The 144,179-nt window shown below is 37.1% G+C and overlaps 1 protein-coding gene across 4 annotated transcripts; it reads left to right on the forward strand.

Moving 5' to 3' along the window:
- The first annotated feature begins 8,342 nt into the window (after positions 1-8,342).
- Positions 8,343-95,210, forward strand: LOC127494528 (gamma-aminobutyric acid receptor subunit alpha-2). Of its 4 annotated transcripts, none has more exons than XM_051860487.1 (10): positions 8,343-8,408; positions 13,243-13,319; positions 17,546-17,661; positions 33,234-33,301; positions 48,668-48,888; positions 54,089-54,171; positions 54,297-54,440; positions 67,306-67,458; positions 77,608-77,810; positions 94,226-95,208. In XM_051860487.1, the coding sequence occupies exons 2-10, from the start codon at positions 13,258-13,260 to the stop codon at positions 94,529-94,531; spliced, it is 1,356 nt and encodes a 451-aa protein (XP_051716447.1). In that variant the 5' UTR covers positions 8,343-8,408; positions 13,243-13,257; the 3' UTR covers positions 94,532-95,208. The 4 variants fall into 4 exon arrangements, with proteins under 4 accessions (XP_051716447.1, XP_051716445.1, XP_051716446.1 ...); XM_051860485.1 differs by lacking the exon at positions 8,343-8,408 and adding an exon at positions 12,539-12,861; XM_051860486.1 differs by lacking the exon at positions 8,343-8,408 and adding an exon at positions 12,939-13,024.
- Positions 95,211-144,179: the final 48,969 nt, after the last annotated feature.

A 144,179-nucleotide genomic window follows, 5' to 3' on the forward strand; every position in this document is an offset into this window, starting at 1 on the left:
TCACCATGTTTGATCTAAAACGCAACTGCCGTCATGTTTTGCCGCAGGACAGCAATTGCGAGTAAATTTTCTCTCATCTTTGCAGGACTGTGATATGAAGAGTGTACAGAGTAACATATCTTTAGCAAGATATTTTCAATAGAGTCTCAGTCGAGCAGCTGCGCACAGAAGACAAACGGCCAAGGCCAGGATTTTCGTTAAATAATACATTAAATTTCGGTTTGTTTTTCACCAAACCCTGTTGTATAACCCCAGAACACTTGTGATACATGGCATGTGTCACATGGGATCATTCTTTGATAATTTTGCATCTTTTTTAAAAAGCTCGATGCTGTTCGCTATTCACTGCCATTATATAGATGAGTGGGACATTTTTTAAAAATTCTCCTTTTGTGGTCCATAAAAGAAAGAAGGGCATACGGCATTAGAACAACACCAGGGTAAGTAAATGATGACTTAATTTTCATTTTAGGGTGAACTATCTCTTTAAGGTAGAAATCGACAAATCAATCAAGATCCATCGGATGAAAATCATAAATCATAAGCTCATGTCTATGATCATTAACTAAAACTAATATATATATGTATATATATATATATATATATATATAGAAATGAACCTGAAATAAAATAAAACATGTCAGAAAACTTAAAAAACTTAAATGAAAATTAGAAATGTTGCTTTAGCAACTAACTGAAAATACACTTAATTTGAAGTACTAAAATTACAAAAAAAAAAATAATAATAATAATAATACAAATTACAAAAGCACATAACAAAATGACTAAAATTAAACTAAAATATAAAAATAAAAGCTAGTACAAAATATTAATAAGTACTACAAAATAAATACTATATTTAGTTTAATTCACATTTATTTGTATAGCACATTTCACAATACATATTATTTCAAAGCAGCTTTACATAAAATGCATGTCAAGATTACAATTTAGAGTAATCTGTTATCAGAGGTGACTGTGACCAAATTATGTAATTTCAGAAATGTGTTAGCTAACAATGTATTAATTAATAAAGCTAAATATAACACTGTGTGCTTAAGTTTAATACCTATAATTTAATGGTTTGTTTGAGTCTTTAACCTTTAACATGAGCAATAGCCATGTGATACTAGTAAATTGTTAGTGTTAGGGTTAGTTTTCCATTTCAGTCGAACTTTTCTTTTAACCTCTAAAATTAACTCACCCGCCTACATGCATATGAGCTCCACATCAACATGGCGACAACACAAAGAACCCGTTAGCCTGTGTTTGCATATGACTTTACAGAGGAAAATCTTATTTCTTATATCTTATCAGTCCAAAACTTGAAAATTTGTGATTTCAAACCATTATATGAGACAGAAACCAATAAAAGATTTCTTATATTAGTCTTCAGATTTTCCTGATAAGAGGTATTGCTTAGGAAGAGATGGGGAAAAATCAGAAAACACAATTAGAGAGAGATCAAAATTGCAGCTGAGCTTGAGGAAAGGAAAACCTTATTTATTAGCCCCAGGAAATGATGTTTGGACGCCCACGTTCCTCGCAGGAACCAAGGAGCATGTGTGTTACCGTACTACAGAGGCACGACAAGACATATGTTCACATCGAGTCGCACAGAAAAACACCTCCTGTGGGATTTTAGCTGAAATATAGAAGCCTGAATCAGATGAAGACATACACCAAACACACTCTCAGTTGGGTTTCAGTAAATCATCTCAAACAAATCTTATGAGGGCTGTTAAAAGCTGAACAAATGTGTCCATATGGTCATAAAGGAATATCAGATTCAAAAACTGACGTATGTACTTAGTATTGTTAAGATAGCATGAAAGATTCCTCTGAGGTTCCACTGGTTTATGATGGCATGTCTCCTGAGTTACTCAGAGAGAAAAGTGAGTTTAAATATCACTACTCTTTCCAGCAGAAAGGTGTATATGATGTGCAATGCTTAGAGTTAATGCGTTTTAAACATATGACAAGATATAATCAGATATTGTTCACCTACATGGAATGTGCATTTTCAGCTAGTGTCTGTCATTTCCGATGTATTTATGGATGATACCCTATTGTTCAAATATTTGGGGTCGGTAAGATTTTTAAAAATGTTTTAAAAGTCTTTTATGCTGATCAAGGCTGCATTTATTTGATCAAAAATACAGTAAAAACAGGAATATTATGAAATATTATCACAAGTGAAATGTCTTCTATTTTAACATCTTTTACAATGTAATTTATTCCTGTGATGAAAAGCTGAATTTTCAGCATCATTACTCCAGTCTTCAGTGTCACATGATCCTTCAGAAATAATTCTAATATACTGATTTGCTGCTCAAGAAATATTTCTTATTATCAATGATGAAAACAGTTAATATTTTTGTGGAAACCTTGATACATTTTCAGCATTCTTTGATGAATAGAAAGTTCAAGAGAACAGCATTTATTTGAAATATAATTGTTTAAAAACAAAAAATTGAAGTGACTTCATGACTTTACTGTCACTTTTGATCAATTTAATGCATTTTGGCTGGATAAAAGCATTGATTTCTAAAACAAAAAAAATAAAAAAATAAATAAAAGATTGGTAGTGTATCTTTGCACAAAATTCTAATGCTACTTCACCCAAATTATGCTCATGCTCATGCCATTCCAAAATTGTATTACTTTTAAAAGGAGATTTCAAAGAATGTTCTTGCAGTTCTTTCCCATACAATGAAGGCGTATAATGACAAGGAGCAATCAGTAAAAAGCACCACAGAAACTTGTGAACATAGACACATGTAGCAGTATTCTTGTTGTAGCTCTCATAACTCATTCTCATACTCAAACTTTGCATGGCAAGACTCAAGATTTGTTGTTGAGTGTCGCCACATATACAAGCCATTAATTCTTGCATCTTGTAACTGAACACAACATATCAGGTTTGACCAATCAGAATATATGAATGAGATTTGAGAAGGAAACATATTGATCAAACAAAACTATTGTATGGCTTTAGAAGATCTTAGAATACAGTGCACGAATCATGTGGATCTTTTTTTTTTTTTTTTTTGAATACTTTTAATCACCTTTTTATCTAATTTGTAGCTTGACAGCATGTGGTCAATTTACAATTTGGAGAGAATAATAATATTCTGCAAAACTTTGTTTACCACAGAAGAAAAAAAAAAAAAAAAAAAAAATTCAACCCCCGGCAATTATTGGGTTTCAAGCGCTTTAATGTCTTTAAACACACATGCATAAATAGGTATTATGTTTTATTTAGCAAGCTTGTAACCACTGAGCTCATAGATGGAAAAGACCATTTACAGCCAAAACATGCAATTTAATAAGGGAATATATGTGTGTTTAAGGATTAGTTCACTTTGAAATGAAAATTAGCCCTCAAGCCTTCCTAGGTGTATATCACTTTCTTGTTTCTGACAAAGACAATCGGAGAGATATTACTAAATAGAAATAAGGCGGTCTGGCGGAAGCTCGATATGCGACTTCATAACTTGTTTAAATATGGATATTTATTTTACACAAATGCATCGTTTCGCTTCAGAAGGTCTTTATTAACCCTCTGGAGCCGCATGGAGCACATGTTTATGATGGATGGATGTGGATGGAAGCACTATCTTCAGCTCATACTCATTGAACTTTATCACTGCCATTATAAAGCTCGGATGCGTCAGGATATTTATTAATATTTGTCTTTGTCAGAAACAAGAAAGTCATATACACCTAGGATGGCTTGAGGGTGGGTGAAGTTTGGGCTAATTTTCATTTCAAAGTGAACTAATCCTTTAAAGTTTTTCATTTTTTTTTTTCATTTTATAGCGCCACCAAGTGGTCAGTCGCCACATCTTTTTTCATGTGACCACAGACCAAGGTTGTACATGGGTGTACCGAGTTTGGTGAAATTATCTCATTCTGTTCAAGAGGGATAGACGTTTTAATAAAAGTGGCCACGGCCACTTCGAACGTTTTGGCATCCCGTCAAGGATGCGAATCAAAATTGAGTTTTTTTTTTGTTTTGTTTTTTTTTTGATAATTATTGACTATCAAACTCCAGAGAATCTTTGTGCACTGGTTTGGTTTCCGAACCTAGGACTAGTTCGCAAAAGTAGGTTTTTCGAAAAATCCAAAATACCCGAAAATTTATCCAGTGTGACGATCTGAATCTTGAGCCAAGGATTTCACTGAAATAAGACACTTGAGCCTGCAACGAATGGTTTAGGGATTATGAGCCATTATGTACTTTTGACCACTGTAGCGCCACCATCTGGCCGATTGGGGAGAGCCTTGGTGACTAAAGTTTCAAGTCTCTACAACTTACGGGTTGGTTACTTTTGGTCTGCCCGATCGCTTTTACGGGAGAATGCTGTTCCTTGGAAATTCTAACAAGTACAATAGGGTTTCAGCGCTACACGCTTTGAACCCCTAAAAATCATTTTGAGTTTCGAACAACATGAGGCAGATTAAATAATTATGATTTTTATTTTTTAATTGAGCTGTTCCTTTAAGGCGAAGTTTAAATACATGGATCTCAGACTGGTTGTTAGGCTACTAACTGTGACTCATGGCACTTTTTATATAATATGTCTCTGTGTGTGCTAAAACAAAACACCTCCTACCAACCTCAGTCGTGTTGCAAAGGTAAGGATCCAAATAAAGCATGTTATTAAGCAGCAGTGTACCTGACTGTAGTCCCACACAACCTCATAAATTCAAATTAAACTGTTCTGTTGTGTTCCAGACACCTATATCTCATCGGAAATGTCTGGAAGAGTGTGGCCCGTGACATTTTGGTGGTCAGTGAGTGGCTCTGCTGGAGTCAGTCTGACTCTGCGTGTCGGCCACTCAGTGCCAATGATGACATGTGCATAACCGTGTGAAACTGAACACCTGAGCGCTCGTGCCAGACCTGATGGGACGCGCGCTCACAGAAGAGGCAGATTGCATATATTTTCACAAGTGAAGAGCAGTGTGTTCGGTGTCCAGATGACTGTATCCATCTTATTTTGCAACGCGGAAGTAAGCTATTTTCTGTGAATGTGCAAGACTTTCAGTTCATTAGCCGCTATTGGGAAATAACTAGAAGAATAACAAAGTGAAGTAAATGGTAAAACTATTTGCACTACAAATGCATTTCTGATAATAAATTAAAATATATCTGCAAGCAGCAATTATCGGGGCTCAAGCGCTTTAAGGCCTTTAAGCAAATGCGTAAAAAGGTATTATGTTTTAATTAGCAAGCCTGTAACCATCTTGATCATAGATGGAAAAGACCACTTACAACCAATACAGGCAATTTACTATAGGAAATACATGGTTTTTAAAGCTTTTTAACAGTTATCGAGGTTGAGCCAAAAACCGAGGACTAGTTCGGCAAAGTTAGTTTTTGAAATAATCTCCAATATTTAACGAACAATTTGATTGACAGCGGCGATCCTAGAGGCAAAGTTGCTCAGAATGAGGAGTTCTACCATGTGGTACGAATGTCGTGGGCGTGTGCGAAAAATTGCACAATACACAATTCTTTACGCACTTGAAAAATGCAAAGGCGCCCCCCGGTGTCCGATTTCTTTTGAATTTCTCACAGGCCATGAGTCAAACAGGCCCAGCGAGTTTTGTTCCGATCGGCCTCCATTAACCTTGTCTGATAGCTGCTCAAAATTCATTGGCCGATGGCAGAGATGTTATTTGAGATATGTCAATGTCCTCATAGACAATCATGGCACCTTGGATAAAGACACTGCATACCGATTTTCAAGTCAATTGGACTAATGGTTGGGTAAATATAGCCATTTTCATGTTTTTTTTTTCCTGTTATAACGCCAACAATTGGCCATTCGCTGCGTCCTTTTTCACACAGCCACAGAATGAGCTCTTACATATGTGTGCCGAGTTTGGTGAAAATATTTAATTCCATTCATGAGTTAGCCATTTTAGTAAAACTGGCCCTTAAACCAAGTCGACGATCGGCCGTCAGGCAGTTTTTGTTCGTGGGCCGACTAAGTTTTCTCAGTGTGTTCCGCACCGTCGGCTGAAGTTGGTCCTCGTCTGCTTTTTTCGGCCGATTCCACATGTTGAATCGGTGTCGGAGCTCGTCGTCAGTTGAGCCATCTGATCATTCTGATTGGCTGTTCAGCTACTGCCACCTGCTGGTACAGAAAGGCATTTCTTCTTATACAGGCGCTGAACAGACATGCTACTTGGCCATCGGGTGTCGAGCGTTGGTTTGGTGTGTCAGGGCAACTTTGGACCCAGACGCTGCCGACGTGAGCCAACCCCGCAGTCTGCTTTCGTCGCCACTAGTTCGTCGCCTTCAGCTTGGTGTGTTCCAGGCTTTAGGATTTTTTATAATTGTTGACAACCAGACTCTAGAGAATCTTGCTGCACTGGTTTGGTTCTGATCAGGCCAACAAACTAGGACTAGTTCGCAAAAGTAGGTTTTTCAAAAAATCCAAAATACCTGAAAGGGTATTTTCATTTTTGGGTGAACTATCCTTTTAACATTAGCCTACTAGAAGAAAGTTTGAGCAAACAACTTTCAACAAACCTTGCCAGAACGTTAGCCAAAGATTTGAGAACATTTCCGATGAAGTTACAAAATGGCTGCATTCACTCATGTTACAAAATAAGGTCGATAATCATTTTGACTTGCTGCACCAAAAGAGAGCATTTGACCACCACTTTATCTAAGGAAGAGTGAATGTTGCAAATACAAGGCTGTTTTCGTTTCAGAAGATCACACTTTTGAATTACTTCCACTAAGGCAGTGAAGCACAAACTAGCTCACTCCAGCATCTCCTCTAATCGAATATACTCAAAACGCAGCCTGTTTTGCTCTGCAAAACCAAACACTAGTGTTCAGCCAGGAGGGCATCGCGAAGAAAAGGTCATCGCAGGTCATGCTTTATGTACAGTTGGTGCTCAGGCATTTTCCAGGTTAATCACTCACAGCCAAGCAAATTTCACCCCACTATAACTGCTTCAGTTAGATGCCATCATCACCCATGCACCTTATGGGATGCTTGATGACTCGAATGGAGACGGTGTGCTTCATAACACAATAGCGAAGTGATTATGAGAGCTGAATGGGAGACAAAACTGAGAGGAAAGATGCTAATGACGGCATAGTGGTAGTCATTACATTTAAGTGCACTGTTTTCTCAATGTTCTGGTTGACGAGATAAAAGTTGATTGTTGTCATTTGGCTTTTTTTGCACAGTGAGATGTGAAAACACTCTTGTTGAGATACATTTGGGCCATTTTATATTATCTATAATAATTTTTTACTAATCATTTCAATGACTAAAAACCTTCATGAAGAAACTGCTTATAATATAAAATGCAAACACTGCTTTGGATGCAATACTTGCTTAGAGCTTGCTACATAGCCTATTATATGCTGTTCAGAGCTGCACGATCTGAATAAATTGAGAATCACAATTCTTTTGTTTAAAATAGAGATCATGATTCTGAATAGACAACTAAACAAAATAACATATAATTTACTAGAGGTAAATTATAATATATATATTAAATGATTAATTTAATATATATAAATGATTTATTTAATATATATTAAATGATTATTATGGTCACTTGTCGCCACCTACTGGTATAACTGATTTAATCTTTTTTTGAAGCATCAAGTTACTTTTAAAAGGTGATTTACTCTATTTTACTCACTACCGTAGACATCAGTGTTTATATCCGAAATATAAACTTTTCTACCAGTGGTTCTTTGATAATTTCAATGATTGTAACACAGAAATAATGATAATGATACTTATTTAGGAATAAGATCGCATGGGTGTTTGAATCAAGCTCGCGATCTTTTAATGATTGATCGAGTGCTCTGTACAGTAGGCCCACACTTAACTCTTTCCCTGCCAGTGTTTTTTTTTTTTTTTTTTTTTTTTAAAGCTGCCAGCTACCACCAAAATCTTTAATAATTTTCACAAAAATTTAATGGCCCCCATGATATTTTGTTTGAATATCTGAACATTCAATATATCAGAAGAAAGAACAGGGCATCTGCATATATAAATAAACAAAATCCATATTATTCTAGCTTCATGCATTCTTTTTTATTTATTTTTTTATTTTTATTTATATAACACTTGAAAAAAGTGTTTCATAAAAAAAAAAAGGCAACATTTTGAACAAAATGCTGAGAAAATACTGTTTTTATTTTATTATTATTTATTTATTTTTGTATGTGCATAACCATAAGCAATGCCTTTATCACTTGTTTCTGCTCCTTTTTTGCCTGTTTTAGATCCGGAGATTCTGTACTCTTTCTGAAGTTGCATAATAGCGCCCCTACCATATAACATTGAAAACACAGAAAGCCGAAAAATTCCAGCAATAGTGGGGAAGCATTGGCTGTGTCCAAAATCACATACTCTCGAGTAAGTACCTATCGAGTAAGTACCGCTTAAAAAGTATGTTCTATATACACTAAAAAAATGCTGGGTTTAAAACAACCCAAGTTGGATTGAAAATGGACAAATGGAAGATTTACCCATCGTGCTAGGCAGTTTTATTTAACCCAACTATTGTTTAAAAATTACTATATAGCTGGCTTAAAATGTACCCAAAATAGGTTGGAAATTAAAAATCAGACACATAATTACTATAGGCAACAATAATAATCAAAAGGTGAACATTTATTAATAAGCTATTTAATAAATGTTTATTGTTTATTTATTACTCATTAAACTTATTAATAAATGTTAATTTCCAGCATACTTTGGGTTAATTTTAAGCAAGCAATATAGTAATTTTTAAACAATAATTGAGTTAAATAAAACTGCCCAGCACATTGGGCAAACATTTAACCCAACCGCTGGGTTAAAACAACACAATTGCTGGGTTTGTCCATTTTCAACCCAACTACTTTTGTCACATAGTGTTTTTTTTGCCTACTATATAATAGGGAAGTATGCAACTTCGGATGCACCCATTGTCTCTAAATGACGGAAAATTCCGTCAATGGTGGGGAAAGAGTTAATATGCAAAAACAGTTTGCAACATGCAATGATGAATATTTGCATGCTACATTGTGGACACATGCATGTTTAATTTATTATCTCCACTAAAAAAAAAAAAGATGTTTATCCTTTCTGATCCAATTTCATGTGAAAATGTCTTTAACACTCAACAGCCTGGTTGAAAAAATTAGTCAAGATGATATTACAAATTTTGAGCTGAAACAAAAATTTGACAAAGCATCAGTGCTTAGAAACACCGTTTTTCACAGCAACACAATGTTGCATCAAATGCTACCCTCTTATCCTACTGCAGAATGTGTATTTGCATTGGCAATTGCATTGGCATTTAGCTTTATACTCATCTGTCTTCTTGGGGCCGCAGGCCAACACGGCTGCCTTTTTGCTTTAAATATTTATGCAGTATCTGGAGGGGACAAGGGGGCAATTACAAATACATCATCTGGACCTGATCAATAGCTAATACAGGTTACTAAATAAAATGCTTTTAAGAGAAGTTACATATTTGCCCGTTTAGAGTCAGCAGACAGACACAATTAGTACAGAATACAGCCATTTGCAATTAAATTACTGAATATTTGGACTGGCATAATAGTGAGATTTGTTGAGTTTCAAGATGCTATAGACGTCTAGAAGATTCTGGGAAAAGTTATTGGCTGTCTCCTATTTTCATATTAGCATCGCAGGATCTCATTGTGTCTGTTGGATTATTTATGAATGCGACCCCAGTATAAGTAAATATTACGAGGCAGATAGGGTCGTAAAATATTATTGAACGGCATGATGTTTATTGCAGATTTGCTAGATTAAGATAAAGTTTGCGCGTCTGGTTATGTGATTCAGCATGCGCCGACACACATACATTTTTACTGCGATACCCCCTGCTATTGATATCACAGGGGGACATCAAATATTCCTAGGAGAGAGAGAGAGAGCTTGGATAAAGGACATGTTTCATGTGGAAATCATTTTATTCAGCATTAATAATAAATAACTGAAAGACCTGATCTTAGACCTCTGTTTAACAGACAGATGGACAGCGACTTAACATTTTTAGAATCCAACCACATCCTGCAGTGCTGATGAATTTAAAATTATAATCTAGATTTTTTTTTTCTTTTTGGAAAATAATCGCTCAATATGTGCTTTTCGTGCCATTTTTGGGGGTCATGTTTAACCCTGCTTAACATAATTCTGGGTTATCTTGTTCCACACTCTTTGGTTTTGTTTATATATATATATATATATATATATATATATCTTTAGAGACATTTCTCCTTATATAGAATATTTTTGGCATAAAGTGTTTTTTAAAATTTAATCAAGAACCTTGGAGTTCTATAGACTATAGATTTAAACCATTGATTGGGCAAGCACAGTAAACAACCATTTTTAATAACCGCTTTCCATCTGGGAAGATGTTTATCATTCCATTTAATGCTTCTTTCAGGTGCTGAAACTAAACACATTGCATTAAGTTTCTGCAACTATGCAAAATGCATTAATATTTATGAGGCAAACATTGTTTATGTTTGGGATTGGTCCAACACAACGGTGGGTATTTTGTTTGTTTAAATAAATCAATGATATTGCAAATTAACTTGACAGCCAGTAATCACCATGCATTTTTGTTGTATGTAAAAGGAAGCTTTGTCATTTTAATTATAACTCTATTTGTGTTCCATATGAGAACAATCTGTGGAAGGTGTGACTTGCATGTGTGATTTCTGCCACAGTGCTTAAGAATTGCTACAATGTGTTTTACAAAATGTTTTTTTTATTTATTTTTTTTATATCTATAATCATGCGATTTAATGGAAAACAATGTGTAAATATTCTTTAAAGTCCCCCTGTGGTGAAAATCAAGTTTTTAATGTTGTTTCTTTAAGACAAACCATTTGCAAATTCATAAGTCAACACCATTATTGAGTATTTTTTCTTTGAAACAGCAGTGATCTAAAGACAGTCTCAAAAACACGGTTTAAATCGATCGTGTTTCTGACGTCACAAACTATCTTGTAATCAATCATGTCAACGTGCGGGCAGACATATCAGGGTTAGTTCACTAAAAAATGAAATTTCTGTCATTAATTACTCACCCTCATGTCGTTCCACACCCGTAAGACCTTCATTCATCTTCAGAACACAAATTAAGATATTTTTGATCAAATCTGATGGCTCAGTGAGGCCTGCATTGACAGCAAGTTAATTTACACTTTCAAATGCCCATAAAGGTAGTAAAGAAATATTTAAAACAGTTCATGTGACTACAGTGGTTCAACCTTAATGTTACGAAGTGACGAGAATACTTTTTGTGCGCCAAAAAACAAAATAACTACTTTATTCAACAATATCTAGTGAAGGGCGATTTCAAAACATTGCTTCATGAAGCTTCAAAGCTTTACGAATCTTTTGTTTCGAATCAGTGGTGAAACATTTTGCAACATCTGTCTTCTTCCATTCTTCAAGAATGACCTCTTTTAGAGATTGGATGCTGGATGGAGAGTGATGCTCAAATTGTCTCTTCAGAATTCCCCATAGGTGTTCGATTCTTTGTATTCCTCACCTTTGCGACGCCATACAGTTTTGAAGCCATCAGTTCCAAAAACATTTATCTTGGTCTCATCACTCCAGAGTATAGAGTCCCAGTAGTCTTCATCTTTGTCAGCATGGGCCCTGGCAAACTATTGTGTCACGGGAAATAGTCACCCCAGTTTGGCTTTCTACTTCTTTAGATAACTGCAGTGAACTTGCATGTCGATTTTCTTCAACCCTTCCCATCAGAAGATGCTCCTGTCGAGGTGTTAACTTCCGTGGATGACCTGGACGTCTCTGTGAGATGGTTGCAGTTCCATCTTTTTTAAAATTTTGTACCACTTTTGCTACAGTATTCTGACTGATAAGTAAAGCTTTGCTGATCTTCTTGTAGCCTTCACCTTTCTGGTGTAAAGAAATTATTTTCTTTCTCAGGTCTTGTGACATTTCTCTTCCATGTGGTGCCATTGCTGACAGCATGAAATGGGAAGGGGTTTTAACACCCTTTTATAGTCAACTGTCTGCTGGACACCTGTGTAATGAATAATTAGACTGACCTGTGGTTGAATTCTTGTTAAATTAGACATTTGTAGTCTAAAATTTAGCTTTGCTCCAGAGACTTTCACTGGGGTGTACTCATTTTTGCATCACCCTAATTTGAGTAAAACTGAAAATGTTGTACTCTAAGTTATATTATTAACCTTACTTTCATGTTATAAGTTAAACAGATGTTATATTAAACTTAGTCTTGTCAACATTTTGGAAAGTCTTTTGTGTTCATTGAGATATTGTTTAAAATGTTACTTTTCAAAGGGGGTGTACTCATTTACGCTGAGCACTGTATACTACAAATAAAAATACACCATCACAAAACATGTCGTATTTGTGCTTCGTGATGTGAATGTGTACAAGAGCGTGCGCGAGCAATCAGCACCCTAATATAACTGTCTTTAGGACCCAGTTCTCTGTCTGTCCCTTTCTTTGTAGTTATCCCCCTTTTCTTTCTTTCAAGAGAAAAAAATAAATAGTGAGCAGTATGAGATTCAGTAAAGAAGATCTGAGATCACGGGGCGTCAATGCGCGTCGGTGCGTTAGTTAAAGAGAGAGAGGCGCGGTGGAGGATCAGAGACCCTCATTCTTCGCGTCTGATATTATAGTGAATTATTATGGGAATTCATTAAGGCTCGTTCCCGATCCACGTGCGCGCTTTTAAACAACACTCGTGATCCTGTTTCATCGGCTGGCAATAAACTTTCACTTCCCGGTTTTAATTATCAGCCTTTATTCATAAGAACAGAGCGGATCTGGTGGATCACAGGTGGGTGTCCGTTCCATAGAGTACAGCACGGTTCTGGATTTTGTGTTTCTGGCCATGTGTGGAAATGATCAGCCATATGTTGCCATTTACATGGAGGTCATCATCACAGCGCGAGTCGCGGACACTTGGTCATGTTTTTCTCATCTTATGAATTGAAATGTTTGTAAGAGATATTGATATTCATATCATGAATTGTTCCACGCTGTAAATATTAATGAAATGTGTGGGATCCATCATCAGGTGGATCGTATAGACCCGTGTGCGCTGATGGACCAACTTAACATCGTCATTGTAGTCTGTGTGATCGGCAGTATTTTACTGAAACAAACCTCAGTTTCTTCACTTATTTATAGATTTGGTCTTTTGTCTTCTTAAACACAGGTTTGAGTGGCAGAAATGAGGGAGAGGTTCGCGCTTCATCTTCTCATCTTCGTGTTGACGCTGTTTTGGCACACCAGGTAGGACTGACAGTCTTGGTTTCGCTCTTTAAATGGGCTTGGTGATGTTTTGCATTATAATACACAAAAATAACACACATACATATCCATTGTTTTATCACGTTTCTGGAATGTGGGATTGACACCAAGCCTCTTGTGTCCGTGCGTAACTGGAGACTTTTACGCGGCGCACGACTCCGGTGGTCACCAAAAGAAATAGCTCCTCTCACAAAGATTGACAAAGACATGTTTATTTGATGAGACATTAATTAATGCAAGTTTAATTCATGCAATTATGTTTGGTTGTTGGAGAGGCTTCGCGAAATCATCGAATTTTGTACATGATCGTGGGTGAATCCTCTAGGTGGTGCAGAACAGCGTTTATGGAACCGCGAGGAGCGCTTTCCCATTCTGGGGAAGTACTACAGGTGCATAGGCTGATTTATTTTTCTTTCTTTCTTTCTTTCTTTCTTTCTTTCTTTCTTTCTTTCTTTCTTTCTTTTTTTTTTAATTAACATTAAAAGCTAAAGGAATGTAGTCAAGCGTTTACATTCTGGTTATGCATAATCATATTCATATTAAACATCTTAAACATACATCATACAGGAAATGTCACTTGTTTTTGTAATCGTGATCCCAGCGGTTGGTAATTGCCTTATCCACTTGTCAAAAGGTTGTTTATTTAACAAAATATTTTATATAAAAAAAAAAAAAATAATACATTCATATACTTACAAGTGTATATGAACATGTTTTTGTCTTAAATTAGGTACAATGGCAAAGGAAAAATAATATTTTGTAATAAAAAGTAATTTCCAAATATTGAATAATAATACATTTTGTTTGTGAATGACACTTAATAGACTAATCATGAATTTCTGGCCTTTTCATAATAATGGAAAATGTCAAACCTGCAATTTTATAAATTAGGGGTCTCTAACATGAATTATATGCTTAATATGTGAGCAAGAAAATTGCCTTTTCTGATGCCAGTGTGACATAAATCATTGGAAATATTATACATTGTCTGATTTTCTAGATGTTTTGGAAAGTTTGGGATAGTTGCAAAATATTGTGGAAAGTCGAAAATGTAAAATCCAACCAGAATTACACCTGTAGTATCTCCCTTTGAGTGTATAACAGCAGCACGTGTGTGTTTTGGAGTAGCCAGTGAGTGTGTTTGGCCTACATTTTGTTTGTTTTGATCCTAGTGATCAAATATTAAAATTAAATATTACAATTAAAAGGGTTAGCCTTGATTTTGTTGCAAACCCATGATTAAATAGTGACCACATGGATTATAATTACTCTGATGCTTACATTCAGCACAGGTTCATGCCAATTTAATTTGAACTTATTGTAATGGCCTGTTTTCTTTTTATTCATATTAAATCATTGACTTAGACCCCTCTCCTGGGACTGAACATGGTCACATCATGCCATACCAATCAATAAACCAATATCATATAAATCTAGATAATGTATGTAATAAGCAACCCCATCCTCCTGCTTGTGTCATAAAGTCAATTCATGAAATATGCTTTACTGGTTTCCACGAGAATTGAATTCACTCTGAATAACTGTGGAATCGGGACGGGATCAGATAAACCTCCCCCTAATCTGGGTCATGCATGGTGCGCCCTGAGAAAGGAGCATGAGGGGGAGGTTTGTCCTCCAACCGAAGAGGAACCGGAAGAACAGTGCTTTCTATAGCTCTAAATGGGTTGATATTATAAAAAAAAAATAAATAAATAAAAAATCTCTTCAGGTTTCTTATGCTTTACCCTCACCCAGATGCTAACATTATGACTGGCTTCAAAGCCATGTAATTAGCTCATATTAAATACTCTTGATGTATGTCAGGCCTATATAGGAATTAGGTACAAATTTGCCCTATAATGAGGTATCACCCCGTGGCAGAGCGCAGATTTATACATATGGTGATTTGCCAGTTGAACTACTTTGGTGCGTTTTGGATGGAAATCACATTTAGAGCAACTTGCACAGTCATGTCCATTTACAGTCTATGGCTCTGTTCCAAAACCTAGTGAGCTTCCTTGCTGCTGCCTATAGACAGCTTCCTTGCACTGCAGCATCCTAACTAGGGAACAGCTTAATTAGCTCAACAGCTCATGGTTGATTCCAGTTGAGTTTTACGTTAGCATGTTTTTAAGAAGATTTACTAAGAGTTACTATAAAAAGCATAAAATACATAGCATACACAAATATTGGATTAAATAGTCTATTGTAATGGGATTTTATTGATACTTTTTTAGTATTAATATATTTAAAGTGTATTAAAGGTGCATTTATGCCATGTCGTAATTACTGTAATTACAAGATTTCAACTTGTAAAAAGCATTCCTCGTAGAGCTCGTAATTACTACTTGTAAGCTGGGAATTTTTGGAGATCGAGCTTTAGTTGGCATCTGCAGATGGCACGGCGGATTGTGTTTACAGACAGTGGTTTCTGGAAGTATTCCTGGGCCCATTTAGTACTGTCATTGACACAATCATGCCGATACCTTATGCAGTGTCGTCTGAGGGCCTTGTCCCTTACTCACAGAGATTTCTCCAGTTCCTCTGAACCTTTTGATGATTATGCACTGTAGATGATGAGATTTGAAAAGCATTTGCAATTTGACATTGAGGAACATTGTTTTTAAAGTATTCCACATCACAGCTCTGCCCATCTTTACTTCTGAGAGACTCTGCCTCTCTAAGACATCCCTTTTATAGCTAATCATGTTACAGACCTGATATCAATTAACTTAATTAGTTGTTAGATGTTCTCCCAGGTAAATCTTTTAAAAAATTCTTGCTTTTTCAGCCATTTGTTGCCCCCGTGCCAACTTTTTTGAGACCTGTAGCAGGTATCAAATTTGAAATGAGCTCATTTTGTGCATAAAATTGTAAAGATTTCTCTGTTTAAACATTTTTTATGTTATCTATGTTCTATTGTGAATAAAATATTGGCTCATGTGACTAAAGTCTTTTAGTTTTCATTTTATTCAAATTTAAAAAACGTCCCCACTTTTCCGGAATTCGGGTTGTAAAATTTGGCCAAGTGTCTCAAAATGCTGACTATGTAGGTAGCTCACTAGGCTTTGGAACAAGGAGAGTGTGTTCTTACATTTAAAGGGTTTAACAGTCAGCTAGCAAACAGATCAAGTTGACACTCATAATGCATGCATGATTGCTTATGCTAATTAAGCCAATTATGCTTAAGTATGTTAATTATATTCCTGAGCAGTGTTTCACATAAACTTTCCTGTAAGTAGAACATGTGGAACAGAGTGAAAGATCTTATAGCGGTATTGGGGAGTTACTGTAGCAGCTTTTGCAGAAAAGAGGTAACTTTTTTCAGAAAGTAGCAATGTAGTCTGACAAAACACTTGCTTTTTTTTTATGTTTTATTGTATTGTGCATAAGCAAACTAAGGCAGTAATCAAAGCAATCTCCTAGAATAGTTCTCTCTCTGTCAAGTCCTATTCATTTCAGCAAAACTATTTTAGTCTTTTCAGTTCAGTGAAGTATAAGAATATTGTCATCACATACAAAATCGCCTGCCTGTCATTTAATGTATGTATGTATGTGTGTACAGATGATGTCTGGAGGGAATATTTGTTTTTAACGACCCTACAAGTTCGATTAAACATCAAAATATGAGGAAAATATGTTTTTTTAAATATTTTAAATATGAGGAAGAACAAAACACTAAACTTAATTAAGGTATTTATCTGAGAAAATTATTTGGCCAAAAAAAAAAAAAAAAAATCACACTAGTGTAAATACATTATATGTGGCTGGCATATTGATATCCTTACACTTTTTGTATCAGAAAAATAAATAACTTAACTTTAAATAACTTCATTGTAGTTAGCTATTTTGTTTTACTAGCTTGTACTGCAGCTTACTACTTTTTAAAGCCTAGCTTGACCATAATGTTGTCTTCAAAGTAGCTTCCCCAAGTCTGCAATTATGATTTAAAATTGAATTTGAATCCAGTACAATGATTCTCAGAACATCTTAGATGAGAGCTGTAACTTGCAGTTTATGAAACTAGAATAATTAAAGTCATAAAAGACATCAAGAGCATTTTGAAGATCAGGTATTTCCTCATTTCAGCCAGTCTGTAGATTCACCGCTTTAATTTTTTTCATTATCTTTGAAGTCTTTCCCACCCTGTTCATGATGACACTGTTAAGTTCACACATACTCTTGACGTTTGCGCCTTTGTTGTGTAGGTCAGTGTCTGCAGATGCCACAACAGATGCCTTCAAAAACAACATCACACTCTTCACACGCATCCTGGACCGCCTGCTGGACGGATATGACAACCGGCTGAGACCCGGACTTGGAGGTGAGTTATAGTAGTGTGTGAATTAAATGGCTTGCTTTTGATATCCAGTTAAAGATGAAAGATGCCATGAGGACCAGATATGAAGGCTGAAATTATCCTTGCTCTTCTCCAGAGTCGAGTTTATCTTTCCTCAAGCATCACTCTGTCTGTAGCGCAATGGATTTGAACAAAGCTTGGCACTAACTCTAAGAATTAACCTTCAGTGCATTTGGATCTAGCATATCTCTAGCAGTTTTATCAGTGTAGTTTGTGTCTGATGTTATGACGATGAAGCCAGGAGCACATTATGGTGCTTATGGTGACAACAGAAGTACATTAGCCCAGATTAGAGAGATACCGAGCACCTGTTTTTATTGATTTGTGTGGTCATGTACACAGTGCTATTATGAAGCAGCTCTTTATTGGCTGACATAAAAGAAAGCATTTTTCAAATGTTTTGTCACTTCTTAAGTGTCACTGACATTTTTCCATTAGAAGATTAGTTTAGCTAACAAAGGCTGTAATGGCATGCAGGATTTCACTGAACCTTATGGATCTGTCTGCCGCTGTAGTCATCCATCCTTTAATAGGCGTAGAAGGACTGTGAGCTCACAGCATTGTCTAGGGTTGGGTATTGTTTGAATTTTAATGATTCTGCTTATCGATTCTGATTATTATCAATTCCTAATTTTGATTCCAGTAAGGTAAAATTAAGTAGTAAGGTTTAGTAAGGTTTATTCTTACTGGAAAACATTTCATTGTAGCTGAATACCATGAAGAAAAATCAACAGGCTAAAGAACACTTAGACAAGGAAATTTTGCATATGGTTTAAAAATACCATAGCAAAAACAACTAGCCTGACTAATATACATTTAAAGCATTATTAAAGACAAGTAAACATTTAGTAATTAAAAAAGAACAAATAAATTACACACAAAGGGCTGTATTTTAACGATCTAAGTGCATGGTCTGAAGCACATGGCGCAGGTGCATTTAGGGCGTGTCCGAATCCTCTTGCTAGTTTACCAACAGAAAAAAATGGTCAGCGTGCCAAGCGCATGGTCCAAAAGGGTTGTACCTCATCTCTTAACGAGTCATGGGTGTGTTTTGGGCATAACGTGCAATAAACCAATTAGAGTCTTATCTCCCATTCCCCTTAAATGTCAGATCTACGTGGCGGAATTTGCAAGCGGAAAGCTTAAACGCTTCGCCCAAGAGGAATCCTTTTATTTTTAATATTTAAAAATAGTTGTGTGCTGCTGCACGTTCCTGTGTGTGTGTAACAAGCAGAGTGTACATGCTTTGTGCACTCGCATATAGGCGCATATTAATAACACGCCCTTTAAATTAAAAAACAAAAACCTGCACTATTGACTTTAGACCAGGTTTTTGTTGGTCAATGGCACAGTCGTTTTCAGTTGCCTCAAAATAGCAATATGCCAACAATGCACCTGAACATACTTCGTTTTCAGACCAGCACGCCCATGGGCGAACAGATGGGCAAGAGTGCATTTGCTATTTAAACAACGTTGCGCTGGACGTGAAAATGACAACTGCGTCAAGCTGAAACTAGCAAAATACACTTGTGTCGTGCCTGCCGTTGCATTGCGCCGGGTGTATGATAGGGCCCAAATAGCCTAAATACAACTGAACAAAGATATGATTGAAATAAACAGTGTTTTAAGACTTTCAGGTATTCAGTACAGAAATTGTAATCAAATGTAAAATAACACTGCACTTTGTAAGAAAAAATATACATTACAAATATAGTTACAAAAGTTTTTCGGTCAAGAACAGCAAGTGAATTTTCTCATTGTCTTTTATTGTTTGATTAACGTTATTATAGAGACGGCAGCAGGAATTAGACTTTAAGAGCTGCACGGATCCAATATACTGTTACACATGCGGTTTCTTTGTCAAATGTTTACGTTGTTACAAACCCTGGCTCACAGAGAAGCAACAAAAAGGAACACACACAACCATAGCTGAGCTCAAAAGAAAAAACAAAACAAAAAAACAACAACTTTATTAATCAAAAATTAATTCCAAAAACAAGAGAATAATAAAATGAAAACAGTGTTTCTGTTAGCATCAGTTTCTTCAGTGTGTAAGGCAAGGTGTCTGAATGAATCTGTAATGTGCTGTTGCAGTGTTGAAAAATGTAAAAGCGAAACCCAAAACAAAAACAAAATGGGAAATCAAAACAAAACCAAAGACAAACCAAAAACAGACCAAAAGCCTCAGCAAAGCAAAACAAAACAAACCAAACCAAAAACAAAGGAGAACTCAAACAAAACCTCAAACCCAAGTTCCCAAACTAACACATCTAACAATCTCTTTTAAAATGAGCGCCCCAGCCACAGCAGCAGGTGCAGCCAATGAACCGCCAGTCAAGTTAAGTCATAGGCGGGGCAACCAATCACGCTCCCAAAAAGAAAGTGCCAGGATCGTCACAACGTTAACCTGTGTTTATGAGGATATTTTGACATATTTTTGTGTGTATTTTTCTGTTCAAGTGCAAAATGATCCGGAAGAGAACTCGGTTCATTTTCGTCCACTATACAGTATGAGAGGCGGCTTTCTGTGCGCAAGTTTTGGATGAAAACAATACTTTTGCAGAAAACAGTGCGCGAGTCTTCTTGTGCTTGAATGGTTTAAAATCACATTTAAATCACTCTTTCTGTGCGCAAGCTTTGGATGTGTGTGCAGCGCAGAACACAGCAGGTGGGTCTACTTGCTCTTGAATGGTTTATAGTCATATTAAAATGCACACAAAGAAATCGATAAGAGAAATTAAAATTTTTATTTTATAACAAGTATCTGTTTGCTGACCTTAAGTATCCAATTCTCAGAAAATCAGGAAATCTTTAGTATCTCAGTAGTTTCTCCATGACATTAATGAAATGAAATCAATACTTTTGCAGTTTTTTTTTTTTTTTTCACCTCAGTAATCTCACCTTTAGATTTTTAGAACAGATTTTAGCAATGTCTCAAACTGCGCTGAGATGTTTCCAAAGTCTACTGTCAAAAGTCAGAAGGTCTCAATATGAACTCAAACATTTCTCATCAAATTCTTTCAAGTCTAAATGATCTGAGCTACTATCCACCTTCTTGAACAGATACATTTACTAGTGGTAGGGATTCTGATTCATCCCTGTAGCTTGTTAATTTGAATAATTTCATTTATTTGAATCATTTGATTCATTTGAATCACTAGACTCATTCAAGATGAGCAAAATCGGTTCAAAACCAATTCTGCTGATCACCAAAATATGCATTTCGGTTAGAAATGTGTTCAAGTGTGGCCCAACTTGCTCTGATGTCATACTGACGTATATCAAAAAAAATGTGCCAGATGGCACAGTCAGGCACAGATGCTTTCCCCCAACTGCGCTGAAAAAAGGCATGATGGGAAGCGACTTGCTGACGACATAGTGTAGTGCTCATCGGTTTAATCAACTCTGATGTTTTATTCTCTTCTAAAATGTTTGATTTAAACACTGACAGTGTGATCTCTGTATGGGACAGATGATTGCTGACATTTAAATAACTGGTACTTTGGGTGTCTTGTTCATCATATTTATTTTCATATAAAAACAACAGAATGTAAATTATATTCAGTGTATCACAACAAAGCACTGTCCATCTTGACTGCATTTACTGTATTTCACTCCTCAGTGAAATACAGACTGAAGGTGCCTATACTCTTGTCTACTTTTTTACATCTCAAATGAGCCTACTTTATTAAAGAGAATGCCATTAACCCTTAAACACATACCTCGGGTCTTTAGTGACCGTGACATCATTCCCTCCTCCTCATTCATTTTTTAAAGTTAGACCTTCTTAGTATTCATCAACCAATTCATTATAAACAATATAAAAAAATAAAAATAAAAAAAAAGATAAAAGAATGCCTGTTTTCCAATTAATTTTTTGTAAAAATTGTATAGGGTCGCTATCGACCCGAGGTGTGTAACAGTGTAAATATTTTTTCTGCACAACAATAATTGAATCTTTGATGACTAAATAAGTTCAATTCACCCACTCAATTTATTCCACAAGGTGGCAATGTCTGATACACAACGATGATGTGACGTTTCACTCATAGTTATCGCAGGCAGAAAACAAAAGAATAGGAAGAATCATCAGCAAAACTTGAAATGGCTCAGCGATTTACTGCAGAGCAAGTACTGTACGCAATCAAATCAGCAATCAAAAAAAATAATTTTGAAGATGTTGAAAATTACACTTTTGAGAATATATTTGAGATTGCAAATATGAGCCAGATGCTGAATGTACTGGGAAATGAGCTCTGATGAGGACAGTGATGATGGTATAAAACATCTGCTCAAACTGACCCTTCCAAGCTCAAAAAGGTAACAAAATATGCTTTATTTTATTCTTATGTAGTTGTTACTCTAATATCAGCAGAGGTAGAGATCCATCTGTGTTAGATATAAATCGGGGTCGATAAAGACCCGAATATGTAATAATGATTGGTGAAACATTCACGCATTTAAGGGTTAAATCTCATAGGAAAGAGCAATAAAGCAATAAAGCATTCTTCTAGGCAGGTACGGTCTTCACGGTTTTGTGTTTAAAGGAAGTTCACGCTGGTCTTAGCATATTAAAGATCCAGCTGGTATAAAACGTACCTACCGTTGACACTTTAGTGATGATACGAGAGCTTGAAAAGACAAAGCAGAATGAATAAGTAATAATATTCCAGCCGTTCAAAGACAAGGAGCATATTTTCAGGAGAGAGGAGGGCTGAATCTTTTCATCTCTTCACATCCTTTGAACCGTTTTTAACGGCACAGCTGAATGAGCTGTTTATACTCGACACGTGTTGAATCTCAATTCTCTCTCAGCTCTGCTCTCTCTGCTCAGTTTTAATTTGAACTTTGACCCCAGGTCCAGCCAGACCGGCTCATTAATCCTGGGATCAAGTGCTGGGTCTGGCTTGTTTGTTTATGTGAACCGAGTGAACCGTCTTGCGTCATTAGTGAGATGATGCTCAATGCTAGAGGTCATTGTTTCACGGTCAAAGATCCGTTTGTATGTTTCCACCAGCATCCTGTCAACATTTCATCAAAAAATCAATAATCGAATCAATGACTTGCAGTAATTACTGTAGCTAGTCACATGTTTTGCAAACCTTAGGGTTTCTCAGGAAATTTTGATAGCATCTCTCCTCTGTAGTGCTCTTGGAGTAACTGTCAGGTTATAGTGCACTGTAAAAAGAAAATCCCCCTAATTTAACTTAAATACTTAAAGGGTTAGTTCATCCAAAAATGAAAATTATCCCATGATTTACTTTTCCTCAAGTCATCCTTGGTGTATATGACTATCTTCTTTCAGACAAACACAATTGGAGTTATATTAAAAAATATCCTCGCTTTTCCATTCTTTATAATGGGAGTGAATGGAGCTCCTGATTGTGAAGTCCAAAAAAGTGCATATTTTGTGAGTTCATAACATGCAATTGTGAGTTTATGACTTGCAATTCCGACTTTATTTCTCGCAATTGTGAGTTTATATCTTGTGAGTTTAAAAAAAGCCAGAATTGTGAGATAAAAAGTCGCAATTACCTTTTATTTTTTACTTAGTGGCAGAAACAAGCTTACATAGTCATCTTTTAAATCACCTGATTTCTGTTCTATTCTATATTCTATATTCTATATATATATATATATATATATATATATATATTATATATATATGAAGAGTTTGGTTCCAAAACGCTAAAACTCCATTTTGATTAATTTGAGTAAAAGTAGAAGTACAATGAAAGTATTTAAAGTAATTTCAGGATGTTTCCTATCATTTTAAATTATTAGAATACATCTATGACAAAGGGTTCAAAAAATATGGCTTCTTAAAAAAAAGTGTTCCTCTGGCTCAATTTACCCCAGGTTAGGGGTGAGTTGATCCGAGTCAGTAGGTGGGTGTAAACTGACCATCTAACTGAATCTGAATCAAACCCATGTGAAATTTTAAAGATAACGTACCTATTTTAAAAACTAATTTAATAATCAAATTTCCTTTTACAAATATTCTTTCTAAAAATATTTTACAAATATTTCTTTTTTTTTAAGCTAAATTAAACAACATAAAACCAACCAAATGAAATTGAAATTTCAGTATCTTTAATTGTTTGCATTTCTGAAACAATATGTTGAACACCAAAGATGTAACCTTCCCATAAACAGACTAAACAGAGTGTTTGTTGAGTAAAATTAAATAAAAACTAAATAAGAATGAATAAATGTCACTGAAACTAATAAACATTTTAGTCAAAAGGTTCTTGACATGGTAGTTGTTCTGCAATGTCGACCATGTTAGGCCATTAGAGACTACAGATGGAAAGATGATTAAACATCCTCTGATTCGTATCAGAGAAGAATTTCTTGTACACTGTTCCTATCAAAAAAAACCTCGAAAATAAAGATAAACTAAACCAGTTGCGTAATAATATTAAATTGAAATGACACCAGTTTATACTTCAGAGTTAACTTAAATTCAGTGCCTTATGGTGGGGTAAGTTAAAACGCTGGCTCAACTTACCCCACAGCATTTGGCTCACTTTGCCCCATAGCTGCCATTTTAGGAAAAGCTAGCTAGCTTACCAGTTCAGAATAATATTTAGCTAAATGACTTGCGTGGTTTTATACATTGCTAAATCACCAATATGCATCATAAATAGTTTTAGACCTGGACAAATTTGCTTTGATGAAACAGCCATTACATCTGTTATGTTAAAATTTTACTTTGACAAGCCAAAAACAGTTTTTCCACTCCTCCCATGTGCTTCTCCTTTTCACAGTCCGGCAGAAATGATGGGTGGTTCTAAAATATATGGTCACATGACAATAAAATGGTATGGTTGCCAAGATACAGGGGCTGGGTCAACTTACCCACTGGCTCATCTTACCCCACTCTCCACCAAATCCATCAATATAAAAGTTATTTTTCATATTGAAAATAGTAAGTAAGTTGATTCACATATATGACAGCCTCTGTACTTTGCCAATACTAATCTTATATACAGGCATTTTACTAAAAATACATTCAGCCGTTGCTCCCAAAATGAGTCATCTTGTTAATGTTATAAATGAATTATGTCTCTATTTGTCATTACCGAGTATCTGGCGCCACTGCATGGTTAAAATAAACACATTTACAGAGTACATTGTTATTAAAAACGGCTTTTAAAAACTGTCCATTATTCAATTTTTGGGACCGTGACAGAAGTTTGATGCTGTCGTGGAACAAGAAACAGCCGGCATTTTTCCTCCTCCCGACTCGAGTGCCTCATCTTCTTAATCTCCTCACGTAAATGATTACATTTCGATGACTTGCGTTTCTTCCCCACCGCAAAAACCACCACAGGTTCATTAATGCTGTCAAAATTATTCATTTTTCTGTTTTTGTTGATCACAAAGTACAAAGCAGATAAGGAAAACTAGGATACCGGGTGTATTCAGAGCGCCGCCATTACTGTTTACAGTGTGTGGAATGGTGCGCTGTGATTGGTTGAGCGGATATATCGCATTCTGCAGAGAAAGGAGACTGGCATTTGTCACGTTTTGGAAAGAAAGGGAGAAAACATCACAGAATAACACGACAGATATCGCATTTTGCGCAAAATTAATTAATGACTTTTCAATACCGACCAGATACAATACTGATTTTGGCAGAAACTCAATTTTTTTGAAAATGCTGTTTATCGTGTTTTGGAGCCAAACTCTTCATATATATGTATATATATTGGTGTGTACTATGGTTAATCCAATGAATCATGGGTTTGTTTATGTAAATATATATACGCCCATCCATTCACAGCACCAAGACTCAGGGGAAAACAGTCAGAGCGGTCGATGTAGGCTACTCATCATTCCTCAGGCCAAGCTCCCACAAACCCCCTGTTCCTCCATCCAATACATCAGCTAGTCAATCTCAGGTTGGTTGAACGTGTCAGTAAATCTGAATGTGTTGTTATCCCATTCATGTTTATGGCTGATTAACTTTTGTGAGCGAATCAAAGAGCATCTCTTTCGGTGTGTAGAGGAGTTTACCTCTGCTGGAATGAGGATATAATGACCTAATAAATGGAACATTAAGAAGAAGCATAAACCAGACTCGGATAATCATTTTGCCCTCAAGAGGCTATTGATTTAGTTCAAGGTGAATTCATGGTGTTGTTATTGCCATTGCGAGTGTTTTCACACATGTTGTTAGAGTGTTTGCCATTTCTGATTCTAGGTTTATAAAGATTGAAAAGCAGCTGGTAGTCTTTTTTGCTTTTCTGCTGCAAAACAAATACAGAGAGCATCACAAAATGAATCAGACTGAATCATTCATCGTGATCTGTTCGGTAAACAAAAGAAATTTAAGCTCTGTGCTAAAACCTAGTGAGCTGCCTGACTAGGCAGGATTTAAAGTCATCATAGAAGCACTGTTCATAATTATGCTGCCTTGTAAGATGGTGGTTTTACTTCAGTAACAAGATTTTATATGATTACCCAATGCAGTACAAAAAAATGTTCATCATAAAAAAGTAAAACAGTGAAATCTAAAATGAAATATTCAGGGATGTGGTGTAATCTAGCGGCTGTGTGCAGGACATCTTAGCCATCTTAGCCAGGTCCAAAATTATCACTCACCAAGTGTATGAAATGGTGATGCTCGCTAGATGACCTTTAACGAGTGAAGCGCTGCACTGTGTTCATTTACATGCAAGCATCAACCACCTTCCCAAATTTGTAATGAGAATCTGTTATAAGTCTGTTGTCAACAAAAGAAAAGCTTCAAGGTCTCTGCGGTTTTGCGGCAAAATAAAAGCTCCATGGTCTAATATTTTGAAAGAAAGAAAAAATAAGGACAGCATGCATATTAGTATTGTAATTTTACTATTGTTTTGTAAAATTATTATTATTAAATACTTATTTTTTATTTTACAATAGTATTACAGTTTTTCTCAGTCGATTTGATACATTTCTCCAAATGAATGTCGGTACTCTCTAAACAATTAACACAGCAAACTAAACACACTCTTATGTTGGCAAAACAGTTTAGTATTCACTACATAATGAAGCACTGCAGTTTATTCAAGTAATGCATTTATTAAGAATAGATACTAACATCAAAACTACAAGCATGTTATTTGTTGATTTGATAGCAAATTCAGCTGTAGATACACAAATACATGAATGGAAAATACATGTTCTTTAATTGTGTTTTTTAAAGTTCTTTAATGACAAGTTGGTAACACTTTAAAATAAGGTTCATTAGTTAAAAAGATAATTCACCCCAAAATAAAAATTCTGTCATTTATTACTCACCCTCATTTCGTTCCACACCTTTAAGACCTTTGTTCATCTTCGGAACACAAATTAAGATATTTTTGATAAAATCCGATGGCTCAGTAAGGCCTGCATTGACAGCAAGTTAATTTACACTTTCAAACGCCCAGAAAGGTAGTAAAGACATATTTAAAACAGTTCATGTGACTACAGTGGTTCAACCTTAATGTTACGAAGCGCCGAGAATACTTTTTGTCCGGCAAAAAAACAAAATAACGACTTTATTCAACAATATCTAGTGATGGACGATTTCAAAACACTGCTTCATGAAGCTTTGAAGCTTTACGAATCTTTTGTTTCAAATCAGTGGTTCGGAGCGCATATCAAACTGTCAAAGTCACGTGAACTATTGAAATTTCGAAAAGTTTATGATGTAACGAAGCCTCGTTTACTGAAATCACGTGACTTTGGCAGTTGATACACGCTCTGAACCATGGATTAATGACAGAAATTTCATTTTTGGGTGAACCAACCCATTTAACATTAGTTAACTACATTAGTTATCATGAACTAATAATGAACTGCACTTATACAGCATTTATTAATCTTTGTTAATGTTAATTTCAACATTTACTAATACATTATTAAAATCTTGTTAACATTGTTCATGTTAGTTCACAGTGCATTAACTAAACAATGAACAACTGTATTTTCATTAACTAACGTTAACGAAGATTAGTAAATACAGTAACAATATTGCTCATGGCTAGTTCATTTTAGTTAATACATTAACTAATGTTTAACTAATGAACCTTATTGTAAAGTGTTACTGACAAGTTTAGTTGTATAAACCCCCCAAAATAAAATAAGTAAATACATAAATAAATGTACTACAATCATGGAATCAATGAACTTTATAGATCTTTCCTCTCATTTACATCTGGCCAAAGATTTTCATCAGCATCACAGCATATATTTTCACGAGTCATGGGGAAAAAAAGCTGTGAATGCTGGATCGATTCTTGTGCCTTAACTTCTCCAGGCCTCTTCCATCACTTGGAGAAGACTTATTGGTTGTAAGGGTTGTGGTCATATACTTTCCATCTAATATGCTGGAAGGCACACCATCCTGAATTGTGGGTGATGCTTAAACCACTCTTGCACCAGTGCTGAATGGTGAAAGTGGACATTGTTCCACACAACTACACAATTTTGCTCAATTGACCCTTCGCCAGGAGTTTGATTGACAAGCCATCTAACCAATCATAACGCCAAATCCGCCATTTTGTCTGACAAAGCAGTCAGGAGTTAGAAGATTAACCTTGGTGGACTTGAACTTGAAAAATGGTGTGTATTTACGTATTTCCGCGTTTTAAACAACATTCCTTCTCATGTTCATTCATGTTTATTTGATGCTATAATTTAACTAGTAGGAAGAGATGATCGGTTCACGAGCCGCTTGAGCTGAGGCACTACAGCTATCTGTCACGACACATTAAAGAGCCACAAAACGTTTTTTATTGTTCGAATTTCTTAAAAAAAAAATACACAATTTGAAAGCTGGGACTTTGTTTAATATCATAAGTAACCTGCTCTGTCTTGTCTGTCGACGTGTTGTCAGTGTCCTCTTTGCTCCGCGATGTATTTTACACTGCGTGTGGCATGACAGCGCCATGGCTTGTCGGACAAAGCGACAGTAACTAAGGGGGGCAGGCCTTTGTGAAGGGTCAATTTGCTCCTGATCACCCTGCGGAAAGTGGATTTCATTGAGGGAGTTTAAAAAATTTAGCAGCCTTTCTGTGTTGTGCGGCCACAAGACAGCGTTGTGTGCCACACTACCAGCACTTGTTTTCCAGGGACATTGACTGTGGCATGTTGCATGTCTTCTTATATTTTCTTCTTTTGCTCTTTTCACTAATACAATTGCCTTCCACTCTGCCCATCTCGTCTCACTCTACTCCTCACTCTTCTCCTCGTCCTACAGTACATCCTCAGCTCCTCTTGCTTCTCCTACATCCTCAACTCTTCTTGCTCCATCTCCTGTACCTAAACCATCTATTCCTTTCCCCTCATATCTTTCTACCTCTCCCTCTCAACATTACCCTTCCTCTATCCTCTCCAAAACCTCTCACTCTTACACCTATTGAGAAAAACTGTATTGCGATAGTAATATATTTCTTTATTAATTTAAGTTTAAAAAAATTAATAATAATAATGACACACAAGAATTAACCTTATTGGTTATGCAGCACGTTTGAGCTTCCGGAAGAGGTTTGTTCTTGCACATGTAGCAGGTTTGGTTGAGCTTCTGCTTATGTCCGCTGATCAATGTTTACATGTGAGTAAAAGCCTAAATTAAATCTGTTCGTCATAACAAGCAATCGATTCTCTTCAGAAAATTTGGACTAAACCGCTCGATTCATATGGACTCGTTTTCCGATCTCTTTATGGAGTTTTTGAAACGTCAAAGTGGTAGTTACAAAGGCAGTCAATGGAAGGAAATCTGACAGCATTCAAAAAGATCTTCATTTATGTCCAGAAGATGAATGAAAGTCTTACGGGTGAGTAATTAATGACAGAATTTTCATTTTGGGGTGAACTAACCCTTTAAAAATATAGAATAAGGTCATGGAGAATATGTGCTTACGTACTAATAAACAGCCAATATTCTAGTAATATGCATGCTAATAAGCAACTAGTTAAAAGATCCTAAAATAAAGTGTTACCAATGTCTATCAAATTGTAATGGTTTCTAGCATCACATAAATCTTTGCAGAGAATGCAATCTCAGAATGCACTCCATTCATTCATCATATATCTAATTTCTTATAGTATCACATTGTTAGCTTAGCAACATGCTAACAGCAAACTGAGTCGAGTTTCCAGTGCACTTCATATTTGACGTGTGGAGGTGCCACCTATGTAGAGCGTTCCAAATCATTCCGATAGGTTCCCTTTCAGTTAGAATGTATCCTTAAAAGGCAGCTGCCTATGTAGGCCTAGAGAGTAAACACCAAGGCAGTTCACTAGGTTTTGGTCTCACAGGATGAATGAAAAGCTTAAGGAAGGAGAGAGAGAGGTGAAGTCAAACAAAGAGGGCATACCCTCAAACGTTGCCCGCGTTACGGATCGCTCTGCTGCATATGTGAATAATCTCATGTATATAAGAGCACTTCTTTATAAACCTCCCCCAGTCTCATTTCAGACGGACTCTCAACCCTTCCCCCGTCCCTCTGAGACCCGGCTGAGCCACTTTACATTCACTCAGACACACAGACCGCTAACAACACAACCGTCTAACCTCACAGAATAATGGCACCTGATAGCCACGCGCAATAGAAGCTGCGGTTTATAAAAGCTTTTTGTATGCCTTCCCAGCAGTCTTTCAACTCAGAGATTTCTCTATTTTTTTCCCTTTTTATCCTTGTTGGGAAGGCGCCAAGGATGTGTGGCATTGAGTAATTAGGGCAATTTTAGAGAGCGAGACAAACATTGTTTTAAAGATAGTCTTAATTGTTAGTGGTGTTTCTGGACTATATTATTACTATTTCTTATAGTTGTATTATATTAAAACTGCTTATTTAGTTTTCTAAAAAAAAAAAAAAAAAAAAAAGAAAAAAAAAAGACTTACAATTTTCACCTAGTGAATGAATGAAGAAAATCTCATAGACTTATACACTGAAGGAGGGACTAAGACTAGAATATCATAAGGATTTGAGGGTGAACGCTTTTGACTTGAGTCAGTACGCAAAATTTTGTTATAATTACTTATTTAATAATAATAATAATAATAATAACATATTAAAATACAAAATATTACTGTTGTAATAATACTGTTTCAACACAGTTTGTGTTTTACCGTTTCAAACAATCATGATAAATTATAATATCAAAGGCCCACTTAAATGCCTTGAAACGTGCAGCGTTATTCAATGTGTTGACGTAATTTTAACTGAAACAGGAAGACAGGGCGAGACATAACGAACAGCTCCGCCCCTTTTTTATACCACAGCTCGGCCAGAGCCGTTAAACTTGGTAAAACCTCAGTTTCCTTCTAATTTCTAACTGTTTCTCATCCTAATCTCCTCTATATCTCTTTAAAATACAGCATTCTGTGCAGAATTCAAATGGGTCTGAGACTTTTTGTGGTCTAAGCTGATTCGCGGTCCGCGGATATGATCCTCTCTGTGCTCTTGTGTCTCTGGACCAGAGCAGACTGTGCTCGCGCTGTGGCGGTTCACGTGACACTGACACGAAAACGGACTTCATTCGCGTCAATGGAAAGCATATTTACACTGTCTGAATAGTTCCCTATCCCCTATATAGTGCACTATGTGCCATTCACTATGTAGAGACTAGTAAATGTGTGAACAAATTACAGATTTCAGCTGCAGTTTCAGCGTCTGTTTATAGTGTAGGAGGGGGCGGGACTTCAGATTCTAGAGAGCATTTGATTGGACAGAAGATTTGATGAGAAGCTCGTTCGCGGTGATGTCATGAAAATCCGTAATCCATTTTAGTGGAAGTGTCTCACTTTAAGTTTTGAATGCTTATATCTCCTAAATGTGAATTTTGTCATTGTTTTGGAACACACCAGCTTATTAATAACCTTAAGGCTAACATATTCATACTGAAGGCTAAAAAACTTAAATTTTGATTTCGGGGGGACTTTAATATTTATTTCTTAAATTTTTCATGTTCAAACTTTAAACCATCAAGCTTTTATTTTGGCGGCGAAGCGCAGCGAGCCCTTTTAAGTTTATAAACACTTATTACAAATATGGTGAAAAGGTGAATGGTGAAACACTGAAAACACTGGATTGTGAGCTGCTTGCATGTAAATGAACACAATTTTGCACTTCACTCTGAAACAGGCAGCGCATTTATTTAATGAAATCGCAGCCTTTGTGGTTTGATATTCTCAATGGCTAAACCATAATGCGTTCCAATATTATTTTGATTACTCTGCATAGCAGCGCACTAAAAAAACACTCCCGACACCTTAGCAACTGCATAGCAACACTGTAGCATTGTGATGGACAAGTTTTATACATGCAAACACAACTCAGAAAACTTAGTTTTGCATAAAAATTCAATGTTTTTCTATGTCTTTTCATACTTTCTCAGCAGTCTATCGATTCTGTGCAAAAACGGCATGCAAAATCTAGTCAGAGATGAATATCAATGCATTTTTTTCCCTTTTTTTTTATCCTCGTTGGGATGGTGCCCAGACGAGCATGCAACATTGTATAATTAGGGCAAATTTAGAGACGTGAGAGAGACAGACAGAGAGAGAGTGACATTGTTTTTAAGATGAGCAGTAATTTCTGCTTGTTTGTTTGATTGCTGTTGTCGTCGGGTGATTAGTCTGCAATTTTTTTAGCTTGTATTGTATTTGTGAAACAGGAGAGTGAACAAAAAACCATAGAAAAAGTCTCCGAGCATCTCTCCTCCAGCTCAGAGCTGAATAAACCACCCCTACATTAGACAGCTATATATACAACACATCTCGAAGCCCAGAACACTCGCCACTTTTAAGCACTAAAGAACCGCCGAAGAACCCTGGGCTCTCGCTTTGATCTCATGAGCTCATTTATGAGAATCTGCAATATATCATTCATTCTGATATTTATCTACATATAGGACAAAGTGCTGTTCTGCATTTGTTTGCCTTCGAAACCTTTTTTTTTGTAGATCAAAGCAAAATTTGTATCTCTGTATCATTATTTGTATTTCAAAATCAATTTTTGGGGCTCTGCTAAGTAAAACAACAGTTATTTGAGTCAGTGAAAAAATGCAAGGTTATGTGTGCATTCATGTATTTCTAAGGCTGTGTTATGTTTTTAATAGTCTGTGTTGTAGTTCTGTGTATAATACTTCACTCTCTGACTGAATGCACTTACTGTGTCCCTGTGTTGTTTAGTGCAGCGAGCAGAGGAAATATCACTAGCTCTTTTGAATGAAAAGAAAAGAAAAAAGAAGGCTCAGATAAAGGAGGACAACATATGAATATATTGAAGCAGGAACAGAAAGATTTGATTACTAGCCAACCTAACACTGGGCCAAATAAATGCAAGCACATTTACCCCCTGCCTAATGGACACTTTCATCTCAAAAGGGCTAGAGAGAGAAAGATGCTCTTTCTGCAGTGAAACTGTAAAGAAAATGTGAGATTCACAATCCATTTCTGAGGTTTTGTAAAGATGCCCCTTACAAGGTAGATGAGACAGGGCTGTCGCCGTTGCACTCTGGGAAAATAACACTGGTCATTTTTGATGTTTCCCCAGATCGAGTTACCACAGTGAAGACCGACATCTATGTCACCAGTTTTGGCCCCGTTTCAGACACCGATATGGTGAGTGGAATTCATTTTTTGCATATTATTTGTCACAGGTGGATGATAGCATCACTGTCAGCCTCTTGGACCAGCACTTCGCACGATTTTCAAGCCAAGAACCACCTACCTAGGCAGTCTGGCCATCCACAGATTGTTTACCTGTATAGGGGCTTGTGAATCTGAAATCATTTACAGTACAATAAAAAATTGGAGTGCAACTACTCTGCTGTTCAAAAGTTTAAGGTCCAAAAGATTTTTTTTTTTTTTTTTTTAATGCATTTGACTAAGTCTTAAGTCTCTTCTGCTCACCTAAGCTGCATTTATTTAATAAAAAATGTAGTAAAAAAGTAATATTATTACAAATATCTGTTTTCAATTTGAATATATTTTAAAATGCAACTTATTCCTATGATGCAAAGCTGAATTTTCAGCTTCATTACTCAAGTCTTCATTGTCACGTGATATGCACCTAACATGCTGATTTGCTGCTCAAGAAACATTTCTGGTTATTATCAATGTTGAAAACAGTTGTGCGGCCTTATATTTATGTCAGGATTCTTTGATGAATAGAAAGTTCAAAAGAACAGCATTTATTTGAAATACAAATCTTTTGTAACATTATAAATTTCTTTACAGTCACTTCTGAGCAATTTAATGCATCCTTGCAGAATAAAAGTAATATTTAATATACACTCTATTGCCAAAAGTATTGGGACTCCCCTCCAAATCATTGAATTCAGGTGTTCCAATCACTTCCATGGCCACAGGTGTATAAAATCAAGCACCTAGGCATGCAGCCTGCTTCTACAAACATTTGTGAAAGAATGGGTCACTCTCAGGAGCTCAGTGAATTCAAGCGTGGTACCGTGATAGGTTGCCACCTGTGCAATAATATTCATGAAATTTCCTCACTACTAAATATTCCACGGTCAACTGTTAGTGGTATCATAACAAAGTGGAAGCAGTTGGGAACAACAGCAACTCAGCCACAAAGTGGTAGGCCACGTAAAATCACAGAGCGGGGTCAGCGCATGCTGAGGCGCACAATGCGCAGAAGTCGCCAACTTTCTACAGAATCAATAGCTACAGACCTCCAAACTTTGTGTGGCCTTCAGATTAGCTCAAGAACAGTGTGTAAAAAGCTTCATAGAATGAGTTTCCATGACCGAGCAGCTGCATCCAAGCCTTACATCACCAAGTGCAATGCAAAGCGTCGGATGCAGTGGTGTAAAGCACGCCGCCACTGGACTCTAGAGCAGTGGAGACGTGTTCTCTGGAGTGACGAATCACGCTTCTCTGTCTGGCAATCCGATGGACGAGTCTGGGTTTGGTGGTTGCCAGGAGAACGGTACTTGTCTGACTGCTTTGTACCAAGTGTAAAGTTTGGTGGAGGGGGGATTATGGTGTGGGGTTGTTTTTCAGGGGTTGGGCTTGGCCAGTGAAAGGAACTCTTAATGCTTCAGCATACCAAGACATTTTGGACAATTTCATGCTCCCAAATTTGTGGGAACAGTTTGGGGATGGCCCCTTCCTGTTCCAACATGACTGTGCACCAGTGCACAAAGCAAGGTCCATAAAGACATGGATGAGCGAGTTTGGTGTGGAGGAACTTGACTGGCCTGCACAGAGTCCTGACTTCAACCCGATAGAACACCTTTGGGATGAATTAGAGTGGAGACTGCGAGCCAGGCCTTCTCATCAACATCACTGCCTGACCTCACAAATGCGCTTCTAGAAGAATGGTCAAAAATTCCCATTAAACACACTCCTAAACCTTGTGGAAAGCCTTCCCAGAAGAGTTGAAGCTGTTATAGCTGCAGAGGTTTGGCCAACTCCTTATTAAACCCTACAGATTAAGAATAGGATGTCATTAAAGTTCATATGCACGTAAAGGCAGGTGTTCCAAAACTTTTGGCAATATAGTGTATTTAAAAAAAAAGAAGAAAAAAAAAAGTAGTGTATCTCAATCACCTGTGTAAATGGTTAAAATGAGTGAACGTTGTGGTCCAAATTTCCATTTAGACAAAAGTGAAAAGAAAGAACTTTAAACTAGCTCTGCTATGTAGTAAATTCTTTTGTATGGTTGGGACAGCATGCAATGGTAACACTAAATAAATATTAGTTTATAGTGAATTAATAGTTTATAAACTGTAGTTAATACATTAATAGACTATATACAAATAGTGAGTTCTTCATTCATTGCCATTGTAATTTACAAAGTGTAAACTTAAGCTGTTAAAACTTCAAACTTTCTGGTTTAGCTTTCTCAAGCCAACTTCAAAGTTTGTTTACAAACTTTACTCGTCTAGTTATAAAGTGTTAACCATGCGATTAAATTTAGCCATTCAATTTAATAACAACAACAACAACAACAATAATAACAATAAATTAATAAAATGAATAGAAGCCAGCCACTGAGATTTTAGCTATTTTTGTATGCATCAGATGATTTGTATGCATAGCCATGCCATCTGAGACTTTATGTCTAGTGATGGCATGTAGCTCAAACAGTAGAGCATGGCCAGGTCATGGGTTTGAATTCCAGAGAATGCGCCTTGAATGCAATATAAGTCTCTTTGCATGAAAGCATCTGCCAAATGCATAAATGTGAATAACACAACAGCTGATCAGTCTTTTATCTAACTACTGCCTACAGAGGGGCGCCATCTGTACAGGTGTCATTTTTCGAACAGCGCCACTGCTAATGCATTTATGTCCACACATATCAAGCTGTGACAACGAGCTCTGTTTGGATCCGTGTGGGAAAGCGGTCAGTGCTAAATAACCAGTGGTCCATGGTGACCCGGATGAGCTTCATATCCGACGGAACCGAGGCAGGAAATGAAAGGCTTTGCCACCTGACTGCATCCGTGACACTCTGAATTGGTGCCTGTGACTCATGCCGTCACTCTGACACTTCTCAATGGATTCAGAGCTTCCTAATGGAGTTTTTGTTCTGAGGAGATAAAATATGACTCGTGTAAGTTGCTTTGAATATGAAGCACGTTAGCTGTGTGCTAACAATGGGGTCTGATTGTTCTCGCACATGATGTACGTTACACGCATTCTTAACAGCCCACCCTGGAGCTTCAAATGAACTTTAATCGAAAGCCATTAAATTAAATGAAACTTTGATTCAGCTGCAAACAAACTAACAAAGCAAATTAACAATCAACTCATGCAGCTGCACTAGTCTGGCTTGGCTTTTGTGTATTAGCTTGCTCATGCTTTTCATTACAGAAATGTATCTGCAAAATATCACAGTAGTGTTTAGATCAATATATTAAAAATGCAGTGTTTAAAGATAATGGCATTAATGAATCAGTTATCAGTTTTAAAATGAAAATGAAAATGCAATTTATGTTTTTTTCTCTTTTTTTGTGGCATTTAGTGAAAAATAATTTATATGATGTAACTGTTTAGAGGTTGCAAATTTTTTTTCTTATTTCCGTAAATATGTATGAAAAACAGTGAAACAGTTTTGTTTTAAAAAATTAATAATGTAATTCATTCATTTATATTAATATTGATATTAATTTCTTTTTATGTATAATAATATTTGAAAACATTGTCAGCAAAATAAAAGTCAGTGATATATGCAGGAAGCCATTTTGTTGTCATGTGACAAAAAAGGCTTAAAACAGGAAATGACATCACAGAGAGAACCCCTGAAGACCAGCATGACAATGGGTGTGTCTCAATCAGTTCCCTAGCTCCCAAGCTCGTGAATCAGTATATCGTGTACATGAATTTGGGCACTAGTAAGGACATTAAAGGACACTAGTTCACTACACATTAGGACACTGATGACTCCGGCGACATGACAACGCCCTCATTGTACTGGTGTTTATGAACAACAGCAGAGCTGATATCTTTCTGACATTACTTGTAATGTTATTTAAAGTACATTATGATAAATACTTTGCTTGTTACATATACGTGCAACATTTCAGCCCGTAAATAAATTGTAAATGTTAGCTAGATTGCATTCAAATTACCTGTCTTATGATGTATGTTTATGCTGAAATATAATAAAATAATGGTTTCTGTTTTAAAAACAGATATTGCGTGTCGTTATCAGTCGTTATGTGTAGTGAGTTGGCTCACGTGATTTAAGTTTCACGCTTCAGAACTTCCATTAAGGGAACATAGTGATCATCGATGCACCCTGGGTTTTGCGGTGCATTGTGGGGTTTTTTTTAGGGAGCTAATGATCCAGTGCACTGGAAGGATTCTGTGATTGAGACAGCCCTTAAAATGGCTGACTCCCTGATCAGTGACGTGACTGAACTAGGGAGCTGATTGAGACGCAACCAATGGCTGCATCCGAAATCCCATACTTCCCTACTATATAGTAGGCGAAAAAAGTATTTGACAAGAGTATTATGTCCAATTTCACAGTACTCATAAAAGAGTTGGCATAAAGTCCCCTGATGAACTACTGCTTCCAACAAGATTCTGAAGTGTGCATACGATGGACACTTTACTATCCCATGAGGCCACAGGAGAGGATTTGTAAATGGAAGTGAAGCAACGTAACTGACGCTGGTAGGTCACATGATAATGACAACATGGCAAAAATGTCCGGATTACATTCATACTACACACATTCGTAATTTTGTACTATATATCTACTTTTTTAGCTCTCACAAAGTAATTACTTACTAAAATAAGCACTTACTTATGAGAGTATGCGATTTCGGATGCAGCCTCAGTGATGTATGCAGGGAGCCATTTTGTTTTCAAGGCATAAAACAGGAAATGACATCACACTGTAGACCAACATGACTTTAAAATACCAGATATGTTGACCTTTTTATGACATGGCAAGGTTAGTTCAATGTAATTATGAAAATTGTTATATATATATAATATATATTTCTTGAGTTCTGAATGAATACAAATACACATTTCTCAGGAATTTAGGACTTGGGATCTCTGTCAAACAGTGTAAGTTGCTTGCTATCTCTAATTCTGTTGAATTTCTTGTCTTCAGGATGGCAGTAACTGTGATATTTTGTTGGAAACTATGGATACCATGGTACATTTGTGTGTGTGTGTGTGTGCTGTGCGTCCATGTGTCCACTCACCAGTGTCTCAGTGTGAGCGTCTCAACCCTCATCTCCTGTGTCTTTGAGATTAGACCCAGATGCTACACCTTCTGTTTCTCAGACCCAAGAAAGCATACCGCTGTTCCTCTTTCCATCCCGCTATCTCTCACTTTCTGTCTGCTTCTTCTTCTGCTATCTACTCTTCCTTCTTTTCCCTCACCCTCCGCATTTGAGTCAGTGAATGTTCTACTAGCTGTTCTTCTGCATTGAAACATACAATGCATGGCATTATCCATTGTATAGCGACGTCTTTGCTCTGCCTTCACACGTTAGCATGCTGACCCTGTCTCGCAGGAGGGAGAGCACATCTAAGTCTTTGATATATTTTTTTCATTTTCAAAGACAAATTGTTCCATTTCTTTGCCTCTCCACATTTCCCCGGAGCTTATCATCCTCCTCTGCCACACCATCCTTCTCGCTTTTTTCTTTTCAAGTGCTCTGACAGTTGACGGCCATTTTTTTCTCTCCTCTCCTTTTGAAATAGATTCCCTCTCAATGTACTTGCAGATAGTCCTTCCTCATTCTGCACACAAATCTTTGCTCTATCAATTATTTAAAAGAACTCATTCTGCCTCACTGAATCATAGCTATTCTCCGTATTACACTTTCATTATGAATTCAACATGCAAATACACATATCAGCATCAATGTCAGCTCTGCTCTGAAACCTAGTGACCTGCCTACCTAGACAGCATTTTAATTCCAGAAAAGGTAATTCCAAAATTCACTGCAACAAGTTGAGTTCATTCAAGTCCATCCAAATTCATCCAAGATGGCAATCAGGAGAAATGTTATATATAAGAGTGTTACAAAAGATTTGGATTTCTAATAAATGCTGTTATTTTGAACTTTCTAATTATCAAAGGATCCTGAAAAAATGTGTCAGTTTCCACAAAAATATTAAGCAGCGCAACTGTTTTCAACATTTCAAATTGATATGAGAGCTACAACAAAACAAGAATGCTTATAATGACTTCATAAGACAGAATTTACTGCATGTGTTGCTTGGTTTCTCATTGCCATTATACACCTTCATTGTTCATGCAATTCTCTCCCATAAATTCTTTAAAATCTCATTTTAAAATTAATACAATTTTGGAATGACATGAGCAAATTTGGGAACCATTCCTAAAGCATCAGAATTTTTGTGCCGAGATACACTACCATTCATTTTTTAAAGAAATTATTTAGCCAGAATGCATTAAATTGATTAAAAGTGACAGTAAATACATTGTATATTGTTTCAAAAAATTATATTTCAAATAAATGCTGTTCTCTTGAAATTCACTATTCATTAGAGAATAGTGAATTTCAATTAAAAAAAAAAAAAGTGTAATGGTTTCCACAAAAATCTTCAAGACTGATAATAATCAGAAATGTTTCTTGAGAAGGAAATTAGCATATTAGGATGATTTCTGAAGGATCATGTGACACTAAAGACTGGAGTAATGATGAAAATTCAGCTTTGATCACAGGAATAAATTACATTTATTCAAACACTGACTTTAAATTATAATAATATTTCATATTTCACAATATGAATATTTATAATAATATTTTTACTGTATTTTTGATCAAATAAATGTAGCCTTGTTGAGCAGAAGAGACTTCTTTCGAAAAAAATTTGTAAAAAAAAAAATTTAAACAATGTATATTTCATTCATTGCCAAAATGTATTGATAAAATACATTGATCGTTGCATTGTATTTTAATTATAATTTTAGTTTTAATTATAACTTGTTATTTTTAATTAAATAAATTAGAGTATTGGGGTGTTTTTTGTGCTTCATGTGAATAATGCTTTTTTCATCATGCTGTTTGATTGTTGATTTGCTGTTGATTTGTTTGAATAAAATTAAAAACACAGACAGAAGCAGGAATATTAGTCTGCTGTCACTTTAAGAGCTAATGCACTGATCCAATATACTGATACACATGCGTTTTCTTTCTCAGCTCTTTACGTTCACTTAAGGCATAACAGATTATGTTTATGAGGATACTTACCAAGACAGGCATTTTGACATCATTTAGTTTGAATATGTCTGTTCAAGCGCAAAAAGACGTGAAAGAGAACTCAATTCAGTATTCATGCGCTGTCTGAGATGTGGATTTCTGGGCACGCTTTGGATGTGTGCGTAAGAAACGGATTGATTTCCCTTACGGTCGACAAGCCACTGGCCCGTCATCTGTCCCGAGCATCGTTCATGTTTGTTCACGTTAATGTTCTCACAACATTGCATTGTTTGAATTCATAATAATGTTACTGCCGATTGACTCCGTTTCATATACTCGTCATCTCCATTATTTACTCTCATTTGGCTCTTGGCGAGTGTTATTTTAAGGCCCTGGTTTTTGCCTATGTAGAAAGGTATGTGTTTCCATTTCAAGAGCTATTGTATACTCACCTCAAGAAAAGCCATTTATGATTCCTTTACAGTCGTCTGTAATGAATAATTCATGTCAATAATTCATTGAAATGGCTACAGCGAGTGCAGCGTACTCTAAAACATGTAAAAGTTTGATTCTTTAGTTTGTAAATAGCTGGTAAACAAGTGACAATGTCGTTGACTTGTTGTTTTGCGATTTCGCTTCAAGTCAGAGGTCACATTGTTATCGTCAAGAGCTTTGGGCTGTTTAGAAAAGCCTGTGGATTTAGTTTTCTGCACTGTGGGTTTGCAATGAAGGCCTGTCTCTCTTTCTCTGTCTCAATGCCCTGTGGCCATGCTAACCCTCATCATTAGAGCTGACCCTGTTGGTAACCGTGTGACACTCAGGTAAACAGCTGAGTGAAGAGACTCGTGGGTAATGAGCTGAAGAGGTCGGGTAGGTGTGGCTGCTGAGCGTTAGCATGTTTGCAGTCAGGTTGACATCGGTTAGAGGGGGTTTATTAGAATATGTGAAAAAGTACCAGGGTGATTGTGTTTAAATTGTAGGTGACATGAATAGCTTTGACAGAAGGATTCAGCAGAGTCAACTGCACAGCACTGTTTTCCAGGTGGCATCAGAAAACCAACTATTCCCTGAGGAAAACTGAAATGTTTAAAGGTTTCTTTTGGAGACTTAATTGATTTTAAGATTGATTTTTCTTTCAACTATCAACATTGTCTGAGATGCTTTTCCAACACGTACTTCTGAGAAACATAAATAGACAGACATGATACAACATAAAAGTATAGAAAGTATAGAACTATAAAATTGATGTGGACAGAGTAGCTCAGATCATTTGGTCTTGGCAGTGTTATTTAAGTATCACTGGGATACTATTATAGTTTATTGTATTATTATTTTGAATTATAGTATTGTTTTTATTTTAGTATGTTCTGTTTACATTTTCATTTTAGTTAAAGTTTTAGTAGTTCTGTTGTGTTTTTATTAGTTTATTTTTATTTCAGTTTTAGTGTTTTAGTAGATCAAGTTATACTAAATGAAAAAGTTTTTTTGTATTTTGTTTTATTTCTGTTAGCATTTATTTAATTAACATATTTTTTTTATGGATTTAGTTTTTGTTTTAGTTAACTAAAATAATCCTGTGTGTTGGAAGAATTTGATGTGCAATGTTTGAGCTCATCCCAAAGCGAAATCATCAATTTCATTACTATCTCAATTGTTTCTCCTAGAGAGCATTGTGATTGAAATGGATATCAAATGAAGACATTGCTGAAGTCTCCTGCTCTTTATATGTTTTTCCTGAGGAAAAGACCTCAAACTGTACTCAGATATGTCAGGATACCAAAGTCTGCCATTGAAATTCAAAGTTTGCATATATCTTTTTTTGCTGGGTGTCATATTTGATACATCAGGCTTTTATGGCTCATATAATATGATATAAAGTAGACTATGGAGCTCATACTCGAGGTGGAAAAAACACCTGTTTTATTCAGCAAAAATATGCAATTTGGTGCTGTTGCTGATATTTATATGGCCCAAACATAAGTTGAAACAATGTAAATGAATGAGATCTTTCTAATAGTATAGCAGGCTTCTTGCTTAAAATGCATATAAATATCAGTTATCTGCCAATAATATCTTTGTAAGATGATATTTAAAATTTATGCTTAGTTTTATGATCAATACCCTAGTTTTTATTGTGGGGGACAATAATGCAATGCAATACAATGATGACTGAGAGATGTATACATTCTGCAAAAACCTGATGTGTCATATTTAATATATACATTTTAAAGGGATAGTTCACCCAAAAATGAAAATTATCCCATAATTTACTCACCCTCAAGCCATCCTAGGTGTATATGACTATATTCTTTTAGACAAACACAATCAGAGATATATTTAAAAATATCCTTAGTCCTTTTGACCTGACGCACAACATAATGATGAACGTGGAGGTGCAGAGGATAAAGCAAAACAAATCACCGGTCACAGATTATTAGTCTAAAACAATAATTTTTAAAGAGAAATGTCAGAGGATTTCGCTATATGAGAAGAGGAGCTTAAATTTGTTGCACAGTCCTATTTGTTTGAACCGCGAGAGGCGTCTAAACTTACGATACTCCTACATCCTGCATCATACATCGCGTCAGAGGATTACTCATTTGCTGCAAGTCGACTTGCGCATTCTGCACACGGTCATCTGCCGGAAGCTAGTTTTAAATATGGATATTTTTCTAACAAAAACACATCGCTTCACTTCAGAAGGCCTTCATTAACTCCCTGGAGTCAAATGGATTTTTTTTTTTTTAAGGATGGATACATTATTTTTGGCTTCAAAAAGCGACCCCCCCATTCACAACCATTATAAACCTTGGAGGACTAAGGATATTTTTAAATATATCTCAGATTGTGTTCGTCTGAAAGAAGATAGTCATATACACCTAGGATGTCTTGAGGGTGAGTAAATCATGGGAAAATTTTCATTTTTGGGTGAACTATGCCTTTAACGTGATTTTTCTAAAAAAAAAAAAAAAAAAAAAAAAAAAAACGATGTATGAATAATCAAGTAAACCTCAAAATCAAGTAAAGTTGAAAACCTTTTTTTTTAAAAAAATCTAATTTTGAAATATTACTAACAATATGAAAGTTATTCTTGTGTTTACTTGATAAACATCAGTAAAAAATTTCACAGCAAAAAGACATGTGGACCATGACCTGAAGGGGGATGCTTATAGAATTAGACTAAAAGGACTTTTAATTGCTAAAAAAGTATAAACTATCAATCAGACAACAGAAGTCATGTAGTAGATTGTGTACAACAGGTTTTTTAAGCAAAGTTTTAATGCATGTTGATCATTTAGAGGCCTTAGAAATTTGAGTATCATTTATGATACTGTAGGCTTTATAGGGTTAAGAGATTTCATTTATGATTTCTCTTTCTTAAGGGATCCATGATATCTCTTTTTCTATCATGCCTCCTCCTCTTTATAATCATTAGTTTCTGTCAGCAGGTGCAGTGACAGATATGACTTGTGGGTAGCACCAAGAATCTTAAACCAACAGCATCCTCATGCAGGATGTCCGGCCGTGATGGATGAGAGTGAACCCGGGTGGTTCTGTATCCTGATAAACCTGCTCTGCACTGAGCCTCCGGTGCTGCTTTATCTGGCCTAAACAAAGCCAAGATGCACACACACCAGTGCAGAAGGTCATCATGTCTATTAATGCTGTGTGCCTCTGAGCCATGGAGCAGACGGTATGGAATAGGAGGCGAGTGAGATGGACGGACAACAAGGAAAGTGGAGAGAGAGGTTAGAGATGGAGTAGTATTTGTTTGGCCCCTGTGCTGCCCTACGGCCCCAGGAGCCTCTGTATACTGCTGGGGTGAGATGAGGACAGCTGAGATTCAGCCTAACTGATATCTGCTACCAAGCTGCACTTACAAACGCACCCACATTTATGGTTAGGAATCCATTTAAAAAAAAAAAAACATGGCGTTAAAGACTTTTCAACTTTTCATTTTCATTAATACTTTTTGAGAATCACTTACTCTCACTTTGAAAAAAAAACGAACTATATTTAAATCTCTTAACAGAATGAAACCAACCTACATTAAATCTCTCAATAGAATGAAACCATTCAACATTTTAATCTCTTAGAAGAATGAAACTGACCAACATTTAAATCTCTTAATAGAACAAAACTGACCAATATTTAAATCTCTTAATAGAATGAAACCGTTCAACATTTAAATCTCTTAATAGAACAAAACTGACCAATATTTAAATCTCTTAATAGGACAAAAGCAACAAACATTTAAACCTCTTAATAAAATAGAAATATAAATCTCTGCAAACATATTGGTGGTATTTTGTGGTATTTTTATGCTTTAGTAAAATGACATACAGCACCTTTAAAGTAACTCCATCTGCATTTTTCCACCGATGCAGATAGAAGACAGTACAGACATACTCAGTAGTAGATTCAGTAACACCACAGTAAAGTAAGTAATGTTTTACATGAGCTGTGAGTTTGGAGTCTTAATTGTATGGGTTTAGAGAAGAGTGTGCACTGCTAAATAATACAAAGCAATATGTAGACAACACATCTTTAATGAATCGGGCTACGGTCACTGCAGTGTTCTGATGGTGTCTGAGCAGTCATAAAACAGGCTTGTGTTGCAGTGCTTTTGTCTGTAACCTGGAACTGCTTTTGAGCAAGAACTCTTAGTCCAGAACACAAGCACTGCCTTTTTTAAAATCTGGAATGGTTTCTATTGATGCTGCTTTAATTCTTAAAATGCTATTTTTCAGTTGAGAAGTGATTTTTATTAGGCCTGCTTTCAGTCTACAAGTGTTGTGAGTTTAAAACTCCACCTGTTATTCTTAAACTGCTGTGTGGAACTGGTTTCAGTCTGCAATTGTACTTTTATCATGTACAAGCTGCTGTTTTGTGCACTTAAGACTAGTGAGACGAGGATTAGCTCATTGTTTTCTCAGCCTTGTGTCGTTCCAACCCTTTGTGACTCGTGATTTTTTTGAGGAATATCTTGGTTTTGATGTAATAAATTGTTTTTGTGTGTGATTTTATTTTGTGTTTAGACAGTGAGGACTGGTAGCTTTCTTAAAAGCACTAAAATTATCATTGATGCAATCACTACAATTCAAGAACCAGAATTGTTACATTTCTTACTATTTCAATCCTTATATTACCGTTCAAAAGTTTGAGGTCAGTAAGGTTTTTTTTTTTTTTTTTTTTTTATAAAAGAAATGTGTACCTTTATTCAGCAAGGATGCATTAAATAGATCAAAAATAAGAGTAAAGACAGTTATAATGTTACAAAATATTTCAATTTCAAGTAAATGCTGTTTTTAGAAATTTCTATTCATCAAAGAATCCTGAAAATGTAAAAATGTATCACGGTTACCACAAAAGCATCAAAGGGATAGTTCACCTAAAAATGAAAATTTGCTGTTAATTTACTCACACTCAGGCCATCCGAGATGTAATTTTTTCTTCAGTAGAACAGTAAAGAAGATTTTGTAATATTAACTACCGTTAACATTATTTTGAGAGTAAAAAAAAAACATATACAAGCAAAACAAAATACCCGTGGCTCCTGACGATATATTGAGATCTTATGAAGTGAAATGATCGGTCTATGCAAGAAACTGAACATTATTTACAACATTTTTACCTCTAATCCACAGCCTGGGCAAACGGTCCTGAGCTTGTCCACGACAGTCTGAAGCACAAGTTTCCTTTCGCAGTACAACGTACGCGCAGGAGATCGCGCAAGCGAATGTAATCTTAATTTTTTTTTTATATAGGTTGCAGCATCCAGGATAAGCACAAGTAAGTACCACTTTGATGAGCAATACAACATAGGAGTCCTCCCTCTCTGTTGTAAACAAACATAGTGTCTGTCAGCTCACATGAGTTTCTCTCGCGCATACGTCATTATGCGACAGGAAGCTCGCCCTCCAGACTGCCATGAACGCATTTTGCCCAGGCTGTGGATTGCAGTTAATAATCTTGTGAATAATATTCAGTTTCTTGCACAGACCGTTCGTTTTGCTTCATAATACTGTACCTCAATGTATCGTCAGGAGCCATGGGAATTAATTTTGTTTTGCCTGTATATGTTTTTTTTTGTTTGTTTGTTTTGTCTCTCAAAGTGACGGTAGCCATTAACATGCATTATTTGAATCGCCAAGGAAAAATCTTCTTTACTGTTCTACTGAAGAAAAAATTACACCTATTGTACATCTTGGATAGCCTGAGGGTGAGTAAATTAACAGTATTTTTTGGGTGAACTATGCCTTTAAGTAGCACAACTGTTTTCAACATTGATTATAGTAAGAAATGTTTCTTGAGCAGCAAATCAGCATATTAGAATAATTTCTGAAGGATCATGTGACACTGAAGACTGGAGTAATGATGCTGAAAATTCAGCTTTTGAAAATATATTAAAATACAAATCATCTATTTTAAATTATAATAATATTTCACAATACAACTGTTTTTACTGTATTTTTGATCAAATAAATGCAGCCTGGGTGAGCATTAGAGACTTCTTTCAAAAACACTAGAAGATCTTACCACCCCCAAACTTATGAACAGTAGTGTACACACACACACACACACACACACATAAATGATGTGTCTATGAATAATCTAATGTAAATGCATACTCAGCACCTGTGAGGCAATCTCATAAACACTCATTCCTGACCTCACCACCTACTTATTTTTATTTCCCTTACTCTGTGATATGTGTGTGTGCGCATGTGTAATAATGTGAGTGTAGCGTTCGCGTGGTGGTGGGGTTTAATGGTTCATCTCTTGTTAATGGATGTTCATATAAACCCTCCTCAGTCGGGACAATACAAGCCCCTTGACTGAAATTAGACCGTCATAACCCTCTCAGAGTGCTGACTGGACGGAATGTCCAGATCTCAGAGATGTGCCAGAGAATGAGCTGTACATCCATCAAAAACAGCACCTGCAGCTGCGGGAGGAATCGGGCTACAGGCACTGCAGTGTTCTGACACTGTCTGAGCAGTAATAAAACTTCTGTCGCAGTGCTTCTGTCTAACTGCTTGCAGTGTGGCACTTCAGTCTGGAACTGTTTTAAACGAGAACTCTTAGTCTGGAAGTTTCAATGAAGAAATGATTTAATTTAGTCTAGCACTGCTTTTAAATCAGTACAAAGAATCAGGAACATGCAACAAAGGGGGCGAGGCCATGTTGGGCTGCTTTAGAGAAGAGGAGGAGTTGATATAGTAGAGTGTTATTACCATAAGGTCATTTTACGCCGGACTGCTTCACAAGAAGGGTCAATTCAATGCTGGATTTGCACAAAAGATTAAGAGGATGGCAAATGCTAGTCGATGAGTTGAATCAACTCCACAGCAACTACATAATTTTATCCACTAACCATTCAGAAACGCCCAGTTGCATTCTAAAAGTTGTAACTTCCTGACACACAAAAATGGCATGTTTTACACCCAAATAGGGGCAAATTTGATAAGCTATAATAAATGATCTGTGGGTTATTTTGAGCTGAAACTTCACAGACACATTCTGGGGACACCAGAGACTCATATTACGTCTTGTGAAAAGGGACATAAAAGGGCATAATTTTTATTCAAGTTAATGTTTATTTAATTTCAAGTAACAAAAATGTGTTTTTATGGTTTTAGTTCACTATAATACAATTTTACCTGTTAGATCAGCTTATAGTATTGAATTGTTTTGTCACAGCATGTTCACTGTGGCCAAACTGCTTATCTGCTTGGTTGTTAGTTAGAACAACTTCACCTTTTCCCCTTTTCAAAACTGACTCCTAATCTTTCTTTAAAGTACTTTAAATGTTTTCCCTGCTCTACCATCCGTGATGATCTTGTAATGATATCTCTGGGTAGCACAAGTCTCTCTCTTGGAGCCGAGAGTGGGATCTGATCACCCTCAGCACTAGTTAAAGGTTTGAGCAATTGACTCTCCTCTGCAGGGTTTGAGTCTCAAATGCATTAAACTCCATTTGCAAATCATTTGGCAAACTGTGTTTACCCACCACAGCAACAATAAGTGGATAAAGAAAATGTTACACTACAGACACTGGGTCTTTTGTGGGCAAGAAAATGCTTGAATTGAATTGCGTGCAGTGCAAGAGGAACAAAAACCCTGATGCAGCTCATCCAATTGATTGGATTGTTACAATTGTGAATACAACAGCAAATTCACTGCCAGTCAATCAGTGTAAGAGGGTATTGTGCGCCCAATTATCACAAACAAAACACCATCCGAGCCCTTAGCGACAGAAAACATCCAGCAGAACCTTGTAAATCCTAAAATGTGCTGTGATTTCATCTTTTGGCAGGAGTACACCATCGACGTATTCTTCAGGCAGAGCTGGAAGGATGAACGACTGAAGTTCGAGGGACCAATGAACATTCTGCGTTTGAACAACCTGATGGCCAGTAAGATCTGGACTCCAGACACATTCTTTCACAACGGGAAGAAATCTGTCGCACACAACATGACCATGCCCAACAAACTGCTGCGTATCCAAGATGACGGCACCCTGCTGTACACCATGAGGTAAGCAAGGTTCTATTTGTACTAATGTAATGGTGATGGGAAAAAAAATATGAGATGGGAAGAAAAATTATATGGCAGTGATTTTGCGTTCTCTCGCAAATGTTTTATGTTCCCCCGAGAAACTTTGTGTTCGCTCACAAAACTTTTGAGTTTTGTGGGGAATGCAAATGTTTTGCGAGTCAATGGAAAAGTTTTGAAATATATTTTTTCCTTCCATCTCATATTGTTTCAGCTACCATGTCCCTTTAAGGGCTCTGTACTAATGTACTAATTTGCTAATTTACTAATTTTAGATGTAGTGAATTTAAAGACAGCACTCTACACTCTTTTAGATGGTGTGTTAAATGAACTTACTTGTAGATCAGCTTATAGTGTTGAAGTGTTTTGTAGTTCCGCCCACTGTTAAACCTTATTGGTGCAAAATTCCAACTATGCCAATCAACTCTGTTCTGATTGGCTGCGAGTGTGTCACGTCACAGCAGTTTCATGTTCACTGTGGTCAAACTGCTTGTAACTGGAAACTTGTTGGTTGTTAGTTAAGGTCCTTGCACACTGAGTCCGAAGTTTTTTATATGCGTTTTTTCGTATTCGTCACCCTAAAAATTCGTCAAACACAGAAACCTTGCACACTGAGTCTGATGTGTATTAATTAATACGTTGTGAAAAAATTCGCAAAACAATTCAAAATGGAGTCTTCAAGCAGTGAGGATGATTCTGTTGTCCTCTCTCTTCTTAATAAGACAAAAAGAAAGAGGAAATATTGGGTCCATCCAATCCTGAGATTGTGTAGAGAGGAAGGAGAGTTCCACCTCCTTATCAAAGAGCTGGGGGATTATCCCGAGCGATTCAAAGTTTACTTCAGGATGTCAGCTGCTCGGTTTGATGTTTAGCTAACTTGAGCACAATACTGTACACTCTTTGTTTTGAAATCAGTACCTACCATCCTGTTTTCCAAGCTGTTCCACAATCATCTGCCACAATCTGTCTCTATATTCTGTCTTTTTGTATTCCGCACTTTGTTTGTCATACAGTGATTTGTGCTGCGAGACGAAGTGGATCAACTTATCAGACGCCATTCTGGATTTTGGCGTTTGCTTTAACGTGCAAAAATTTCAGACAAGAATTTCGGACTCAGTGTGCGAGGACCTTTAGAACTCCTAAGTAATGTACTAATTTGCTAATTTATTAATTTTTCTGAAAAAAGGCTTTTTTTGTGTTATTTATTGAATCAAAAATAGATGTAGTGAATTTAAAGACAGCGCTCCACACAAACGTTGTGTAAAATGATTTAAATTAATAATAAAGAAAGGTCTGCACACAAAAATAATGCTTTAAAATGTTTAATGCTCTAGAATGGATTGTGATCAAATTTGCAGCAGTATTTTTGTGTGAAACCCTTTATTTACCCTCTAAATAGGTTTACTTAAAGTAAACTTAAAGCTTTTAACTTTTTAAAATTTGTTTTTGATTTAATAAAACTTACTCAGACAGATTCATGATGTGAACAGAACATATGACTGTCAGTTTCACAGACGAGGCTTAAGCCTAATCCCAGACTAAAATGCATGTTTGAGCTGTTTTAACTGAAAGCAACTTGCACTGACATATCTTAAAATACACTATATTGCCAAAAGTTTTGGGACGCCTGCCTTTACGTGCACATGAACTTTAATGACATCCCATTCTTAATCCGTAGGGTTTAATATGGAGTTGGCCCACCCTTTGCAGCTATAACAGCTTCAACTCTTCTGGGAAGGCTTTCCACAAGGTTTAGGAGTGTGTTTATGGGAATTTTTGACCATTCTTCTAGAAGCGCATTTGTGAGATCAGGCAGTGATGTCGGCGAGAAGGCCTGGCTCACAGTCTCCGCTCTAATTCATCCCAAAGGTGTTCTATCGGGTTGAGGTCAGGACTCTGTGCAGGCCAGTCAAGTTCCTCCACACCAAACTTGCTGTTGGAACAGGAAGGGGCCATCCTCAAACTGTTCCCACAAAGTTGGGAGCATGAAATTGTCCAAAATGTCTTGGTATGCTGAAACATTAAGAGTTCCTTTCACTGGAACTAAGGCGCCAAGCCCAACCCCTGAAAAACAACCCCACACCATAATCCCCCCTCCACCAAACTTTACACTTGGCACAATGCAGTCAGGCAAGCACCATTCTCCTGGCAACCGCCAAACCCAGACTCGTCCATCGGTTTGCCAGACAGAGAAGCGTGATTAGTCACTCCAGAGAACATGTCTCCACTGCTCTAGAGTCCAGTGGCGGCGTGCTTTACACCACTGCATCCGACGCTTTGCATTGCACTTGGTGATGTAAGGCTTGGATGCAGCTGCTTGGCCATGGAAACCCTTTCCATGAAGCTCTCTACGCACTGTTCTTGGGCTAATCTGAAGGCCACATGAAGTTTGGAGGTCTGTAGAAAGTTGGCGACTTCTGGGCACTGTGCGCCTCAGCATGCGCTGACCCCCGCTCTGTGATTTTACGTGGCCTACCACTTCGTGGCTGAGTTGCTGTTGTTCCCAATTGCTTCCACTTTGTTATGATAACACTAACAGTTGACCGTGGAATATTTAGTAGTGAGGAAATTTCACGAATGGACTTATTGCACAGGTGGCAACCTATCACGTTACCACACTTGAATTCACTGAGCTCCTGAAAGCGACCCATTCTCACAAATGTTTGTAGAAGTAGTCTGCATGCCTACGTGCTTGATTTTATACACCTGTGGCCATGGAAGTGATTGGAACACCTGCATTTAATGATTTGGAGGGGTGTCCCAATACTTTTGGCAATATAAGTGTATGTTACTGTAATTTTTTTCTCTCACAATGCACACCAATATTTTTTTGTTTTTCTAGGGCATGTTTATAGAAGCTACTTGAATGTCCTAATTAATTTAAGGCCTAATCCTGGCTTAATCTAAGACCTGTCTGTGAAATTGGGCTTGAGTCTAGCCTAAAGTTTTAAGTCTGACAATCAGATTGAATTAAAAAATATGAGATTTTTGGTCATATTGTCTGTTCACACTGTCAAAAAACAGATCTGGCCTATCAAGATGTGATCTTTTGAGCTATAATCCAAGTTTTCTGAAGTCAAACGATCGTTTTCTGTAAGAAACACACCCCAATTGAATAAATTTTGCCCTCCAGTGAATTTTCCAGTGAATAATGTCTTTAATTTGATCTGATTCTCACATAATGTTATCAGAATTTATATTTTTGGTAAGCGATCCATTTAGCTCATATTGTGGGTGGCTAATGGAGTCATTCTTCATGTAAATCCCTGAATCACCTTGTATTCCCGAGAATTAGGATAATTCATCCCTCACTGACTCCCACAATATAACAGTCCTCATGCAGGCGGCTGTATCGATTTAGCCACTAATTAAGATGTTTCATCTCTTTTCAGAAATGTGACACTCACTTTTTGTAAGAGCCGATTTTGTTATAACCAGTGACGACTTCTTAGTAAAGTACAGTTCTCATTATAATCGACATATTCAAGAGTCTCCAAACACGATCATCAATCTCCCTAATTACCTGCAGACGAAACAGGAAGAGCAGAAGCCGTGATATATTGTCGTGTGTCATGTACACAAACCCCAAACAACACGGCCTTTCATAATGACTCTCGCCTCTGTTCATCCTGATACCGCTGCCAAACACTCTCCAACATGTACCCTCTCAATTTTCTCTTGCTTTTTTCTCTCGCTCTCTCGCTCCCAGCCCTTCCTGTGAGCACAAATGCTCCTCTCCGCTGCCAAATCAATGAGAGCCTGACTCAGCCGTGAAGCGCAGGAAGAAAAAAGGAGACAACTGAGAGAGACTGAGAAAGAGAAGGAAGCAGTGAAAGAGGAGAAATTTATGTGAAAATGGATATCCAGAACTTACATGTATAGGACTACCAGTAATTAGGATGGTCGATATATTGAATAATCACAATAATATTGAGAATATACAATTAAGCAGCATTTTGAATATCACAGTGATTTTAATGCTCTTTTTATTTGGCCATTAAATTTGCTAAAGAGCGTGTCATTACACTAGTTTCACAAGTATGAGAGCGATAAGCATATAGGCATAATTTGCGGGTAGGACAGGTTGGAAATGTCCCCACCAATTTTTGCCTGGGCCAATATAGTCCCCTCCACTTTTTAAAACATCTCGTGGCATGGATGTATTTAATAAAGCAAGCATCTCTAGTTGACTAGCAGAGTATTCATTTTGTTCATTTGTGTTAAAGGGATAGTTCACCCAAAAATGAAAATTTTGTCATCATTTACTCACCCTCAAGTTGTTCCAAACTAGTAAGAGTTTCTTTCTTCTGTTGAACACAAAAGAAGATATTTGAGGAATGTTGGTAATCAAACAGTTGATGGTAGCCATTGTCTTCCATAGTATTTTTTTCCTACTATGGAAGTCAATGGCTATCATCAACTGTTTGATTACCAACATTCAAAATATCTTCTTTTGTGTTCAACAGAAGAAAGAAACATACAGGTTTACAACAACTTGAGGGTGAGTAAATAATGACAACATGTTTATTTTTGGGTGAACTATCCCTTTAAATAAGGCTATCTGGCTCTGGAATGTGTTGTTTTTGAATCATGCTGAGTGTTTGTTGCCACTGTTATCAGTGGCGGAAGGTAACACCGTTCTCTGGGGGCTCGTACACACACTTCACAGTCTTCACACAGACGAATGCTCCAATCTATGGCTTTAAGGCTGTTCTAGACACTCTATTCGTTCTGGTGAAATCGCAAAACAAAATTCGAAGAAACAAGTCCCCGCTCTTGATATACAATCAGTGATTACTATCTTATATATACAGGGGCAGATTAGAACCCCGAACCTCTGGCATGCTTAGCAAAAATTCTCCCATCAGACCATTAGGACAGACAAACACTGAAGGAAGATCGACATATTTATTCACTGACGTAAAAATCTAAAGAAACTATCTTATAAAACACATTAAAAGTTCTACTTCAATAAATTTGTGGAAACCGTAATAAATTTTTTTTCAGCATTCTTAGATGAATAGAAAGTTCAAAAGTGTTTATTTGAAATAGAAATCTTTTATAACATTCTAAATGTCTTTACTGTCACTTTTAATCCATCAATTTGTCCTTGCCATATATATAGTAATGATGATGGCATAAAATGTCTCTTTTTTGTTGTGTTTGTGCATGTAAATCACAGGTTGACAGTGCATGCTGAGTGTCCGATGCATCTTGAAGATTTCCCCATGGACTTCCACTCCTGTCCGCTTAAATTTGGCAGCTGTGAGTAACAGCTGGTTTTGTTCACCAAAGCATCATGAAGTGACTTTCTTGTACTGATTGGTTTAAAATTTCAAACAGTCATCTGCAAAGTTTTAATTGTGGCCCCACTGAAATCATCCCTACAGATGCTTACACAACGACAGAAGTGACGTACACCTGGACGAAGAACGCATCCAACTCTGTGGTGGTAGAAGAAGAGAGCTCTAGACTGAACCAGTATGACCTACTGGGACAGACTGTGGGAAATGAAACCATCAGATCCAGCACTGGTGAGTTTGAAACTTAGAGACTGAGATTCACTAGTCAAAATAGGGTTTCATTATATGGAAAAAAAAGCAGAGATTCTTCAAGAAGTTCAAGTTCATCTTCTGACAGTGGTTAGGTAATCACAGCAATATCTTTCAAGGGTGGGTTCTCCATCTATGTCCATTAAACAAAATGATAGCGTCAGCTGGCTCGCTGACATACATGAAGATTTTGGAATAAATTACTTAACTCTTTCCCCGCCAGCACTTTTTTAAAAAAGTTGCCAGCCACTGCCAGCATTTTTGATAATTTTCTCAAAATTGTCATGGCCCCCAGAATATTTTGCTGTATGAATATCTGAACACGCAATATATCAAAAGAAAGAACAAAGCCTCTGCTTTTCAAGTGCCCCTATTAGGCTATATCAGAGGTTCTTAATTTTGTTCTGGAGGTCTCCTACAACAGGTTTACATGCTTCAAAGGTCAAAAAACACTTTCATTTTCTCATAATATACATTGCACATCACCTCATTTCTCAAAGACTCTACAATGACTCGTCCAAAGCGGTCCAAAGATTCAGTCTCTTTAAATCCCTCCTTTACGCGAACCTGCTCTGTTCTGATTAGTAAAATGGCCCAGTCTGTTGTGATTGGTCTAACAGCGCGTGTCGGAGACGAAACGCCAAATACCATAACTGAACTTCAGCTCTGGAGGCTTCCTAAAGCTCAGCGATTGTACACACTGCAAAGACAGTAACGATGGCGTCGTTTTTACCATATCAATCCGAGCACAAATAATGTGATATAATATAATAACGTGATAAAATAATAATGTGATATAATAATAATGTAAGTTAGCCAGTTAGCCGGAGACCTACGCAATATGAAACACAAAACTACTAATTTTGAACAGCTGGTAGAAAATATATGCATCAATAATTAATCGTACTTACAGGTTGTGATTCAGAGAAGCATGGTGGTCCAAATAAAGTGGGTTCTGACCCATCTCTAGTGGATAAGCATTTTGAAAATCCCACGTTGACCTCGCGGAGATTTGAGAAACAATCGTCAAAAGGTTATACAGCTGTTGTATCGCTGTGGTAATTTTAAACACTGACTCTTCACATCCTCATCCTTTGGAAGTGTTTACAAAGAGAATTTGCTTTTGCAGAGCAGAAAACAGCGTCTTCTCGACATGTATACAACACGAACCAGCTACAGTGTTTGAGGGTGGGTCAAAGTAGATGTTGTTCTTGGGGCAGCCAATGAAGACCATAGGTGGGGCATTATGTAAATTTGTTTTATTGTTACGTATGAATGTTACGGAAGCAAGACTGGAATTACTGATGACTCATTTCGGCAGTTCAGAATTGATTCTTTCTTTTGGGAGACAATGACTTTATTTATCGTGCAGTTTGATCTTTAAAACTTTGCAGTCTTTTTACATTCACAAACAGCTATATAACACACTACATGAAAGGTAATGTTTGAAAAAGCATAATAGGGGCTGTTTAAAAAAATTATTCTAGCTTCATGCATTCTTTTTTATCAACACTTGAATGTGGGTAAGTTTTTGAATTTTGAATAAAAATCTGAGAAAAGCACGCTTATTTCAAAGAATACAACATGCATATGCAATGCTTTTATCGCTTGTTTCTGCTTCTTTTTTTCCTGTGTTTTAATCCGGAGATTCTATACTCTTTCAGAAGAGAGATAATAGCGCCCCCTACTGTATAACAGTGAAAACACGGGAAGCCAGAAAATGGCTGGAAAGAGTTAAAATGCAGTTCATCATCACATAAAAATCTGAAAGCACAAGCTTTTGTTGTCAGGTTGTTATGTTGAAACTAAATATAACGGTAGAAGATAAGAAAACAGTGAAATACAAGAGGAAATCTACCCAAGTGTTAAGAAGTCAGACAGTTCACATGTTATAACATTGACATTAACACAGAACAAATGTGTAACTTTGCAGATGCAAATGGGTAAATAATGTTTTTTTGTGTGTTTTTCTTAAAATACTAGTTAAATGTGGCATATGATATTACATATCAGAGCTATTAAAGCCGGAGATTCACACCAGAGTCCATTCAGCATGCTTCCGTTTAAAATAAAACAAATAATTCACACATAAGATGAAATCAACAGAAGCACAAGTATCTTGAATGAAAGCTGTGTGCATTCAGTATACAGATGTTCACTCTAACAGTAGATAGAAATTTATGGAGGAAATAGACCAAATATCATGCTCAATTTTTCTGATGAATTTTTCACTGTCATATAAGACTCGCATGTAATCGCCAAAATTGGATCTTGTTAATGAAAACTGTCCAAACATACAAGTTTCATTTGTATAGTCTTTTTATTTAATGGGGAAAACATCACAGAACCACGGAAGTGTAAAATTAACAAAGGTCAGTGTCATAAAGAATGACAAGTCCAATCCAAGGCTTGCATTTTTTAAGATTACTGGCTGATTTCAGGACCAGAACAAATTAAACTCCACTAAATAGCCACTCTACCTAGTATTGGATTTACAAGTGCCATAACAGCACCTTTTTGCCATAGTCAAAGCAATTTGCTTGAGCTTGACAGACTTCAAAACTTGACTGACAAAATGGCGGATGGCAATAAGGCTTCCCAGCCTGTCAATCATTTATCTGTCAGAAGGTTAATTCTTCCAAAGTCATTCAAATGGAACATCATGACAGTGAGTAAATGATGACAAAAGTTACATTTTTGGTTAAGTTTGTCCTGAAAAGAAAGCCGTAGACACTGAACAGACATATTGGATTTATGAGGATGATTTTTAAGGATTGTCTGATGTCACAGCAGATTTGTCCTTCATTCTATCATAGTTTATCAAGCGCACATTTGTTCTGTCCAGCTACATCTGCTATATGTGCTTTAACACGTTCATTGGGCAAGACTCAACAAACCTTGTCTGTCACTTCCTCTGGTTCACTCTCACTGTCTTTCTCTCTCTCTCTCATGCACATCTTTGGGTTGCTGTGACATTTCTTGCGTGTTGGCATTTGGTAGCTCAGTAAAGCGAATACATCTTCGATGTGGGGTGAGACCGAGGCCAGAGCACGTACAAGATATTCCACTTCTGTTGAACACAGAGAAACCAGAGGGACTGTACAACAACAACAACAACACTCAAAAGACACTTTGTCATATTTACGACACAAGCGTACCATACCAAGTGCTTTATAAATAAACGTGACGTGACTTTGCTGTAGTGGTGAATTGCAGGGCTGGGGCAAATATATCGCTATGATCATATTCTTTCTTAAAGGGTTAGTTCACCCAAAAAAGAAAATTCTGTCATTTATTACTCACCCTCATGCCGTTCCACACCCATAAGACCTTCGTTAATTTTTGGAACACAAATTAAGATATTTTTGTTGAAATCCGATGGCTCAGTGAGGCCTCCATAGTCAGCAATGACATTTCCTCTCTCAAGATCCATAAAGGTACTAAAAACATATTTAAATCAGTTCATGTGAGTACAGTGGTTCAATATTAATATTATAAAGTGACGAGAATATTTTTGGTGCGCCAAAAAAACCAAAATAACGAATTATTTAGTGATGGCCGATTTCAAAACACTGCTTCAGGAAGCTTCGGAGCATTATGAATCAGCGTGTCGAATCAGAGGTTCGGAGCGCCAAAGTCACGTGATTTCAGCAGTTTGGCGGTTTGACACGTGATCCGAATCATGATTCGATACGCTGATTCATAATGCTCCGAAGCTTCCTGACACAGTGTTTTGATATCGGCCATCACTATCTAAGTCGTTATTTTGTTTTTTTGGCGCACCAAAAATATTCTCATCGCTTTATAATATTAATATTGAACCACTGTACTCACATGAACTGATTTAAATATGTTTTTAGTACATTAATGGATCTTGAGAGAGGAAATGTCATTGCTGGCTATGGAGGCCTCACTGAGCCATCGGATTTAAACAAAAATATCTTAATTTGTGTTCGGAAGATTAACGAAGGTCTTACAGGTGTGGAACGGCATGATGGTGAGTAATAAATGACAGAATTTTCATTTTTGGGTGAACTAACCCTTTAACTGCTGTTTTCTCACCACTGTCATCTAAACACAGCTCTGAACAATCAGGATGTTCGCTAACAGTATTTGCTGCAAAGCTATTTCGAATATCGTTTTGCCCCTGAGTGAAGAACAGAAAAGAACTTTCCTGTAAGTATATCAGAACCTTCTATGTAAGGCTGCTCGGGAATGAATTGTAAACTTAATTGAATCATCAACCTTTCTGAAGCTGAAATACACTTGTTAATTGTTTCCATTTAATTTTCTAAGACAGAATACCCAAGTCTGAACAATGGCTTTGCTGTGCTATGTCCTGTTGGATTGGTGTCTTCTGTTCAGACCCATTTGTTAAGTGCTGTTTACATCACCCATAGTAAGTGGATGTACTCAAACCGGTACCGGCGGCATGCTCACACAAACACACACGTGTGCATTAAAACACACATTCATGAGCCTTTGGTCCTTTTCTCCTGGGGCTCTTGTAAGTCTCCATCATGTGACGTGATATTAATCATTCATTACAACAGCGTGAACATGCCATCTGAGGGAAATTGGGTCATCTGCCACACTTGAGTGTGCACTACATTTTGCACACTTGAGTGTCCGCAATATCTGAAGGATTTTTTAATACCTTTCTTCCTTGAGGCCACAGGCTCGGAAACCACTTAGAGTAAAGCCACTTCAGGTTTGTGTATCTGTGTGTGTGTGTGTTTTCGCATTGATTGATGATGCAATGAAGGGGTGTGTTTACAAAAAACAAGTGTAGTTGAGATGCGCAGTGTCAGGTGAGCAATTAAACACAATGTCGGGGTGCGTGACGCCCATGTGTTATTCTGGCTTATCTGTGTTGTGATAATGGCTTTAAGATAACAGTGGATACACACTCAGAGTCAGTACAACATTGAGTGAATCTTGTTTCCTGGTCATATTTCACCCAAAAAAATCACAAGAAAGAAAAATTTGAAACAATAGTTTGCTTAAAGAACATGAACCCTATTTTTAGGACCATTAAGATTTTGTGTATTACATTAATGAGAATCTAATGAGAAGCACCATTGAGAATAATGAGAATTACACACATAAAAAAAAAAAAAAAAACATTGTGCGGACACATTACAGCAATGAGAATAATGAGGGGGAAATGTGCTTAATTATCGTGAAAATAATGTCACAATGCAGCACATCCTTAAATGAAAATGGTCATTCCAAAACTGTGTCTTTAGTTTTTCTGTGAAACACAAGCACACACAAAAAAGATATTTAAAAAGTCAGTAGGGTTAACATTTTTGGACCCCATTGACTTCATTATATGCACACACACACACACACACACACACACACACACACACAAAAAACTTCCTAATAACATGCTAATTTGTTACCAATGAGATAAAATGTCATAAAACATGACCTTTCATCAGATTCCCCCATTCACAGCAATTGTTAAAGGTCTAGTTCACCCAATAACGATAATTCAGTTATTATTTTATTCACCCTAATGTACTTTTAAATCTTTATGTAGACAAATGTACAAAATGACACAAAAACACCACAGAACCTGGTATGGGGTTAGAACAACATGGGAGTGAGTAAATGTCAGATTTCTCTTGTTTATTTTTGGGTGAACTATTGCTTTAATCACAAAATTACCGCTCTCTCAATTCTGTTCACCCCTTTTCTGTCCGTCTTGATGTTTTTGAGATCGTTACTGGCGAATATGCCTGATGACGATAGCTTCATCAAAGAGGCCGGGTTTCCCCTGCGAAAAGATGGAAAATGAGAGACGTATAGAGAGAGAACAGGAAAGATCAAATGATGTTGGCACACGGTCACTGACATCGTGCTTAGAAGTTGAGACATCTGGATCCCAGGCAGCCATCACCATGGCGATCAGCATCACGGTTATGGTGGGAGAGGGCGATAATTAGTGGTGCGGATCTGTCATCATTTGCAGTGTGTGTATGTGTACGTAGGTCGACGTAACCAGACATTTGATTCTAGTCCTCATTGCAGCTTATTCTGGCCAAAAAGCACCCATGAAGAGATTGTTTGATAAACAACCATGTAAAAGTGACCAACCACAATTCATTTTGTTTTAAGTGGAGTCCACACTCTTAGAAGAAGAGGTTCTATATAGAACCTTAAAGAGTTCTGTCAGCTAAACAAGGTAAACATACTTTATCACTAGAAAACATTTTAAATAACCTGTTAAACATGAAAGTATTATGCAATCATTTAAGACATTTCTCCTTATTATAGAACCTTTTTCACCCCATTGGACCTTTTTTCTAAAAGTATAAGGTGTTATTGTGGCACTGGAGTTGTTTTGGCACCCTTACACTTGTGCTTATTTCATTACTTATAACGTTTTAATGGCTAATGATCTACTATTTAAGCTTATTCTTCTTCTGAGACTAAATTTTAAACAGTATCTCAGGGCTTTCAAGCTACAACCACCAAACTTGTCTCAGACTGTTCTGACTTGTAGTACTATATCTTTTCTAACTGATCCGACTTCCGATTTTCATTAAACGGATGATCAAAATTACAAAGGGTGTCAAGGGAGTAGTTAAGCTGTCTATCACTAGCAAAGCTTAATGACTATCCAAGGACAGCATGCTAAAACATGCTAGCAACATGTTAATTCATGCTACCAATGTTGTAAAACATGCTAGCAACGCCGCTGATAATTAATCTTATCAGCATGTTGAAATATGCTAGTAATGCCCTTAAAAGCATGTTAGCAAAACATGCTAATCCATGTTATCATGATAATTCATGCTACCAGTGTTAAATCATGCTAGCAATATGCTAAAACATGCTAACAACATGTTAATTTGTTAGCAATGTGATAAAACATGCTAGAAACATGCTAGAAATGTGCTAAAAAAATGCTAGCAACGTGCTAAAACATTCTAGCCGCTTGACAATTAATGCTATCAACATGTTAAAACATGCTACCAACATGCAAATTCATGTTAGCAATGTGCTAAATTATGTTAATTCAAGCTAGCAATGTGTTAAAACATGTTAATTCATGCTAGCAATGTCTTTCTCTTTCCACTTTACTAAATTTAAAGCTTATAAAACTTTCAAACTTTATGCATCAACGTTTGTTACAAACTTTTCAGTCTAGTTACACTGTATTCAGCACAAACTGTGCTACAATAATATGTGAGCAGCATGTACAAGTTTGTGTTTTTGAAAAAAATCAAGTTTGTGGTCTGCCGACTCCAGAGGGTTAATGTGACGTTTAATGGTAATAGAATCTGAAATAGTTGATACCACAATCATTTGCCTTTTTCACACTCAGTATTTTTGTCTTGTTTTCCAGTGCGAATATCTAAATATTCTAAAAATCAAGATGAATTTACTTGAGAAACACAATGACCTTTTGAAAAATAAAAATATCTAAATTAAGTGAGTTTATGCTTAAAACAAGAAAATATATTTCAGTGAAGTAATAAAACAAATATTATTGGATTATTTTTCTAACCCCACTGTCATTTTGCAGTCGTGTCTAATTCATTAAATGCAGTTTGTGTATATTTGTGTAAGAGGCTTTTCAAAAGATTACATTGTGCTAGGCTGAAGGCCGTTTGTGTGTTAAAATGAAGTTTTATTGCTGTGTCACGCCTCTTTCAGAAGACCCGAAATATAGTTGTGTCTCAGAGGGCTATTTCTTTGTCTTCATTAAATGATGTGTGAAAAAACGATAGTCTTTCTCTTGTTATTACCTGCATCGGTCTCCAGGTCAGGGTGAGGTCAGGCTCCTTAATGAGAATCTTTGTGTCAAGTGTAGTGTTGCTGTAATATATAAGCTCCGTTCTAAACCCCAGGGAGCAGTCTATCTAGACAACATTAGACATCATGCACACTCCCTATTCTATCTATTCTATTCTATTCTATTCTATTCATCTTCACTCTATTTGTGTGGCATGCCTGGGTGAGCATTAATGGACTTGCTGTATTTGTAGAGCAGTTTAGTTCAGCCACTCTTGGGGTTTGATTTCGATTATGATGCTGTTTTATAAGGCCGCTGCTTGTGTAGATAGTAGACAGCACAGCAGTTCACTGTAGGGTTTGGAACCGAGCCAGTGTGTGTTCTGGAATCTCTGCTTTCCAGAGAGAATCACGGCATCTCCTGTGACCTCCTGTGACCGATCATCATCTTCACGCTTTAATTAACATCTTCACGGTGCACAGACAGCGGCAGAGTGCCCACTGACAAACGCACACACAAACACACACACACACACACACACACACACACACACACACACACACACACACACGTTAGCTCTGTTCCAAAACTTAGTGTGAGCTGTCTTGCTGTCCACTATTTTAGCTAGGCTGCATTTGGAACTCTACACAGGCTAACCAAAATTGTGCTACTTATCTGAATTCACAATTGGTTCCAATAGATATTGACATTAGCATGTTGCTAAGCTAACAACACACATTAATATACATAATGCATATACACTGTAAAAAAAAAAAAAAAAATAATAATAATAATAAATAAAAATAAAATAAAGTTGAGAAAACTTAAGTTTAAGGCAACCAGCTGGAGGAGATTTTTGAGTTTTCTCAACTTGTTGTTGTATAACAAGTTCAATTCACTATTCAACTGTACTATTTGTACTACACTGTAAAAAATCAAAAATTGAGAAATCTCTAAAATCTCCTACAGGTGGTTGCCATAAACTTTTAAGTTTTCTCAACTTTTGATTTTTTACAGTGTAGTACAAATAGTGCAGTTTCAATCAGACTGACATATTTTATCATTTTTTTTTATCATATTTACACATATTTTTACTGAATGAAACATATTTAACATTTCTCTCAACCCATTCACTATCTCAGAAAAAAACAGTGGGTTTGTTGCAGTGCATTCTGGGATTGTCATCTCCTTGCCAGAATGTTATTTTAGTATTATTTATATATTATTATATTTTTTATTAATACTTTGAATTTGCTTTTATTTTTATATTTTCAGTTTTTAATTTAATTTTAGTGTAATTTTGTTTAAATGTATTTATATATATATATATATATATATATATATATATATATATATTACTATATAGGTTTCATTTATTTTTATGTAGATTTTAGTTTTAGTTTTCAATTTATTTCAGTTAGTAGCCAAGACAACATTTCTAATTTTCATTTAAAGTTTTCTAATATTTTTATATATTTTTATCATTTTATCATTTTAGCTTTTGTCATTTTTTTTTTATTAATTAATATATATATATATATATATATATATATATATATATATATATATATATATATATATATATATAATGTTTAGTTTTTGGTTTAATTTATTTTTATTTAAGTTTTAGTTTTTATTTCCAGTTAATTTTAGTACTTCAACTTAAACTCATTTTTTTTTTAATCTAATATTTATATTTTATTTAATTTCATCTTTATTTCAGTTAACAAACATTATGATGCTTTAAAATCCTGAAAGAGATCTGTTGTCTTTCTCCACAGTAAAGACAGTCTTATTTCTCTTTTTATTCAGTAGAGACACATTCTCTCTTACACACACATGCGTGCCTGAACTCTCATTCTATGCACATTTACATTTCATCATGCTGTTTTTCTAGTGGACTGCTGTTAATTAAATTAAAGCAGACGTTGCTCATCCTCATCTGTGCTGAGCTAACCGGTGCTCGTGAAAGGAGGAAACGTCCCTGACAGGGTGCCGTGTGCACTTGAACAGGGGAAGGAAAGAGTGGGATTTACAGGATTAGACCTGGCTAAAATCCGTCAGTGCTTCCTCTGCTAAAAGGATGAGGAGATCCCCCCCTCTGCCAAATGGCACCAGCACGGCATCCTCCACCAACATCCAAAGGCACCAGATAGATTTCTCTCTTCTGTTGCCATGGGCAACCAATGTCTTCCTCCATCCTTCGATTATGCCGTCCCTATCTTTCTCTGTCGCGTGGGCCTTTTGCCGGCAGGGATTCTCAATTTCTGTGTCTCTGTGAGCGGTTGGAATAATGCTCTGTGATAATGAGGTTAAAAACCTCATGATGATGTCGAGGAGATTTTCTGTCTTTGTCATTTTGATTGGTAACAAACTGTTACAAGTCGGTTCAGACTGACCTGATCTTTTCATCCGGGTCTTCATGAGATGAGGTGTAATTGTGGCTTCCCTCAAAGAGCTTCCGGCTTATAATTACATTCATCTTTCCCTCTCCTGCTTTGTGACATCAGTGCTTTCAGAATATTCTCAGTCGTAATATGTGTTTCATAATTTGTTCTTTGATGTTCTATTTACAGAGTGCCGCTTCTTCACCTGGCCCCATTTTACGTATGATTTCCCATCAGGATCCAAAATTAGAATTGGTAACACTTTATGTTGATAGTCCACTTTAGACCTTCTACTAATTATACAAACCCGATTCCAAAAAAGTTGGGACACTGTACAAATTGTGAATAAAAAAGGAATGCAATGATGTGGAAGTTTCAATTTCAATATTTTATTCAGAATACAACATAGATGACATATCAAATGTTTAAACTGAGAAAATGTATCATTTTAAGGGAAAAATAAGTTGATTTTAAATTTCATGGCATCAACACATCTCAAAAAAGTTGGGACAAGGCCATGTTTACCACTGTGTGGCATCCCCTCTTCTTTTTATAACAGTCTGCAAACATCTGGGGACTGAGGAGACAAGTTGCTCAAGTTTAGGAATAGGAATGTTGTCCCATTCTTGTCTAATACAGGCTTCTAGTTGCTCAACTGTCTTAGGTCTTCTTTGTCACATCTTCCTCTTTATGATGCGCCAAATGTTTTCTATGGGGGAAAGATCTGGACTGCAGGCTGGCCATTTCAGTACCCGGATCCTTCTTCTACGCAGCCATGATGTTGTAATTGATGCAGTATGTGGTCTGGCATTGTCATGTTGGAAAATGCAAGGTCTTCCCTGAAAGAGACGACGTCTGGATGGGAGCATATGTTGTTCTAGAACTTGGATATACCTTTCAGCATTGATGGTGCCTTTCCAGATGTGTAAGCTGCCCATGCCACACGCACTCATGCAACCCCATACCATCAGAGATGCAGGCTTCTGAACTGAGCGCTGATAACAACTTGGGTTGTCTTTGTCCTCTTTAGTCCGGATGACATGGCGTCCCAGTTTTCCAAAAAGAACTTCAAATTTTGATTCGTCTGACCACAGAACAGTTTTCCACTTTGCCACAGTCCATTTTGAATGAGCCTTGGCCCAGAGAAAATGCCTGCACTTCTGGATCATGTTTAGACATGGCTTCTTTTTTATAAATAGAGGAGATTTTTAGCTATAGAGTTTTAGCCGGCAACGGCGAATGGCACGGTGGATTATGTTCACCGACAATGTTTTCTGGAAGTATTCCTGAGCCCATGTTGTGATTTCCATTACAGTAGCATCCCTGTATGTGATGCAGTGCTGTCTAAGGGCCCGAAGATCACGGGCATCCAGTATGATTTTCTGGCCTTGACCCTTATGCACAGAGATTGTTCCAGATTCTCTGAATCTTTGGATGATATTATGCACTGTAGATGATGATAACTTCAAACTCTTTGCAATTTTTCTCTGAGAAACTCCTTTCTGATATTACTCCACTATTTTTTGCCGCAGCATTGGGGGAATTGGTGATCCTCTGCCCATCTTGACTTCTGAGAGACACTGCCACTCTGAAAGGCTCTTTTTATACCCAATCATGTTGCCAATTGACCTAATAAGTTGCAAACTGGTCCTCCAGCTGTTCCTTATATGTACATTTAACTTTTCTGGCCTCTTATTTCTACCTGTCCCAACTTTTTTGGAATGTTTAGCTCTCATGAAATCCAAAATGAGCCAATATTTGGCATGACATTTCAAAATGTCTCACTTTCAACATTTGATATGTTATCTATATTCTATTGTGAATAAAATATAAGTTTATGAGATTTGTAAATTATTGCATTCCTTTTTTATTCACAATTTGTACAGTGTCCCAACTTTTTTGGAATCGGGTTTATAAATAACTTTGCAACTACATGTCAACTAGCAGTCATTAGAGTATTAGTAGACCATCTGCTTAATATCTGCTAACATCACTAATACTCTAATGAGAGTTGGTTAACATGTAGTTGCAGAGTTACACATAGTTAATAGAATATCTATCGAAAGTGTAACCTTAGATTTTTTTAACCCTTGCTGAGAGTCAGACTGGTAACCTGAAGGTTGTGGGTTCGATTCTTAATACCAGCAGGAAACGACTGAGGTGCCCTTGAGCAAGGCACCTAACCCCCAATCACTCCCAGGGTGCCACAGCAAAAATGTCTGCCCACTGCTCCGGGGGTGTGTGTGTGTTCACTACTCACTACTCATAATGAGTATGCACTAGCTTGGATGGGTCAAATGCAGAGGACAAATTCCGAGTATGGGGTACCATACTTGACCTTCACGTCACTTTCACTTTCACTTTCCAAACCACAATTTAAAGTAAAAAAAAAAAAGTTAAACAATAGTCAATCCTTTTGCAAAAGTAGTTAACTATGTCAAAGCTATTTAGGAGGACGATAACTTTTTAAACTTAATTGCATGTAAATTATATTTATAGAAAAACTTCTTGTTTCCCAGATAAACAGTCAATGGATGAATTTTCCACTGAAATAAAAGTCATGTGTCAGTAACTGAGATTTTTCAAGTAACCACTTGTATGTCTGATTTGAATCGCTCACATCTATATTATGTTGAGAATCTGGTAGATACTCTTGTTTTTTATTTACTCAACAAAGCCAATTTTTATCTTATTTTGGACTTTCCCACAGGTGAGTACACTGTGATGACAGCCCACTTCCATCTGAAGAGGAAGATCGGTTATTTTGTGATTCAGACGTACTTGCCGTGCATCATGACCGTCATCCTCTCCCAAGTGTCCTTCTGGCTGAACCGAGAGTCTGTTCCAGCCCGAACTGTATTTGGTGAGTTTAATCTCTGAGTGAATCTCAAACTTATTTACAAACTTCAGATTGATCTGGGCTTTTGGAATATTTCAAACTTTGGACGCTACTACATATGACACTATAATAGAATTTTATAGCTACAGTTAGTTTTACTTTTAGTATCATAAATGGAATGTAATGATTGGAGACCATCATTTTGAGTGTGTTTATCATGTAATATATTGAGGTTTAAATAAAATGCTTGATTACAGCAGTTAAAAACTTTCCACACAGTCGCTGTTGCCAAACTGACATTCTGACTTCTGCAGGATTTTATGACGTACTGTTGGCCTCCAACCAAACTGATGCAGAAAATATGCATAAATTAATTTACTGTGACAGATTAATGGAGGACTAAGGTCACACTGACCTGAATGAAGGTTTGATTTTAGATTAAAATCAGCATGGCGGAGGTTGAATCTAGATTTTCAGTTCTAGCGATAGATGTACTGTATGTATATATTGAAAAATCCCATTTGGCATAGTTACCCATTCAGGGGAAAATTGAAGTGAAGTTTTAACTATCTTTAGAAAGTGTATAAAAAATCATTTTACTTTTCTAGAATAAAATAAAAAAAAAATCAACAAATGTTTCTGTGAATCCCACACTTTGAATCCCAGTCCCTGTTTACACCTTATATTAAGATGTGCTTTGGTCGATCAGATCACAAGTGGACGATGCTAAATACAGGTATCTACTTTCGACACTTCCAGAGGTAGTTGAAAATGCGTTCGACCGGATTGCTTTCATAGTGCAAACGCTCATGTGGTCAAATGCATTCGAACAGCCACAGAAGACCGCCTACTCTCCGCCTACTGACCTAATGCGTAAGAATTATGGGAAGCGCGCTAGCCAGACAGAATTTAAACTGTGTCGCCTGAAGACCCAGACCCAGATCAAGCACAATGTTCTCTCACCTTTCCTGATTTCTAACACGTACTCACAGCATTGGGCGTGGTCTTGCGGCTATCAGAGCAGAAACTAAAGCTGCTTTCCATTTGTTTTTCCATCGTCTCTGGGAGCGTTCATATGTAAATTGGGTGCATTAGATTGAAAGATCCTTGAAGAAATCAGGTTGAAAGTGGGCAAAAGAGATGGATTAAAACATTAGGTGTAAACGGGAATGTGTCTGCCGCATCTACTTGTGATCGACCAAAACGCATCTTAATACCAGCTGTAAACATGGCCCCAGACTTTCATGCACGGTGCCAAAATTTTTTCTCTAGCGGTGCTAAAGGGGGGCTAGACCAATATGTGGAGGTGCTAAGAAAATAATCGATGTTCATGTCGTTTTTTTTTTTTTTTTTTTTTTAATAAAAGCTATGGTACACACCACATTCAACAGAAGTGTGGCTTTAAATTATATTAACAACACAATACATATGTATGCATAATCAGACTTTACACTTAAATTAAACATTAAATGAACACCACATCACAATCTTAGGCCGTGTGTCCACCAAAGCATTTTTAGCCAGCTGAATGCGTTTTTGCTTTGAAAAGCAAATATGGGTAAGCGGCCAGTGGAATATGGGTAAAAAATGCGTTTTTTAAAAGTTGAACTGATTTTAATTTGAGCGGCGCGTTTTTAGAACGACATGTCATGCGCGAGACGCTGCAAAAGACGCAAGACGCGAGCGCAGCGGTTTTGCACGTCCATCTAGCACGTTTACATAGAAAAGTAGCGCATTGGAATGGAAAATCGCGTTCTGTGTGAACAGGCCCCTTAGGAAACTACGCTCACATGACGCGGAGGTTACTGGCGTCGAAGAGGGCATCTTGGTTCTTCTACTGGTGACTGGCTCAATCAGTTGGCGCGATAGCTATGCTAGTGCTGGCTGTGGCTGCGCCTGTGGAGCAGCTAACAGCAACAACAAACTACTCCTGCTCTCCCTTATGTCTTGGCTCTTTCTTTTCTCCGTCTTTGGCCCCCTCAGAGACAGGGTTTCCTACCTGCACTCATGTCTTCTATATCAAAAAACGGTCCATCTCAACTGCTTGGAGGAGCTAAACAGGGGCTATTCAAATTTCTGACGGGGCTATAGCCCCCCCTAGCCCCGGTGTAGCGCCGTCACTGCAGACTTTATATATGATCAGCTCAGATGAGAAAGTCAGTTATCTTGGCATTGTCTGATATCTTTGCAGCACCAATGTACAGTTTTTATTAGCCAATTATTTCTGACTTTCTTTATACACCAATGGAAAAATACTAATGGTGGGTACAGGCCATGGTCATGAAATACGAAAGTGTGACTTTTTGGTGCTAGAAACTGGAGCATGTTTTCCAATAAACCAGTACACCTGATTGTAGTTCATTAGTAGAGTCTCTATGACCTAAATTGGTTATTTTAAAGGGTTAGTTCACCCAAAAATGAAAATTCTGTCATTAATTACTCACCCTCGTGCCGTTTTACACCCGTAAGACCTTCGTTGATCTTCAGAACACAAATTAAGACATTTTTGTTTAAATCCGATGGCTCCGTGAGGCCTACATAGGGAGCAATGACATTTCCTCTCTCAAGATCCATAAAGGTACTAAAAACATATTTAAATCAGTTCATGTGAGTACAGTGGTTCAATATTAATATTATAAAGCGATGAGAATATTTTTGGTGTGCCAAAAAAAAACAAAATAACGACTTATTTAGTGATGGCCGATTTCAAAACACTGCTTCACGAAGATTCGGAGCGTTATGAATCAGCGTATCGAATCATGATTCGGATCGCGTGTCAAACCGCTAAACTGCTGAAATCACGTGACTTTGGCGCTCCGAACTGCGGATTCGACACGCTGATTCATTATGCTCCGAATCTTCCTGAAGCAGTGTTTTGAAATCGGCCATCACTATATAAGTCATTATTTTGTTTTTTTGGTGTACCAAAAATATTCTCGTCGCTTTATAATATTAATATTGAACCACTGTACTCACATGAACTGATTTATATATGTTTTTAGTACCTTTATGGATCTTGAGAGAGGAAATGTCATTGCTCCCTATGTAGGCCTCACGGAGCCATCGGATTTAAACAAAAATATCTCAATTTGCGTTCCGAAGATTAACTAAGGTCTTACGGGTGTGGAACGGCATGAGGGTGAGTAATAAATGAAAATTAATTTTAAATGAAAACATTTTCATTTTTGGGTGAACTAACCCTTTAAGTATTGAAAACATTGCAACAAAATGTGCATTGTCGGTGTACTATAGGATCAGGGCTGAGAAACACTACTATAGCTGAAGAAGTTGGATTGACCTTCAAGCCATAAAATTCACAAGGAGCCCTGGGAGCCCCTGGCTCCAGAGTCCTCTGCCCCAGATTAGAGACGCGAAAGCCGAGTAAATCGTTTCTGTGAGGATTTATGGAGCTCAGGTACGGAACAATTTGGTTACTGTGGAGATTCCCTGAGCTCTGTGTTGCTAAGCAGGTAACGTTGAGGAGATGAGCCCTCCTGGCATAGGTTCAGATGTCTTTCTGCTCCTACCGTCTGTCTCTCGTTTTGTCTTTGTCTTTATTCTGCCGTCGGTGTCTCTCTCTCTCCTTGGAGTCTTTCTGGCAGTTCTTCAGCTGTCCCGGCCTCTCTTTCTGTCTCTTATCTTTCTCGCTGTATCCGTCTATTATACGAGCCTTTTAAACAACCCGCCATAAGGCAAATTTTCAGAGCTAGCGTTCCCAAAAGAGGTCTTGTATTCCCAAATAATAACCCTAAGAAAGTCAGTATATTAATGCCACTCGTTAATTGTAGAACATCACATGATTTTTTACCATGTCGTGGATAGCTGATTAGAGTTTTATTATGTGTTGAGATATTAAAGTTGAAATAGAGAGAATGGCATTAAAATGGAGCTCAGATGTGCGTGAAGGCGGCTCGAGAGCTGCATAATTGAAAACTTGCTCCAGGCTAAATAGCTCCGGAGTGTTATCTAATGTATACTTTATTATGATGCTTGTATGTACACTGCGCGGTCATGTGTTTTTCAGTTGTTGCATTACTAAAGTATTAAAGGATTAGTCCAACCGAAAATGAAAATGCTATCATTTGCTCACCCTCATGTTGTTGCAAACCCAGAAGAGTTTCTTTCTTCCATGGAACACAAAGGCAGTTACATTGCTGAATGCCCAAAGTGCTTTTCATAATGGGGACTGGGGCTTTCGAGCTCCAAAAACAACAAAAAAAGCCCCATAAAAGTAGTCCGTATGACTCACGCGTTATATTCTCTAGTCTTCTGATGTGATGCAATAGCTTTGTGTGAGGAACACGCCAAAATTGCATTGTTTGTGGGAAATCTTGCCATCGGCGACAACTCTCGAATCTTCAAACACGTTCAGCTCAAATATGGTGTGCTGAAAATGCATTGCGCCAGGTTTGATGACAGTGGTGCCAGATGCCTTGGGTTTTCACATATTGTGAATGATTGCAATGTGGCAAGTTTGAATAAACGGATGTGAAAATGATGGAAGACAAGATTTTTTGTTGAATAAATTACTTAAATTTCAGTCCGTTCCTCACACACAGCTATCATATGACTTCAGAAGACTAGGAATATAGTGCATGAGTCAGTGGACTAATTCAGTGGTAATTTGTTCTTTTTTGGAGATTGAAAGCACATCCATACACATTCACTTTTGTTGAATGGAAATATACAGCCGTTCTGCCAAACATCTACTTTTGTGCTCCGCAAAAGAAAAAAGTCAAACGGTTTGGAGCGACATGTGTGAGTAAATTTAATAGAATGTTCATTTTATTGCTTGATAATTCCTTTAAATAAGAAAACTGTTCATTTAAATAAGGAAATGAAAGCATCTTAACTTTACTGCGGAGTAGAACGTGACTGGTCTGTGTATGATGCCTCTGAATGGTATCAGCTGGGTTTATTTGCAGCTCAGTCGATAATGATACTTGATGGAAACTGAAAAATAATTACACAGAATTCAGCCATTCTGCTGGTCACCATGCCATTTTATAACAAAAATTTAGGATGATGGTTTTTCAGATGGTGCTTTGCTTTTTTAAAAGTGACAACAGAAGCATTTGAAGTCATTGCAGGCATGATGGAGTTCCCTTCATCTCCTTGAAGTGCTGAAAGTTTGTTCGATTACATTTCTCTCCATGCCATAACTGATACTTTTCCATCCTGCAGTCTAGTGTCTGACAGCGTCTCTACGAATGACATGATTAAACATTTGAACACTTCAGCAAGCAAATCACCTGCTACCCAGGCAATCAAGGTCTCTGCGCTTCTCTACTGCTCCCTATACACCTGCATAATATACTCAGTATTAAATAAATTATAATCTAACATACTTCCATATATATTCCACTTTAAATGAGTACACATTTATTTATGTAGTTAAATATTTATTTATTTATTCTCCTACATTTAGTGATTAATGGTTTTTTGCGATAGTAGATACAAAAATTGGTTAATTTACAGCATGTCTTTTTATTTATTAAAATTATAATCACATAACTGTTGCACTTTAAACTAGTACACTTGCCTAGTAACTATTTATTTATTTACTTAAACCCTACATTAAGTGACTGTTGTGATGTTTTATATAAACAAATGACAAAAATGTCAAATTTTATTATATAAATATTATTTTATTATTTATGAAATTATAATCACATAACTGGGACAGTTTAAACTAGTACACTTATATAGTAACCATTTATTCTAGCCATACTTTGAGTAGAAGGACAAATGAGATGGTACACAATGACTAATGGGTAAATATCTCTCCACTTCCTGTGTAAACCTGTTCCATATGCTGTTTGCATATTGAGCAAATACACTTCCTATGATTTGGGATATCATTTAAAGGGTTAGTTCACCCAAAAATGTAATTTCTGTCATTAATTACTCACCCTCATGTCGTTCAAGACCTTTGTTCATCTTTGGAACACAAATTAAGATATTTTTGATGAAATCCGAGAGGTTTTTGATCTCCCTATACACAGCAATGTCATAACAAATTTCAAGGCCCAGAAAGGTAGTAAAGACTTCGTTAAATTAGTCCACGTGACTACAGTGGTTCAAATGTAATGTTATGAAGCAACGAGAATATTTTTGTGTGCAAAAACAAAACAAAAATAACGACTTTATTGAACAATTTCTTCTCTTTGCTGTGTTTAATACATGAACAGCATAGGAGACTGACAGGGAAGGGAAGAAATCGTCGCTTCATAACTTTGAGGTTGAACCACTGTAGTCACATGGAGTATTTTAAAGGGGACCTATTATGCCCCTTTTTAAGAGATGTAAAATAAGTCTCTGATTTCCCCATAGTGTGTATGTGAAGTTTTAGCTCAAAATACCCCACAGATAATTTTTTATAACGTGTTAAAATTGCCACTTTTGGAGTTGAGCAAAAACACACCGTTTTAGTGTGTGTCCCTTTAAATGCAAATGAGCTGCTGCTCCCGGCCTAAGAGGGCGGATCTTTTCTGAGCTCCGGTGACAGAACAATCTCACGCACTAATAATGTCAGAAACTCTCCTAAGCGGTGTTCAGTTCAAACCAGAGTCTAAAAAATTATGCCTACAGAGCCAGAGAATATATAACGTTGCATGGAGATAGAACAGAAGTGCACATTAAAGTCTTTTATCTATAAACTCTCTCTCTCCCTTGCATTATCATCAACATACACAAAAAACACTCGTTAACAGTAAACAAATATATACAGTCTTTTCGGGGGTGCTTAATAAGGAGAGGATCACGAACAGTTTGTGCTGATCCATCCTTGAGTAATAACTTCAACCACGGTGTCCTCAGTGACTCAGATGGCGGTAGTCTATGGAGCCTCATATGTTCGTTGGTACATCCAACAACAGAACCTTTGTAATGTTTTTCTGGCACAGACATTGTATATCTCTAGCTGATACAGCGAGTAAACAGAAATGGCGGACTCTGTACTTCTCACTCAGTGCGGTATCTATGCTAACAGGGCAGATCGTCACCAGTCATGGGCGGGGTTTCCCTACTCTTACGTAGGAGTAGGGGGAAATATCAAACAGCGTGTTCTGAGAGATTGAAAATGATAAAAGGGGGTTATAAAAAAAGTATTGGGTGGATTTTTACCATTATAGGCTGGTTGTTTACACACACTGTGGACACACATCTGTGTTCAAACACCTTATAAAAGTGAATTTTGCATAATAGGTCCCCTTTAACAATGTATTTACCACCTTTCTGGGCCTTGAAATTTGTTATGACATTGCTGTGTATAGGGAGATCAGAAACCTCTCAGATTTCATCAGAAATATCTTAATTTGTGTTCCGAAGATGAACAAAGGTCTTACAGGTTTGTAATGACATGAGGGTGAGTAATTAATGACAGAATTTTCATTTTTGGGTGAACTAACCCTTTAAGATGGCCATTTAAAAAAGCATCCATTGTGTGCGGTTACTGACCTCTTTCACTCATCACTTTCAGTGTGGTGTCTTTTTTAGGTTATGACTGATGCATTGTCACTGCTTTGTCAGTGGATGGATATCTGCGTTTTTGCCTCAAGATTTCTGATAGTCAGGGGAAAGGTGATCCATCCAAAACTCCTCGTCTACAGTTCTCTGTTTGTCAAACCATTTCAAACCAACATCCGTTCACTGCTGTCATGCTCGTCCCACCCGGAATTGAATACTGAAGAGTTTGATGGCGATGGAAATTAATTGGAGGCATTTGTTTATGTGCATGGTCGCAAAAGGAGTCCCCAAGCTTGCCGTATGTCAGGCTGATCTGTCATTGCAGACGTGAATCAGGCAGGAGTCAGGAACAGGTTCCTCTCCAGGTTCCTCTCCAGAATCCCTTCAGCAAGTCTCAGCTGAGTGCGTTCAGAGCATCACACGCTGAAAGTCGTGAAAGTGCCGAAGGATTCTCATTAAGGTTATTGTCTCTCCGGTCCCCGACCAAAGAAGGCTGTCATATTGTTGTATTATTCCCTCAAAACAAAATTATTCAAGGCCTTTTTCTTGTAACTCACAAGGCGCTTTCTAAAAATTCTCAGAAAGGCACAGAAATGCGAAAGAATGAGAGCGATTCAGGCGTTTAGAGGCCAAAGGGTTGTCATGTTTTTGGTTGATTAGAAGCCCGAAGACTGGAAAGAATGTGACGCACCAAAGATATAATGGCAGGGACATCCCTACAGACTGAAGCTTTAGAGACGTTTAGTATTTCAACGTCATTGACGTTGAAGTATGTCATTTTTGTGATGTTAAAATACTTTCTCCTGTGACCTTTCTCCAGTTGGTGTGTTGCTTCGCATGTATAAAGATCTGTTGTGCTCATGTAGACCTTGGTTCAAGTCAAATCTATCCATCCATCCATTTTCTGTATTGTCAAAACAATGTTTTATGTAACAATTTTTACCAGTTTGACCAGTTTTTATTCATTGTTTTATATTTATTTGTTTATTTATGTATAATTTTATTTATTTATCAGTATTGTCCAACCAATGGAAGATGTTTTTGTGAACAATTTTGACCAGTTTGTTTAAAAATATTTATTTATTTAGTTTTTTTTGTATTTATTTAGTTTTTTACAATTGCTAACAAGTGTTTACCAATACTTAAAGTACTTTTTCTAAACTCTTAAAGGGTTAGTTCACCCAAAAATGAAAATAATGTCATTAATTACTCACCCTCATGTCGTTCCACACCTGTAAGGCCTTCATTCATCTTCGGAACACAAATTAAGATATTTTTGATTAAATCCGATGGCTCAGTGAGGCCTGCATTCAGCAATGACATTTCCTCTCTCAAGATCCATAAAGGTACTAATAACATATTTAAAACAGTTCATGTGTGTTCAGTAGTTCTGCCTTAATATTATAAAGCGACGAGAATATTTTTGTGTGCCAAAAAAACAAAATAACGACTTTTCAACAATATAGTGATGGGCCAATTTCAAAACACTGCTTCGGAGCTTTGCGAATCGAGAGGAAATGTCATTGCTTTGAATGCAGGCCTCACTGAGCCGTCAGATTTAATCAAAAATATCTTAATTTGTGTTCCAAAGATGAATGAAGGCCTTACGGGTGTAGAACGACAAGAGGGTGAGTAATAAATGACATTATTTTCATTACTGGGTGAACTAACCCTTTAACACAGCAACACACCCCTCATCACACAATTAGCCAAATAGTTCATTTTCAGCCCAAAACCATATTTTGTTAAATAAATACACACTCTACATTTCAAAATGATAAAAACCTTTTTTCTACATATACTGATTCTATCAAAACGCAGCAAACCTGATTCAAAATTGGGTCATTCTGTCAAAACACTAGCACTAGTTTTCTATGCAACATGAACATATAGTCAATCACAGAACAATGACTATCAAAATTCTAACAATTGATTGCATTACGAAAACTGCATTACTTGTCATGTTTCAGTTCTACCTGCAGAAAACATAGCAACATGCTATCTAAAAGTGAATGAATCATTACTTTATAGAATGTACAATAGAAAAAAAAGAAAAAGAAAGTAACAGAATTGCTCAGGGCAGCCACTGGTCAAATGGGTCCCATATGCAGAACTTCAGTTGCCCCCTTGGTTGAAATTGCTTTCTGGGGGTGGGGTGGGGTGATGATGGTGTCACCATAGAGGGTTGGATGTTGTCCCCTTGTTAGTTGGTGCCTTACGCAGATTACTTATTCTGCGTATATGGAACAGTGGTACTGGAATTGTTGTAGTAAAAGCTTTACATGAAGCTTTTACTGAAATGAAAACATGAAATTGCTGCCAACAACAAATCCAGCATACATGGCCTTGGGTTACTATAGAAGCTTTTTTTTCTGCCACAGAATAACTGCAAGTTTTTTCTTGCAGTTGTGAGTTTACATCTCACAATTCTGACTTTTTTTCTCAGAATTGTGATATAAACTTGGAAAAAAAAGTCGGTTTATGCTTATGGTTTACTTCAGAAATGATGCTACACAATACAGCATTTGTTTGTCTACAATTGTCAAAACCATTTGCGTTCTCTGTAAACATTTGCTAAAGCGGTTTTATTTTTCATGTAATGTTGGAACTGAGTTCTGCCAAGTTCGTGTGATGCCAGTTGAATTGAGCTCTGCATTAGTTTATTATAGTAATTTGCATTGCATTTTTTGTTTATATTCTTCTCAGGTGTGACCACTGTACTGACTATGACCACTTTGAGTATCAGCGCTCGTAACTCCCTGCCGAAAGTCGCCTACGCCACAGCCATGGATTGGTTCATCGCCGTGTGTTATGCCTTTGTCTTCTCCGCCCTGATTGAGTTTGCTACCGTCAACTACTTCACCAAGCGCGGCTGGGCTTGGGATGGCAAGAGCGTGGTCAATGACAAGGTAATGATTATTAATCATCTCCCAGCATGCTTTGTGTTGTCCGGGTGGGGTGGCGTATGGATTGGATTGATTGACCTGGTGACAGTGCGTTAAATTTTTGAGTAATGAGTAACATCTCAGGTGACAAATGAAATTACTGACAGTAAATTCAAGCCTGGAAGTAAGAGCACATCAGATTGATGTGGATTTGGCTTGTTCCATAGAAAAGAAAAAATAAACATATGAGATGACCTGAATATTGCAATTCTTTCTCCTAGACAACAGCTTGATTAACACTACTCTATCATATTTGATATGCAAATTTATAAGGCTTCTAAATGATCAACATGATCAAAACTTAGCAGAAAAACCTGTTGTACACAATCTCTTACATGCCTTCCTCTCGTCTGATTTATTTATTTATTTATTTTTTAGCAAGTAAAAGGCCTTTTAGTAATAGTTTTAAAAAGGACATCCCCCTTCAGCTCGTGGTTCACGTGTCTTTTTGCTGTGGAATCTTTACTGATTTTTTACTGGAGTAAATGTAACTTTTATATTGTTAGTAATATTTTAAGATGAAGTTAGGTTTACTTGATTATTTATACTTTTTTGAAAATCATTTGAAAATATAAGTATCAAAAATGATACATCAGGTTTTGAGGAAGATTCATTTAGGCCCTGTTTCCACCTGGTATTAAGATGCGTTTTTGATCGATCGGATCACAAGTAGATGAGGGAGATGCATTCCCGTTTACACCTGGTGTTTTAATGTCTCTTTTGTCCACTTTCAACCACTTCTGTCCTGATTTCTTCAAGGGGAGGGTGTATGGGTGGGTAAATGTATGGGTTTTTTCAGGTATTTCGATCTAATAGGCAAAATAAGCTTGCGCAATTTACATATGAACGCACCAAAAACGACAGAAAAACATACAGAGAGCATCAGCTTAAACATTCATCATAAAACTTAGCACTGTCATCTTACTAAGAGATATTATTGGGATATATAGAGTGACGACTGATATTTATATGCATTTTATGTAAGTAGTTTGTTATACTGCTATAAAAATCTAATTGATTTACATTAGAAGCTTTCAGAATTTCATCTTACTTGTTGACCATATAAATATCAGCAACTGCACCAAATTGCATATTTCTGCTCAGTTTTGGCCTCTGAATAAAAAATAGGTGTTTTTTTTCTCCATATTCTCACTATATCTATATGAGCCATAAAATATGCTCTCAGATGTTTCTCCTCAGAAACAGGCCATAATGATCTCACATGTCTCCTCTAGGAATTCTCTGAAGTGCTCAAATGCTGCTCAGATTTGCCAAGCAAGTTTACCATCAAAAGATCTCGATATGAACTCAAACATTTCTTGTCAAATCTATCTTAAATGATTATTATATGCCGATATACATGCATATATACATATATATGCCGAACAACAGCTGTAAGATTTCACTCGATTGTGTCTTTATCTGTAAAGTAATTTCTTCTCCACTAGTTCACTGATGTCCTGACTGTAAAGCGATGCTGATAGAATCAACCGCCGTCTATGATACATACAGCTGTCTGTATTTCTGCTGCAGGTCAGGATGAGATAACCACAGAACAGTCATTATGATTTTATCATGGAGCGCTACATATATCCTGTTCATTTAAGCCGAGGAAAACTGCATAAAGTCAGATTACACATAGCGTTTATCTAGATCAGTTAGTACCTGGTTATGGCACGGGACCCAGCTTTATGATGGTGTCCCGTGAAAGGAACAGTGGCATGCTCCTTCCCTCCATAGTGCTACAGGGTCTTCTTCTCATATTTATTTACTATTACATTCCTGTATCCCTTGGTACCCTTGGAGAACCCTTTTTTCATCACTCCGTAGGGACTCAGAGTATGATAGATCCCTGTTATCCCAATACTGTTATAAGAAACAGGAAAAGGGATTACTCGTTTGCCTTGAGTTGCGACCCGTGTCGGTGGAGGAACAGATCCTGGTCCCTGAGAAATGTCGTTTGCTGTGGCTTCAATTGTTTCAACACAGTACTTTGGCTCCTGCTTCACCTAGATGGGAGGTTGGAATGGCTCGATCCAATCAATCAGCTGGTCAAAGCATGCCCTCTGAGATAACTGAACGTCTAATAATTTTCAGACCCCCCAGGAGGCGTTGGCTAAGGGTCAGTCAAATGATTTGAGCAACTAGTTGTTATATCATCTCTATATCCCTGATGCTGTGCATTCCTCTCTTTTTGGGCTCCAAGGTGGGTGGGGAGTAGAGATTATGAAACTGAAAACTCAAAACATGGCTACAAAAAAACACCTTAAAAAAGCGTTTCTTGGATCTGGATACTGACAGTACTTCAGGAATGTGTTTCTGTGCTGAGTAATGATGACTGGCCAAAATTCTCATCATTGAAGCTTCTTCTCCAGATCTTCCAATCACCATGCTTAGCAGGAACAGTACAAGAAGTGAAACAAATTAGGAACTGGACAAATTATTGTGAAATGCTGTAAAAAAGCCAATGCTGAAAACCTGTTACATGCTGGAGTACATATAAAGACATTTCCTCATCCAACTTTGAACTACAGTAAAGGGGTAATCTGTACCAGAGAGTTGGATGATGTGGCTGAAGAAGGAATAAAGACTCAAGGAGAAATGAACGTCAAAACAGAAGAACAAATTATTAAAATTAATACATACATCATTACTTTTAATAAGCCGATACTCCCAGAAAGTATTCGAATTGGGTTTCTAAGTGTTTCAGTGGACCTATAGAGTGCAACAGTTTTTTTTTTCATTTTTCCCATAGGGATTTTAAAGTAGTCTTTGTTAAAGAGTTATAAGCCATAAACCAAGCCAATCAGCTACGAGGTGAATCACGACACTACAAACTTTGATTTGAAGCAAAAAAGACAAAGGTACAAGACTGTGTACTTAACAGTATAGTCAGGGAACTACAATCCCATGAAGCATTGCAAACAGCATAATCCAATTCAAAACGATGTTTTATAGAGAAGTATAAAACTACTCATTTACAAATGTTGATTATACAGTCCAACCAAAATTTATTCAGACACCTTGAACATTTAATTTATTAATACAGTTTATTCCCTATAGTTTTTAAAAAAAAAGGTAATAAAATATGACAAGATCTTAGAGTTAAACTGTGTCAGTTTTTCACCAGGAATTCCACTGTTAAACGCAATTTTTATAAAAATAAGCTGAAATAATGTGGGCTGATGGCTTCAGCAGAAGCAAATAACATGAATTAACAACCTCATAGTTTACAGTCGGTCTTGTCTTTAAAGGTTTATAAGTTATCGTTCAAAATCAATTTCCTTATGGAGAAAATGAATGGAGTTTTTACTTCAATTGTCAAAAGTACAGACACGGGTTTAATGGCTGCAACAACAAACGCATCTGTAGTAATTGTGGTGAGGAAGGCCATGACAAGGAGAGTTGTGAAAAACAATCTAAATGTTGCAATTGCACAGGTGATCATTCAGCTGCATCAAAACCGTGTCCCATGTGGATCAAAGAAAAAGAAATACAGAAGGTCAGATTTACAAAGAGGATCAGTTACCCCGGAGCAAAGAAAATGGTGGCTGCTGCACCTGTTTTTACTTTGAATAAAACGTTTGCCTATGCTGTCAAATAAAATTATGAGAACAATAGATTGCCAAACAGATATCACCTGGATGCATAAAGATAAACCTCAAACTGTTAACTATAGTAATCTTCTCTCAAGGACAAAGAATACAAGAATTCAGAGCGAAACTCTTTCAAATGACATTCACCTGAGTTCAACAACTGAGAACCAAAAGGTAAATAAAAATAACAGAAAGGCAAGCTCTTCACAATCAAAAGATGAAACTTCAAAGGCAAGACAAATTAAAGATGTGGAATTGAAAGAAAGTGAACACCATAGTCACCTAAAGGCAGAATTAGGACAACTGCTCCTATTCTTTCTAATAGGTAATGTTATCATCCAATGGAACTGTTGTGGTGTCAGGGCTAATTTTACGGAAGTGCAGTTTAACTGCAGTTATTAATCCTCTTGTTGTTTGTCTTCAGGAGATACAATTATCATCAGATTGTGCTTTCTCTTTTAAAAAATTTGCCCAAATAACAAGCTGGCCTCCAGTGGTACAGCCATTTTAATAAGAAAAGATATGATTCATAGTCATATCAATATTAACAGTAATATACAGGTGACAGCAGTACTACTGATGCTGCAGAAAACCATTACAGCCTGTTCTATTTACATTCCTCCTGATTTAAATTTGACACACATATCGCTCAGCTTTTATACTAATGGGAGATTTTAATAGCCATAACTTTCTGTGGCAGTAATCATTGCAATACAAAAGGAAAGAAGATTGAAGATTTTATAGATAACCATACCTCATGTCTTTTAAATAATGGATTTTTTTTTTTTACATTTTTTTTTTTTTTTTTTCAATTTTTTTTTTTAATCATGGAAAGTATATCATGACCTTTGTGGAAGTGACCATTTCCCAATCATTGTAATTATTAGAGGAAGAATCAAAAGTACAAAGATGGCAAAAAAAGCAAACTGGTATCAGTTTCATAACTCTCTGTTATGAGAGATTTACACACTTTCCGAAGGACAGCGATCTGGGCTATGCAGAATTTCACACAAACGCTTATATCTATAGCAAATGATACAGTCCCAAGAACATCTCTACACAAAAACTCTAGACAAATTCCATGGTTTGATGATAAACGTAAGGAAGCTATAAAAGAGAGAGGGAAAAAAACTGAAAGACTTTTCTTCAGACATCCATCAACAGAAGTGCTTATCAAATTCAAGATGAGTAGAGCACAAGCAAGAAGAACTATAAATGAAGTTAAAAAGGAAAGCTGGAGAATTTTTTTTTCAGATTGTCAACAAGTACTCCATCAAACAAAATATGGAACCTGATACGAAAATGAAGGGTACTCAAATACAACACTTCATGATTCACTCTCGACTTCAAAACAAGAAATTGCAAGATAATTCCTCAATTGAGAACTGTCTTCATGATTTCCGAACTTTTCATGCTCAACAAGGGAAGGAAAACATTAACTTTAGCTCTAGCAATACAGAGCCATACAACAAGCTTTTTTCATTGGAAGAGCTATAATGAGCCAAAATCCCATGACACAGCTGTTGGACCAGATAAAATTGCATGATTATTATTTTTCTTGCATTGTCAGTACAAGTTCTTGACCAAAAATTGATGCAGCTCTTGATGGAAATAACATCACAACATTTATTTCCATCAAGAGGTGCATTCATTTTTGATCAAGATCTTGTAATATGACAGTGCAAGAGTCAAGCACTCTGTAAAGTCTCCTCCAGCACATCCCAAAGACTTTCAGTGAATTTAAGGTCTGAACTTAGAGGTGCCATTTCATGTGTGAAAATGATTCTTCATGCTCAATGGTCCTCATTTATTAAACGAACGTAGAAACCAGCGTACATCCGAACGAAAAAAAATCAGCTTAGGACAACGCTTACGTGTGATTCATTAAACTTTCGTATGCGGCCAATTCTGTCGCACGAACGAACGGGTGTTGATAAATGTGGCGGCTGAAAACAATCGTCATTTAAATGTCACGCCCCAAATTTTAGAAGCCTCGCCTTATAGTTTACGACACAGAGAAATGTAACCCGGCCATGAAGAGGAAGTAATCGCATGAAAAAGAAATTTACTCTAAAAACACCCCTCAACCTCGTAATTGCAAACAGTACATTTAATTTATATAAAAATACCAGTAAATAAAACTAAATAGGAAACATTATTAATATATAAACTTGGTTATTTTAGTACCTCACTCCACAGAAAATCCTTTAAATTTATTTTATTCAGAACAGAACAAGAACGAAAAATAAGTATCTATATATTATAAATTGAAACACAAATTAGGCTATAGTGGCATTCATTATAAAGCAGAAATGAATTTATTTAAAGCAAAACTGAAATGGGCTCACATAGTCTGCCTCTCTCATTCGGGAAGAATCCGAACGTTTCCATATTCGCCATGTAACGTTTATTGCTTGCTGAACTACTGTTGCTTTCTATTTCACTCGTTTCAATATCCACGTAAAACATCATTCTTCGCATGCGCAAAAATGTGTTAGGTTAAACTGAGCAGTGTTAACTTTGTCTGCATTTTTGTTTGCTGATAAATGTCTAAAATGTAAAGTTAGCAATGCTATAACTGATATGTAGCGTCTTTGTGTGTGAGTGAGGTGCCTGCGCGATCAATTGGATTTCATAAAATAAGGATAAATATTTTAATAAAATAAAGAAAACCAATACAACGCGAGCGTAGCCTGTACTAGCCCTACTTGATGCACAGTTTTTCTCTTTTGTTTTGTTAATCTGTTAATTATTTCAGTGAAATATATTTCGTGTATTCCTTTTTTTATTCCTTGTAGGCTATATTATTCTGTTTTTCTCTGCATTGCAGGTGTATGATGTGTGAATCCTTATGTTCTGTTGATGTTGCCATTTGGGCATCCAAAGCGAAATCCATGGAAAGAAAGAAAAACATTTGTAATATTTTAAGACACGCATCTATTCTATTTCATTTTAATTTGACATTTTAATCTTGTCGATTAATGGTTAATGATCGGTTAGTGAGTGATTGTCGGTCAGGAAAATAGTCTAAATGTTCTCATAACAGTTCTCCACCAGATTTACTATGCTGCACGCAAGTTCCCGCTGACTCAAAAACTTTAGTACACGAGCTGAGACCTGACGTGAGATTTGATTGTAGTCACCGCTCATGCTCATATTGATATATGCCAAATTTTGCGTGGAAACGAGCGTACGCACAGTTTTCTGGCGTACGATCGATCGTTTGATAAATGGGGGCCAATGATTCTTCATTCTTCATGCAACATTTTTTAAAACCAAATGGGCAGCAGACAGGTCAGCTCTTATGAATTTGTACAGAACTTTGATTCACTCAAAGATCAGCCAGAAAATCATATAGTCGACTTTTGGATACTTTAAATCACCATCACATACGATTGACTTTAGGAGCCTACAGAACATCACCAATCCATAGTTTATATGTGGAAGCCAATGAATCTTCCTTGGAAATCAGACGATTGAAGTTGGCTTTACAATATGCAATCAAACAAAATATGGAAAATCCAGCCTTATTCGGCAGTTTTTTCCAAGTCAGCTTTAAATAATATATGAAAGAAAACCAAGTTACATCTGTCCATTTGGTCTAAGCATTAAAACCCATCTGGAGAATCTGAAAGTGGATTTCGGAACAGACACATTTTTGCAGAATTTCTCCATGGGATCTCAAAAAGCTCAAAATCTTTTAGATTTTTGACTGGATTTAACAAGAAACCAAAACACATCCAAATGATTATCACCAGCAATTTTTGGACATAAGAGCAATGTTCCCACAACATACTGTTATATACACAGATGGATCTAAATCTGGAAATCAAGTAGCAGCTTTTGCAACAAATCAACTGCGTCATGGTTTACGCATTCCTAACCAAAGTTCAGTTTTCACTACAGAGGCAAATGCTCTATTATCGGCAATCAAAATCATGTCTTGAAGTTTTGTAATCTATTAAAAAAAAAAAAGCTGATCACCAACAACTGTGAAGATTTTAATCAAATTGCCATATCTTTCAAACAATTTTAATATTATTTTCTGCTGGGTAACTGGCCACTCAGTCTTTGGTAATGACTGAACAGACAGTGCTGCCGAAGAAGCAGTATCTACAGAACCAGAAAAAAAAAAAAAAAAAAAAAAATGCTCTATACCTTTCACAGATCTGTGTTGCTATGCAGCTGCTAGGGTGGTTGCCTATGGCCAAAGTTAAAAATCTCTATGATATTGTGGTCTAGATATGGTTCATGATGCAGATATGGTTTGATATGTCATTTATGTTCAGTGTACAAACAGTACAAGTTATGCTCCAAAGTTTAATACTTGGGCTTAGCATTTTTTTTTTCTTTTTTTAAACTTATAAACCATTAATGGAAAGATGATCCAAGATTTATAGACCAGAATATACAGTAAGAGACATTTATTTGCAGACAAGACTTATGACAGCACATTCAGTTAAAATTAATTCCAAGCAAAACTGCATTATATGCTATTTTCCAGTCAAATGATTTTAATGACTATTGAGATTTTAATACTCTGCAAAGAATTATTGTAATCCAGTGAGGTCAACCCTGAAATTTACCGTCACTCTGGCTCTCTGACAGACTGTCATCACATCCACACAATCAAATCTTATTCTCATTATCTAGGATTGATTAATATCGGTTTCATAAGGGTCTCCTTCCTTCCCTAGTCAGACTCTGTAGCACAAGATCATTGCTTATTCATGAGCCTTCAAATCTTCACCACAAAGCACATTCTTCCCACTAAAGGTCAGTCAGCCAATCAGAAATGACAGCCTGTAGAATTGGCATGTTTATGCAGATTTTGGCACTGTCTTCCTCTGTCACAGTCACAGAAAGTAGACCTACATTTCTTATTTTAAAGTTTTTTGGTGTCTGATGCACCAGAAATGGATCTAATCAATCTAATAGATATGGTGAATCTTACTTAACCTGTCAAGATAATGTCCAAGTCATGTTTTCACTCCAAAAAGCAAAAGAAAGTTGTTTCATTAAAAAAAGGTGAAGCCTTATTCACATTGCCATAATGCAAATAAATCTCGTTCTCATTAATGTAATGCCAACAGACTTGTTTTTTTGTTTTGTGATGGTTGTTCATGAGTCCCTTGTTTGCTCTGAGCAGTTAAACTGAGCTCTGGGTCCTGCAAAAAATCCTCCAGGTCCTGCAGATTCTTCAGATTTCCAGCATCTTTTGCATATTTGAACCCTTTCCAGCAGTGACTATATGATTTTGAGATCCGTCTTTTCACACTGAGGACAATTGAGGGACTCAAACACAACTAATAAAAAGGTTCAAACATTCACTGATGCTCCAGAAGAAAACATGATGCATTAAGAGTCAGGGGTGAAAACTTTTGAACAGGATGAAGCTGTCCAAATTTTTCTTATTTTGTTTAAATATCAATTTTCTTCATTTATTACCACCCTTTGGAAGCAACAGAAGATACCTACATGTTTCCCAGAGACAAATTGTGATCTTCAAATTCAAAAAGTTTTCACCCCCGGCTCTTAATGCATCATGTTTCCTTCTGGAGCATCAGTGAATGTTTGAACCTTTTTTTTATTAGTTGTGTTTGAGTCCCTCAATTGTCCTCAGTGTGAAAAGATGGATCTCAAAATCATACAGTCACGGCTGGAAAGGGTTCAAATATGCAAAAAATGCTTGAAATCTGAACAATCTGCAGGACCAGGAGGATTTTTCTGAAGAACGCTGGGCAATTTAACTGCTCAGAACAAACAAGGGACTCATGAACAACCATCACAAAACAAAAAAACAGTCATAGATCATCCAGGTAACAGTATTAAGAATCAATGGTTCACAAACTTTTGAATGGGGTCATTTTAATAAATTCAGCTATTTTTTTGTCTTGTGAATTATATGTAAACATCTTTTATGTAAAATATCTTACTCAGGACAGTACTAAATAAAAAATAACATGCATTTTGTATTATCTCTATTATTTTGTTAAAATTTTTCACATTTTCACAGATTCTGCAAGGGGTTCACAAACTTTCATGTGGCACTGTATATATAAAGCATTTTTAGCTTTTGATTTTGGGGTGATGAACTATGATTTTGTGAGATTCATTTCCTATAGTGGCACAGAAAACATTGTACGCATTGTCTCATTTGTTTATTCAGAAGCTGCCACATAAATTTTCTGAAACAACATATAAATAAATAATTTAAGCATGAAATAGGCTCTGTGGGATTTTAAATTGTCATTTCATTTGTTTCACTGAGGGCTGTTTGACAGTTTGTGCTTACGTTGTCAGTGTTCATTTTAACATGCTCAGTTTAACAAGGTTGATTTTAGATGCTACAAACCGTGTATTACACTCTGACCTGACGCTCAGAACCTTTTGGAGATCTTCACTGATTTGATTCAAGGCATCCAAGTGACTTCTAAGGAGTAGCAAGCAGTCAAACTCATTTCCAGTGATCATTCATTGTTTTAGTCCTGGTTTGCTCTTCATCTTCATCTGAATTGCAGTGGTGTTTGAGCTGACAGTGTAGCAAACGGCCTCTCTTAGTAACCATCCTGCGTTTAGACTGATGCATTACTAGTTCCTGTCACTCTCTTTAATTACCACAGCGCTGCTTCCCGGGGTGCATTCATCAGCACGTCAGGGAGAGGTGCAGCTTTCGGATGAGGGGGAGGTGGAGGTGGATGTCTGTGGCGTTTTGAAACACCGGGAATGAGAGCAGGGCCTGCGGGCATGTGCCAAGAACCCAGCTGGGGAAACAGACTGAACGCTCGGCGCATTCGCCATCAAAACACCTGCGAGAGTCAGTTCTGTTTCACTGCTGTGTCATCTCGTATCACTCAGGGCAGGACTTTGCCTTTAAAGTCCCCCTGTAGTCAATAAATTTATCCCTTAAAACACATATTTGATCACCAAAATGACATATTTGTTTGTTTTTTTTCCTGTGAAAAAAAAAAAAAAAATTCTTCATGCCTTAAAATAGCTTGAATGTAACTTGAATGTAAACACTCTTTCCTCATTTAGTATACGCGGAGCCATGAATATGCAAATTAGACCCATCTCCACCCACTCACACCAGCTCAGAGATCCACTCGGTCAACTTTTACTCAAGTTACTGTAGTGAACGCTGCACAATGGTAACGCTCTTTACAACTTCGGACACATAATGGTAATTAATATTAATAGTCTGCCTTCTAAAAATCAGCATCCTTAGAAACGCTTTGAACAACTTAGAATGTCATTGGAGAAAGGCATAACATTATAATATAATCATCATATACAGTGCACAGCATAAATGAGTACACCCCCTCTGAACAAATACAAAAGATGTATTTTCTTTATGATCACTAATACAATTCATGGAAAGATGGCAAAACTAAAATGTATTAAACATATAAATAATAAAAACTGAGAAATATATATCATTAATAGCCATAAAATAAGTAAATTAGCCAATTTTGTTTAAATTAAGGATTGCAGAAATGAGTACATCCTAGATTTAATTCAACAAATGTATAATATTCTAGTACTTAGTATGCCCTCCATAATTTTGAATATACTGCTCTGACCTTTCTTGGCACGGAGTGTACAAGTTCATGACAAATTGTCACGTCTGTCCTGTTTAACTCCTGGATGATGAGCTCCTTAAATGCCCTGATCTTTATTGGGGAGTGTTGCTCAACTCGTCTCTACAGAATCCCCCACAGGCGCTCAAGAGTGTTAAGACTGAGTGCAATACATGTCCACAGGAGGTTTTTCACCTTGGGAGAATGCATATCCTCATTGTCATGTTGAAAAAATGCCCAACAATGCAGGGAATGAGGAAAGGGTAACATCTTCTGTTTCAAGTTTGTGTATTAAATTACACAGTGGTGTGGGAATTCATGACAGCATTGATAAAGCACAACTCCCTCACACCTTTAGCACTCATACATCCCTATATAAGAGCTTTACTACCACTGAACTTTACTGTGGGAACCAGGCACTTCTCACTGTACTCCTCCTCTAGCAACACCATAACATTTTGGATGCTGTTAGATCCAAAATGATTGATTTGGTCTCAAGAGACAAGAGTATTGATTCCCAGAATCTATATTTTGCTTTGGAAATGGCTAACTGACTTTATTGTATTTTGGCTACAGTAGGTAGTTCCAGTGAGAACAACAACCATGCATGTAATTTCTGCAGGCTGCATCTTACTCTGTGAGATAAACAGTCACTCTTTCCATAGCTTTTGAGACACTCGCTTGGTATTTCTCCTGCTCTTTGTAAAAAATCCATCATCACTAAATGAAAGCTTAAAATGAAGGCCTGATTATTTGAGGGGCCTTGTCACAAGTCCATTGTTTTTGAATTTCTGTGTTACTTTTGCTATATTTTCACACTTAAAACAATGATTTGGTAATCCTCTTGTACCACTGTCCTCTTTTGTGCTAAGAAATAAGTCTCCTGACAGTTCTCTCCCAAGTTGTTCCATTGTTGTCAGCATTAAGTCTGAGAATGATTCAGTGGGCTATATAACACTTTTAATTGTCAAGAAATTACTTCTCTTTAAATGTTTTGGTTCCTGTTGATCAAACATTGCCTTAAACTTACACCAGAAATTTTTTATTCAGTTTTATTTAGTAACTTTTAGGAGGGTGTACTCATTTTTGCTACACAACATTTTATCACCTTGATAAGAGAATCTTATTTTCCTGAATAATTTTGTCATGCTTCTTTGGTAATTGATTAAGCAGACTTGCTGGAACATTATATCTCTAAAGAACCCTAACATGCCTTCTAAGTAATTGAGTAATTGCTGACTTTCAGAGGGGGTGTACTCATTTATGCTGTGCACTGTACATAATTCACCCACTATATTGCTAAATGTACACGATTTTTCAAATCAAAAATATACCGGTATGGCTTCTCTTGAGACTCCCCTGCTTCGCAGCATAGTAATGACATGCTAAACGCGCTCGCACTTTGACGTGATTGGTTACAAGGTATTTTGTGACGTCAGAAATACCAGCGATTTCAAACCGCGTTTTTGAGACTGTCTTTGGTGGAGAAAATACTCAGCAATGGTGTTGACTTATAAATTTGCACATAATTTGTCTGCCAGCATATTAAAAACATCATATAGACATATAAACAACATTAAAAACTTGATTTTCACCACAGGGGGACTTTTTACAACCCATTTTACTTTCATGATGTGAAGTGTTTCCATTAAACCAGATTTATAATTCAGCATGAATTGACATTTGCAATCAATTTTATTTCTTAAATGAGACATTTCTGAGTGAAACAGGATATATAATAAGAAAAAAAAAGTAGAATGCAACTCAACTGGCATGTGAAAAGTGAGCATTATACACCAGAATGAAGCCATACTGAATGCGAGTTTGCTAAAACAATGCCAAATAGCTATTTATACTATTAACATTATCTAATTGTTGTACCACCTAAGTGAGTTAAATAAGAGGATTGGCCATTGTCCACACTGACAGTATTCAATCTGCTATAGTCCCTAGGACAATTTGAGCCTCAAATATGGTTGTCAATCCCAAACACTGTGGGAATGCTGCCTTTGTGTGTTATACATCATCCACTTGCCGGATAAAACCACACTAGTTGTAAAACATGAGCGGTATTATGATGAGTTGATGGGACAACTGGAGGTGTCGAGGATGAGCAGGCTCATGATGAAGAACAGGGAGGAAGATTCATGATTCAATAAGTTCTTGTCATAACAGCAGCGGGAAAATTCTGCTGTGCCGGTGCCGCTCGCACACAGAAAAATAACAAGATCCCACACATGACAAACAGTCATTAATAACAACTTTCTCTCTCCATTAGCGTGCCCACACACACAAACATGAAGAGACACGTGCAGTTCACACATATAGGCCTGGGTAATATAGGGCTAATGTTTTATGTATTTGAGGAGTGGAGAAGTATGTCTTAGTCTAGCATTTGTTGTCGAGTCACAGCCAATACTGTCTTAAATAGTTTGTGCGAAGCGCTTCTTCTTTTATAACATGAGATCTTGCCAAATGATGAGCGCCCACATAACTACAATAAAGTTTAACCTGTAAGTTGGTGAAAATGCCAAATAGGTTATATACTATTATAGTATTTAATATTTTAAATTAGCTTATATATTTTCAGTTCAGTTTAAGCATATTATTGAATACGGCAATGTTAATGTATTTGGTCTTGGCAGACTAGATCTGCTACTCTTCTGCTGCTTCTGCAGAGCAAGTATGGACTTGCTACTGCTAATAGATACACAGAGACGCTACTGCGATCAGTGTTGGGGAAAGTTACTTTTAAAAGTAATGCATTGCAATACTGCATTACTCCCTAAAAAAAGTAACTAATTGTGTTACTTAGTTACTTTTTATGGAAAGTAATGTGTTGAGTTACTTTTGCGTTACTTTTTCTCATCTGGGCTGGGCTTTGTTTTTATAACAAACGTTTTATAACAAAGTTCTATTTTTGACAAATGTAAAGGGCCTTTTACACCTTGGCTGCATCCACTCCAAATTTTAATGTCCTTCACTCGCTAACTTCCCTCCGTCTTGTGGACTCGGATGTGTGTCTGCTTATGTTGTACGAGTGCCCACTACTGGCAGAACTCGTGCATAAGGTTTAAATGGAATGCACTAAGCCCTTGATCACTTGGAATTCACTATGGAGCTGATTTATTATTTAAACCCCTTTTGTACCTTTAAATTTTTTTATGCAACATTCTATATGCTTATAAGTTGTTGGAGAAAATATATAAAATCCTATAGGTAAATGAGCTGTTGGAGAAAAATAAAATTACACAAATTAAACAAAATATCAATAATATAAAATATAACTGAATATAAGGTAGCTATCCTCCGGTTTCACAGACAAAGCTAGTCCTAGACTAAAATGCATGTTTGAGCTGTTTTAACTGAAAGCAAATGTTTTTGTCTAGGGTACATTTATTAAAACTACTTAAATATCCTAATTGAACTAAGGCCTAATCCTGGCTTAGTCTAAGCCCTGTCTGTGAAACCGGGCCAACAAGTATTATGCAATTAAATCTCAACATAATATTATACACTATTATGCGTTTAATTCTTAAAATAATCAATATATCATACACTTCAGTTAAGCGCGATCTGCTGTGACGCCACAATCACGCTGAATTGAGGGATAAAGAGCTGCTTGAAGTGTACATCAGAGTAGATTCGCTCCCTCAGTCAAAATCGAGGGGACGAGGGTCTGTCCATATAAACTTTCCTCGTCCACTTCACGAAGTGGAAAACACTTCAAAATGGCGGCAGGGATTCCCCCGAGGGGAAGTGCTTAGGGAAGTTCGCAAGTGTGTGTCTAAAAGAGTGCAGCTCAAGAGTGAAATGAATAAGCCTCAGGCTGAAGGAAATGCAAATTCATGCCTATACAGTAGAGGACGCAATTCAAACAAACAAGCCTTTCCACTGTGGAATACAGAAGAATAGGACGCAGGAGAAGTAAATGAGTAAATGTATGGTCACATTTAGTCTAGAACTAGTCTAGAATAACCACCATGTTTACACAGCGCACACAACGCCTCTGTACTTACTCCTGATTTCTCTCAACATGGGGACAGGAGAGCTGTCAGACAATAAATGGTACAACAAAGTAACATAGCATTTCAGAAGCGAAGCGGCTGGATTCTCGAGACCACAAGATTTGCCTGTCTGACGTTGTTTTCCTTGATTTTTCGTGTTTTTAATGGCTAAATGGTTATATTTTGTCCAGTTCAATTGTGTTTATTGCTATGACATACTTTATTTTGCTGTAGCCTACAGACGAAGTTAATACAGTTATGGATGACAAGAACAAAAATATTTCAAGTTTTTCGACTTCGAATCTCTTCTCATCAATTTCTGGCCTCCTAGTGATGTGAAATATGAGTGGGAGTCTACACAGGGTGATTATTTTGACTTTATTTTGTATTTGAGCTTCGCGGCTTCTGTCAAAAATAGGCAAGGCGCCTATCTTTAGTGCTCCTGAAACGTGCCGCAGCGCGACTGGTGTAAACACAAGCATTGACTAGAGTGGCCGTGGATCAGCTCCGGTAGCTGTGTCGCTACCGGAAACTTGCTTAAGTGTGCAGTGTAAACAAGGCTTAAGTTTTACTGCTGCTGCATAAATAGACATACATGAATCCCATAGCAGATCTAGGCAAGTGGAGCTGGGGAGGTGGAGGGTTTCAGAGGAACTTTGAGCGCTGCAGGACAAGCTTACAGCAAACAATGAACCAGACTATTTAAATGTTGAACAAGCATTGGCTGCAGGATCAGCAGAGGACAATAAGCTTGTACCATGCAGTAATGATGTGATTGCTTGCAGATTGGACCTAGGACCTATCATGACTAAACTAGACATTTATCATTTTAATTTTAAAGTTTTAGTAATTTTGGTATATGCTTTTGTCATTTTTAAGCAAAAACTCACTTAATTTTGAAATGGTATCTTATATATTTTTGTTTTTCAAGTAAATGTGTCTTGATTTAAGAATGTTTAGATATTTGTACTGGAAAATGAGAAAAATATGTTTTTGTTTGTTTGTTTGTTTTTAGCAGTGTAGCTGTTAACTCCACAGCTCCCTCGCAAATCATGGTTTTGCTTCGGTCATAAAATACACTCGCTTTAATAATCGAACTATGTGAACATGATTACAATTAGCTCTCCAAACAGGACTGACAAGCGTATACCAAAGAGATGACTTCTTAAAAGTGACAAACTCTCAATCTCCCACAGAAAAAGGAAAAAGCTTCAGTCATCAAGAAGAACAACGCCTATGCCGTTGCCGTGGCGAACTACGCCCCCAACATCACCAAGGACACGGTCCTCCCCACCATCGCCAAGGGGAGCGTAGCCGAACCAGGAAAGACAAAAGCCGACGGGAAACCAGCCGAGGCGAAGAAAACCTTCAACAGCGTGAGTAAAATCGACCGCATGTCCCGTATCATGTTCCCAGTTCTCTTCGGGACATTCAACCTGGTTTACTGGGCGACGTATTTGAACAGAGAACCCGTGATCAAAGACATGGTGCCCTCTTATTAGACGCCGTCCAGGGTTGCGATGGGTTCCACTAAGCAGGACTAAAGACTCGGCCAAAACCACCCAGGGACTCTGAATATAATCACGCTCCGACGCTCTTTCCCATCTGCTCCAGACAGACATGTCGTGGATTGTTGCAAGATGCCTTTCTATCTCTCTCTATCTCTCGTCGCTCTTTTCTACAGCTTTTTCAGCAGTGCTTTTAAAATGACATTTGCCTTTGTACATATGTACGTAGTGAAAATGATGTGTTACGTTTGGTTTGACGTGTTTTGCCCTGTGAGAATCTGACTGTGGACCTCTCTCTGTGATATAGATTAGCAAATTATAGTGATTTATTTATTTATTTATTCATTTGGTTACACTTTATTTTCGATAGTCCACTTCAAACATTCCACTAACTGCAAGTAAGTTTGCAGCTACATATAAACTAGCTCTCATTAGAGTATTAGTAGACTGTTTGGTTATGGTTTGTAGAATAAGTTGATATGTATTTACAAAGTTAGTCAGTTAGAAAAATGTCTGTTTTAGGAGAATCAAAATAAAGTATTATTAAGCAGACAGTCTACTAATACTCTAATGAGAGTTAGTTGACATGTAGGTGCAGTGTTACTTACAGTGGTGGTCAGAATTATTGGCACCCTTGGTAAATATGATCAAAGATGACTATAAAAATAAATCTGCATTGTTTATCCTTTTGATCTTTAATTCATAAAATTAGCAAAAATCTAACCTTTCATTGAAGGAAAAGAATTGAAAGTGGGGGGAAAATCACATTATGAAATAAATGTTTTTCTCCAAAACACGTTGGCCACAATTATTGGCACCCTTTTATTCAATACTTTTTACCTCCTTTTGCCAAGATAACAGCTCTGAGTCTTCACCTATAATGCCTGATGAGTTTGGAGAACACCTGACAAGAGATCAGAGACCATTCCTTCATGCAGAATCTCTCCAGATCCTTCAGATTCCCAGCTCCATGTTGGTGCTTCTTCTCTTCAGTTCACTTTGTGCTTAGTGACACATTTTTGTGTTGGTTTTGATGTTTGTTTTGGATCATTGTCCTGATGGAAGATCCAACCACGGCCCATTATTGGATTTCTAGCAGAAGCGGTCAGGTTTTGATTTTTTTATCTGTTGGTATTTGATAGAATCCATGATACCATGTATCTGAACAAGATGTCCATGACCTCCAGCAGAAAAATAGGCCCACAACATTAAAGATCCAGCAGTATATTTAACCGTGGACATGGGGTACTTTTTATCCACGTGTGCACCAAACCCATCTGGTGGGTTTGCTGCCAAAAAGCTCTTTTTTTAGTTTCATCTGACCATAGAAGCCGGTCCTGTTTGAAGTTCTAGTCTTGTATGACAACTGAATATGCTGGATATTGCTTCTAGATGAGAGCAGAGGATTTTTCTTGAAACCCTCCCGAACAACTTGTGGTGATGTAGGTGCTGTTTGATAATTTTCTTTAGGCTTTCTGAGACTCAAGACTCAACTAATCTCTGCAATTCTCCATCTGTGATCCTTGGAGAGTCTTTGGACACTCAAACGTTCCTCCTCACTGCGCATTAGGACGATTTAGACACACGTCCTCTTCCAGGCAGATTTGTAACATCTTTAGTTGATTGGAACTTCTTAATTATTGCCCTGATAGTGGAAATGGGGATTTTCAATGCTTTAACTATTTTCTTACAGCCATTTTCTATTTTGTGAAGCTCAACAATCTTTTGCTGCACATCAGAACTATATTCTTTGGTTTTACTCATTGTGATGAATGATTAAGGGAATTTGGCCTTTGTGTTTCCTCATGTTTATACTCCCTTGGAACAGGAAGTCATGGCTGGACAATTTCATGATCACCCTGGTGTGCTAAAAAAATTTAAATATGAATGGGAATATACTTCAGAGATATTTTACTCATAAAAAATTCTAGGGGTGCCAGTAATTGTGGCCAACGTGTTTTGGAGAAAAACATTTATTTCATAATGTGATTTTCCCCCCACTTTCAATTATTTTCCTTCAATGAAAGGTTAGATTTTTGCTAATTTTATGAATTAAAGATTAAAAGGATAAAGAAAATGCAGATTTATTTTTATAGTCATCTTTGATCATATTTACCAAGAGTGCCAATAATTTTGACCACCACTGTATACTGGTAGTCAACAGAATGTCTAAAGAGGACCATCAAAATAAAGTGTTACCATTTATTTATTTGGTGTAAACGTTACGATTTTCCGTGATGGTGCTTGTTTTTGACTAGCCTTTTTTAATATATATATATATATATATATATATTTAAAAGACCAAGCTCTTTTGTGCTTATGGTCTGATATTTTGTGCTGGGCCCATACACAAAAAAACATGAAATCAACCGTTTACACACATTGCTGTATATTTACCGTATGTGATTTTATTTTCTTCTGTTAAACCAGGAATGTTCTATTAACTGCATTTTGGATGATAATGGTTTTCAATCTGTTTACTGTCAATTTGTTTGACTCTACATCCCTTTATAAAGGTCTCTAATGCAGCAGCATATATCAGGGTGGTGTGGGAAGCTCATGCAACCTGAACTTTGAAGTAAAGAAACTGCAATTGCGTGCCATATTATGCCCTATTTATGAGTAAAACTACTCAACAACAACACAATGCAAGCTGGGATTTGATTTTACCCATCGGGAATTTATTACATTGTTAAAAACAAGGTTTAGTGATTTTAGCCAACAAGGATGCAAAGATTTGTTTCAGAGCCAGAGCAAATTAATATATTTTTGTGAAAGCTTAGCAATAGCTCATTTCTTTTGAAATGGGGTCCATTTTCATTCCATATGACTTTAAATGTAACATTTTGATCGCCCCCTGGTGGCTGGCCGCAGTATAGGTCATAAACCCCGTCCTCTCCATGTAATCAAATGGGACGTGAGCTAAACTAAAAAATCCTATTACACTTCAAACAGTTTTTTTTCCCCAAAGATGGTTTCTGTAGTTTTAGGTACTTCTTATCTTGTTCAATTGTTTATTTTTCTAGTAAGTTTGGTTTTAGTTAATTGACGATATAAAATCAGGGTATAACGTCATGATTGACAGCTGTGTTTACGATTGAGTCTGCGGGAGTGTGGGCGGGACCTTGATACCGCGGCTCAACATCAGGATCAGTACTGCGTGGGCTACGAATGACATAATCGACAACGACCATTTCTGGGATATTTTGGCTTCAGTGGAAAGAAGTGGAAATGCGTCATCCATCTTTCATTAGTCTACGGTAATAAATGACAGCAGGTTGAGCTTTCCTCACACCCTTTTTTCAAAGGTGAAGTGTGTCATTTTTTGAAGTTTAAATACTTTCTCCTTGTCCTGGTTTAATGTGCAGACACAATTATACGGCTTTAGGTTTATAACCTATATACAGTAATTATAGGTTGCCTTCTTAAAGAGTGTGAACACTGTGGCTTTGTGGCACTTTCAGAACTTTAAGTAGCCTGATGTGGGCGGGGCTATTTGTATTTCAACCAATGGCAGACAGGGGAAGTGTTTGGAAACAACCTGACTGGTGGCGCAATTGATGCAGAAATGGCACACTTCATCTTTCATGCTGGATCTAAGGAAATTAGTGAACACTTTGGAATATATATATATATATATATATATATATATATATATATATATATATATATTCATGTTCAGTAATTTCCTCATTTTGCCACTGTGCTTTCCTCTTATCGAACTTTTACAATGTTCTTTTTGGACCAAAAGACCGAAGTGCTTCAACTATTGCATGTTTACTACAATTGTTAACCCTCCAAAATGAAGCTGAATATTCCTAAAATTTTGTGTACAAAATATGATGGAGTAAAATCGTAGAAATGTCACTGACTGAATTCTAAAAATCCAAAATACCTGTCACAGAGTTTTTTTTTTTTTTTTTGTATATATGTAAGGAATATTTGTTCATGTTGGTGTTGTTGTACACTTGTGTGTAATGTTTTATGTTGTCTGTCTGTACAGTTTTATACACACACACACACACACACACAAAAAAAAAGCATTGCAGAGTTTCTTGTTTTTTTTTTTTGTTTTGTTTTTTTTTCAGTCAGTTTTAAGTTATTTCTAAGGGAAAGATGATGTTCATTTAAGCATGCTGCAGCCTGCTTGGCTCTATAGAAAATGATAAAATTGTTCTGGAATGGTATACATTGTTGTTACAATTATTTAGCACTATTTATTATTGTTAATTTATTCATTATAAAAATATATACTTTTCTAATGTTTAAGAGTTCATCTTAAAGTGTCAATATGTTTCTAAATATTATTTAACTATATTTATTGAAATATATACATATTAATTTATTTCTCAGTATTATTTGACATGCTTTCATATTAAATCTATTTTCTGTGTGATATAATATCATTTGGAGCTCTGCTTTAATTTTTACATTGCTTTGATTGTATTGAATGATGGTTGCATCTTCGTTATGCATAAACGGTTTGAGCAATAAAAAAAAAAAAAAAGTGGTAACATGTAAACTTCCTGTATGGAAAAGAGCTTTCCACACACAGAATGTATAGCTCTCTCTCTCTCTCTCTCTCTCTCTCTCTCTCTCTCATACATCCCGTATGAAACATCCATGTTCTCAGATGGGATGTTTTGAACAGAATGTTTGAATTTTTTTTTTTTTTTTTTTTTGTTAGATGTTACAACTGAGCTGTCAATCAGCTTCATTATTATTTAAAGGAACATTACATCCAAAAATGAAAATTCTGTCCTCAATTCTGAACCCACATATGATGTTCTAAACGCATATGCTGTTATTTTTATGTTGTTTTTGTTTTCTTTTTGGAGCTTTACAGACACGGTCACTATGAAGATGCATGAAGATTTTATAGAAATTCTCCTTTTGAGTCCCTCAGGAAAAATACCAGCATACGAGTTTGGAACAATATGAGGGTGAGTATAAGGTGGCGTTTACACAACACTATGTTCAACTAAAAACAGAAAACTTATGCATTTTGGCCATTTATTTATACGCCAACAGCATTTTGCGGGCCTGAAAACTCAAACTTTTAAATACAGGTTTCAAAGTGCAACTATATCGTTCTCGTCTCCATGTAAACTACAAAAATAGGAATTTGTGAAAACAGTGACGTCATTTGCGTATTACGTGTTCAGTCTATAGGCGTGTAGTGTTTCTTTACAAAGTGACATCGCCAACTACTGGTCTGTCACGCAGAATATGTTTTCAGTCATTTTCGCAGATCCGTGTGAACAGCGATCGTTTTGACGGTGTTGTCGTCTGTATTTGAAAATTTTCCTTTTTTTTAGTGCATCGTTGTCATATAAACATACTCTAAATGACAGTATTTTCATTTTGGGTGAACTTTTCCTTTAATTGAAAATGTGAAGAAGAATCAGTAAGTCTTTGCAAATGAATCACCAAGACCAGCTAAGTTCTCACTAATGTCTGTTACCCTTCTATATAATGAATATGTTGTTTCCTATAATGTAAATGTGAATTTGGGCACATGACCAGAACAACTGAACCGCTTTAGTCCTTCAACAGCTGGGACTCGTTTTCTAAATATTGGTACTCTCTCTTTCAAACGTCATTCTACTTACTCTTTCAACAGCTTCTTGCTAAATAAACAACAAGAACAAATATATTCATGTCTGTTTCATTCATTCATACATTTTTTAGGGTGTTATATTGTTTTCCATTTTTCAGTAGGCCTACTGCTAAAATACATGATGCTGTATATTTCTTTTGCTGTTATTTGACATTATTTCATGCCATGTTGCATGATAACTGCAATAAGTTCTTGGTCAAAGACTGTGATATGAATACTGTAGAATTTGATTTGATGCATCAATCGCAAAAGATGTAAATACTGTTTTCTCCTTCCCTTTAAAACCTGATAAGATTTTGCTATCCTATCTATGCATGATTATATGGTTAGTTCTATTTAATTAATTACTTTTTGCAATTTTTTTTTTTTAAACCCTCAATTTTTGACTCACAACCCACGAGTTGAGAAGCATATCAAGAGTATCTTCGAAAAATTCAATTTTATGAAGAAAAAAATGTATCTGTGAATTTCAGTCTCAAACTGCAAAATTCTAGGAAAAATCTTACAGCATGACAAGAGCATATACACTTCAGGAAATGAGCTCATGGAATTACATCATCAGATACAGGAATTTCCCTCCAAAACTTCTCAGTGGGATCAGAGGAATTAAATACTACGAGCGTGACATGCGATACTTCAGCTAACTCCACATTCAGATTGATTTTTACGGAGGAGTCTTCTCTCCGTACCTCAGCTTAACTCTTATACACTCTGAAGCTCTGAGATCCACCGTCAGATCCATGAGACAATTCCATTAGCAAGACACTGAGGGCAGGAAGTTAATGACCAACGATTTCTAAGCCAATGCCTCAATTAGGTCAAGAACAGTTTGAGTCTGAGTTTATTTATTTATTTAATCCATTTGCCTTGACCTCAGTTAATAATGTGCAGTCTCCGTCCATACAGCACAGAAAACCTGTCAAGAACAATGTCTGGGTCATAGTAAAGGAAACATTAAAAAAAAAAAAAAAAAAAAAACATTTTCTTTTATAACATAGTAAAGCCTATGTTAGGACCATTATGATTAGAATGGATTAGAATTATGAATAGAATACATTTCCCCCATACTCTCAGTGACATAAATGCAAGGGGGAAATCTAAAAAAAATAAAATGAAAATCTAATTCCCATTACTTTTCATATAATATATATATATATACACACACTGATCAGGCATAACATTATGAGCACTGACAGGTGAAGTGAATAACACTGATTATCTCTTCATCACGGCACCTGTTAGTGTGTTAGTGGGTGGGATATATTAGGCAGCAAGTGAGCATTTTGTCCTCAAAGTTGATGTGTTAGAAGCAGGAAAAATGGGCAAGAGTATAAGCATTTTGAGCAAGTTTGACAAGGGCCAAATTGTGATTTCTAGACAACTGGGTCAGAGCATCTCCAAAACTGCAGCTCTTTGGGGTGTTCCCGGTTCTGATAGAAAGGTGTCAGAATACACAGTGCATCGCAGTTTGTTGCGTATGTGGTCCTGCATAGCCGCAGACCAGTCAGTGTGCCCATGCTGATCCCTGTCCACCGCCGAAAGTGCCAACAGTGGGCACTGTGAGCATCACAACTGGACCACGGAGCAATGGAAGAAGGTGACATGGTCTGATAAATCACGTTTGCTTTTACATCATGTGGATAGCCGGGTGCATGTGCATCCTTACCTGGGGAACACATGGCACCAGGATGCACTATGGGAAGAAGGCAAGCCGGCGGAGGCAGTGTGATGCTTTGGGCAATGTTCTGCTGGGAAACCTTGGGTCCTGCCATCCATGTGGATGTTGCTTTGAAATGTACCACCTACCTAAGCATTGTTGCAGACCATGTACACCCTTTCATTGGAAACTGTATTCCCTGGTGCCTCTTTCAACAGGATAATGCACCCTGCCATAATGCAAAAATGGTTCAGGAATGGTTTTAGGAGCATTTGGTTGTTCTGTTCGCGTTTCCTTTACACCAAGGACAAAGGATATTTTGAGTTATGGATGCACCAAAATTTCAGCCGCCGAAAATTATCAGCCAAAAATAGCATTTTTCGTTTTTTGGGCGAAAGTGGAAAAAAGGCAGAAAATATAAGCCAAAAATTTTCATTTAAAAACGTCCCAAACGCACCACGCGTGCACCACTCACACTCACCGGAAAAGCAAAGTCTGCTCAAATAACATGCCGACATGAAATTTCTCTGCACTTGTTTGTTTCTGTTTGCAATAGTCCTAGTGTACTGTAACATGGTGTGGTAGACGAGGAGGGCAACACTGGTAAAATTTTAATTTCGGTGCATCCCTACCTTAAATGCATACCTCGGGTCTTTAGTGACCCGAGACATCATTCACTACCCTCCTCAGCATTCTATTTTTAGACATCAACCTTATTAGTATTGCTTAATCAATTCATTATAAACAATATAACAAGAAAGAAAATAAGTAAAAGAATGCCCATTTTCCCATTTAATTTAAAAAAAAAAAAAAAAAAATATATATATATATATATATATATATTGGGTTGCTAACGACCCAAGGTGTGTAACAGTGTAAGTATATTTTTTCTGCACAACAATAATTGAATCTTTGATGACTAACTAAGTGCAATTCACCTTTATTCCACAAGGTGGCAATGTCTGATACACAATAATGATGTGACATTTCACTCATAGTTACTGCAGGCAGAAAACAAAAGAATAGGAAGAATCATCAGCAAAACTTGAAACCACTCAGCGATTTACTGCAGAGCAAGTACTGTATGCAATGAAATATTAGTGCCACTGTCACTTAATGGTGGATGTGATGTTAGAAGCTGTCAGCGATCAAAATATTGATTTTGAAGATGTTGAAAATGACACTTTTGAGAATATGTTTGAGATCGCGAATATGAGCCAGATGCTGAGGAAATGAGCTCTGACGAGGACGCTGCTGATGGTATTAAAACATCTGCTCAAACTGAACCCTTCCAAGCTCCAAAAGGTAACAAAATATGCTTTATTTTATTCTTCTGTAATTGTTACTCTAATATCTGGAGAGTTTTATATTATCGTGGAAGGTAGAGATCCATCCATGTTAGATATAGATCCGGGTCGCTAAAGACCCGAATATGTAATAATGATTGGTGAAATTTGTTTATGTTAAAACTGTGCAGTGCAAATGGTTATTTTATATGAAATTCAAATAAATACATCTTAAATTACATTAAATTATGAAATAAAAATTTAAATTTAGGCCTGGAAATTCTTTGATAGCCAATTCCTAATATTAGTTCTGTTGTCTTTAATTAGTAATTTTTAATATAATGCAACAATCTGAAATATGCATAATTATCAAGAAAATGTAACAAATAGGCTTAATTTTCTTCATTTTTTCCCTTTTGATCTTAGGGTGAAATTTGATCCACCTTTTGTTCTGCCTTTGTTCATCCCTTTTATGGGATTTTAAAACTAGTATTTTCAAAGCCCAACCTGTTGTACGGTTGTCAAATCAGATTGCAGAACAAGGCATCCTGGCTTTTTCATATGTGACCCGGCATCACACATGAAATTGAGGGCAGGGGAATCCAGATGAGGTCTCGTTTCTGACAAGGCTGCTGTTTTCCTGAGCAGCACCAGACGCTTCATTCTGACTGATTAAAGAATAACCCTTAAATGGAGTTCTAAAAATGGGCGAGGAGGAAGAGGAAGAGGTCGTTATCCTTCATCAGTCAGCAGAGGAAAGGCCCGATGACATTGAGAGACGCCTCCTGTCTAACAATACCAAGGATTATGGCACTTAATTTAGGCTATACTCTTAAAAATAAAGGTCCTTTATTGGCATTTATGATTCTATGAAGAACCTTTAACATCCATCTAATATTTCTATTGCAAAGAAGGTTCTTTATAGTTGGTATACAGTAAAGGTTATTTAGATTTTTTTTAAATGTTCTTTACACTAAGAAAAAAAAATATTTTTAAAGGCACATTATGTAAGTTTCGCCGCTAGAGGTCGCATATTTAAAACAATAACCAAGGCATAGCTTGACGCCGTGAATGAGTGGAATCATGGGAGTCGTCTTCACTTCCACATCCGGAAAGCAATTGGATGGGACTCAGGCAAAAATCATTTTCATGGATGAGCTAACATATTAAAGTTTTATTAACGTTACTGTGGTATGAAGCATGGCGGGTTTGAGAGCCCTGGGAGCGGAACGAGGCCAGTGTAGCGAATGCTAATTATAGACACCTGAGCAACACACTGGTCTCCAGTCCCATGGAATCATGACAGTGAAGAGCGATAGAGGACCAGGCCTGGGGAATTTTACGTTGCTGTTTTATTATGCTTATATGCTGCTTTCTGTCACTGCCGCTCCATTCGTTTTGTTGTTTATGTTCATTTTATGATTGAAGTTTTGGTTAATGTTTCCTGGTTACACCTCCTTCTTCCCTGAACTTAAACTTTGTTAGAGTTACATTTGATCACTTAAATTCACATATATGTTATTTCATTCTAATGAAATAGTCGCAAGTGCTGAATTACTACTCATACATGTCACTTTATTTGATGATTTAAAAATTGTGGGGTAACACAGCGCTATTTTACTTGGTCAAAACAATCGGTTGCTCACCTGTCTAATAAAACACACAATACATTAAAGTGTCTATGGTGTTACGCTGGTTAAAATTGCGTATTTCTTTAGGACATTGTTGGAAACATTTGGGATAATGTTAGTACATAAGTCAACAAAAGATGTATACATATATATTAGCCAATACCATTTTTTAAGGACCGAGTACGAGTACCGATACTTTTTTCTACTTTTTTCTTAATTTCTCTCTCTCTCTCTCTCTCTCTTTTTTTTTTTTTTGATGTTGCAGTTTTCCAAGCACAACACAGCGAGACTAATGAATGTAGGACAGCTTCATTATTATTACCCTAATGAAAAAAGTAATAATTTTTATGTTTCTTGTCACAAACTTAAAGAACAGAAATTTCACAGTGTCCAATAACCTTCAAAGGGCATAATTACCAATATATATAATTGTTGTTATATAAAAAGAAATGTACAAACGAACTACAAACAATACAACAAGTACTACCGAGATACAAATTAAATAAACTTGTTTTTCAGATACAGTAGGTTTATTTACCATGTATACATTTATTTAACATCTTTTGTTGTTTTATTAATGACAAATATAGGCTACGGTCCCTTTAAGACCGAATTCATGGATACTGACACATATCCTGTTTTCACCCAAATGTTTACGTCCACTTAAGCCATAACCGACTGTATTTACGTGAGATACTCCACACCATGGACATTTTGACAACTATGTGTGCATTTGACAATTCAGGCGCAAGGAGAACTGATCGCGCGCTGTCTGAGAGAACTGGGATCGCGCACAAGAAAGAGAGAGAGAGCACGTGCGCGCCTGGCCTGTCATTCAGCGCGATTCGCGCCTATTCCGCCTTCACTAATTGATAACGAATTGTGATTGAAAGCATGCAGTTCGCAATGCGTGTGTTGTCATCAATAATTTTGTAGTATTTCCACACCTCTGAGGCTGACATTGTTTCTGCTGCTGCCGCCGGTGTCTCTGTGCACGGAAAATTCTGTCAGTTTCGTCACGTGAGGTATCGGTCTTTGGTATCGGGGGTATTTTTACAAGTAGAATTACATGAGCTTGGTATCGACCCAGATACCGATACTGGTATCGGTGCATCCCTAATATATATATATATATATATATATAGTTTTGACAGAGGGAGTGAGTCTACTCAATGTATAAAGTTCAGGCAGATCCATAGCCCACAATGCAACACAACTTGACGTTACAGTAGGTCACGGTTAATTTACCCCCACGCCACTCAATCTAGATGGACAACACTGCGACGGTTGCATATATCAACCGCAAGGCGGTGTACGCTCACTTCGCATGTCACAACTTGCCCGCCATCTCCTCCTCTGGAGTCAGCAGCGGCTCAGGTTTCTCCACACCATTCACATCCTGGGCAAGCTCTATCTTGCAGCCAACATGCTCTCACGACAGCTCACACTTCTAAGAGAATTGTGGCTTCATCCCCAGGTGGTCCAGCTGATCTGGAGTCAATTTGGGGACGCACAGGTAGACATGTTTGCTTCCCAGGAATTCTCTCACAACCTGGTCTTCAGGTTCTTGAGAGGTGCCAGGAGGCTAAACCCATGCCTCATCCCTTCCTGGGATCTCTTTGTGGTCTACTCTGGACTGCAGAGAGCTCCCTTTGAACCGCTGGAGTCAGTCGAGCTTAAGATCTTGTCTCTAAAAACAGCGCTCCTGATCAGGCTCACTTCCATCAAGAGGCTTGGGGAATTGCAGGCATTTTCGGTCTGCGAATTGTGCCTTGAGTACACAGCCCTTATGTCGCTGTGTCCCGTTCACACCCTGCCTTTTTACGTGGACGGTACGCAGAGCTTCAGAAGCTCTGAGCAGCTCTTTGTCTGTTTTGGAGGTCAACTGAAGGTAAAGGCTGTATCCAAGCAGAGGCTGGCCTACCGGATAATGGATGCCATCGCATTGGTGTACCATACCCAAGGCATGCTGTGCCCCCTCGGAGTGAGGGCTCACTCCACTAAGAGTGTTGCCTCCTCCTGGGCATTGCCGCACAGACCCTTCTCTGGCAGCCATATGCAGAGCTACAGGCTGGGCAACACTTAACACCTTTAAGAGATTCTACAATCTCCAGGTTGAGCTGGTTTCTTCCTGTGTGTTGGGTACAAACAGGCAGAGTGCTGGAAGACTGGCTCGTTGTTTCGCTTGCAGCACCATTCCACCCTAAGGGGTGGATATGAATGCCTTCTATGCTCTCCATGTGAGAGCCGAAGCACTCTTCCATGAAGTAACATGCAAAAGGAAGAGCAGCTATAACTGTCTCCATGTCTCTTCCACCCCGTAGGCATGGAGGACTACGTTTTTGGGCTTATGAGGGGCGCTGGGTAGGTTACAACTTAGCGGCAGCAGTTACCAAAAGAGCATGTTACAGCTTGCCAGCATCTGCTTCGCCAACACTCATAATACAGTTCAGTGGTTGTGCCGCTTTCCATAGGGACCCCATTTGTCAGTCGACATAACGTCGTAGTGACTGACAGATAGGGAGCGTCTTGGTTACTGCCTGATGGAGAAAACAAAGAACTTATATCCCTCCTTCCACAACCCTGGATTACCCCACTGAATGGCCAGGACATCATCCTGGCTCCTCAGCATAAACCTAATGAGTGGATGTATGCCAACTCACACGGTCACCAATTCCATTGGCCGTTTTTCTAAAACTGAGAGGTGATTGGGGCTCCCAAGTGAGACTCCATTTGTCAGTCGACATAATGTCTCCGTTCGCTCCATCAGGGAACGAGGATTACGACAGTAACCAAGATGTTGTTTACGCACAAGTAAGCAAACATGATCATCAAATATTCAAAAGCATAAATCAAAACTGCCTAACGTTACCAAATGAAATGTCGAGGTAGGACTGTGCAAGCTTTAGGGGGGGTTGATGGACTCGATCTACTCCATCTATGTTTTGATCATCATTCTGAATCTGATCTAGATGAAGTCCTTAGAATTTTTTTTTTTTAAAGCAGGGGCTCTTTTATTTATTTTTATATATTACTTCACATATTCATACAACAAAATATTCTGGGCAGCATGACCTTTTGGTGAATATGATCAAAAATGCTGGTGCTGGCAGGGAAAGAGTCAAGAGTGTAGAGATAATTTATGTATTGATTTTGTCTAGCTGCACACTTTTACCATTTTTACAGGTTATTTTAACCTAAACTAAATAAATTTCAGCATGAAGTTCATCAGTACGCCTACAGAGTAAATTATAATGTCAAAGGCCACATGTACAGCTTCTGCTAAATCTGTCGATGCCTGTTTAAAATTGCAGAACATTAATATGACTACAAAATCTTCCAGTCCCAACATCCACAAAAATCCAAGAAACAAAATCTTAAAATCAAATTTTTTCTTGCCAAAGCTAAACTAGCTTTTGAACTAGTTGACTGCAAGACTGATGTGTTAGAAGCCAGTAAGGATTACATATAAGAAACAAATCTTGCCAGCAAATGTGCTGCTGGCATTAAGAATTTCAAGACAGTGAATCTTCTGTCCTTCTTTACAGGAACATATGATTGTCATGAATTTCAAAAGGTCAAATAGGTCCAAAAAGCAATTATATAACTGTGCTTGTGGAGATTTTCTTCACCCTTGAGATGGAAAAGAAGCTGCTGCTGCTGCTGTTATTGCAGTGTGGCTTTAGTTTGCTCACACTAGGGACTTCATATGATTCTCACTTGTGACATTTTTGAAAATGTCACCATGAGGAGGGAGTTAAAGATGAGATTTCATACTCTGAATGAGCCAATCCACAAATCCAAATTTATGGACTTAAAGCTCATAAATCATCATTTGCCAAGTTAAGTGAAGTCAAGCTCTTTGTCATTTTTTCAGGCACAATGGGTTTTATTTGAGACAGTAAAATTATGTATTATGAAATATTATTATTATTTAAAATAGCTTCTTTTTATTTGAGTTTATTCCTGTGATCAAAGCTGAATTTTTAGCATCATTACTCCAGTCTTCAGTGTCACATGATCCTTCAGAAATCATTCTAATATACTGATTTGCTGTTTAAGAAACATTTCTTATTATTATCAATACGCTCTACTCAATAAAATTGTGGCAACAGATTACAAGCAATGTTATTAATTAAATTCTACATATAAGAATTGAGTTAGAATGAATCTAATTAATTCCTTAACAGTTAACCATTTAAAATGTGTAAAATTAGCAAACAACATTACAAAAAACACAAACTGACATAAAAAGCAAAGAGTCAAGCTGCCCAACTAAACGAAACACTGATCACCGTAATGGTGACCAAACATTTTCAATAAAATCAACATCAACATCTAAACCTCTGTTACTTCATGTGTTTCTCTTTCCTTCAGTGATTCCGCTTGTTATCATCAGGTGTCTTCAATGTTGGCAATAACAAATAAAGAGTTCTTAATTAATCTTTGACGTCTGTCTGTTATTCAGATATTTTTGTTTAAATTTTACTTAAATTTTACTCATTTTAAATGGTTGACATTTAAGGAATTAATTTGATTAATTCTAACTCAGTTCTATTTGTTGAATTTAATTGATAATATTGCTTGTAATCTGTTGCCAAAATTTTATGGAGTAGATAGAGCTTATTACTTTTAACAGTGCAGTTGTACTGCTTAATATTTTTATATTATATGTCTCTGCTTATTGACCCCAAACATTTGAATGCTTGTAGTGTGTATATTCTGCCATTCTGCAAGACATCTTTTGCCATTCACAAATTTTTATTATTGAACTGGTGCTTTAATAAAGTGAATTGTCAAGCTATTTCTCCGCACAGACTTTTTATCCTGTTTTATCCAGGTTGACTGTTTTCAACCTCTTTCATGCGTCACTGTGACAAAACGAGGACCGTCACTCGCAAACTCTTCCTCATTACTCCACCGAACGAGCACAGCGGCGACCCGCCATACACCCTGCAAGAGCCACGCTAAACAGATTGTTGTCTTTGTGCGTCAGCTGGTGCTCGCAAATAGGAGAGCCATTTCCAAGGATGTGATAGATGCCTGACGGTTAAGTTGTCACCAGCATAACAGATCCACCCGTCTGCCTTTAAAAAGGCGCTCAAATGTTTTTGTGTAGCTGTCAACGCTATCTGCTGCTCTGTGGCCTTTTTGGCGGAATGCACTGCGCTTCAAATAAATGATTGCTTTTCTTGTGTCTTTTTTCCTTTGGCTTGGCTAGATTTGTTATCGAATGCTTTTGGGGATTGAGCGAATGTGCGATGGATCTCCATGACCGATCAACAGAATGTTTTTTTTTGCCCATTAGCTGCGAGCAAATCAGTGCTGCAATGGTTTTGCTTGTTTAAAAGATCACATTAAAGTTCCATTTAATCAGTTTTGTAGCTAAACCAACAGCTTGACTGATCATCACCCTGCCATTTTAATTTGTTGATTTAATGGAAAGCTAAGTGAAATGGAAAGGCTACTGTTTCCGCTGCGCTATCAAGCAAGCTAATGAAAATGAAGCCAAATTAATGTGTGGCAGTTTACTTGACGTTAACGCCACTAGAATGAAACTATGATTAGAATTTCACAAGCTCAATTAATTGGGCTTTTCCAGTAGTTTCGGCAAGGCTGATTAGCTCAAGTATCAGTTTAATTGCCAATGTGACTGGTGGTCTATTTTTAGTAGAGGATAGTGGGGACGGTTGCAACAAGGGGCAGTTGCTTGTAACATGGCTTATTCCTCCAATCAGGAATAAGCTACAGTAATGATATTTAAATTGCACATGCTCAGTTATCCCCTCCTCCTACTTGGAAAAAAGCAGGCACATGTGACCATTCCTTTGGAGGCACAAGTGACCATTTATGTAATTATTTATTACATTTTAATGAATGTTGCAACTACCCCTGTGGACTGTTGCAACCGTCCCCTATTATGGGGTCAGTTGCAACATATGACTGTCTATTCATGCATAAATTGTACATATGTTATCATAAGTACACATGTTACAGCAGTGTGGGTGGATAACTGACAGGTGTGGGTTTAATGTATTAAAATTTTGGCCTACCAATACAAACAGTGTCTGAGAATCTGAAGGAAATGCAAAAAGTGTTGCAATTGTCCCCACTCTCCCCTTCCTTGAGAGATCTGATTAAAGATTCATATAAAAGCAGCATCTTTAACAATGAAATGTAAAGGACAGTGGTGAGTGCTGTTGTGTCTAGTTAAGTAAATTAGGATTAATGCACTATCCACTAACAAGGCGAAATTACCATATTGCAGTTAAATGAGGATTTATTAGCGAGAGGTTGTGGTTAGCCTACTTTTTTAAAACAGGCCTGATTCCATCTTAAATGTTAAAAGTTGTCATTTATGAAGTCATAAAGTTATCCAGCATCTTAGCTTGAATAGCTTCCCAACTCTTCCAATTAGGCATTATGCAAATCCTCATCACTAAAGAGAAAAGGTCAATGTGAACACATAATAACAACACCAACTTACACGACACTGTTTCACAGCATCTCTAATCATTCCTATTTCGCCTCACATAATTGTTCGCTCCACACTGAGATTTTTTTTATACAGACTTGCAAATGCAGAGACACTGTAAGCAATAAATATCAAAAGAAAAATGACGCGTCATTTGCATGCAAATTGTCCAGATGAGCTCTTCAAATCTAGGTCGTGTTAGGAGGGGAGGAGTTGAATGTGTTTTTGCACATCACGAAAAGCAAAACTCATCCTGTTTCTCGTTAATTATTTGCTCAGCCATGAAGAGTGAAAGCGAACAGAACAGCATCTGTGAAGCGAGAACACACACACTCCACGGTCACGTCTTCACAGAGTGAGTTTGCGTATCTCCTTTCAAACCAACAGCCGTTTGAAGGCCTGACTCATACGCTTTTATCTGCATTGTTGGAGAAATGCACATAGGCGGATGCAACTCCAGTGTTTTTAAACTTTGCTTTTCGTAGATGCAGAATAGTAAGTTTACTGATATTTTTGCTCTGAATTATTCTGATTTTGGAAACCGTTGCAGGTGCAGATCTCACTGAAAATACAGTTGATGATATCTAGGTTATTTGTTAACTGCACAATAACTGTCAGTCATCTCATGCATTGTTGGTTGGTTGGTTGGTTGGTTGGTTGGTTGGTTGGATGGATGGATGGATTTTTTCTTCCCTATTGTTATATATTGGAGTGAAACTGCTTTTTGAACAAGAAAAAAAATGATTAGATGGTTGTGGTTTGCTATTGGTGGATCTCATGTGAGTGATACCTTTGCCCCAGTAAACATGTCATCAATGAAGAAAAGTGTATTTACAATCAATCAAAGATTCAATCAATCAAAGATCTTTTCAAGATCTATAGCAGTGACCCAGGCACAACAGTCCAGTAATTATTTTACCCTATTGCTGAAACTACAACCTCTCCAGTGAGTAGATAACCTCTCAGTGTTTATATGTCCAACTTAACGTAAAGCAATAGTGACAGACATGGAGGTTGAAAATTGGATTTAACTTGTCAGGGGTTGATGGATTTGAATGTGCTGCCAAATTTAATTCAATCCAATTCCGAAACCTGTGCAAGACATGGACACCCTCCATATATCCTTTACCTTTCACTTCTCTCGAAGTGGGCATTCACATAGAGGACAAGAGGCCTGTAAACTCAACTTCATGAATGTCTTTCTCGATTATTCCCATAATGCTGCCTACAGAGTCCAAAATTACTTTCACCACAGAAAAAAAAAAAAAAAAAAAAACTGAGAAAAAGCTGGCTTTTTAAATAAAACAAGGTTACTTGCCAGTTGGCGGGTGTAGCAAAAGGTTAATTTGTAAGGAATATAAAACATGAACCCAGTGGCACTGTAGAGAAACCAGATTGTGTGTGCTTTGCTATGATTGAAAACTGCTCTTCAAAAAACACGCCCCAACAGATTGAAGCTGGAATTGCCTCTAAGATTGTTGGTTTGCTAAATTGTTTCTGTTACCCTAATAGCAGAAAGAGAGTTTTGTTTGTGCTTTGAAAAATCAATCAGCGCTTGGAGAGGAAACTAATCCTTCAGCGCTGACTGAAGGCCAGAACACAATGTGTGTGTGTGTGGTTTATAATGCGGTTTGGTAATGGAGATATTGTGCAACATAAATTACTGCACTTGTCCATTAGAAACACAGCTGAGTGCAGCATTCTGAGTAAAGTATAAGTGGGTCATTATCAGGAAATGGTGCCATTTTCGCTAAAACTTTTTTTTTTTTTTACTTTATCATTTTATTTGAAGAGTTACTGCTGATAAATTAAGAATAATATTTCCCATCTAAAGGGACATGGTGATGAGAAAAAAAAAAATGTCAATGCTATTGCGTTCTCTCACAAAAGTTTTGTGTTCCTCTGAGAAACTGTGTTCATTCACAAAAAACATTGACCATACTGACCATATTTTCTTTCTCCCCTAACACTGAACCACATGGTCATAAATAGATGATGTCTTTTCCTTAAAGGGTTAGTTCACCCAAAAATGAAAATTCTGTCATTAATTACTCACCCTGATGTCGTTTCAAAACCATAAGTTTTTCGTTCATCTTCGGAACACAATAAAGTAAATAAAATGAATAAAAGCATAAATTAAATCCGTTCATCATATAAAGCGATCAAGTCTCTTCAGAAAATTTAGACTAAACTGCTCAATTCATATGAATTAGTTTTACAATCTCTTTATGAACTTTTTGAAGCATCAAAGTGTCAGTTGCGTAGCTGTCTATGGAGGGACAGAAAGCTCTCAGATTTCATCAAAAAGATCTTCATTTGTGTTCCGAAGATGAACGAAAGTCTTACAGGTTTGGAACGACATGAGGGTGAGTAACTAATGAGAGATTTTTTTTTTACATTTTTGGGTGAACTATCTCTTTAAATACATGTATGATGTCAGAAAGATGAAATGTCACAAATGGGTTGAACAGAAAGTGCACTCAAAATAATAACAGACTGTGATAGCATAATATTTTAATTTTAATTGAAGCTTAATTTAAGAGAAATTGGATTTTGTTTAATTTGATTTAACTAATTAAATTGTAATACAAGTAAATGGAGAAATAAATTAGTATTGATGACTGGATGGAAAACAAGTTAGTTTTATTACATTCTAAATTGGAAAATCTAGTAAATAATGTGCCCTGTTAAATATATTACTTTTATGGGATCATATCCTGCTAGACCCCTGGACACCATTTTGGAGGCCTCTGACAGACCAAGACGTCTGGTCCAGTCCATAATCCAGCCTTCTTCAGAATGATGCAGATATAGAAAGTTTGTATAGTCAGTGTTTACCCGCTGAAAAGAATCTGTCAGCGCTCAGATCCGATCTGATGGACTCCAAACACGTCATGCAAAGACGAGACACCAGACCTGACATCCTCCACAGCTCCTTTCCCTCCATAACTGACAGAAAATTTACCTCAGTGTCACTGAACTGCTATATTTTCTTTTCTCTTTTACACACACACAGGCACACACAGACTCTGACATCTATCTTTTCTCTGGCCTCTCTCTCCTCCCTGTCTCCCTCTTCTCATTTGGCAGATAAATGATTCTATCCATCTCATCCGCAGCACCGATGTGACATAATTCTGCGGTGTGTCATGTACAGCTCGGCCGCAGTGCGGTCTCTTGTGTGTGTCATGCGTTTGTGTGTGTAGGTGCTGCACTTGTCTTGAGACTACTGTCATAAATATCCACTACTAATCCTTCTACTGCAAACCCGCCAGCTTCTCACTCATACCGCAACCTGTGACATACCTCAAGACATCCTTAAAATAATGTCTTGATGTCTCACCAGATACGCTTATGAGAACTCTTCTCCTGGGGCAGTGGCCTGTATGATATGAGAAAACAGAGTGTCCGTGATTTTTGTTGACGGCACAGATCAGGTGCTCTGAACAACTCCGTCCCTGACAGAAAATTGAGCATTTTTGAAACATTTTCTGAAACTCAAGACATTGTTTTGTTGCAGTTTACCTTGGAGAAGCTTCTATTATCTGATATTCTGCAAAAAGATGACCAAAAAAAGAAAAGCTAAAATGGCCTTGGACAGAATTTGACTTTAGCCATAAACATCAAAAGTTTTGCTTTTATTCAGCAAGGATACATTCAACTGATCAGAAAAGAAAACACATTTAAATTGTCACAAAAGATTTCTATTTTAAATAAATGCTGTTCTTTTGAACTTGCTATTCATTGAAGAATGCATTGCGGTTTCAACAATATCATTAGCAGCACATTGATAATAATCAGAAATGTTTATTAGCATATTAGAATGATTTCTGAAGGATCATGTGACACTGAAGACTGGAATAATGATGCTGAAAATTCAGCTTTGATCACAGAAATAAATTACATTTTAAAATATATTTAAATAGAAAACAGTTCTTTTCAATTGTAATAATATTTCACAATATAACTGTATTTTTGATCAAATAAATGCAGCCTTGGTGACCATAAGAGACTTTAAAAAGTCATTAAGTTTTCCTAAACTTCCTATCACCCTAGAATTCTCCGCTCATCATTAGCCTACAACGCAATCTGAAATAAAATTTCCACCTTCAAAACTTCCATAGCTGAGAGCACTGTGGGAGTAATATATTCCCGACAGAACCCACGACATGCCTCGGGTGCACCTGAGGCATAATCACAAAGCTAATTTCACAATTATAACGGCTCAGAGTGCATATGGGAGACTGTTACAGTGCAATGATGAAGTATCTTCTGCGAGAAGTCATGAGGAGAAAAGACATTAACGTCACAGGTAGATTTATTGAGCGATTTTAGTCGTTAGTCATTGTAGGTTGTAGAACTACCATCATCAGACTCTGACTGACTTTAGAGGAGTTGTTTGATTTAAAGTTGCCTGATTCCCGAAAGAGCTGTGGTGAACTTTATAAACGGATGATGCATTAGTGACTGGAAACTTTATGGGATATTCTTTATCTTGACATTGCATTAGATATCTCCTTATTTACATTGACACACTCATTTCTTGTGGTTCAGGTACATCTCAGTCTATGATTCTGAATGGGCCCAGTGTTGGGGGTAACGCAAGTAATGCGAGTTATGTAATCACATTACTTTTTTCAAGTAACGAGTAAAGTAACGCAAAAGTAACGTATCACATTATTTTTTATTAAAAGTAACTAAGTAATGCAATTAGTTACTTTTTTAGGGAGTAACGCAGTACTTTAATGCATACTTTTAAAAGTAACTTTCCCCAACACTGCAGAGACCTAATGTGACCTCAAACGTTTAAGATTTATTGGTGGTGATTCTGCAGTGTCATTATTGTGTTGTATTTCCTACTGAAGGTATTTTACTTTTATAAATGCCCTTCAGTTTAATGAGGTCTTCAAGTGGTTGAATTACCAAGAAAATTGTATTCATCTATAAAATAATAAGGTATGAAAAACTAATTAATATTTAGAAATTGAAAATGTTAATAAAACAAAAGTTGCTCCAAGAGGTCTGTTTCTATGGTAAGTCTATTTCTATTTTACAGTACTGTGAGAGACAAAAATTCATCTGCTTAAGGGGATAGTTCACCCAAAAATGAAAATTCTGTCATCATTTACCAACATTCTTTAAAATATCTTCTTCTCTGTTTTCAACAGAAAAAAGAAACTCTTACAGGTTTGGAACAATATGAGGGTGAGTAAATGATGACAGAATTTTCATTTTTGGGTGAACTATCCCTATAATGATGAAAACAAACTGGGAGTAGTTTTAATTATCTCTTACAAATTTCTGTCACACATTTGGCAAGGAAAACACTAGTATCACTGGGGTCAAAATTCAGGCTGGGTTCAATGGCACATATAATCTGTGTGAACCATTTGTTTTTATGACATGACTTTTTCTGGTGAAATATTAAAACTCTTAAAGGGATAGTTCACCCAAAAATGAAAATTTGATGTTTATCTGCTTACCCCCAGGGCATCCAAGATGTAGTTGACTTTGTTTCTTCAGTAGAACACAAATGATGATTTTTAACTCCAACCGTTGCGGTCTGTCAGTCGTATAATACATGTCAATGGCAACACAATCTATGAGTCAAAAAAACATGCACAGACAAATTCAAATTAAACCCTGCGGCTCGTGACGATTAGATTGTGTTGCCATTGACATGTATTATACGACTGACAGACCGCAACGGTTGGAGTTAAAAATCATTTGTGTTCTACTGAAGAAACAAAGTCACCTTCATCTTGAATGCCCTGGGGGTAAGCAGATAAACATCAAATTTTCATTTTTGGGTAAACTATCCCTTTAAATGAGCCAGAAAATGTTTGTCTAAATGTGCAGTAATAAGAAAACATCCACCTATGGAGAAAACACCCATATTATTTGCTGCAATCTTTTGTATTATTGCCATCACGCTGGTGGTTAGGACCACGTCTGGTTTATTTGCATACATGCTTGTTGCTGCTTTTATTAGTGACCCATTATGGCAGCAAGAAGTGCTGTTCTCAACATCATTAGAACTGATAGCTGAAGGTGCATCTTCTTGAGATGAGCTTAGGGAACAATAATGAATCATCACATCACATTACAAGCAGGCAGCAGGGACTCATTTATTGACTGGAGTTTGTGTGAATGATACAGAACTGTAATCTCCCTGGACATCATAACAGGTTCCATCAGAGAGGAGTGGAGAGGAGGCGACCAGAGGTCAGACGGTAAGAAATGAGCCTCAGTTGATGAGGGGCAACATTAAAGAACTCGTCTGTTTGCCATTACTGTGGAGGTGAGGCAGTGATAATGGTTCTTCAAGGAAGCATTGATACAAGTGAAAGCCACGTTGGTACATTTGTGCTCACAGCACAACTTTATAAAGTAGAACTTTATCACACAAGCCAGACTGATATTCAGACCAGAAGCAGGATCATGAGTGTTGTAAATAATAAACTAAGTGCAATGTAGTGTTGTAAATATTGATTTTTCGATACGTATCGATAATATCTGAAACACTTCCAATACCTACTCATTTTCTGCAGAATAGACACATTATACCATCTGCGCTTTCTCTCTCTCTCATCTCTCTGACAGCGAGTTGACACACAGACCCGCCTCCCCTCACTCACACCTTTCATTTGCTCCGGATGAATATTGTTGGTGTTTCAGGGCGTGGGATTGTACGTATTGCACATAATTTTACTCATTCCCGGAGATTTTATGCTCACACCCAAAGTGTGCACACATAAAGCTGACTCTCAGTGCTAAATTAAGATCTTTTCCTGTACTTATTTTGCCTAAACATTCAAATACACACAAAATAATGTCTTGGAGAGTATTCACGCAAGTCATTTGTTTAAGTGAACGTAAGTTGAGAAAGAAAACGCATGTGTAACAGTATAATGGATCAGTGCGTGAGGTCCTAAAGTGACAGCAGCCTAATGTACCTACTGCCAAATTATGAGATAATATTAAAAATATCTATATGGCAGTTTTCCCCATGGTATCGATGTCAAAAGTGGCAAGTAACTTTGGAAAACCACTAGCCACAGTGGCTGGTGAGCAAAAAAGTTAACATCAAGCCCTGGGATCTTTAGTAAGTGTTGTCTTCACAACACCTTTAAGAAGACTTTTTTCTGTCGAGTATGATTTTGGTTCTACTTTTTCTCTAGCGTATTTCCATCTCAGAGCAAAAAATAAATAAATTGTGAATGTTTAAAGTAAGAAATGGTGAGATATATCATAAAATCACAATTCCTTAAAGGTGATGATACACGGGGCAACTTTTTGAGCAATGTTCCCGGGCGATGATGCTTGGGCACTTTCCCATTGAGAATGGGCAACAAATTTGTAGCTAAATACTTTAGATCGAAATTTGTTTCCCATTCTCAATGGGAAAGTACCCAAGCATCATTGCTCAGTGACATTGCCCGGCAACATTGCTCAAAAAGTTGCCCAGTGTATCATCACCTTAAGGTTGGGGGACAAGCTTTCACCATTCCCACATGTGGTTCAAGTCCCTCCCATCTGGGAAGAGGCTGAGAAGCATCCAGGCCAGAACATCCAGACACAAAAACAGTTTTTTTCCCACAAGCAGTCAGACTTCTGAACCACTCTGAGTGCACCTAACCACCCCCCACTCCGCCAAAAGACTGTGACCATAACCTCCATTTACTTAATTTTTAATAGCACACTACACAACTAAGAGTTACCTATAACATGATGTAACAGTCACTCTACCTCATCAAAAGACTTTTCTATTACATACCTATGCGCAATAATGTAACATATATACACATATATAAATATTTATTACCTAATACTTCAACACTACAACTCAGTGCTGCTATACTTTATGTATTTATTGCCTTATTTATTTGTCTTATTTAATTGTCCGCCTTACTCTGTATACCTTGTATACATATTGTCTATATTTAGAGGTTCAAGCGCGTAATAGTTAAAATTTCCAGGGATCAGCATTCTCCCCTAAAAGTGATCCGGCACACCAAACCGTAAGTTGTAGAGACTTGAAATCGGCCTGACGGGGGCGCTACAGCAGTGAAAAGTACAAAATCGCTCATAACTTCTAAACCGATAGGTGTAGGCTCACGTGTCTTATCGTTGGAATCCTTGGCTCAAGGAAAGGAAATTTTTGGTATTCTGGATATTTTGAAAAACCTTTTGTGAACTAATCTTAGGTTTTTGGCCCTATCTGAACCAAACCAATGCAGCAAAATTCTCTGGAGTCTGATTGTCAATAATTATCAAAAAAAGTTGAAATTTCGATTCATGGTCTCTAAGGGTTGTCAAAACGTTCGAAGTGGAAGGAGCCACTTTTACTAAACTGGCTATAACTCGTGAACGAAATTAAATATTTTCACCAAACTTGGAACACAGGTGTATGGGCTCAATCTTTGGTCACGTGAAAAAAAAATCACGGTGACTGGCCACTTGGTGGCACGATAACAGGAAAAAACATGGAAATGGCTATAACTACTTAACCATTAGTCCGATTGACTTGAAAAGTGGCATACAGTGGCATTCGTGTTTTTTACATACATAAAGGATTGTATATCATGCTATTTTTTTGCACATGCCCACGACCTTCATACCACATGGTAGAACTCCTCATTCTGAGCAACTTTGCCTCTAGGACTGCCACTGTCCATCGAATCAGTCATTAAATATTGGAACTAGTCCTAGGTTTTTGGCTCAAACTCAACCTCGTTAAAAAGCTTTATAAACCATATATTTTCCTGTATTGGCTGTAAATGGTCTTTTCCATCTATGATCAAGATTACAGGCTTGCTATTTAAAACATTATACCTTTTTACGCATGTGCTTAAAGGCCTTAAAGTGCCTGAACCCCCATAATTGCTGCTTGCAGATATATTTACTGTTGTCTTTTCTTAGTCCTTGTAAATATCCACTTTGTGTGTCACTGTTGTTCCCTGAAGGAACTGTTTCATTTTTAACTATTGCCATGCAATGTGCTAAAAATAACAATAAAGTTGACTTTGACTTTCCATAGACATGCAGAAGAAAAAATGACTTATGACTTAGAAAAATGAATATATCAACTTGCTGTATGAGAAGTAAATTCATGCACAGGCACAAGTCATCTCAGATTTGTGAAGTTATTCTCAAGTTCATCAACCTCTTCCTTCGGGGCGATGTCTCATCTTGCCCCTCGTTTCTCTGAGGCAGAACCTTTTCCTCTTGCCTTTCATTGTGTTCAGCATGCTGTGTGAAGTGTGTTTATCAACTTAGTGAAACAGAGCAGAGTCCTTCTGAGTGGCAGGTGAGGTGAGCGCAGACTTCGTCCCCTGAGGGGAGTTCAGCTGGGACATTGTTCAGATGTTGCTTAGATGCTGTTTGGAGGTTGCTCAGTTGATTGCAGGCATTAGCCAGAGAGGCAGATGTCAAGCGTGTCAAGGGATCCCTGTGTCCTTGTCTAGTTTCGGTGCATAACACTGACCTCGTATACGTTTATAAAACACACAGACAGCAGCAGCGGGCACATGCGTGCTTACATACACATCAGCTCATATTGGCTCATGCAAGATTGCACACAAACACACAGGAGAGCGGGTGCTTGAGTGAATGCACACATATAAAACATTATTTATAGATAGCATAGCAGAGCATAGACAAATGTGTGCACACTTTATTCTTCTGGTGTGGAGCTTTCACTTCATGTCTCTTGAAAAGACATGTGTCATGAATATATTTTTAGAGTAAATCTATATATACACACTATGATTCTGAAATTTGGGTCTGTGCCAGTTCAGACTACTCGGTATCAGGCTGATTTTGGCATGATCCCTTTAACATAGGGCGTCGGGACGCAAGAATTGGTCATTTTATCTCATATAGTGTGCCATAGTGGACGTTTCACAGCATCCCGACAGAAAGACTAGCATGTTTATTTTTTTTTTCGGTCCTCCATCACGGGTTACATCAAATCTGTGATGTTGACCAATAGGAGCACAGAAGCTCTTCCGTACACAGCTTTCAAACATGGCGAAACGAAAGAGAGATGATGGTATTAGTGTTGTTAGGTGGAATTATGCAATGGAGGAAAGTTTCATGGAATTAGCATTAGCATAGCTTCGCTTTGTTTACGCTCTTGTTTCATTAGTTCCACCTTATCAATGACATCACACACGTCGTCAAAGATGGCAAGCGATGATTGGTTGAGAAGCAACATGCGGTCTGACATGTTTCTTGTCCACAAAATGTATTCCACTGTTGGCAAAGCTGAATTTTTAGCATCATTACTCCAGTCTTCAGTGTCACACGATCCTTCAGAAATCATTCTAATATGATGATTTTGAATTTATACATTTTTTCAGGATTCTTTGAAAAAAAAAAAGTTTAAAAGAATAGCATTTATTTGAAATAGATAAAAAAAAAAAGTCTGTATATAAAAAGAATTCTGTTGTGGACCTTTTAAAGTCACACTGAAGTCAAAATTGACAAATCTTTTTTTTTTTTTTTTCATATAAAAAAAATAAGATTTGCTCTTGTAATCTTTAATCAAAATAACTTCCCCTCCCTCTTGCAGCGACATCTCTTCTCTTCTCTGATGACGTGTTTACTGGCGTGAGGGCGGGGCAACCTGTCACTCACATGAGATCGACCAATAGCAAACCACAACCATCCAATCAATTCCAGTTGGACAAAATCAAGTCCCGCCCTACATTTTTTTCTTGTTCGAGAAGCCATTTCACTCAGATATTCGTCACAATAAGGAAAAACAGACTATCGCAACTTCCAATTCATGCCTAGTTCAAGTTAAGAAATTAATCATAGATCATAGTTCATCAAGATCATATACCTGATTACTTTTGCTACAAAAGTTGTTCTGAGTTGTGAGCGGTTTCTGTGATTGGACTCTCCATTGTTGTTTTAAATTTCTTTTTATATCAGATGAATTCCAGCAGTATCTTTATTGCAGCACTAATTGAAAAAAATTCCCTTTAAGACAAATCATTTCACTCAGCGGGCATGTGCAGCTCCTATCTCTTTAAATGTGGGAACATCAAATTCTCCAAAGCTGTTCGCCATCACCAAGCTTTCGATTAAATTTAATATTTGAAATCACCAATGAAAGCTGACAACAACTGTCTCATAAATTTTGTTTCTAAACTCTCGAATCATGACAAAAAACGGCATTTTTCAGGCTGGATCAAGCTAATGCGCTAATGCGCACTTTCTGCACCGTCTTTCTATATAAAGTCTTTGACTAATTGTTATTTTTCCCAGAAATATCCACACATCCGTAATGAACACAGCACCATTAGAACATTAGCTTTAGCATTAACAAAAAAGCATTAGCTTTTATTATCTTTTTTATTAGCTTTTTAGCAAAAGCATTAGCTTTTACGGCATTTAACAAAAATGAATGAGATGCATTATGAAGCATACAAGATCCAAAATTACAGACATTCTACTGAGATGAGATTAGATTTATCAGAAAATCATTCTGTAATTTTTACACTTTAATTCGGTCTGTGTTTAGAATTTCATGTATTTTCAGTTTTATTGTTATCAATTGCATGGCATAAAGAATATACTCTTTCTGTCTCTCTCATGTCTCTTGACCCATTTTCCTTGATTTAAGCACTGACCCAGATAGATCCACAAGTCGCTTGTACTCATAAATGTTGATGCACTATTATACAGCTTCATTGTTGGCGAAATAATAAATGGAGTCATTTAGAGCTCATGCTCCTTTTCCACAATAATCCTTTAAACCTTTTCAAACCATGACAGACTTCAGAAGCCACTTCGCTAATACACGTCCGAGACATCAGCAATTACAATCAATTCAGCATTCGACAGGGAACACAATAAGAAAGTGTCAGTTTGTGGTAAGTCCTCACAGGCCTGTGATCCTCTGACATTTCAGGCAGATAACACATTGTGCTTGTAATAGACTAATAATGCACAGAGTGGAAGTCAAAACATAAGTACTTTTCTTGATTTGGAAACCGAGAATGAATGCTGTGGGGGGAAAGAGTCTCAGTAAATAGTTTCCTTGGTAACGGTAGAAAGAGGGGATTTTCTAGTTTGTGCAGCTAAGCTTCCCGTGACAGGAGCAAAGCGAAGAATGACAACAACATGAGTGCTTTTAGGGCCACTAGCTTCTAAATGCCGCTTTTATTCTTCAGGAGTTATATCGTCATCAACCACGGTGAGGCTGATATTTTGGTAGCTGATACCAGAGGTGGGAGTCTTGGCAAACGCTGGTATTTTAAAAGCAAATTGGCCACGGACATAATGGTACTACTTTATTTGCTGTTGCTAGGAAACCTGGCATGCAAACTCATGTTCAAGTGGCTCAGTCATGTCTTATTTTTGGAAACAATGCTTGAATAAGCACGTACAATGCTGGGGAGTCAAAGAAGATGCTGGCGATGTTTGATTTATTAAGTAATGATGTGGCTAGCGGCACTGAATGGAATTAATGACTGTTTCCAAACAGGTTTCCAACACTACTTTCCTGTCCCCAAATCTTGCACCATGAGATGTTACAACTACACCTTCTGACTAAAAACATCTTTCTTTTTCACCAGCCATTTAAAAATAACCACATATTTTGACAATTCAAAATACTTTTCAATTCAAAACAATTCAAAATACTTATTATTATTATTATTATTATTATTATTAAGCTAATTATAAATCATAAGAAAATTATCCTAAAATGTGTCTTTCACCACCAATTAGCTGTTTATTCTGAAATTTTTCCCTCACACATATCATTATAGTATAGTAAGTTGAATAATAAGTTAAAATGATTACACTTATGTTCAAATAAATAAATTCAAAGACAACAGAATAGATGTTGTTTTTAAAAATAATAATAATAATAATAATAATAATAAATTATTTATTTAATAATTGTTGTTGTTAATTATAATACAGCGTTTATTTAATTGTTTTTGTTATAATTTATTATTATTATTATTATTATTATTATTATTAACAGTTAAAGGGTTAGTTCACCCCAACATTATTTTTATTTATTTATTTATTTGCTTATATTTACACATGCCGAGAAATATTATTTATCTTGTTTGTGATGTTAAATGCTGCTAAAACTGGGGCGAGTTGTCTGTTTTAGAACGTGACTCCAGGACACATGCAGAGCTCAGCTTCTCAGTTAGACGGTTTAGTCTCAGTCCTTGTTAGTTTTTCATTAGTTCTAGCTGTCTCGTCCTCTCTCGGCTGCACCAGGACGCCTCAGACAAGGACATTAGAGAGCGCTCCGGCTGCCATGCCTTTGTTCTTGGCATCTGGCGCTGTGGCATATGGACCTGTATCGCGGGGGCCTGGCAGGACAGACGCCCCCAGCTCCTGTGCCCATACAAGATTCTCCATGCCCAGAAAATCTGCCACTTGGAGAAAGATGTTGTAAAAAGGCTTTTTGTGAGCTTTAATGAGGACATAAAATGCAATAGAGGTATAAAAGTGTTTGAGTCTCAATGTCATAGCCATATGTAATATTAAAATGGACAATAATTTATTCAGTTTTATATTCAGTATTATAAATATTTTCGGAAAAAAGAAAATTTGATCATTTTGATCACTTAAAGGTGCAGTAAGTGATTTCTGAGAAACGCTGTTGAGCCAATCAGCAGCAGGGGGCGTGTCCATTCATGATGGGGGAGGAGAGAGAGTGAGCAAGAAAGAGATTTGAAGAAAGACTGTAGAAAGAGAGATGGCTGAGAGACATTAAGAGAAAATTTCACTGGAAAAAGAAGGGTTATGATCAGGCAAGAGCTTTAGGACCCACATTAATATTAGAAAAGCTTTCCAGCGCTGGAGAGACTGAAGCAGGAAGGCCTGAAAACAGACGCTGAGGTTGCGTTGTTTCTGCTCCATTAGCTAACACTGGTTTTGCTATGTTTCACAGAACCAAGATATGCTGTTGTTCAGTGTTGTAGTCGAGACCAGCTCATTCGAGTCCGAGTCAAGACCGAGTTCAGAGTATGTTGAGTCCAAATCGAGTCCAAGACCAGAAAGTTTGGAGTTCTAGACATGAGAGGTATCTAATCTTTCTGGGGAACAGACATGATAAATATGAGGTGACAAAAGAAAGAACGACTCTGATCTGGAGGTGAGGTGAACTAACAGACTGCATAGCCTCAAACCCTGCTAAGCAATTAATTAATCAATCATTTTTTTACTCATAATTTGGCCTTCGTGGCTGTATTAGCCTATAGTTTACTTTTTATTACAAATGTGATAAACGTTTGCACAAGTAGTATGTGTTGGGGAATTTAAAATGTAACATTTCAATTATATTCTGCTAAAATAAACTAAATGACTTGAAAAAAGATTTGTTAATTTTGCTGAACGAGATTCAAAGATCCGAGTCAGTAAAATGATCCGAATTTTCCGCTACTACCTGAGTCCTGCTGCCTTTGCACTAACGTTAGCCTCAAGTCATGCGCAGTTGCGCACAAGAAAATCACCAATCATTGAACGTGTCAACCAAACATCAATTTACAGAAATAATAACATACAATAATAATCATGAAATATTTTGAATGGGACTCAAGTGGACTCGGGAATGAGTCCGATTCCTAATACTTTCGAGTACGAGTCAATTCCGAGTCAAAATGCACACGAGTCTATGACAAGACCAAGACCAATACAATATGGTCTCGAGACCGAGTCCAAGACCGAGTCAGAGTCTCGAGTACTACAACACTGCTGTTGTTATAATGTAAGCTATAGAAACAGGACAATTTTGAGTGTCACTAGCCCCTTTCACACAGTAATCCCAAGAAATTACTGTAAAATTACCAGAATGGCTTTACCAGTAAATATACAAATATGCTGTTCACACATAATCTCTTAACGGTAATTTACCTGTAATTTAAAGGCTGTATGTGCAGTAAGTGATTTCTGACAAACGCTGTTGAAAGAGGATAAGACTGAGCAGCACAATACGCCTGTAGCCAATCAGCAGCAGGGGGTATGTCCATTCATGATGAGGGTGGGGAGATAGTGAGCCAATCAGCAGTAGGGGGCGTGTCCACTCATGATGGGGGAGGAGAGAGAGTGAGCAAGAGGGAGATTTGAAGAAAGACTGTAGAAAGAGAGATGGCTGAGAGACATTACAAAAGAGAAAAGGTCACTGGAGGGTGAAAGAAGGGTTATGATCAGGCAACAGCTTTAGGACCCACATTAATATTAGAAAAGCTTTCCAGCGCTGGAGAGATTGAAGCAGGAAGGCCTGAAAACAGAAGCTGAGGTTGTGTTGTTTCTGCTCCATTGTCTAACATTGGTTTTGCTATGTTACACAGAACCAAGATATGCTGTTGTTATAATGTTAGCTATAGTAACAGGACAATTTTGAGTGTCACCAGCCCCTTTCACACAGTAATCCCAATAAATTACTGTAAAATTACCAGAATGACTTTACCAGTAAATACACAAATATGCTGTTCACACATGATCTCTTAACGGTAATTTACCAGTAATTTAAAGGCTGTATGTGTGAAAGAGGCTATTGTCTGGATCGGGTGAGCTGCTGGCGACTAACAACAGACTCTTGCATGTATATACTCTTGTGTACTATATATTAATTTTTTGTTCTTCCTTGTCAGTTTTTGCTCGTCATCTTCGCTTTTTTTTTTTGCAAAGCAATATTGCTATATAATAAAAAGAAATCCACTCTTGCTTTACGTGTATTTTGTGGGCGGAGCAATGAAGGGAGGGTTGTGTTTGTTTTGTTTGGTTCCAATTGCAACAGTGTCTCTCAGAGATCACAAACCTTTTGCATGATATGAGGTATTATATGTACAGCATGAGAAAAAGTATTAATGACATATACAGTGTGCCTGAGCATGCACCACTCAGAAATATACTATTTTAAAAACTAAATAAAACATTTTTTAAGTTAGATTTACCATTTCACTTATTGTTTATTTCTTAACAGCTCTAAAACTTGAAGGATGCTACAATACGCCTGAAAAACACTCAAGGTTTGACATGCACTTGAATTGTTTTCCCAGCGTGTAAGTATTCTCTTCACGATGGTCTCGAGAGATAAAAGAGCACTAGTTGGTAAACTTGTGGTTATAAAAAGCTTATCATTCTGACAAGCCTAGCAGTTGCCATGCCAACACCAGAGCTAAAGTGCCCACATCTCAATTCGGGAAGACAGCAGATCTGAGAGAAACGTGATGGGGTCAGCAACTGCGGCAGCCCATCCCTCGTATCATTTTCACCAATATAATCTGTAAATTTCATTAATGAAGTGTGATTAATTCTAATTAGTGAAAAAATTGGATTGCATCCAGCCATATGACTACAACTATATTTATAACTTCTAAACATAGAAAGTATATTTATGAAAAAACTTACACCAGAATGCCAAGTGATAACCAACTTGTAAAGACATGCGACTGCTATGTTGCCTGGCAACTGCATATAAACAGTCTATAGATGGAATAATGATCTGTATTAGTTGGTAGATGAGTTGTTTAGAGGTGACTTTGTTAAGGAATAAATCCCTGTTATCACTGCTCGTACTTACCATTGTTCAAATTCTTTATGCAATAATACAAAGTATTACAATAGGCTATTTTTTTATTTGTTGGTTGGTTGATTGATTGATTGATTGATTGAGTTATTTGTTTATTAATTTTGTTAGTTATTTCAAAGAAGCACAATTTACATATTTCAAAGGGAATAAAATTACAACAATCGTATCCACCTTATACCTTAAAGCCTTAAACCCTGCAGTCAATAATTGTATCCTTTAAAACGCATCTTTATTCATCAAAATGATATACATATATATATATATGTTTTTTTCTGTGAAAATAATTTCTTCATGCCTTAAAATAACTTGAATGTAACTCTACACCCCTTCTTCATTTAGTACACCCGGATGAATGCAAATTAGTTAATGAATATGCAAATTAGTCCCCGCCTCCAATCAATCACATCAGCTCGGACTACCTGATCCACTCGGTTGGCTGTAGTAAATGCTACACAATGGGAAGTCGAAATATTGGTTTAATTCAGCCATATGTGACCCTGGACCACAAAACCAGTCATAAGGGTCAATTTTTTGAAACTGAGATTTATATGTCATCTGCAAGCTGAATAAATAAGCTTTCCATTGATGTATGGTCTGAGGGTGCAAAAAAATCAAAATATTGAGAAAATCGCCTTTAAATTTGTCCAAATGAAGTCCTTAGCAATGCATATCCTCTCACAAAAATACATTTTGGTATATTTCCGGTAGGAAATTTACAAAATATCTTCAAAAGATCTTTACTTAATATCCTAATGATTTTTGGCATAAAGGAAAAATCGATAATTTTGACCCATACAATGTATTGTTGGCCATTGCTACAAATATACCTGTGAGACTTATGACTGGTTTTGTGGTCCAGGGTCACATATATGTTTGATCCAGAAACTGATTCAGAAGAAGAGGAAGAGTGAATTATACAGGCTCGTCTGATGTATCGGAATGACAGTGTGTTTAATGTATCTCTCTCTACAATGTTAGACACATAATGGTAACTGATATGATTAGCTTTTGGCTTGATTAAGTTATCAAACGGCTAATAATGTCTTGATGAACGGAAACATGGATTGTGTAACATTAGCATCTCATAGTCAGACAGCTGCCTTCTAAAAATCAGTATCCTTACAAACTTAGAACATCAGTGGAGAAAGGCATATAGATTTCATCAAAACATCATAATATACATTATAATTCACCTGTCCCTTCCTAAAGCTATTCTTGTGCTCACTGTGAAAAAAGCCCCACACATTGATGGTATTGATTCCTGCAGATGTTTGTGACGGCAGGAAACAACGGTGGTTTCAAACCATGTTTTTGAGACACTGGCTGCATCTGAAATCACATACTTTCTTGAGTAGGTACTTATTTTTATTAAGTACATACTTTGAGAGCACTAAAAAAAGTTATATAGTATGAATGTGTGTAGTATGAATGTAATCAGGACATACTACATTTGCCATGTTGTCATTATCATGTGACCTATCAGCGTCAGTTGCGTCGCTTCACTGCCATTCACAAATCCTCTCCCGTGGCCATATGTGATAGTAAAGTGTTCATCGTATGCACACTTCAGAATCTGTAAATCATTTTCAGCTGAAATGAAAGTTCACCTGCTGCCTTAAAAATGTGAGTTAACTCAACTAAACATAAGTTAGCTCAACTTGAAGATAATCTTTGTTTCAACTCACAAATAGTCAAGACAATGCATTACTTTAAGTTTAATTTTTAACTTAAAATAATGCATTGTCTTGACTATTCGTGAGTTGAAACAAAGGTTATTTTCAAGTTGAATTAACTCACATTTTTAAGGCAGTAGGTGAACTTTCATTTCTAAGTTTAACCAGCTGAAAATGTTATACAGTATACTGTAGGTCATCCGGGTACTTTTTGCCTACACTTTTATGAGTACCGTGAATTCGGACAAACTTCTTTTGTCACATACTGTTTTTCGCCTACTATACAGTTGGGAAAAATGCGATTTCGGACGCAGTCTATAGTGCATCTCAACTCCCTAGTTCAGCAGTCAGAGCACTGAGCAGAGAGTCGGCCATTTTGAAGGGCTGTCTCAATCGCAAAATCCTTCCAGTGAACTAAAATGTTTACTTCCTTAGAAGTTCTGAAGCGCAAAACATAAATCACGTGAGCCAGCTCAATACACATAACACGCAATAGATGTTTTTGGGGAAAAAAACAAAACGGTTACCGAGAACGATAACTATAAAGATAACTATATTAGCGTTCACACCAGCGGATGATATCGTTCTGTTTATTCTAAGTGTGTGCTTGTCTGTCACTTTAAATGCTCGAGCTCGTTACAGCAGGATGGATTCTGATTGGCTGTCAATGTTTTTATCGTTCATCAGCTGGATAAAATCATTCTGAAAGTGATTCCAATGATATCGTTTCTCTGTGCTGTTATCATTGTAGCTGTGGTGTGAACTCTGCTATTCTTTAATATTGAGAATGATTTTTAGAACTATATCTTTATCATATTCTTTATAGATGTCGTCCCTGAACGGGCCTTTAGACAGGTAGGGATACTGAACATTATCTAGCTAAAATACTTAATTAATGGCTAAAATATTGTACTTTATATGTAACAATTAGAGTATTTATTATAAAGTACTTTAAGTAACATAAAAAAAAATGTCAAAAAAATATCAGTTCTGCTGTTGTTCATAAATACCAGTGGTGACGTTGTACAACTAGGATGTTGTCATGTCACCATCAGTGTCCCAAAGTGAGCCAGGGTCATTACTGTCCTTACCAGCGCCTAAATTCATGTACATGATATGCTGATTCACTAAGTAGGGAGCTGATTGAGACACCTTGTCTTTGGTAAACTGGTGGTGACTGATGCTTTTGCAAATAGTTTGTCTTGAAGCATATTAAAAACACCATGTAGACATATAAACAACATTAACAACTTGATTTTCACCACAGGGGGTATTTAACAAGCTGTACTTATATAAATCCTGATATTAATACATTTATAAATATAATGATTTGTATTGTAATAATACAAATCAGTGAGTGTTCCATATACTCGAGGGGTGGAGTTAAAAAAGGCATTAGTGATGACAGCCAAAAGGTAAACCATTTCAGAAGCAAAGCTAATTACTACATTTTGATGAAAGATTACAAACACGCATTTAATTATTTTGAATAATGTGCACTGATTAATCATGCACAAGAAAGTAAATGCGATCAATTTGGATTTCAACCGTAGTGAAGCCACCGAGACTCATGGCCTCTTGTGGTTTACAGCTTTCATTTACTATTCCAAATTAAAATAATTAATAACCAAAATTCTCAGACCAAACAATTATTTTTTTTGTTTTTGTTTGTTTAATTAGACAGTCAGCTGTAAAACTGAGAAGGAATTGGAGATGCCTCGCAGTCTGGAAAGCAGATTTGAATGTAACCTGTGCAGGGTGGCACAGAATCAGGAACAGATGTTAAAATCATGGATGAGGGAATCCTGCCTCTCTCTCTTTAGAACTGTCAGCGAGAGCCAGACAAGATGGCGGAAGGAATCCCATGAGCAAAAATACAAAATGAAAACAGACAGGGACACACACACACTCAACAAGTCAAGCGTTCACAGCTCTGACAGCTATTGGGGAATCCAAATAAACAAAAATAGATTAACACACCCACACACCAGCATAACCTATTGGAAGTTATCACCCAACTGTCAAAGCAGAGGAATATGAAACTGGAGGTGATGGCATGAAAGCTGATTAGTTTTGATTGAGTCAAAATAAACCTGGGGACCAACTGCTGTTTGGTGCACTCATGCCGAAACTGATTAACCACCGATACACGGACGTGCAGACAGCTCGTACCTGACAGAAATATTTCCCTGTTTTGTGTGTCTGAGATTGTGTGCCCCTTTAAAAAAAAATAAAAAGTTCACAATGAAATGTTTATCTCAATTGTTTCTCCTAGACAGCAATGAGATTAAATTGAGATCAAACTGAGACAAAGTCTGACTAAACAGTCTGAGCTGCTAAAAAAATAAAGGTTTTTCGTAATGATGCCATAGAACCATTTTTGGCTCCCCAAAGACGCTTTCAGAGAATAGTTCTTTCACGAGTTCACACTTACAAATAATCAGATAGTAAATAGTATGCGTAATAGTATGCGTATTTGGCGTGCTGTCCGAGGAGAGGGCTCCGAGCTCGGTATTTTGCCTGAACCCAGAGTACTCCCCCGTATTCTGGTTAGGAACCAGGCAAGTGTGAGGAGACGGGGTGGTGGAGGAATGCTATGAAACTGTCGAGAAATATGGGTGAGTCGACTGTGTCTATATTTATGCTTTCCCTCATGCTGATTGGGTAGATATGTTGATTACTGATTGCTAACAGCTGGCTGAAATGACGTGATGATTAGTCAGATTATTTGAACGTTGCTCCTCCCGAATTTTGTTAATAAAACATCACTAAAGTCGCCATGAAAACAAAATTGAAGTTTTCTGGTGTTTAGTATGAATATGTTAGCCTTACTTATATCTATAAGCAAGTGTGCTCCAAAACAATGACAAAATTCATATTTAGAAGATATAAGCGTTCAAAACTTACAGTCTCTCACTTCTGCCAATATGGATCAATGATTTTGATGACATCATGTTGCATTTCAACTTCTCAGATTTTCTGTCCAATCAACTGCTCTCTAGAATCTGAAGTGCCCCGCCCCTTACATTATAAATAGGCATTGAAGCTGCAGCTGAAATCGATCACTTGTTCATGCATTTACTATTTTCTGCATGCTGAATGGCATGTAGTGCACTATATAGGAGATAGGGAATGATTCAGACAGTGTAAATATGCTTTCCATTGGGGCGAATGAAGTCTGGTTTCAAGTAAACCACCGCAGCGCGCACACAGTCTGCTATGGTCCAGAGACACAGAGCAGATCATATGCACGAGTCCATGCATGCCACAAAACATATCGGACCCATCTGAATTTTGCAAAGAATGGTATATTTTAAAGAGCTAGTTCACCCAAAAATTAAAATAATGTCATTAATTACTCATTGGAACGACATGAGGGTAAGTAATGACATAATTTTCATTTTTGGGTGAACTAACCCTTTAAAACAATAATAGAGGATATTAGGAGGAGGCTTAGGAGGAGGCTGCAGGCTTTACTGAGTTTTGCGTCTCTGGCACAGCTGTGATATAAATGAAATGCTATTGGTTATTTTAAAAAAGGGGAGGAGCTGTTCTATATGTCCCGCCCTGTCTTCCCGTTTCAGTGGAAATTACGTCAACATGATTGGCCCTAGTTTAATGATCTAAGCACATGGTCTAAAGCGCACGATGCAAGTGTTCTTAGGGCGTGTCTGAATCCACTTTTGCTAGTTTAACGATGGGAAAAATGGTTGGTGCGCCCGGTGCATGGTCTAAAAGGGTTGTCCCTATTCTCTTAATGAGTAATGGGTGTGTTTTAGGCGTACGTGCAATAAATCAGTCAGAGTCTCATCTCCCATTCCTTTTAAAAACCAGTTGCACTCACGCCAATGGTGGATTCGCTATTTACATGGCGGAATTTGCAAGCAGAAAAACTGAATGCTTTTCTAGCGAGGAAAAGGAAAGCGTGTGAGCAGACAATCTACGGGAAAAGCCGGATTCCATTAAAGCATTTTTAACTTTATGCACACAATAATAATCTTTTACATTGTAATCCTTTTATTTGTAATATTTGGCATGTTTGTGTGCTGCTGCGCATCCCTGTGTGTGTAATAAGCTGAGTGTACGAGCGTTGTGCACCCACCTATAGGCGCATATTACTAATGTAGCCCCTCCAGTTCTCACCTGCCCTCTCCAAACAGGACGCGAACCCGGGCCCTTCCGCATGGGAGGTGGGCGCTCTAACAAGGAGGCTAAAGACAGCGGGCTCTAGCGTCAGTCGCTAGAGTACCTCTTAAAGGGTTAGTTCATCCAAAAATGAAAATAATGTAATTTATTACTCACCCTCATGCCGTTCCACACCCGTAAGACCTTTGTTCATCTTCGGAACACAAATTAAGATATTTTTGTTGAAATCCGATGGCTCAGTGAGCCCTGCATAGCCAGCAATGACATTTCCTCAAGATCCATTAATGTACTAAAAACATATTTAAATCAGTTCATGTGAGTACAGTGGTTCAATATTAAATTATAATGCGACGAGAATATTTTTGGTGCGCCAAAACAACAAAATGACGACTTATATAGTGAAAAATTCATATAGTCAAAAATATTCTCGTCGCTTTATAATATTAATATTGAACCACTGTACTCACATGGACTGATTTAAATATGTTTTTAGTACATTAATGGATCTTGAGAGAAGAAATGTTATTGCTGGCTATGCAGGCCTCACTGAGCCATTGGATTTCAACAAAAATATCTTAATTTGCGTTCCGAAGATTAAAAAGGTCTTACGGGTGTGGAACGGCATGAGGGTGAGTAATAAATGACATTATTTTCATTTTTGGGTGAACTAACCCTTTAAGTTCAGGGGAGTGAGGTTTACACACACAGCTCTTACTAGCCTACGTCTGTTACACTCACCCCCCTAAACCTCACTCCCATCCGGGTCACGGCACCAATGTAGCCCCTCTAGTTCGCACCTGCCCACTCCAAGCGGGACGCAAACCCAGGCCCGTCCGCATTGGAAGGTGGGCACTCTAAAAAGGAGGCTAAAGACCACAGTTTGTAACGTCAGTCACTAGAGCACCTCTTGAGTTCAGGGGAGTGAGGTTTGCACGCACAGCTCTTACTAGCCTACGTCTGTTACACTAACGTGCTCTTTAAATAACCAAAAAAAAAAAATATATATATATATATATATATTTCGCTTTTGACTTTAGACCAGGTTTCAGTTGGTCAATGGCGCAGTCTATTTCAGTTGCCTCAAAACAGCAACGCGCCAACAATGCGTCTGAACACAAATCCTTTTCAGACCAGCACACCCATGGGCACACAACACAGTATAATCTTACTGTATGTCAAAAGTTGTCTCATATTTACAGATTTCACTTAAGAAATTTTAGGAGAAACATCTGAGACAAAGTAATCTATTGAGCTATAAGAGATATATACGTTCACTTTTTTTCTTTGTGCCCTTTTGCATTTGACAAACAACAGCCCTGGAAATATTCATGCATGCAAGCATTCATGTGTGCAAGCACAAAAGTACACACGCACACACAGGCACACAAATTACTAACCGATGAGACTGTGTTTGCCCTTACTGCACCTGTCAGGAAGGGTTAGATTAGTTCATGGTTCAGTTGGCAGGAATCAAATCGAACCCACATGCAGCTTTTAGAGAGCCGAGCAGGTGAGCAGGACATTTAGTCTTCCTGAAGCTTTTTAGATCAGCAGATAATGTCACATGTGGTCATTAGAGAACAATTCCTAAAGGAGTAAGCCTATAATAAATCCAGTTTTAATTTACAAAACACTGACTTTATAGGGTATTTCATGGTTCATGCAGTACAATATGTTAGCATTTCTGACATGGATCATTAAATGGGATATAAATATTTGGACAGACTAATAGATGGACTGATAAAAGTTTTTCATGTTATGGCAATGATAATTAATTTGTATGTGTATTAGAACAAATTGGGATGAAATTATATTTTCATAAATAATATTACAATGTAAATTCTTAATGGTCCTAAAATAGTCTTCAATTTGTAATTCTTGCAGGTCAAGCAATGTTCCAAGTGCTAACAGTTTTACAACCTTACGCTAGTAGGTGGCGGAAAATGAACGTGTTTATGACTGAATCATTAATCATTCATACGAATGATTCTTTTAAAAAGCGAGGATTCATGGAGGAATGAAACAGGTGACTGTCTTTTATAAGTGAGGCATTTAATCATTCACTCAACCAATTCAGCAAGGAAATGAGTTACTGTATTAATGAGTGAATCATTCATTCAAACAACAAACAAGAAGGAAAAACTGCTATATGGTTCTGCTGTGGTTTTGTTTGAAACTACTTTCATTAGTGGAGCAAAACAAAGTAACTTGCAGTAACCTCCTGTTTAAAATCTAAGACACCAGTATTAAACTTAAAAGCATTTTAGGCCTATCACACAATTTAGCAGCCATTACTAAACATTCACAGGAAAAAAGCTCAATTGTCTATATAGTGTAGCAATGTATGAAGCACAGCTCGCAGTTACTTTCAAACCAAACAGCTTTCTGTTGGTCAAGACAGTGCATTCACATGACTAACTGAACCTAATGCGAAATCTGTGTGGGGAAATATTTTGAAATTCCCGATCCCATGGATGCTTGTTGAAATGACAAGATTTCGCCCTCAAAAATTTTCAGAACAACAGTAAACGTATTGCACCACAAGAAAGAATACTTCCACACACAAGAAAGTCTTTTGAAAAAATCATTGGCTTTTGTACATACTTGTCAATTGAGCTTCTGTATAAAAGCAATTCTTTTTTTCACACTAAAAAGCACTGATCATATTAATAAAATATACTTATATAAATCAGCGCTACAAAAGAGTGTATTATGGCCATAATTGATATGATGGATGAATAATATGAATATACAAAAAACAATCCGTTGTGCCGCTTGATTTTGCAAACTTCTATTTATCATATAGTTTAATTTATTATTGTATTCATAATTGGTTGTAGCACAAATAGTTTTCTTCTAGTATTTATCTATATGGTGGCTAATGAATCATAAGTCTTGCACATTTATAGAAAATAGCTTAGCCTACTTCCACATTCCAAACTAAGGTGGATAGGCTTAAGGCCCTGATATACCCAATATTCTTTGTTGTTCTTCACTTATAGGGGTAAAATAAAGTTTGAAATATGTGAGCAGCGATATTAGCCAACATCCAACATCCAATTTTAGATGAATATGTGCGCTTTTCTCTCAAAAACAAAATAAACAAACAACAAAGTTGAGAAAACAGCAAGCTTTTTTTAAAATATAAAGCATAAGAAAAGCATCTGGTCAAAGCGACGTGGATAACTCTGCAATTCGGCACTCTAGAAACAGTGCCGAAGCCAGAACACACAAAGTCGGGGGGCATTCATAATTCTTGAGGGGGCCATCATGTCCCCGTTGGGGGTCACGTTTGGGGGGGTGGGGGGTGGTGGACAAATTGAAACTGGGGGTCACAAATTAGATCTGAGGGGGCAATGCCCCCTTTTGCCACCTCGAGGCGCCGGGCCTGTCTAGTAAAGTCACGTCACGTTTATTTATTTAGCACTTTATACAATAGATTTCTTAAAATCAAGCAGCTTTACTATATTAAACATGAAAAACAGTGTTACTGTTTCATTTCATCAGAAGTACAACTTCATTTTCTACAATAAAGCGGTTCTCCAGTGTGTTCATGTTTTCACTCACGAACGTCTGACATTGACGGACTGAACAGGAGAAATTAACCGGAAAAGATTTTCATGTGATAGAAGGCGGAGCCTCTGCTCACACCTACCTATTACGTAATCGCCACGGACCAATGGTAGGTACAAAGCAGAGCCGGCGCCAGGACACATGAACTGGGGAGGCATTCATAATTCTGGAGGGGGCCAACGGGGCTAATACTAATAAAGCATACTATACAGAAAAATTGGTTTGTGCAGAATTTGATCTTTTAATATCACTTATAGGCTACATTAAGCGACGTTAAACGTTTTCTTTATAACGGTTTTCTATGTGAGGAAAACGTTTTACGTGAATTGAAACGCGTTGTGTTCAAATTCTGGGCTCAACTGCTTTTCTGTACATAGTATACTTTATTAGTATGATGTTTACTGAATTTGGTCTGTTAATATCACTGTCTTACGTTAAGCGTTTTTCACGTTAAGCGTTTTAGAATGTCCCTTGGCGACGTGTCATGCAGCCACATTATGACAGGTATCGCGTTTATTTCGTTTTTCCTTTTTTATTCAAAATATTCACAAACTTTTTAACTGTATCATGAATTATATGATATATTCTGATTGTCAAATATGTGGAAGTGAATGTGTTTATAATGATCATGTTAGTTAAAACAGAGGATCTGTCGGATTCACATCACGTAAATTCATCAATTTTTCTCAAAATACATAAACGTAAGTGGCTGGTAAACTGGGAGAAGAGAGTAAACTTTATTGTTTCATAATGTATCTGATATGAATAAAAAACTTTGTCAAATTAGAATTGAAAGGATTATTGCAGCTTCCATATCAGTGTATGGAATATGCATTTAACAAACTATAAATGTCTTTTTTATATATAGCCTAGTACTTCATTTAAATGTCTATTTAAATGTCTGAAACCTCAAATAAACATTATGTGGCTGAAAACACTGAACAGTTGAAATGAAAAATGAAAAGCACTGAGCGCGTCCACCTCTGGCTCAGCAATGCGAAAGCAGGTTTGAATTTAGCAGTGACACACTGAATGTTCTAATCACACCGGTGTGATCGCACGCGTTAAAGGGTTAAAATCGATCGCGTTTCAGGGGTGAAGGAGGGGACAAATTGAAACTGAGGAGGCACAAATCAGATCTGAGGGGGCAATGCCCCCTTTTGCCCCCTCGTGGCGCCGGGCCTGGTACAAAGGTGTTTACCCGCCGTAGCAAACTTTCCTGGAAAGTTCCCTTTGGCAAGCTGTTTCGAACTAACAAAACAAACTCCAAACGAACTTCGTTTGATTTCGCTTGAAATATATCGGGGCCTTTACTGCATTTACAGTTATCACAACTATTGTTTACAACTGGTGTAAAAATTGTAAGTTTATAATGTGTGCTTGTTTTATAATCATTTTTATGTTCAAGTATGACCGAAGAAAACAGCAGAAAGCAGCTAGATCCTTCACACGCAGGCATGGAGCCAAATTACTGCAGGCATCAGCAGGACTCAGTTTAGTTAGCATTTCACAAAGTCTGAAGTTCCTCTGATCTGAGATCAGTGACAGCTGTGGCCAGATGTCGATTTGAGCATTCTGGCATTGTTCTAATTATAGAAGGTAAGATCTGAGACGTGGAGACAATTAGCTGGTGGACCAAACGACTGGAGAACTAACATAAATCTGGCAAAGCATGAAGAATTTATGAAACAATCCTCATTTACAGTCTATTTATATCCAGCACTGTGTGGAAAGACAGTGAACGGCAACGTGTTCTTTGAAAAAAAACTTTTTGATTTGATTGGGTGGATCAAGAACAAGGGAAAACAGACAGTGCACGTTCAGTTTAATTTCTTCTCAAGATGAAGAAATAGACATTTTATTCCAAGAAAAAAGTAATAATGAGTCCTTATGTTCATATGTGCACACTTGCCTCTTATGAAAACCGCACATGGCTTGTTCCCGTCATAAAGACAGTATTAATACACATCTGCAGCACTGAGCTGGATAATGCCAGCAGTCGTCAGAGCAGGATATTGCATTGCGGGTGGCACCGGGCTGATAAGCGTTATGATGAGGAGCAAGGTGTGATGAATGACCTTCGTGTGTCTGATATGAGACCGACCCAGGGGGTCACATCCACCTCCACATCCGTATCCGTATCTTGTTCCTGAGGTTTCCATCTGGCATGATAGGGAATAGTCATTAGATGCGATAAACATTCAAAAACATAATGTATGATAAATCAAGTTTTAATTAATGAATTTCAAGTGTCTGAGCTTGATCAGTTACTACAAATCCTTATAAAAACAACACAAGCATTTTCATTTACAAGGTTCTGAAGGTGCTGCATTAGAGGAATGACCCTGGTAATCCAGAAAAACTGCCCGAGGCTGTGGAGCGAAGTCAGTATATATCGGCATTTAATCAGTCAGCTAAAACAAAATGTACTGCAGTAATCAAAGAGCTTTGGCAGTGTTTGTGCAACATCGGCTGATTACATCAAGAGACGTGGAAATTCACTTAAAAAAGCAAGAGAGGAATAGTGTGCATCTATGCTATGTTATGGGTGTGTGATGCACTGTTTATGCATGTGTGTCTTTCCATGCATGCATGGTTTTGTGTGTGTGTGTGCATGAGGATGTAAGTGCTTTCCAGAGATGTGGCCGAGGCAGACGGACCACTTTGCATCCTATTACTCATGCTGTGGAATGCTGCTCAGGTAATTGGGAGTAAAAGCAGAGAAAAGAGCAAAGCCTTTTTAAGACATCGGGCACCTTTTTAAATTGACTGATTTGATTGCAAATTCAATATGGCAAAGCCCCTCTTTGCTGGCTTGTTTTGTAATTGCCCCAGGGAACTGCTCCAGAAAGAGGGAGGAGAGGCAACAGAAATGAACCAACCTTTAGCTTTACTTTCCAAAATGAACGAGGCAAAAGATGCATATTGGCAGGAAACACCCTGCTGTATCATAAGCAAGTACATTGTGAAAAGTAGAAAAAGTTGGCAATGGTTGTGCAGGAGAGTTGCTTTATCATGGTAAATGAATTTACGTTTACAATTAAGCTCTTGGCAGATGCATTTATTTACAAAACCAATTACAAGACAAATCGCTTAGTTATATTAAAATTCCCTGAGCAGGTGGATAAAGTTTCAAATCAAGCAGAGAATGGTTTAGACAAACCTATCCATTCTCCAAATTGTGTGTCCTATTTAGAGTCAGGCAAACTATGCTGCTAAAATTGCAGAAAGATCTAACTTTCATGCTGTGGAAATACAAACCGGAAGACAAAACACAACGAGCGCAGCACTGAAAAGGGGTGGGGCTACATATAGAACTCTTTGGTTCTTGACTCAATTTTAAAGAACAATTTATGCCAAAAAGGTTCTATATTCATCAGGGTAATTTCCTCCGAGGAGGCAAGGGAGACAATGACAAAAAAAATGAGAAAATAATCAATATTATAAAAATAAAACAATGCAAATATTACAAAATGTGACATTAAAAAGTGTAAAAGTCACTCGTTTTTATAAAGTAACACTGTCCAACAGCAACACCCGCAGGTAAAGTTACAGCGGGAGGCTTGCCTCCCCTGAGGCCATTGTCTTTAAACAGACCCCCTAAAGCGTGCGCTGGGTTTGGTGGGGGGTAATTGACTGTTCGCAAAGACCCGCCTCCTTCAGTTACTGTTGCTATGTCCGACAAGCCATGCCGCTCTCATGCCACACATCATGTTCTCACACAGTGAAAAACACATTGCGGAGCAAAGAGGACACTGAAAACGTATCGACAGACAAGACAGAGCAGGTTGCTTTTGATATGAAACAAAGTCTCACATTTCAGATTTTGTAATTTTTAAAGAAATTTAAATAATAAATACCGTTTAGTGCCTCTATAATGTGTTGTGACAGATCACTGTAGCGCCTCAGATCAAGCGGCTCATGAACCGATCATCTCTTCTTACTAGTTAATTTATATCATCAAATAAACATGAATGAACCACTTTTCAACCACAGAAAGAGGTCAGTACACATCATTTTTCAAGTTCAAGTCCACCATCGTTAATCTACTAACTCCCCTGACTGCCTTGTTGGACAAAATGGTGAATTCGGCTTTATGATTGGTTAGATCGCCTGTCAATCAAACTCCCGGCGAAGGGTCAATTGAGAATGAATAGGGGAAAGTCATGTGAGAGGAGGCAATGCCTCCATCGCGCTATGATTGGATGTGATTGGTTCATGCGATAAATCCCGCCTCTTGATTTTGTGCGCATTCTCAAATACACCTAAATGAAGACAATGATGGCGTTAATGGGAAGATTAATTTAAAAAGTAAGTAAACAACTCAACCATTTAGATATCACCACTTTATGTCACGTCAAAATCAAACTTGAAATGGACTGAAAACAGACCAGGGAAATTAAAGGTACATCTTTGTGTCTATTAAAAAAAAAAAAAAAGCTGAACATTAGTTCACAAATAAAATATATTGTTTAAATTGTTACTGCCTTTAATTATTTTGAAATAAATGCATAAATGCATATAAACACTAACTTGATGAAATTTATGCTTGGTTTTAATAAATAAAACATTACATAGTTAGTGTAAAAATTAAAAATAGAATTGTATTTGGTCTCTCTTTTTATGTAATGTTTATTTAAACAGGAAAATTAACTGTAACAGGGACATAAATTTACAGGATGGATGGATGGATGGTCCCATGATGGGAACCCCTAAAAAATTCTATATACTGTATGAAGTGCCTGACAGAACCCTTTAAGGTTCTATATGGAACCTTTTTCTTCTAAGAGTGTAGCCAGGTGTTTGCCACAGGGGTTTGTGGTATCATTACTGTATGTTCAATGCTGCATTGGCACTATGGTATTCACTATGGTATACCATTACAGGAATTCAGTATTGTACAGCAAACTCTTGGCAAACACTGTCACAGATGAATTCCATGTTTTCCACAAAGTAATAGTTTCTGCCAGGATGGTGCCAGTGCCAAACATTGCAATTTTTACTGCAAATATATATATATATATATATATATATATATGATATCTAGATCTATCTCCTATTAATAGAAAGTACGTGTTTGCTGATTAGTGGTTAGTGATTCATACATGGATGTTGCTCATCGCACATTTCTGCTTCAATTGCTTTTGCAATGTTTTAGCAAATGGTCTAAAGGGCCATTTACATGCCCACTGAGTGTGTGACTAGATTTTCATTTCAGTGTGGCTTAGTGTTCCATACCGATACAGCATTCCAGCTGTACCAAAATGACAATATGGAGCTTATTTAACAAAGTTCGAGATGAGCATATTCAGAAAATCCAGCCAATCAGCAAAAGAGGAAGCCTATAAATAGTCGCCTCTCAGCTCCATTCCTCAACAGTTTTCCAGTATCCCTCCACCACTCCAACTCTGCACTCTCGGCAGGAGCAGCCAGAGAAGTCCAATGGGAGTGTTTCAGGTTCGGGACCAAATCTTGAGGACAGCAAGCCAAATATACCAACTCTTTACCCTGTCTTATATGTACATGTGAACCCCTGAAATAGTAACGGACAAACATCTGTTTACCAGCTACTGTCAATATGGCCTTATAAAAGACAACTATTAACTTAGTTTACATTTCAGGAGCTGTTTTCTTCTAGTGCAAAGATTTCAAAAAATAATATTTCAGTGCTGTTTAAATCAAAATTAACCATTCTTATTGTTTTATAGAATATTGCAGTATTTATTTATTATTAAATGATTTATCTGTGGACATTATTATTTTCTTAATTAATGAATGTGCCCTCCTAATCTTTAATCAAAATAACTTGCAGCAACATCTCTTCTCTTCTCTGATGACGTGTTTACTTGTATGAGGGCGGGGCAACCTGTCACTCATATCATATCCAGTCGCAACTTCTGTTTCATCACGACTTTGAATTTGTCTACCATTTTCATGTATTAATTTTTATATAGGCTAAAAGAAGAGGCTGTATTATATTGTGAATAGCATGTAAAGTCACTCATTGGCTGATGCATTTAGTGTTCTCCAATGATCATGTCACAAACAATATGTGTAATGAGTTCATTGTGCACTACAAAACAATGGCACATTTGGGTGCAGGGCATTCAGTTCATCTCGACAGATGCCAAATGTGGTGTAATTCAAAAGCTTTTGCCTCCTGTCCACCCACTCGTTCCTTTCAGTCGTACCCCAGGCTCCGTGCCAGCGCCAAGGCAAGGATTGTCAGAACCTCTTTTTCTTCACAATTACTCGCCACCACCACAATCCCACTTTTTCTCTTTAACCTTTGTGTGGCACGGTCAGATGGAAACTTGCTGGTCTGTATTCAGAGACTACAGAAATGAAGTGATATTGAAACAAGAATTTGATTTCAGATGAGGCCATTTGGCATCCTGAGAAAAACAACTGCAACGAAATGACTTGAAATAACACTGAATATAAAATACACGCTTTTTGAGAGTGTTTGGACCCTCGGAGGAAGACAAATTGTTTTCTCCTGTGAAATTGACTTTGTAGAAAGGTTTCTTTCGTAGCTTATGTTTCATAGCTTGACATTATGATCCCAAAACAATCTCCACTTTGACTTAGATTTTCTTTTATTATCTGTGAACTACTGCAGGTATTATTTCTGCATTGATATACTGAAACACTGCTATGTGCAATACTTATTTTTAGCACAATGGTTATGATTTCTCTCATTAGTTCCCTGATCACCATCTCTCCAGATGAGTATAGATGTCCTTTGCATCCTAATGTGCAAATGCAAGAGGATTATTGTATCCCAAATCATACTACTATAAAAAATAGTATGCAAAGGCATCCAGAGTAAAAAAAAGACACATTGTGGGTTTTTGAAGTGTACATCCTGCATGCTTTTGGGCTCATACTTCCCACAACCTCTTGTGCAGAAGCCTTAGAAAAATTAAATAAAAGGTATGAATTGCAAACGCTAATAGTATGGGGGCTCAAAATCTTTTACCATTGACAGCCAATTAAAAAGAG

Source organism: Ctenopharyngodon idella, chromosome 14 (assembly GCF_019924925.1).
Source record: "Ctenopharyngodon idella isolate HZGC_01 chromosome 14, HZGC01, whole genome shotgun sequence".
NCBI lineage: Eukaryota > Metazoa > Chordata > Actinopteri > Cypriniformes > Xenocyprididae > Ctenopharyngodon > Ctenopharyngodon idella.

Excerpts from the sequence above, each read along its gene's own strand:
- LOC127494528 (XM_051860487.1), top strand. The coding sequence starts at position 13,258 with ATGAGGGAGAGGTTCGCGCTTCATCTTCTCATCTTCGTGTTGACGCTG. Across the intron at positions 17,662-33,233 it reads GCTGAGACCCGGACTTGGAG|ATCGAGTTACCACAGTGAAG; the intron begins GTGAGTTATAGT and ends ATGTTTCCCCAG. Across the intron at positions 48,889-54,088 it reads ACCCTGCTGTACACCATGAG|GTTGACAGTGCATGCTGAGT; the intron begins GTAAGCAAGGTT and ends TGTAAATCACAG.